The 109,519-nt window shown below is 39.8% G+C and overlaps 1 protein-coding gene across 2 annotated transcripts; it reads left to right on the forward strand.

Moving 5' to 3' along the window:
* Nucleotides 1–3,758: 3,758 nt before the first annotated feature.
* Nucleotides 3,759–108,710, forward strand: TTC39C (tetratricopeptide repeat domain 39C). 2 transcript variants are annotated; one of them, XM_063077381.1, is made up of 14 exons: nt 3,760–4,463; nt 44,355–44,403; nt 46,316–46,444; nt 48,650–48,764; nt 59,402–59,756; nt 61,537–61,705; nt 85,918–86,011; nt 88,487–88,594; nt 92,690–92,799; nt 98,655–98,778; nt 104,623–104,720; nt 106,189–106,293; nt 107,611–107,649; nt 108,201–108,710. In XM_063077381.1, exons 1-14 carry the CDS (start codon nt 4,294–4,296, stop codon nt 108,288–108,290), a joined length of 1,755 nt encoding a protein of 584 aa, XP_062933451.1. In that variant the 5' UTR covers nt 3,760–4,293; the 3' UTR covers nt 108,291–108,710. The 2 variants fall into 2 exon arrangements, with proteins under 2 accessions (XP_062933452.1, XP_062933451.1); XM_063077382.1 differs by lacking the exons at nt 104,623–104,720; nt 106,189–106,293; nt 107,611–107,649; nt 108,201–108,710 and adding an exon at nt 104,458–104,615 and having other exon boundaries at nt 3,759–4,463.
* The last annotated feature ends 809 nt before the right edge of the window (nt 108,711–109,519 follow it).

Below are 109,519 nucleotides of genomic sequence, written 5' to 3' on the forward strand. Positions count from 1 at the left end.
GAGACACCATCTGAAGAGCAAGAGAGGGTCCGCAATCCTAATCAAAGACATACCCCAGTCAAGGGCTTGTGCAGGACAGCTCACTGCTTTTTCCCCCAGTTTTGTCCCTAAATCTATACAGCAGTAGAAAAATGATTTCTAGTAAACACGTGCTTAAGCCTTTACTGCGGCTCAGGGGATATCCAGTTTGGGGAAAGTCATATGCAGAGGTGTCCAAGACAAAGGGAGATGGTTTCCTGCCCAGTGACCTCTGTCGTCTCCAGATAAGAGACACACATCAAACTGCAAAAACCGCTGGGAGGACCGCCATGGGCTCACCACATGTTTCTCTTCTTAGAGGCAAGATAGTGACCCACCTGTGATCAGGGAAAGAAGGAACCTGCTGCAGACTTATTTCAGCTGATAGTGTAGATTTACAAAAAGATACAGGAAGGCATGATTATTAGCATTACCAAAAAAACTTTAATGTAACCAAAGCATACACAATTAGGTTTTCTTAAGGTACTTTATTCTCTAAATATATTTAAAATGTAATTCCAAAAACTCAAAACATGCTTAGGAAGACAAGGATGTTTGTTGGTTGTCTGTCTGACATCCATTCCCTACCTCTCTCTCCTTAATAGACCCAACATTTCCCAGCCAGGCAGTTTGGGTGAAATTGGTTCCACCCCCACAAGTCCTGGAGCAGGCACTGACTGGCTTAATCCAGTGAGAATGACCTGCCCCTCCTAGCCACAATCTGTTCAAGGATCAGCCCTGACCACAATCAGGCCAATCAAAGCCAATGAGATTCAATTAATGGATTTGGGTTAAGCTATTGAGAAGTGATGCCTTCCTGCTTTATGTAGCCTGGGGAGCTTCCAGAAGCCATTTTGGGACTAGGAGAGAAGGGCCTGTCTGAGAAAAGAACCATCAATCATCAGGGTACTAGGAGGTGAAAAGGAGAAACTGATTCTAGTACAGTGCTGGAGCCGGATATAGCTGCATTTTGGGAAACACTTTTTTTTTTTTTTCTAAGCCAGTTTAGGTCATGTTTTTCTGTTACTTGCAACCAAAACATTTTAACATTTGTGTGTGTGTGTGTGTGTGTGTGTGTGTGTGTGTGTGTGTGTGTGTGTGTGTGTGTGCATAAACCTACCACGTAAAGGGAACACACAGTTCTAAAACATTTTTACTGATCATTTGCACTTGGAGTTTCATTTTCATAATGAAATCACATGAAGAACCACAAAACACTGGCAACACCCACAGAATGTATAGAAAGGAAATAAGTTCTTTCCTCTACTTGCTAGCTTTCTTTTTTTTCTTTTCCTCTCCATCTCTCACTCTCTGTCTCCGTCTCTCTGTCTCCCTCAACTTCCAAGAGAAACATGGGTAAATCCCATTTGGCTAAAGCCAAGTGCACTGAAGAAGCGTTAGTTTTGCAGAAAGATGCTGAGAATTTCACAATGTTAAGTGTATGTTGCCCTAGACAGCGAGTAATCTAGATTTTCCTTCCTTTTTGTGGATAATATACACCATGACCTCTTAAATGTCCATCATTTTCTGCCTTTATTATCTGCCATTTTCATCTAGTGAAAAAAACAGAGCCTTAATTCCCCACCTGCTAGGTGAACCTTGCACCTTGGTTGTCAATGCCAACCACACCTGCCATAAATATTACTGATCCATGTGTTCTCTTCCTTCAGGATTTTGGGGGCCATTTTAAATCCCTTTTGTATCCCTCACCATGGAGCAAATATTTTTAAATGTCTATTCATGATGATGATGCTAATCTAACTGTTTCGGTATCTGATTAAGTTCAATTTTGCGCATGTCTGGTGTATATTACGTGGTAGAGTTATCCCTCTATTTGCACCACCCCTCCCCTGCCTATTACTGGGTGCTGGGCAGTCACACTAGACCTTGCCCCAGTTACTCAACAGTTAAATTTCCCCAAGTCTGCATGGCTGACTGTGTGAAATTCTTGAGACAGAGCCAGCCCCACAAAGATTGCTTTGACTTTGCTCACCCTTCCCCATCCTCAGCTGCAGGGCCCCAAATACTACTTGTTAACAGTGCCTGTGGTGTTGTCAATTCTTTGAAATTCTTCCTTTTTTCTCCCCAGTGATAGGGACATAGAGGACTGTGCTCGGCTGTGTTCCCCAATTGGGGAGTGCAGGCTATCTCCTAAGTTTGGTATTGTGCTCTTGGCTTCCCTCCCTTGTTGACTCCCTTGTTGATTAGATTGTTTCAGGGATTTGAGGTAAATGGTCCCACAGATCCAAAGCTCAGGCAGCCTGTGAGTTCTAGAAATGTGGTCAGGGAGGCAGCTACCAGTACCACTGGCCATGTGTGGCCAGGGGCCTCCTCCCTGGCAATGGCCTCAGTGGGCAGTAGGCTCCCTAAAACCTGCTTTAGAGGGCCCTGCAAAATACACACACATAAATTTATTAAAGAACACATGGGTGCTACCGTCACTTGGGATCTGGCTCTCAATACTGGCTCAGTGGATGCCTAACTCTCAATATCCATTCTCATAATTAATGCTGTTCAGGCCGAGGGAACGCTTCTCCACATCTTTAGCTAGATGTCCTAACAACAAAAGCTTACAGCTTCTGAATGATGAAGGACGGCAACACTGCTGACGCTTGTGACTAAGATCATGTTAGTCAACCTGTCAAATCCTTCTTAGACAATGTGAACACAATGATTCCTGCATTACAGAGTAATTTCTCAAGGGTGAGTACTGTCCATTTTCTTGCTTCTGTCATTGTTTCAACTTGCAGTTCCAGATGTACTCAAGAATTAGCATGATTTTGCAGCAGTCACACTTGCCAGCTAAGGAATGGCAGCAATTCCTATTACTCTTAAATTCGTGTATATGAATGTTGGAAATACTTTATGGATTTGGATATTCTTGCAAGGGATGGCACAAATCACAAAATCAGTAATAGCAAAGATAAATTTATATGACAAAGTTATTTTGTATTTTTCTATGATAATTTATCATATTGGTCCCATTATAATGCAGGACATGATATTTAAAATTCACGGGTTATTTCAAGATCTGAGTGTCGCTTTAATTTTTTGTCTGTGGTAAATGTTTCGGCAGAGCAGTTTTTCCAGTGAATAAACTATACTGTAAGAACAACAACTCAAGAAAGGTAGTCTAATTTGGCATTAAGAACATAATCTTGATTGTGACAATATGTGTAGTGATTTTGTTAAACTAAAAGAGAAGATAAATTTATGGAAAAACATAAAAATGATTTATGAATTGTTTGTTTCTATAATACGCATCCAGACATCACCACCCCATCATGAGAACAGTGAGACCCACGCAACGGTGATTAATGCGTCCTTTGACATTTTGCTGTCATTCTGTCCTATCAAAACCATGATTTTACACTTCTTTTTCTGTTTCATTGGTACAGAAGTATGATTGCCAGGGTAAGAACAGAACACACTTCAACAGCTTAATTTACAACTTTTAAATATTTAGGTCTATCTGTGGCCTGTGGGCCTCCCTTTCTCCTCGGGCCCCATCGCGCAAATGTCGCTGGCGGGCGGGAGTGGGTGGTAGGGGTCCCGGGAGCTCTCCCCTGCAGTCCCTCCGCGCGGGGCTCCAGGGAGCGGACCGCCGGGTGCCCCGCCCCCCCAGCGGACCGGAGGCCCGCCCCGCCGCCTACCGCCTCGGGGATTGGCTGCCTGGGCCCTGGTGGGCGGCCCCAGGGTGGGGATGAAGCTGGGGGTCCGCGCGGGGTTAGGCACCCGCGGCCCGCTGCGCTCCAGCCGCGCGTGCCCGCTGCGTCCGGGCAGAGCTCCCAGTCCCCTTGGGCAAACCCGTTCGCTCCCCGGCTGCCCCCCGTCGCCCGGGTCCGGGCCTCGGGGCCTCGCGTGTGTCCGAGTAGCCTCGCCGCGCTGGCCCGGGGCGGCCGGGCGAGGGGCGTGGGGTGGGGACCCGGGCCGGGAGGAGCCGGGGCGGCGCGCGGGGGCTGCAGGAAGCGGAGGCGGCGGCCACTGGGGGATCTGCTCGGCGGGCTTGGAGACACCCGGAAACGGATTCCAATTCGGTGCCCGCGCGAGCCGGGCGTCTCGGAGGGAGCGGGAGGAGCGGGCGGGCGGCTGCTGAGTAATCCCCCGCCGCGCTGCAGCCGGGCCGCGGCTCCTCCCTCCGCGTCCCTCCTCCGTCCTCCCCCGCGCCCCGCTCGCTCGGCGCTGGGCAGGTAGAGCCGGGCTCCGGGCGCGCGCGGGGCCGCAGCAGCCGCCTCCCCGACCTCGCCTGGGCCCAGCGCAGGGCCTCGCGCGCCCATGGCCGGCTCGGAGCAGCAGCGGCCGCGGCGGCGGGACGACGGCGACTCGGACGCGGCGGCGGCAGCGGCAGCGGCGCCCCTGCAGGACGCGGAGCTGGCCCTGGCCGGCATCAACATGCTGCTCAACAACGGTTTTAGGGAGTCGGACCAGCTTTTCAAACAATACAGGTGAGCGACGCGCCCCTGTCCTCCAGCCCCGGCCGCGCGCACCTCGTGCCCGGCTCACGCGCTTCCACCTGCGGCTGTCCCAGGAGCCCCCTCCCCCTCCCGTCGGTCACTAATCCCCGGTCCCCACATCGCCTCGCCGGGCCTGACCTGCTGCCGGTGCTTCTGCGCCTTTGCCACATGGCCCCTTTCCACCCCAGCCCCCGCTCCGTTGTCCTTTCCCTCCCTGGGACCCGCTTCCGCAGTGTCCCCTCACTTTCTCCCCAGCATCACCCTTGAGAGGTGTGCCCAGTGTTTGTGGGCTCCTCGCTTGGAGGGCGCCTTCCGGCCGCCGGGTCCCCAGCCGGTTGGCGTTGGAACCGGATGCGATTTGAGGAAGCAGCGAACCTGGGACTTGCGGTGTTGTGACTGGCTCGCGTGCTGCCCGGGCAGCCTTTGTGACACTGAGCACACAGCTGCATCGTGCCCGTTTCTTGCACCTCGCAGTGCTTTGCATCATTGTGCATTCCAGACGCTTTTATTGTCTGAAAACAGAGATGCATAATTGCCTTGCCGTGCAGAAATTTAAAAATTTCAACCCAACTCTGCTCGCTCATCTCTTTGCCTGTCTTCTGAAAACTCAGTCCTCAAAATGAGTTCCTAATGCCTTTCAAGCGAGCGTGTTAAAAGAATTTCTCTAATCTGAAGGAAGAAGAAAATGGAGGGGGTTAATATGTATACGGGATGGAAGGAAAAGCACGTGTGTTCAGTTCATTTTTTATTTGTCTTTTAAAAACTGAAGTGAAGCTGGTAGCTTTCTGGTAGGTGTGGGAGGAGCCTTCATTTCATTGGGGACCAGAAGCATCGGCTTTCAGGTTTAGGAAGGAAGTTTGTGATTTGCCCTTTGAGTGTTGACAAGCTACAAGGATGTTGGTTAGCAGCTTTCCTGAACACATATAAGGGCCATATGCTTCAAACTTTTTTAGACCCCGTAGTTTGGTTGCAATGAGAGGACCAAGGGCAACTGATCGAGAGCTACAGTCTGTAAAAAAAAAAAAAAAAAAAAAAAAGAGAGAGAGGAGACAGAGAGGCAGAAAGAGGCTGAAGCCTAAAGTTTTCAGACCTCAAAGAAGTGTGGTTTCTATCCAGCACAGCTTCCACATTCTTAATGGCAAAGCAAATATCTCACAACTATGAACTTCTCACTACAGCCATTTTACTTTTATCAGCTTTTTTTGTTCATTTGGTCTGAAAATGAAAACTTAGGTTTACTCAGAACATTTTATTTTTAAAGTGTACAAGTCTGGTTTCAAGCCAGGCTGTTGATGAAGGATTTAAAAAATTCACTTGTCCTACTACCATCTCTTTTGAAAAAGTTTTTAAGCCCTGTGAAAATGTATTTCATGGAAAAAGAAATAGTCGGAATGTTTTATATACTATACTATAACTTTTTTAGACTACTGGTTTGTGTTGTAGGAGAGAGGAATGGAGAAAGTCTTAGAGGCAAATTTACTCTCTCTAGTTGCTAATCAAGGTGCTTGCATTTTTCAATACTTCTTGCTTTGAAATCTTCTGCAGTACTTATTTTAAGTCTTTCCCCCTCTTCTATACTGCTTTAGTATACTTTAATCCTACCTTGTGGTTGACTTAACATTGAAAGCATGAAACTTTTCCTCATCTAGACAATTTTATGCACTGTTAATAGAGGGCACTGTCACTCAGAGTGACAGGAAAACTCTCACAGCAAGAGCCAAGAGAGATACACCTTGAAAGGTATTTCTCTGTGGGTGAGTGTGTTGCAGGTGAGGGAGAGGGAGGTGTCCAGGAAGGATTTATTCTGTATATGTAGGAGCTGTCTGCTTGTATTTTGAAATGGAAACTGAAGATAAAGAAGGTGGAAAAAAATATTGTAGAACCTGTTCTCTGCCAAGCACAGTGCTAGACACGTTCCCTAATATATTTTCACGATTCTAAGACGACAAAAGAGTGAGTTGTGTGTATCTTATGACAATTTTAAAACAAGAGACCCGAGACTCGGTGTTTCGTGTGGACCAGGACACAAGCATCGTGGTTCTAAATCAAGGATTTTTCATTTTACCGTTCTGCCTCCCTCACTAAATTTCATGTATTTTGTAGTCTGCCCTGCAACCTTATTTTCCAGCAGTGATAAAAAGCTTTTTTAGGAGTGGTTGAGGGAAGAAGACTGAGGTGGACAGTGTCAGCATTATACTGTCAGCTTTCCCTTGCTCCATCTGATTCATTTGTGATGTGGAAAGCCATTGCGTTCTTCCCACCTCCCCAGATATGCATGTTTTGGAAAGAACTGTTGCATGGCGGTATGGCTATGAACCGGAGTCCAGCAGCTAGTGTTCCAATCCTAGTTTTGCCACTTTTCTTGAAACTTGATTCTTTGCCTGTAAAATAGGAGTAGAAATAACAGTACGGACATCACAGTGTCGTTAGAATTAAAAGCAATAGGCCGTGGTACCTGGCACATTGTAAACACTCAGTGAATGCTAGCTAGCTTTTGAGCATGGTGCCTTCCCTACTGATGGTGAGCTCTCTTCCGGACTGCACAGTTTGAGTACAAAACAAAGTGTCTTGCCTGCAGACAGCTTTTACATTTAAAATTTGCCTTTCAATGCAAATGTATATTGCATTGAAAGATTTAAGATCCTGTAATGCATTGGGAAATTTCTCTGCCTGCTCCAAAGTTGAATGGTCTGCTGGAAGGCTCAGCATAGACTTCGTGGTGTTTGAGGACCACCTCTAGCTCAGTTTATCTACAGAAGAGGGATAACTGAATTACCAGCTCAAGCTCCTTTTTTAATGGTTGTTTTGTCACAGGATACCGTCCTTCCCTACCAGTAAACCTTCTGAAGTCTTCTCGTTAGAATTTAACAATAGAAATATATTTTGTATCTAATGTAACAATAACTTTTATTAAAGAAGGTCATTTTCCCATGCCATGTTAAAAGGAATAAGTTTCACCAACAGCTACTTAATGAGAAATGGTAACTTCATAGAAACAGGTTAATATGAAGGCCGTTCTGAATTAGTGGGAAGTCTGGGTTGTATAACTGAAACATCATAAATACAGAAATTAGAAATATATGCCCAGTAGAGGCCTTCTTTTGACATATAAAATGGCTTTCTAATTGGGATTTCAAAACATAGCCAACCTGCTGGGTGCTGAGCCACCCTCCTGCACTTTGAGATGTCTTCCCAGAGGTCAGGGTGGATTTGTGCCGCCCTGAGGCCTTTCTACTTTGGAAGTTCATGATACTGTCCACCTGAAATCAAAGTCCTGCTCTTGGTTTTAGGGCTCAGTGCTCTAATCCAGCAGTACTCACTCCCCCTTCGTGCATGGGCACACACACACACAGACACCCATTCTTGCTATTGACTGACATTCGCGTGTGTGACACACACACCTTCAGCTACATGGATACATGAGACAGACTGGGTTATGTGCACAAGACGCTGCTGGATTGTTAGCTGCTGTGCGTAGGTAAGATGGACAGTGGTAGGGAGGCTAGGAGGCATATCCACAGTCTGCTGTGGCATGTAGGAGCGGAGACAAGCTGCATGAAGCCTGGCTGCAAGGACAGTTTGGCAGAGGAAGTGATGCCTGAGCATTAGGATGGGGTACATGTGAGTCATTTGGAGGAGAAGGAGTTGGAAGCAACCAGGGAAGAGGAAAAGGAGAATGTGAGAAGTAGTGGGTTTAAACAGAAATCTAGGAGAGGAAACAGTGAAAATCCACATGGAGACATGAACTGGCATTGAGAGAAGAGGGGTCAGATCTGCAAGCTGATCAGTATTATCCTCTCTCCACTGGTCGGTTTGTTTTTCCTGTGTCAGTACTTTTTTTTCAGGGTAACTATGCTGCTAGGTGTCTGCTCAACTCACTTCTTACCATGATTATTGTCCAAAGTGTGGCCTTCACATCCATAATTAATCCCTGGTTCCTTGGGACTTTAGGGTCCTAATGTCACCAATCTTTTTCTTTTTTTGGCTTGAAATGTCATTTATTTTTAAATCAGAGGGCTGGTAAGAGAGGCGAATCACATTGAGCTATGAGGAAGATGAGAGGCATTTGGAGATCCCGGCCCAAAGGAGCTTCGTGTAGTTCTTATCTCTACAGGCCTGATATTTAGCCTCACTCTTGCCCCTTGAGGCCATTGTGCCATCTCCTGCTATAACTGTTGGCATTCTTTTTGACCCTAAAACATCTGCAATTCTTATCCCTGTCAGTACTAGTACTGATTTCTGGTGTAAATATTATTAAAAAGTCATATTTAGTCATTGCCAACTAAAAGAGGCAGCAGCCTTTGTTTATTATTATGAATGTTCACTGATGGTAAATACACATAAATAAATAAGGATTTGACACAGAATTACATAGTTGGTATTATGAATTGTGTTATCTTATTTCCCATTTTATTTTAAATTATAAAACGGCAAAAATGTATTAAAAATAAAAAGCAAGAAAAATTCATGGTAAGATATGTGTGTGTGTGTGTGTGTGTGTGTGTGTGTACAGTGAATGTATGGATTCTAAATTGTTTAACATAGTTTGTGGCACATAGGACAAAGCTAAATGATATGTGGCCTTATTTTATGAGCATGTTGGCTGCGAAACCAGTATTACCGTAGAGGTGGTTCAGTACAATCCAGGGGTTGGCAAACTGTGGCCTGTGTGCCAAATCTGGCCTGCTGCCTTTTTTTGTAAATAAAGTTTTACTGGGACACAGCCATGCTTCTTTGGTTATGTATGGTCAATGGCTGCTTGCGCACTGCACTTGCAGAAATGAGTAGTTGTGACAGAGACCACATAGCTTGCAAAGCCTAAAATACTTACTCTTTGGCCTTTTACAGAAAAAGTCTGACCCCTGATACAAACCATGGGCCTTCCTGGAAAAACTCAAAGGTGTGTGTAAGGCACGTTGGGCCAGTAGGTCTCTGAACCTCTTCTCTTGTCAAATACTTGGGAGGACAGGAAGGACTTGCAGGCCACCCACATTTTCTGGATGCTCTGGCTGACTGCAGGTAGCAACGTGTCTCTGCCTCACTGCTAGAGTCTATAGATGCAGAAATGCAAGAAAAGGAGGAAGCAGTGAAAAGCAGAAATGGTTTAAGGGCACTGGTGGGAAAGACAGGAAATTTGTCTGTTGATTTTTTCCGTCCTCTGCAGCTCAGTGGTGTGTTTGTAGAAAGGCTTATTTTTTTTTTCCCCAATTATTGCACTGTCTGAAAAGGTACCCATTAAATAATCTTTAAAGATTCATCTGGCTTAATAGGGATTCTTTAAAAATTACAGCTGCCTGTAGAATAATGGGAGAGCTTGAAGAAAATTATCAGGAAAAAAAAGAATACCTGTGCTGTGGTGTGTGTACGTGTGTACACTTGTAGAAATACACAAGTTAAAGATGTGAGCCCTTGAAAGAATCTGTGCGCTCTAAGTCACATACACTGTATTAACAGGTAGTTCGGTGAGATTATCTTCTTTCCTTAACCTAGTTGAGAGAGGCTACATTGAGTGAAATGAAGTTTTGATGAGGATAAGAAAAAAAGAAAAAATAAATTGGGGTTAGGCGGGGAGACAAGTAACACTGAAGCCTGGAGTACTTTCTATTCTGGTTACATGAAACCCCTTGTAGATCTCCAAGCACATCATTATATTCCAGGAGTCTGTACCTTTCACATAGGCTATTTTTAGCTCCTAGAATACTATTTTCTCACTCTATCTCCTTTGTCAGGCTAACCCTCCTACTTACCCAGCAACCCTAGTGGGACTTTGAAGCGGCTAATGCTGAGAAGGACTCGAGGAGAGAGAGTATAAAACAAGTACAGAAAAGTGGGTGGCTGTGTAGCAAAGATGAATTTATGTGTTATTTTCAAATTTGCCTAGCTCCAGCTGTACGCCACGAAAGGGGTCGGGTTGGGGAGGGAGGGACTGGCCTCTGTCTTGTGCCTCTTGCAGCATCACTCTGTTCCCAGCACCCTGAATTCATGCATATGCTGTTCATTTGTAATGTGAGTCCAATTTGGGATTGAATAGGCCATTGTGGGCTAACCTGTGGGGAATATACATCCCGATTTCTGAACGAGTGACTGCGAATCCATATTTTTGTGGAAAATTATTCACGGATTTACTGTGTAAAGAAAGTCATGACTTCTTGAAACCGATTTGAAGCTTGATATGGGGCTTTTCTTCTCATGCAAAGATGGTTAGCGTTTTGCCATCTGAGCTTATCCCTAGCGAAGATTGCTTTCTCCATCTCTTCCTTCTTGCTCAAGAATTTCCGAACACAAGAAATTGGTATATACAACAGATAGTTGCTCCTGTCATACAGGAAAACTGTCAATTCTTACAGAGAAAGGCCCTAGCGAGTCAGGAAGTACATCTATTGAAAAAGTCTGTACTTAGGATTGGAGTGTCTACTGCGTACCAGACAAAGGTGAGGAGCAGGTCTCTCCTACACGGAGTCATCCTCATGCGTGATATCTGTATTCAGATCTACCTCCAAAAGAGGCACATCAACACTTAAGTCTTGTCCATAACCACATCTGTGAAATCAGTGGTTCAGGTGGCTTTTTTCTTCTCATGCATCTCAGAATAAACACATAATGGCAAATAGGTGGCACCTACTGTGTGCCAGGCCGCACCCTGAGCCGTGCCTGTATTTTTCTTTTCATTCAGTCCTCTCCACAGCTCTGTGACGGGGTGCTCTTACGATCCCCCTCTAACAGAAGGAGGAGGGGATGTACAGTGACACGGAGTGAGCTGCCCAAGGCCTCACAGCAGGAAGTGAGAGCACAGGGGTTGAAACTAGGCATTCTGGCCCCAGAGCTCATTGTGGAACTTTTGTACCATACTACCTCTCTTGTATAACTTTTACAGCAAAAGGAGTTACATGTTGTTGTCAGAGCCATTTCAGGGAGAGTTTCCCCAGCAACAAGCAAACCACACTTTGACACCCAGAGGCTACCTGTCAAGCCACAGAGTGATCTGTCTTCAGGGAATGTGTCACCCCAAGCCTCAGACCCGGTGTGGCTCCCAGTCTTTTGTATGATAAAGCCCAACAGTGTCCTGGCCTGTCATAAGATGTCCTGTGATCTGGCCCTGTCTGCTTCCTGGCCTCCCTCCTGCCACACCCCTTGTCCCCTCCACTCTGGCTGTGCTGGAATATTTTGTATCATCCATCCAGCAGAGGGTGCTGGAGTTACGGGGGGGGGGGGGGTCCAAGCTGTTTTAAAGGCATAGTAGCTCCCCTTTGTTTGCTAGTCAGCAAGTGCAGCCGGGGCACCTACCCTTTAGGAGCTCTGAAGCTTGTGTTCCTCCTCACCTCCTCCCACATTGACGTCATGGGTGTGTCTCTTGACCCAATTTGAGGTGCTCCAAAGAGGCCCTAAAATTGATACTCTCCTCATAAGCAGATACTAGAACTCCTGTCTGGTCCCTTTGGTGCGTCCTAGGTTGCCTGTGCTGAGTATGGGGCCTTGGGGAGCAAGGCTGCCACTGAGCACATGCTGCTAACCCTGTCAGGTGCCATCAGAGGGAAGGTCGAACCCCTAATGAAGCTCAGTCTCCCCTGAAGCCAAGTCTCCTGCTTCTAAAGTGGCAACAGGTTTTGTAACTCTGGCATCATAGCTCTCTGAGTGAGCTGTTCTCTGCTTGGTGTCACGTCCGGTGCCAAGGAGGCTAGCCTCACTGGTGTGGCTTTCTCTTATCTAGTCACTTACAGGGTTCGGGGCTACGCCTGGGTGGTGGTGGCTACGCTGTACTCTGGTGTTACTTGCCTCCCTGGCATGAGAAAGCTGAAATGTAGCTCCCAGACTCCAAAAGCTCTGTCTTGAGTTTTAGGAGGAACTGGTCTGTCTCTGGAACAACCTGGTGGTGGGGAGGTGAAGCTTTCTAGAGCCGTAACTCCCGACTCTATCAGACCTAATGCCCTCTTTGATAACACATTATTTTGTAATACCCCTTTTATGATCCTACCTACACACGTGTCCAAGAATCAATCAAATACCCAAATAGTATGATAAAGGAAAAGTAAAAAGAAATTCATAATAAAAAATTCATATAATTTAAAATATAAATGCTCAAGACACCTTCATCAGAAGATAAAATGAAGCCTTTAGATGCTTGTACCTGTGTGTCATGGATAAATTTGAATTTAAGAGAATTAAGAAGATGAGAAGGCGTTGCATAGATGTAGAGAAATGGGATAGCAGGTGCACTTTAAAGTAAAGGAAGTAAGAGATGAAACTTACCTTAGAGGTTAAGAGAAAGGGGAAAATACCCCTACTTGCAGTGGGGATAACCTGCCAAGGCAAAACGCTGACTGTTGAAGTGGCGAAAATGAGATGTGTGATATCCTTGAGACAGGCCAGGCCTTCTTTGCCAGGATGGCGTTGGGACATGGGATGCTTTCTGACAAAGTGTCTCAGACAACTTATCTCTCATTTTAAATCCCTCCACAAACCTAGAACTTTAGAGACTATTTCCTTTAATAGGTGTCCAGGATTAAAAGATGAATTGAAAAATATGTTTATGGGGAAGTTGGGTGGGGGCTAACCCCTAAAGACAGTTTCAGAGTAAGGTTGAAAAATAAGAATCAAACTCAAAATAAAGAATTGCAATATGTAATTTTCATGATGTAAATTTCAGTTTTTCACAAATTCTTAAATATTGGATGGCAAAAATGAACTAAATCTATTAATGAGATTCACTGGTATCCAGTATTTAATGTATCTTCAATAACTTATTTGGCTTTAAATATATTTAAAGGAGCTTTCAACATCCCTGTTAAATTTGGCATGTGATAGCTACAAATGTAGACTAATATAGCTGTGCTGTGTTGCTGTTGGTGACATGGTTTTCCAAAATCATGAATAAATTTTTATAAAGTGTACACTAAAACAATGCAAGGAATAGTAAATGGAGGTAGGTTCTAGAACAAATAATTATAAACAGTTTTTCACCCACATGAATTTCCAGGAGATGTTCAGACGTTGTGCAGGACATGGGACAATGAGCTGGATGATCTCACACATCTCAGGAGGCCTTGCATCCTTGGTCCCATTCCAGTACAGTCATCATGTGGTCCCTAAAGGGCCACATGCCACAGGTTTCCAAAATGCCTCTATTAAGAAAAGCCAAGCTTGGGGCTAGAAGGTTCAGGACAAGGTTTGGTCTCTTCAGCTGAATCCCCAGGCTGCATGGAACAGCACAGTGGTGGGGTCTTTCTGCTGACACAGTAGGGCTGCAGGAAGGGAATAGGCTGCCCAGGCTGGCACAGCTGTCACAGAAGGAGTGTGCTGGAGAAGGGAGCACCTCTATTATATCTGTGGCCACAGGTGCCAGGGCAGAGCCCAGGTGTCAACCGCATTCAGGAGTTAAGAGCACTGTGTTGGGCGCTTGGAGTTACTGCATCTAAACACCAGCTTTTCTTGGCCACATGCACACTACTTCTGGAGTCCAAACAGCTCCAGAAAGGGGTGTCAGCACTGGTTCTTCTGTCCTTCACCATGTGTATTGAGAACCTCTGAGGTCCCATCCCTTCTTCCTACTCAATGTGGAACTAGCTTATTGGACCTGTGTCTCTCCAGCCTCAAGGTGACTTTATGACAGATGCCTACTTTCCTTGCCCTGTCCCCACCCAAGCCTTCCTAACTTTGAATTTCAGGGTGCAAACTGATCCCTATCCTTCCCTGGAAGTAAGCAAGCCTTTTGCTAAATACGTTAAGCAAATTAAAAACAATTTTTTTTTAATCACAAGGAAAAAAAGGGGTCAAAGCCCCAGGAATCATGGCATAGTTGCCCCGAAGTTACATAGCCAGTGGGACCACGGAAGTGATTCTTCTAAAATGTGAGGAAATAGAGCAGAATGTCTCCTGATGGTTTTCTGTCGTGCATGTACTTAGAAGCAACTAGTTTGGGGGAAAAGCACCACACAATTTAATCTCTGATAGGGCATCTCAGTACACAGATATACAGAGCTTTCCCTGGTCCTGCCCTCAACCATGACATCAGCTGCCTCCCGTAGTACACGTCAGCTCAACCCGTTCTTACACGTGGGATCGCACCATGGTCTTCCTTGCTGGGTGGGGCTTTGCTAGGAAAACATGAGGCCGAGCACGCTGCTGCTCACTCCTTCTGCTTTGGCTGCATTGTCACATGGATGGCTGCCTTTGGCTCTGGAATTGCACTTTCTTGCCTCAGCTCTGCGGCAGCCCTCCTTTGAGTTTTACTTCATGTAAATTATTCATTCATAAAATAACCATCAAAGATAAACAGATTTGTACATGTTTGTATCATTTTCTCTATCACAGATAAAACTTTTTGGCAGTATTCTAACAGGACAGAAGAAAGAGGGAAAATGAGATTTTATATCCAAGTTCAAGTTGCATTTGTTAAATGACAGAGATTCATTAAGAAGCAATTGGATTAAACTAAAATCTATGCTGCATGTCTTCTCCAGGATTGCTCCCAGTTGAATGAGTCACTGTCAAGGCTTGAGTGCTTTTCCCCCTCATTTGGAATAGTGAATTGCAAAATCTCAAGTTATGCATTGTAAACTCATCTCTGGAACAAGAAAGAACTTGATATCTTTGTGTCTTGCACATCATGCTCACCCACTTCTTTATTAAGGTCTAAAATAAAGAAGCATATTGAATTCATCCGCTGCATACTTTTCTGATGTGGCTCTTGAAAAAAAAGCTAGAATGGGGCTGCTTTTCTAAGCCTGCAGTTGTTGGACTAATTGGGCTTCTGACTTTCTTCCACATTATTTCCAGGTTCAGAAAAGAGTTTGTTTACATCTGGAATGCCATTGGCTTCAGCTTTCTACCACCTGGGTCCAAATGGTTTTTGGTTATTTTTGTATTGCTGATTGATGAGACACTCATTACTTCAAACTATCAAAATTACTAACTGAGCTAGAAATTACTCCTCCTGAAATAGCACAGACAAAAAAAGGGGGGGAGGGAAGGGGACACAGGTGGGGGGGAAATACCTGCTTTGGTGGAATTCTTAGACATGCTTGTTCTGGAGAAATTGCCAATGTAAAAAGGACAAAAGCAGAGAGAGTGCTTATGTGCTTTTTTTGTAGCCCTTGTGTGACATCTCAGATCCGGGCTGGGCTTATGAGAGAGAGTAGTTGAGGCTAACATGAAATGGGAGGTTTTCTCTTGATAGAAGAGTGTTGAGTTGTAAAAAAAAAACCAAACCTCATCAAGAGAGTTTTTCTATTAAAGTCTAAAAATTTATAGTTGAGGGAGCTTATGAATAATGAAGTAAACCCAAGTGAAATTTTCCTGATCTGTGTTCTAGTAAAAACTGAAGAAGGGCTAGCTGGTTAGCTCAGCTGTTTAGAGCACGGTGTTAACACCAGAGTCAAGGGTTCGGATCCCCACACATGGCAGATACAAAAAAAAAAAAAAAACTAAAGGAAAACATAGATGCCTTAGTGAAAGACAGACACTTTCTATGAAGTTCAGAGTTGTTTACTAAAAACAAGTTTACTAGAATTTTATTATGAAGAATAAGTGTCTAGCTTCACTTTGAAATAGCTTTTAACTGAAAAATAGAGAAATCCCCTAAAGTTTCTAAATGATTATCTAAAATTAGTGTTTGGATTGCATGTATAAATCCACAACTGTGTTTAATCCTGAAAGTATTCATGCGGTTTGTAGATTATTGCCATATATAGTAAAGGGACCATATTATAACTTACAGATGAGAAAGTAATAAAAATATCTTGATCAGTTTTGTTACTTTTTAAATACTCTTTGTTGAAGGATGGATTGGAAAGGCTAGTTAGTTGATAAAATGTGGTTTGGATGTTCTCTTTGTAAATTGCTTATCAATGCTGTCTCCACATGCTAGTAGCAGAGAATGGAGATGACTGAGTCGATTATCTGTTTGTATGATTTAAGATAGAGAAGGAACTAATGCCGATGAAGTAGGAAGATATTTGATACACATTAACGTCAGATTAAGGAAAACTGTAAAAAAAAAAAAAAAAAAAGAAAAAGAAAAAAAGCTTGGCTATTTAATCTGAAGACTTGTTTTGAGAATTTGTCAGTGACTCTAACTGACCATTAGGATTTAGCGATAAATGAATGTGAATTAAACACAGGCATCTGAATAAAGTTAGAAGTTGTACAGTCTTGTAATCATCCAGCAGTTCATCGATCTTTGCTTGAATTACTGCAAAGGCAAAGAGTGGCAGTGGACAGGGATCGAGGAATGAGTGCTACTGTTAATGAGTTATCATGTCATGTGCATTTCATCGTTAATCCCAATTCTCTCAGCAGTCCCGAGGATAAGAATTATTATGATCACTTTGCACATGACAAAACTAAGGCTTACCAAACCCGAGTTAAAAAGATGATGAGGGGAAGGTCTGCCCCAGCCTTAGAGTGTTGTTTGTTTTTGTGCCTCCTCCAAAAGAGCCCTCTTGTTATACTGAATAGTATTGTGCAGATCCAGCAATGTTGCAGGTCAGTTGGTGAGCCCTGACCTTCTCCTGCACACCTGTCTTCTTCCAGGACTCCTGAGCTCAGTGGATGGCACCACTTGAATCCTGGTCATACACACTGCAAGTCAAGGAGGCCCTGCTGGCATCTCCCTCTCACATTCTGTGTCTGCCAGTTTTACCTTCCTAGTGTGAGTTGAATCCATCCACTTCTCGCCATCTTCCCGAGCACCACCTGGTTCAGGCCACCCTCATCTCTCACTGGGACCGTTGCACTTGCCCAGCTGGCTTTCCCATCCCTCTCTGCCCCTTCTCCGCCTCTACCAGAGTGACCTTTAGAACATGTGAATCTAATCACATTGCCTTTCCACTAAAAACTCTTTCACGGCCTCTGTGGAAGGCTGAAAAATGGTTTCCAAAAGATATCCACAGTCCAATCTCTGGAACCTCTATGTTAACTTTATATGGCAAAAAAAGGGACTTTGCAGATGTGACTAAGTGAGGATCTTGAGATGAGGAAATTATCCTGGATTATGCAGGTTGGCCCTAAATGCAACTACATGTATCCTCATAAGAGGGAGGCAGAGATCTGACACACAGAGAAGGTGATCTGAAAACAGAGTAGAGAGAATTTGAAGACTTTGGCCTTGAAGACTGGAGCAATGGTGGCCAACAGCCCTGGAATGCAGGTGGTCACCAGAAGCTGGAAGAGGCAAGGAACGGATTCTCCCCTAGAGCCTCCAGAGGGATTGTGGCCTTGCCAACACTTCCATTTCAGCCTGGTGAGACTGCTCTCAGACTTCTGGCCTCCAGAACTATGAGAGAGGACATTTCTGTTGTTTTAAGCCACCAAGTTTATGGTAACTTATTACAGCAGCCACAGGAACCTAATATAGCCTCCCGTTGCTCTGACGATTAGGACCAAAGTTCTTGGCAGGATCTGTGTTTTATAGCTCACGTTATAAATACAATCATGGCTCCTCTTTTTATATAAAGATAGATAAGCAAAATAATGCTAAATTTTAACCGGTTTTAAAATCCATATGAATCTGCACTTAAAATATCAGTGCTTTGTCCACTTGTACCGTTCTGTAGCCTTGTCTTGTGTTGCCCTGCTGTTCCCTTGCTCTTAACTCTGGCTTCCATGACCTTCTTCCAGGTTCCTTACTTCATCTTGCTTCCTCCTAACCCAGGGCTTTGTGTCACATGGAACCTTTCCACCAAGCCCATTCAGTTCCTACTTATGCTTCAACCTTGACTCCGCCTTCCCTTCCCAGAGAGACCCAGTTTGTCTTCCAGCCTGGTGTCTTTGCTATGCACTCTCCAGGAATTGTGTTCCTTTCCCCCGGGGTTCTTACCTCAGGTTGTAATCATGCACAGACAGCACTTGCTTTGTGTGGTGCATAGATTTCAGTTACCAGAGTTTAGTTAAATAACACCAGTCCCCCAATAACACAGTTCAAATTTCAGGAACTGTGAGTAACAGTACATAGCTGCCAGCTCTTCAGTCCACAGGTCACTATGTAGATTTCAGGTGCACATGATGATCTGGGGCCAGTCACATCCCTTCTTTCAGAGTCTGCCTATGATTGGTCACTGCACCTCTATTACTCAGTGACAGAAAAGTGTGTCCTTATGTTGCCTTCTTGTCTCCTAATGATAAACTCACATGACATTTTACAAAAATGGATAATTAAAAGAGGGAAATGACCAATCAAGGTGAAAGAGCAACAAAGAAAAAAGCTATAACACTGTAAGTGAAATCTAAATCAAATATAAATAGAAGAAATAGCTGGCCCGGGAGTGTTGGCACTGCCACTTTGGAGGGACTCACGATATGCAGCCACAGGCACTTAGTGAGCGTGAGTTTACTGACATAACAGAGGAATGTGGTTGTAAGGAAAAAGGTGGAGATGTCCCCACAGAGGTGACACTGGCACAAAAACCTTCACATTAAAGGAACTCTTAGAGATATTTCATGCCATTGAAAGCACAGAGGCTAAATGTTGGAAGCTGATCCAGGCTTAATAAGGAGTACCCCAACTCAAAGCATGGCAAAGATGCTCACGCTGCATCATCAGTTACAGGACCGGAAGAAGGCAGGCCGAGTCCACACTACTCTTGATAAGTTTTTATACAAAAAAGGGAAACCCTTTGTTGCTCAATGTTTCTAATGTTTTAAGTTATCGTCTACTAAATAAATATTAGTTTTATTAACTTTTTGTTTTCCTATATGTTTATAACTAGTAGCAAGAGTGTTTTTAGGTTTTTAAAATTATTTTTAAAATTGTGGTAAGATATACATAAGGTAACATTAACCATTTGAACCATTTTTAAGTGTACAGTTCAGTGGCATTAAGTACTTGGACATTGTTATGCAGCCATCATCACCATCTGTCTCAGAACTTTTGCATCATCCCAAGTTGAAACTCTGTCCCAGTGAAACACCAACTCCGCATTCCTTTCCCCCCATCCCTGGCAGCCACCATTCTACTTTCTGTCTCTACAAATTTGGCTAGGGTAGGTACACCATAAAAGTGAAATCATATAGCATTCGTCTTTCTGTGACTTGCTTATTTCACTTAGCATAATGTCCTCAAGGTTCATCCATGTTGTAGCATGTGTCAGAATTTCCTTCCTTTTTAAGGCTGAATAATATTTCATTGTATGTATATACACATTTTATTTATCCGTAATGGACACTTAGATTGCCTCCACCTTTTGACTGTTGTAAATAATGCTGCTATGAGTATAGATGTACAGATATCTTCTTGAGTCCTGCTTTCAGTTCTTTTGGGTATATCCTCAGAAGTGGAATTGTTGGATCATATGGTAATTCTATTTTTAATTTTTTGGAAAAACCACCATACTGTTTTCCATAGTGGTCACACCATCTTACAGTTCCACCAGCAGTACACAAGGGTTCTGGTGTCTCCACATCCTTGTCAACACTTGTGTTTTTGTTTTTGTTTGTTTTTTAGATAATAGCCATCCTAATAAGTATGAGTTCTTATTTTGATTTGCATTTCCCTAATGATTAGCAATGCTGAGCATCAGTTTGTATGCTTATTAGCCATTTTTATATATTTGGAGAAATGTCTATTCAAGTTTTTTGTCCATTTTTTCATTGAGTTTGGCTTTTTTTGTTCTTGAGTTGTAGGAGTTCTTTATATATTCTGGATATTAACCCCTTATCAAATATATGATTTGCATATATTTTCTCCCATTCCATGGGTTGTTTTTTCATTCTGCTGATAGTGTCTTTTGATGCAGAAGATATTTTAATTTTGATATAGTACAATGTATCTATATTTTCTTTTTCTTTTTTGCCTGTGCTTTTAGTGTCACATCCCAGAAATCATCGCCAAATTCTGAGTCATGAAGCTTTTCCCCTATGTTTTCAAATTAGAGTTTTATAGTTTTAACTCTTATGTTTAGGTCTTTGATCACTTTGAATTAATTTTTGTATATGGTTTATATGGTGTAAAGTTAGAGTCCAAAGTCATTCTTTTGCCTATGGATATCCAGTTTTTTCAGCACTATTTGTTGAAAAGACTGTTTTCTCTTATTGAATGTTCTTGGCACCCTTGTTGAAAAGCATATGACCATGTATGTGAGGGTTTATTTCTGGGCTCTTTATTCCATTCCATTAGTCTGTATGTCTGTCTTTATGCCAGTACAGTACTATTTTATTACTGTAGCTTTGTAGTAAGTTTTGAAATCAGGAAGTGTGAAACCTCCGACTTTGTTTTTCTTTTTCAAGATTATTTTGGCTCTTTGGGATCCCTTGAGATTCCATGTGAATTTTAAGATGTATTTTTCTATTTTTGCAGAAAGACGTTCAGATTTTGATAGGGATTACATTGAATCTGTAGATCACTTTGGATAGTATTGACATCTTAACAATATTAAGTCTTCCAGTCCATGAACACAGAATGTCCTTCCATTTATTGGCATTGTCTTTAATTTCTTTCAGCAACATTTTATAGCTTTCAGTGTACAAGTCTTTGATCTTCTTGGTTAAGTTTATTCCTTAGTATTTTATTCTTTTTGATGCTATTATAAGTGGGATTGTTTCCTAAATTTCCTTTCTGGGTTGTTCATTGTTAGTGTATAGAAATGCAACTTGCTTTACCATGTATTCATGTTCCCTGAATAGTCAAGTGCATGCCTAGAGGCAACATTGAGCTCTTATAGTTCAATACCAGGTTCTATGGAAGGGTAATGATTGTCTAAAATTGAGTCCTTTTTATTTTCATTTATAAATTATACATTTATTGACTGCCTACTGTGTTCAACTCACCATGGCAAGTCCTGAGAGGAGATGGAGGTAAATAAGACCCATTCCCTGTCCTGAAAGAAGTGCCAGTCTGGTGAGGAAGATCCACATGGCCTATAATTTAAATGGAGTCACATCATGAGAATAGTAATAATAACAGGTGTATGGGCCAGCTCGAACTGCCATAACAAGATGCCACAGGCTGGGTGGCTTAAACAACAGAAATTTATTTTCCCGCTGTTCTGGAGGCTGGAAGTCTGAGGTCAGGGTGCCAGCATGGTTGGGATCTGGTGAGGGCTCTCTTCCTACCTTGTGGATGGCCACTTTCTTGCTCTGTCATCACATGGCCTTTTCTCTGAGTGTGAGGGGGCACATGCAAGACTGAGTGAGAGAGAGAGAGAGGGATCTCCCTCTTCTTATTAGGCCACCAGTCCTCTCGGATTAGGACCCCACCCTTATGACCTCATTTAACCTTAATTACCTCCTAAAAGCCCCATCTCCAGATACAGTCATGTTGGGAATTAGGATTTCAGCATATGACTTTTGGGGGGACCCAACTCATTCCTGACACTTCTTGAGTACCTGACACTTCTTGAGGACCTCCAGTATGCCAGGCACTGTGCTGAGTGTTCTCATCGATCCTCCCTATGAACCTGTAAAATAGGTACTAACATTTCTCCTTGTTTTACAGATGAGGAAACTGAGGCTCAAAAGAATTAAATTATTTTCCAAGGTCACTCATGTAGCAGAGCCAGGACTTGAACCCAGGGCCATGGGAATTGAGGGAGTGTCAGAAGAGGTACCCTGAGGATGAGTAGGGAATAGCCTAGGGGCACTGGCATGTGTTGGATTCAGGATCAAACTGCTTTGGGGCTGCACATAGAGATGTGTATTAAAAGGAGTGATGGAGGTTGATGCACACAAGTTAGGTGGGTCCGTGTTCTACACAGAACCATGGATGTTTAGCCTTGCCCCTTGGGCAATAAGGAGTCATTAGGGGGTTTTGAGCAGAGGAGTGACATAAGATTTTTGTTTTAGAAAGCTAGTTCTGAGGGCAGTGTACACAGTAAGTCTGGAGGCAAGAAAACAGTTAGATAGCGATTATCACTGCTCAGGTAGGGGCTGGTGAGGCCAGGGGAGATACATGTGAAAGGTTTTAGGAAGTAGGATCAACAGGACTCCTGTTTGGCTTGATTTGATTTTTGGTTATGGGGGGAGGAAGGAGGAGGTTTTGAGGATGCTCTGGGTCGCTAGCTAGATGGGGTTGCCACTCAGAGAAAGAGAAGGAATACAGGAAGAGGAACAATTGTGAAGGATGAAATAATGTAACAATTTCTTTCCTGATTTGTCATCAGTTGGAAAATGTTACACCAAGTATTTTAACTCTCTTGAGAAAGATATGTATTTAGTACTGAACATTGAAAAAAGACTTGAAGTAGCTAGGTGAGTCCACGACCATACCACCCTGAGTGCCTGGTCTCACCTGATCTCAGAAGCTAAGCAGGGTTGGGCCTGGTTAGCACTTGGTTGGGGGTAGCTAGCTGAGTACATTGGAGGTTTCTTACCCGCCATGATCAGGACCACTCACGATTATTTAATTTTAAAAGAGAGTTAAAGCAGAGCGTTATAAAAATGAAATAATATCCAGGAAACATTTTGTCCTGACTTTTGATGTAGGGCCAAGGCCTTTCTTTTGACCGTGAGTTCACTGATGAATTGTCGGTTTGGCTTTCTTGCATAAGCCACACCTATAATGCATTCCTGTGATTTTCAGTATTGGGGTCTGTAAAGTGGAGCAAGAGGTAAAAGTCATTTGTGAAGCAATCTGGGCAGATGCTCCTTGGTTTTTTGCAAGTCTTTTATGGTTATCTCACTCTCACCTAATCTTAAAGCAACTTTTAAAGTCAGTCATCTGCCCTTTTCAAATCTTTTTAAAGCATTTCATTATTTTAAATATACATAACACTTTTTTATACCCTTATTTCATCTATTTACATAGTAAACAATGCAATGACACGGGCAATAGGCACAAACACATTTGGGAATAATCACTAGGGACTCTCAGTAAGCATACGGCTTAACTAGTAAGCACAGGAGCAAAGCTTGAGTATTCAGTAGGCGAAGGGCATCTCTTTCTCTCCCTCTAATATTGGTTAATCCAGAGATTTAGGTGAGTGGAGATTGATTAAGTGATTTTCTACTGATTGTGTATTTTGTGCTCATGTATATACGAGGGTGCTTCAAAAAGGTCAGGGAAAGTTTCATATTATCTTTTAATTCTATTTCTCCACTAACTTTTTGAAGTAGCCTCATACATAAAACAAGGATAATTGCAGACAGCAGTTTGAAATGGTAGTTCTGTATTTTGGGGGGGCTACATTCTAGATTCCTGGTTATGTTTAGGGTAGTAACACAAAGAGGAGATGTAGATTGTAGGAAGTATGCAGTGATAGTTTAAAATGAAATTGGTGTTAGTGGAATTTCTCATTAGATATAGTAGTGAAAAGAAATGGATTGAGTTCAGGGAGAAAAGTGGGGCATCCGAGGTTCTGTTGGATTAATTGGGAGAGATGAATAGAAGTATTCCCTTTGAAAATCAGATTTACGTATGTCATTTCATAATTTATGACTTCTTAGACTTCTCATGTCGTCAGTTAAAATGATCATTGCTTCAAAGTGAGTCCACCTACTTTCTGGCTTGGCTAAAAGCACAGCTAATTATAGCTTCTACAACAGCCTGTATATATAGTCCATTTTAGGAACAACTCAGTTATTTTCCCTTGATGAGAGGATTAGCATTGATTAGCTAGCACAGGGAGAGGACGCCGGTGGCTTTTGAGAATGGCTGGCTCCTCCTTGCAGCCAGCCTGTGTGTGACAGAGCTCTAGGATATGGCTGGGTAGTGGAGAAAGCGCCAGGCAGCAGCCCAGTGGCGCATTAATGGTGCAAGAGATGAACCAGGGTGTCATTTGCCAGCTCAAAAGAGACCGAGCAAATGTAGGATGCAACCAGTTCTCTGGTGCTTGACCCTACATGAGTATTGGTTTAGGAATAGTTTGTAATTGTGAAATATCTTAGAGACCTCTGTTGCCCTGATTTGCTTTAGTTATTTTAACATGGGGGAGAAACTGAGCCTCTTAATCCTTTTAATGGGCATATTGTATCACTTTTTCTTTTTAAATTTTTTAATATTTTAAATATACAAAAACTATAGCATATTATACACAAATATGGATGTCCTTCACACTCAGAATTAACAAATGTTAACATTTGTCATATTCACTTCAGATTTTTTTTAGAGAAATAAGACATTACAGATATGGTTAAATCCACTTCACACCCCAGGGCGATTCCATTTTCCTCTTCCCCCAACAGAGGCAGCAAGGGTCCTCAAGTTGATATGTGTCATTTTCTTCCATATTTTATATTTCCATTGCACATTTCTAACCATGAACAGCATATTGGTTTTTGCTTTCAAGTTTATGTAATGAATAGGCTCTGCAATTTTTATTTTTACCCATTTTTATTTTTGAAGTCTACCGATGTTGTTATATATAAATCAAGTATAATCATTTTAACATTTAAATCAAGTGTTGCGTTATATAAAAGTATATGATGCACTTCTTCATTACCCTACCAATAACTATTGAGGTGGGTTCCATTTTCTTAGGATCCTTAACATTGCTATAGCGAACATCGTTGTACACATTTTTATACACATGAGCAAAACATTGTTGGGGCATATGTCTAGACTTGGAATTGTCTGGTCTAAGGATCCATGATGATATATATTGCCAAATCTCCCTCCCAAGGATTTCACCGGGGCTTATACTTTGCTCTTTAATTGCCTCTTCCTGCCTATATATAATTTAATTTTTAGATGTAAAAAGACTACAAAAGTGGAAATGAGTAGACTCTTTATACAGTATAAATAAGGGGTGTGTCTAGTGACATTTAGGGTCTCGGGGCTTTTTCAATTAGCCAAGCATTTATTGAAACTACCTCGTGTACTGAAGCATTGTGGGAGCTTCTGGAGCAATTTGAGAGCAGGTGCCATGACTCTCCTAAAAATTTCTGTGTGCAGTGCCTGCAGAGTAGTAAATGTTGGTGATACAATAAATGAAATTATATGGAAGAAAGAAGCTATGGTCTCTGTCTTCAAGAAATGTACAGTGTGTAGCTGGGATTTTACAATATATACATATGAAAAGTACACATTTATGAATCACACGAAGAGTAGTAGAAAATGAAATATTTGTAGAAATGGCTCGAACACTAAGTTGAAGCAGTATATGTTGAAAAGAATGAAATAAAAAACTACTCAGTAACACCGTTCTTTTTTCCTGCTCCTCCTGTCCCCATCTTAGAGGTAAACATTGAGAGAATCAAGTTATTAGAGCACTCACTGAACACACTAGAAAATGAAATAAAAGGAATAGGGAAAAGCCAAAGTCTTCTGAACAGGGACTGGGGTAAAGACACCGAGGCTGGGCGCGAGTGGGAGGCAGACCACTCTAGATGTGTCCTGGACACCTCCCGCCTGCTACTGGGGACTGCAGCTGCTCCACACGAAGCCGCAAGTGTTCTTTCCTTGCTCTCCCACATTCAGAGGTTTCATGCACATTTCATGGCTCCTCACATTCAGAGCTCACTGAAGTTTCGTGCTGCACCGTGGCTCTTAGGCCCATAAATCCCTGAGCAAGGCACATGGAAAGGGTGCCAACAGGGAAGGGCTCAGGTCCAGGAAATTTCAGGTGCATGGAATTAGCTTGATTGTAGCAGGCTCCGGATTGAAGACGTGGTTTCACATCTGCAGAGGGTTTCAGGGAATTCCTACCAGGCTCCTTCTCACTGCTGCCTCTAACATTTAGCATTACACATCAGGACAGCATCTCAGCTTTGTGCCCAAACTCTCTTTACCTCCAGCAATTGGATTTTTCACCTGTGGAAATGAAACATCTATTCTGTAATGGCAGTTAGCAGAGGAATAGTGTGTGTATGTTTAATAACGAGTTAAACCCAGGGACACTGGCTCTTTTTGTGGACGCAGTGTGGGTGCAGGTTACAGAGAGGGCATCATGAATGAGGACGGATTTTTCTCAGATTTGAATGAGGGGGTTGAAGAGGAGAGGGGAGAACATGCAGAGGCTGAGAGGACAAGATCAGTGATGGGGGTGGTTGGGGGCTTGCAGAGTTGCCGAGCTGGACCAGAGAACCTGCTTGGAAGAAGACGTGAGAAGTACAGCCAGTGAGGTCTCGGTTGTTAGAGGGACTTACAAGTCTGGCAGTGGTGACAGGTGGCACGGTGAAAAGTGTCTCCAGGGTACACTGCTTTTGCAGCAGTCTGGAGTGGACTGGAGTCTGAGGGAGGCTGTGTGTAGCAGGCCAGACAGGAGAGGTGTGGGACCAGGTGGCAGGAACAAGGAAAGGGACAGGAACTGTGACAGGAACAAGGAAGGGGAAGACATAGACCAAGGACACAGCAGAACAAAGGCAAGACAGGTCCCTCAGTCCCCAAAGTCCTATAAGGGGACAAGGGCTGTCGATTACAGTGGAAAACTGAGAGATCTGGGGGGGAAAGGATCTTAAATTTGGTTTAACAGAGGAGGCCTTCAGGAAATACAAGAATTCTTTATTTCAGGTAGGAAATTATTACCCATGTTTTCAAATTTTTCTTGCCGGAAAGGTTTATATTAGAAATCATCAAGTCGAAGGTATACCTGTTTCCCAATGTTTATCGCAGCACTCTTTACAATAGCCAAGAGTTGGAACCAGCCCAAATGCCCATCATCGGATGAGTGGATACGGAAAATGTGGTACATCTACACAATGGAATACTACTCAGCTATAAAAACGAATGAAATACTGCCATTTGCAACAACATGGATGGACCTTGAGAGAATTATATTAAGTGAAACAAGTCAGGCACAGAAAGAGAAATACCACATGTTCTCACTTATTGGTGGGAGCTAAAAATTAATATATAAATTCACACACACACACACACACAGACACACACACACACACACACACACACACACACAAACCGGGGGTGGGGGGGGAGAAGATATAACAACCACAATTATTTGAAGTTGATACGACAAGCAAACAGAAAGGACATTGTTGGGGGGGAGGGGGGAGGGAGAAGGGAGGGAGGTTTTGGTGATGGGGAGCAATAATCAGCCACAATGTATATCGACAAAATAAAATTTAAAGAAAAAAAATAAATAAAAATAAAGAAAGTTTGCTGACCCTGTTCTAGGTCACTAAAAAAAAAAAAAAAAAAGAAAGTAGAGGATTTTAGTTAACAGAACTCTGACTGCTAGCATTATTAACATGTTTTTGAAACAAAAATCCTAACAGCGACTCTAAGATTTAGCTAGTCAAAGTGTGGTTTAGGGACCAGAAGCCTCTGTATCTTTAGGGACCTGTTAGAATGTAGAGCCTCAGGCCTCACTCCAGACCACCTGAGTGAGAGCCTGCATTTTTACAAGAGGGGATTTGTACGCATAGTAAAGTGTCAGAGGCTCTGCTCCATCCCACTGCTCTCTTGTGACTTTAGAAAAAATGTTTAACTTAAAAAAATGTTCTGACTTACTGCATTTTGTTTCGTTTTCTCAAAGGCTGTAATAAATGCCAAGAATATCATTTTAAAAGTGGTTATACGATCAGTTATAGAATTAATAATTTAGCAATAAATATGTATTTGTTACTGTAGGTCTTTCCATTCTAGAACATAAATTCCATGTGAAGGGGCCCTATTCCAGTGCCTGAAACAGTGTTTGGCTCATATACGTGCTCAAAAAATATTTGTGAAATTTTAAATAAGTAAATGGATGAAACTTAATTATATATTGGTTTTTTAGAATTACTTTTCTGTGCACATATTTAAACTATGCCTCGTGTTGATTAAAAACTTTTAAAGTTGTAAAAGAAATGCTTATTCATTGATGAGCTGAAGAAGAAAGTAGAAAAAGAGAAAAATCACCCTTTACTCTCGCTACTCATAGATAACATTTATGTTATTTCCTTTTGTGAATGTTTTTGAATAGTTTGTAATGCTACACATATAACTTTGTATTCTGCTTTTTCATTTATCATAATGACATGGTAACTGGTCTATTGCATGCTTACTATGTGCCAAACTTCAGACTAGGCATTTTAGATACTTTCCTAGTTTACTTATTACCCCCCCATGTAAGGCGATATAATTACATTAAATTTTCAAATGAGAAAACCACAGGCTGAGAGTTTGTATATCTTGCCAGTAGTCACACAGCTAGTCCATGATCAAGTTGAGATTTTAACAGAGGGCTATTTTCTAGAACTTACACTTCTTCAAACATACTGAAGTAAGCATTTCCTTAGTTATAATTTTTTGTGTGTAAAATAATATTTTGCTAGGCAAATATATCTTAGTTGGTTACCAGTTGCTATTTTTCAACATTCTTGTTTTCTTATTTCTTGATTCTATGTGTAATACCACAATGAACATCTCTGTGTAAAATTTTTTTCCTGCATTTCATTTTTCTTAGGGTAGATTCTTAGAAACATTTTTAAGTCTCATAGATTGATAGATAACTTTCCAAAATATTGACATCAATTTTCATTCCTGCTAGTCACTGTAAATGCTGTGTTGTATATTTGAATGCATATGGACGAATAATGTGTCAACCATGCTTCTGCAGGAAAAAAATCCTTTTAAATGTGTTTTCTTTTTGCTTCAAATAATTTGACTTTTATTTCACATAATTTAATGGATAGTTGTTGCTGAAATACTTAGCTGTCCCTAAATATCACCTTCTATATAGTATATAGAATTTCAGCATGATATTCACGCTGCCCTGCTCAAAACCTTATTTTAATTAAGTCCATAGTTTGTTAAGCAGATATACATTTATATTGATATGTATTTTCTTAATCTCAGAGTTCTTTATAAATTGTGGAGTTTTTATGGTTATACAACTCACATATTCGTGTTTAATGTGTATTTAACATCACTTATTTTCAAAAATCATGACATACTATTCTTAGACTGTGATGCAGTGTTTCTTTCTTTTCTTTTCTCCCTCCCTTCCTTCCCCCCTCCTTCCTTCCCTTTCTCTCTGCCTCTTTCCTCCCTTCTTTCCTTCTTTATTTCTTCTCGTAGCAGGAAGGCAGATGATATGCACAGAAGAAAGCTTGTGAATGTTGTGGCAAGAACAGCAGCAAACAACCAAGCAACCGCTTCTTTATATGTAGCTCACTTTGATGCCGTAATAAAACTATTGAAAAAGGAAATATCTCCTGCTGCTAATATTTGGCATTATAACAGATCATTATAAAATATAACAGCTCTGTATTGGAGACAGGACCACAGAGGAAGCAATGAAAATATGTGAAAGATAAAACACCATCTTATTCATTTAACCATGTTTATTTTATACATTGCCTATTTGTTTTAGTTGTAATATAGCTTTCAAAAATATCATTACAGAAGCTTTAATCTGGGAAAGAATTTCATTCTGTTATTAAAACAGAACCTCTTATAGGTAGGTTTTATCTATTTTATGAGGGGTCTTCAAAAATTTCATGGAAAAATTCGTATTATCTTTTAATTCTATTTTTCCATGAGCTTTTTGAAGTACCCTCATGTGTATGATTTTTGTGTTCTGAGAATGCCTCTACTAGAAGTAAAAAATATAGCATGAAAGTTTAATAATTAGTGTGGGACTAATAAACCACTGAATCTGGAAAACAAATACACATATGCTTTCCAGAATGTGTTATAAAGTTTTATACTTTTGAAATACTTGGTAAACTCTAAGTAAGATATTAATTTATAGTTGCATAATGTGTTAAGGGCTTGTGAGAATGAATCGATTTTCTTAAAATTCAATTTTTAAATACCCTATCTCTGACTTCCTTAAATAAATGAGGTGTTTACTGCCACTTTTGACTTACTCAGTGCTGCTCATAGCCTAAAGGCAGCAGCCAGTCATGCCAGCATGAGTAGGAAATTAAAGGCCTTTACCATTCTTATTTGAATTTTAAAAGGAATGATAAATATTTGAGTTAAATGTACATTTTGAGTTAAAACTGTTAATATTTTTTTTCTACCTCTATTCTCCTGGAGTGGAATTAGTTTTAGTGGAACTTTGAGCAAATATTGCTTTCTTTTTGTGTACTATATGCCTGTTTATTAAAACATTATAACAGTATTTGTCTTTGAAGACACCACTTTCATAGGTAGGATCAGTGACTGCTGTTTTGAGGTTGTTTTTCTTAAGTGGGCTTTTCAAATATAGGGAGTTCTTTTCAAATATAGGCTAGCGTTGACTATCAGTGTGTAGGTCAAAAATTAGATTTGTTTTATTCTGTTGTAGAATATATTCTTTGTGCAAACACTGTAATTGTTTATATTTTAAATTGTTAAAATTTTGGAATAGATTTATTGAGGATATCGATACATGATTATACAGTTCTTCAGACATGTTGCTGACTCAAGAGAAAATTTCATAATTATGCAGGACTTCTGGTTTCAGAAGCTGCCTTTATAATGCCACATTTAATAATTTTCAGAGTCCTACGGGTGAACAATCCAAAAACTGTGTTTGTAAAATGACGTTTTAAAGGGAGCTAGTAGTAAAAGCTGGAAATCATTTTAAGCATTTTGTATAACCCAGAGACTATCCAAGTGTTAGTCCTGTTTTCTGGAATAGCTTCTTAGGCATGGAGCCACCTTAAATAACAACTGACAGATATGCTTTTGTCCGTTTGTTTGTCAGGTGGTTCATTCATTCATTCATTCACTCATTCACTCATTCACTCATTCATTCATTTGACAGGTTCCCGCTGAGGGCATTCTAGATGCCAGGCCCTGTGCTAGGCACCATGCCAGTGTGAGTAGTGTTCTGAAGGGTGAAGGCCGAGGAGAAATGAGAGCCCAGAGGACCAGGAAGGGTGGAGTAGAACCAGCACCATTTAGACTGAAGCCTGGAGCCCAAGCAGGAGCCATTGAGGACAGAGGGTGAGAAGACAGTGACCAGGAGGTCTGGGGGTGATCTGTGTGCCAAAGCCCCAGGCAAGAAAGAGAGCAGGATATTCCCTTCCCACCATTTTTATCTTGATTTTTTAAAAATTCAGATTAAAGTAATCATGAAAATAGAAATATTTTATATTTTCCCTGTTTTTGTCTTGAGACAAACTTAATTTTTCTGTAGCTGTTTTATTTCCTGTATATCCACTTACTGAATAGTCTGTCATATTATTTAGACCAGTTAATTCTAACTCGAGATATCCTTTGGCAGTTAAAAGATGGGGGACTCAGGGCCAAACTGTTTCCCTGGCCTTCATTTGCTTTCTCTATCTTTTCTCCCCTCCCTCTTCCTGGGCCTGGCTGGGACTCTAAGAGAGGGAGCATTCAGGTGTCCTGGCGGCCGCCCCAGGCCAAGCACACATGTCTTCTGTCCTGGTCACTGGTTCCCTTTTGTCCCGGTTCTCATAATCCCACCTCTCCCCACTTAGAACTCCCAAGTTCTGAGGATACCCTACATGTGGTAGCTTTTACTTTTCTGAATACCAAAGACAAGCTGAACAGTTTTGGTCATGTGCTTGTGATACCCTTCTGCAGTAGCTTTGAGGGATGTCTTGCTGTACTGGGGGAATGTGTTCTTAATTTATGTACATCCTAGAAATGCATCAATCAGCACAATTGTCCATGGGAAGTAAGAGTCCAGGGCCTGGTTGTTATTTTTTTCAGGGTGCCTCTTAGAGTGGCTCGTTAATGTTCTACCTGTAGATAATCACCTCCTCAAGCTGTAGGAATGGACCATTGAGGCTCCTGCTTATTCTGTCCCTATATGGGGAGGAGACCTAGTGTCTTGATCTGCCCCCAAAAGTCCTTGCATGCCCTGCCTGCTACAAACTAACGGCTTCACTGCTGCCTCCCTCTAGTGAGAGTCTTTCCTGGATTCTTGGCACCAGCTGGTGAATGACAAGTCATTTTCCAGTAAAAGGCAAGGCCGCGTCACAAGCAGTTAGCATAACGAAAGTAAACCATAAGAAGCTACGGTGGCTACAAGTGCAAACCTCACTGCACGCACAGGAACCACACTCTCTAGAGACCTGTACCTTTATTGGCCCAGGGTGCCCTGGCCTGCAGGGGGGCCTAGGGTGAGCTGATGGTGGCTACAGACTCCCATATCCCCAGGAAAGGTGGGCACACAATGAAAACAAGTCTGAAGAGAAGACTGGACCTATTCCAAACACGTGTATATCAAATACTCATAAACTACTGAATTACTGTGATGACCAATTGTGTTAGAAGAATGCTGTCCTTTAGATAAAAAGTTCCCCAAGTGTCACGCTTTGAGTTGGGTCTGAAAAGTAAGTAGAGCTCTTCCATGAGTTTCCCCACAGCTGTCTTCTGATAAAGGAAAGAAGCACATTAATTTTTACTAGTGAAGGCAGTTTTTAATGGATTCAGGTCAATGGAGATCTTTTATCTGGTCATTCTTTTTGGTCCTGTGGAGGACAGCCCTTCACATGAAATATGAATTACGGATTTTGCAGAACATGGTTGGCTTTTTAAACAGACACACGTTGGGGGCCTGTTGTACTGTTAGGTGCTGGGTTCTGTCCTAGGTGGTTAGGGGAGCAGCACATAATGGAGATGGGTCCCCTGTCTTGGGGAGCTTCCATTTATTCAAGCAAATAAATACTGAGACAAACATAAAATAGTAATAAATGCTGTGCAGAGAATTAAATTATAGAGATGTGGTAGAGAGTGACTAGAGGCTTCTTCATATATTCTTTAAAAAAGAACGCTAGAGAAGAAGAAATCAAAGATGGCAAGTACCCTTTTGCAAATTTCATCAAATATGATGTTAGAGAGAGCCTCATTCATCCTCAAAAAATAAGGTGACAAGGAATGACTTTGAGTCAAGGTAACAACCATTTACCTACTTCCCATCACCATTTATTAGAAGGGTTATTTGGAATGTTTCCAGCTGCCAAACTGGACTTTGTATATCCAGTGAATGGCACGGTGCCTGCTGTATAAAAGGTATTTAGCAAAATACATTTCAAATGGATGAATGGAACAAAACTAGATTCATTAAAATTTTTCCTATGGCCCTAGGTTTAGAAGAGGTCACTTTTCATTTATTTTAAACTGAAGAACATTATCTGATCATGACTCTTGGATGTGTGATTTTAAAATTAATTATCCTGGTGTTTTAAAACATATTTTTGTTGCTTTTTAAAAGGAAATCTATAGTTTTCTCTTCGATAATCTTGTTGATGGAGGCAAGGAACAATCTGGAAAACTGTAATTAATTTCTTTGACTTTGGTAGTGAGTCGTGTTGCTTTTGTTCGGCCTGTTTTCTTAATCACCCTCCTAATCATTTGGCTTGGATGGAGTTGACATTTTAGTCCTTCACCGAGCAGGCTCAGAGTCACCTGTGTACAATGGGAAGCTCTTTTAGAATTGGGAATTTATCATGGATTCTTGGAAGGTGTGGAGCAGTAGGGGGCACAGGAGGTGGAACTGGGTGCCTACCTCTCAGGGATGTTGAGAGGATGAGGCCTAGTGAATGGGACAGATCCCCTTGTATTACTATAGAAGTGATTTCACTTTTTAGGAAAACCACAGATAATGAATTTTATTTTGTGATCCAATTCATAGAAGGATTCAAAAGAGCACATTCCACTGATCCTGTGTCATCATCTAAGACCTCTAGGGGTGCTATATGTAATACATGCAGGATGCATTTGGAGTACTTTTAAACTAAAATGCTTTGGAAAATAGTCTTCATAACTGTTTTGAATCATGTCAAGAAAAACTGTTTAAAAAATCTCTTTACGTTTTATTTTCCTCGGCCTCCATCTGAGGGAATGGGGCACTTTTCTTCCTAGACCTTTGGTCTAGGGTTTTCTATTAATTACTTTGGTGGCACCTTTTCCTTTTCTGCATATGGAAGATGCTTTCTTTAATAAACATTTGTTAAGTAGGTGCTGTGAGAAAAAAGGTGCTGAAAAGCGTGACTGTTCTTCCTTGCTATCATAATAAGAGTAGAGATAAATCGTTCGGTCTCTTTAGGTGGTGAGTGATAAGAGCTTTTCTGCTCCTTAGCACTGGCTAGTCAGACATCCCTTTCTCTATTACTGCTGCAACATCTTCAAATTTAGATTGAGGTCTCTAAGTAGCTCACCATAATAGTTTCTGTGTCTTAATGGTGTTAAAAATTAAGTTCATTATATTTGGAAAACATAGTTCATTTCTGAAGTACCAAATTAATCTTATCTATTGATTGTTACCACAGTACGCTCCAAGTTCGAGAACTTGAAATACAGGACAGTAAAAACTGAGCTGATAGCCTGGGAACCACGAGTACAAGCTAAGTGAGGACTACACTGAGGCCATCAGTGTCCTGGGAAACTGGGACGTTTCAAGGCTTTATCTATCTCTTACTGACTTTTACATGTTCAAAGCACATATTTTTGGTCTTTAACTCAGCCCTCATCACATTCCTTGTTATAAAACCTTTTATTATTTTTCTTGGCAGACTGGGGAGGAGTCAGGTAGGAGGAGGGAATATTTCACTATTAAAAATGAAAAAAGTTGGTCAGAGCATGTTGCTGATAGCACCAAGGTCCTGTACCAGCCAGATGCCAAAAAAAATTTTTTTTTAATAATAAGAGAATGAATTCACACATACCAAGAAAATGTGTGGCCTTCTTTCCTCCTTTTTTTTTTTTTTTTTTTTTTTTTTAATTTTGAAGGGGACACATTAAAAGTCTTATTTATACTACTACTTATATGGGTAATTTAAAAAGCAATCCCTAAATCATTTACATTCATTTTGGGGAAAAAAAATCAGAGACTGTTTTGGGGAGTAACCTCATACAAGTACCCTTCTCTTTACTTCTTTTGGGTCCAGTTCTCTGCCAGGCTGTGTTAAGGGTGGGAGAGAACTGGGCATAGCTAGGGCACAGCTTGCCACTAAGTGATAACTCACTCCCACGTAAGCAGGATTTGGCTCTTTTGCTGTTGAATTGTTGGCTGGATGATATATTCTGTTGAGAAATTGTATCAAAGCAAGAACTGAATCACAGGGAGTATTTAGAACAGTAAATTGACTTAAATGATGTATTTTTCTCTCTAAAAAGGGTGTAAATGAAGGGAGAATGTCTTTGGTGACAGTAGGAAAACAGATGATGATTGGAGCAGTTTTATTCGTGACTGTTTATCTCCTGCACATATACCCACTTTTCATTGAAAGAACACCCTTAATCTTATTGCCTCTCAAAAAAATATTTTCATTTTTCATTGTGTTGGAACATAGTATAAAACAGAACTTTTGTTTTTACATTAAATTCTATCAAAAGAATTTTTAGGTCATAATAATATTTCACCTGTTTATTTTATGAGTCATTTATTCTATTACAGACTGTTTTTTTTTCATAACGGATTTTATATTATGGTAAAATATACATAACACAAAATTTATTAACTTTACCATTTTTTAAGTGTACAATTTAGTAGTTTTCAGTACATTCATATTGTTTTGCAACCAATCTCTAAAACGCTTCACATCTTGCAAGACTAAAGCTCTATACCAATTAAACAACAGCTCCCCAGCCCTTCCTCTGCCCCCAGCTCCTGGCAACTACCTACCTTTCTACTTTCTGTCTCTACAAATTAGACTACGATAGGTTACAAAAGTGGAATCATATTTACCTTTTTATGACTGGCTTATTTCACTTAGCATAATGTCCTCAGGGTTCATCCATGTTATCACGTGTCAGAATTTCCTTCCTTTTTGAGGTTCAATAATATGTGTATACCTCATTTTGTTTATTCATTTATTCATCAGTGGACACCTGGCTTGCCTCCACCTTTTGGCCATTGTGAATAATGCTGCTATGAATATGGGTGTATAAATACCTGTTTGAGTTCCTGCTTTCAATTCTTTGTGTATATACCCAGAAGTGGAATTGCTGGATCATATGGTAATTCTATTTCTGATTTCTTGAGGTACTGCCATACTGTTTTCCATAGCGGCTGCACCATTTTACAATATACAATGGTTCCAGTTTTTCCATATCCTCTCTAACACTTATTATTTTCTATTCTTTTGATAATAGCTATCCTAATGGGCTTGAGGTGGTGGGTATCTCATTGTAGTTTTGATTTATATTTCCGTAATGATTAGTGATGTCGAGCATCTTTTCATGTGCTTGTTAGCCATTTGTATATCTTCTTTGGAGTAATGTTGATTCAAGTCCTTTGCCCATTTTTTAATTGGGTTGTTTGCTTTTTTTGTTATTGAGTTGTAGGAGTTCTTTATATACAATAGTCCTCCCTTATCCTTGGGGATACATTCCAAGACCCCCATTGGTTGCCTGAAACTGTGGATAGTACCAAAGCCTATATACACTATGTTTTTTCCTATACGTTCATACCTATGACAAATTTTATTTGTTTAATTAGGCACAGTAAGAGATTAATAATAACGACTAATAACAAAATAAAACAATTATAACAATATACTGTAGTAAAAGTTATGTGAATGGGATCTCTCTCTCTCTCTGTTTCTCTCTCTCTCTCTCTGTGTCAAAATATCTTAAAGTACTGTGCCACAGGTAACTAAAACCTCAGAAAATGAAACTCTGGAAAAGGAGGGACTACTATATTCTGGATATTAACCCTTATCAGAGATGTGATTCGTAAATATTTTCTCCTATTCCATAGGTTGGTTGCCTTTTCACTCTGCTTGTTATGTCCTTAGAGGCACAGAAGTTCTTAATTTTGATGTAGTTCAGTTTATCTATTTTTACTTTTGTTACCTGTGCTTTTGGTGTCATATCCAAGAAGTCATTGCCAAATCCAATGTCTTAAAGCTTTTCCCTATGTAGATAGTTCATTAAAACCCACAAATGGCTTTTCCCTACGAATGGCTTGATGCACATAGCTTTTTTCTTCTGTTGTCATTGTTTTACTTTACTTTCAAGAAAAAAAAATGAAACACTAAACCAGTTTTGTCTCCTTAAGTCCCATTTTTGATTATACCAGACAGAGCAGAGGATATCACTTGTCCTGTTGGCAAATGCTTTGTTTCTGAAGGCAAGGTCAGAGGCATCTAGAAAAGCATTTGATATTTCCTTGATTACAGATTGTACAAAGTTAACTCCAGTGATCCTCTGGGGCTCTGATTTTTAAAGCAGCATGGGTCACAGAAAAGGCAGAGCCTCCATTAAGAGCGGGGGCCGGGGGAGTGAGTTCATGCAATTTTTTCTTCGACCCTCAGATCTGGGATGCAGTGAATGAAGTGGAGGAGGGCCGTGGTCTGATTAGGGTCACGTGGTCCTGGGTTTCCTTGGTAATCCACAAGGGTCCAAATTCCCCACGTATTTGGAGGGGAGAAAAGTCATTTAGGAGATTTTTCTAAGAACTGGGCATTATATAAATATAGAGCATTTTCAGAAAAATCGAAGAAACGCTTGAAAAATTCCAGCCATTTGCCACTGTGGGCTATAAAGTTGCATTTGAAGAAGTATATTCAGCCAGGGAGTGTCTTGTAGTAATTATGACCAGTTATCTAACACAGAAATAGTCATTTGAGAATCAGATGTACACATCTCCTTCCACTATATTTCAGGAAGCAGTATCTTCATCATTTTTATATCCTGGAGATTTTTTATATCCCATTTTTAATATCCTGGAGAAACTTTTTTTTCCCCCATGGCAATGTTGGCAAATATAGGAATAAACAGTCAATTGCTTCCTTTATTCTCAACAGGTTTTCTACCTTTGGGTGACTCATTATACAGAGAGAAACATTTAGAGCTATTTATTACTCATGGTTCATTTTTAAAAAGCAGACTATGACAGTTACCATAAGAAGCCCTTTCATTAAAGGATCCCAAAAGACACTGTATCTTTCAGGAAACATTTTTATTTGTATGTTTGTTTGTTTTTTTTTTTTTTTTTTTTGTCTTTTTCGTGACCGGCACTCAGCCAGTGAGTGCACCGGCCATTCCTATATAGGATCCGAACCCGCGGCGGGAGCGTTGCCGCGCTGCTAGCGCAGCACGCTACCGAGTGCGCCACAGGCTCGGCCCATGTTTGTTTGTTTTTTAACTTTTTATTTTGGAAATTGTCATACCTCTTCCAAAGTACATGCCATAATTTAATGTATTCCACACCAGTCCCTCAACCTCAATAGTTATCAAGTCATAGCCAATATTGTTATATCTATACTTCTGCCCACTTTTAAATCTTTTACCCTTCAAATTATTTTGAAACAAATCCCGGTCATCATATCATCTGTAAATACTTTCATATGAGTCTCTAAAAACTAGAGAATCCTTTTAGTAGTCACAGAACCATTGCCCCATCTAGAAGAATTAATACAAATTCATTAATATTATCAAATACCCATCAGTTATCATTTATCTGATTTTTTCTCTTCTTTTTAATTTTTTAAAATCTTTTTCATGAGATAAAACTTACGTATTGTAAAGAATTTTTACATACGTAAACACTGGTGTAACTACCATCCAGATAAAGTTATGGGACATTTTCAGCTCCAGTATGCTCCCTTGGGCTCCTTCTCTGATATTACCTCAAAAGTAACTACTTGTATCATTAGAGGTCATAATAATGGTTTTGAACTTGATAAAAATGGAATCCTTCAGTATGTACTCTTTTGTGTCTGGCTTCTTTCACTCAACATTGTACCTATGAGATTGATTCATGTTATTGCATTTATAAATTACTCAGTTTCAGGTATTCTGTTATAAGCAACAGAAATGGACTAATACAGTATCCAAAAGTCAATAAGCATATTGAAAAGTGCTGAAAGTGATTCATTTTCAGGGAAACATAGATTAAAACCACAATGAGATACCACTATACTTTTGTCAGATTGCCCATAGTTAAAAGGACTCACAATACCAAGTGTAGTTTGTTGTTTTCCATAGTGTGAACCATTCCATTGAATAAATCGTCTGCAGTTACCTGATTCATTCTTCTGTTGATAGACATTTGAATTACTTTCTAATTTGAGGCTACTATGACTAATACTGCTATTACTGTACATGTATTTTTTTGTGGGGGGGGGATGTAATCATTAAATTCTGTTGTATATATATACACCTAGGAACGAAATTACTGGGTCATAAAATAGTCATGCATTTAACTTTAGTAGATAATGCTAAGCAATGTATGACAGTTCCACTTGCTCCACATCCTCACTAGCACTTGGTCTCAGTAACACTTGAATCATTAGGACTATGTCCTCATGAATTGATTAATCCATTCATGAGGACATAGTCCTAATGAATCAGTCATCTCTCAAAGGCCCTGCACATAATTGGATTTTCCACTCTCTTAACTCTGTTACAATGGAGATCAGGTTTCCAATACATGAACTTTTGGGAGACACATTTGACCCATTGCAGATACCCTCTTTTGTGAAGTGCCTATTCAAGACTTTCGCCCATTTTTTACTGGGTTGTCAATAATTTTTACTGATTCATGAGAGTTTTTAATATGTTCTGAAGATGAGTTCTTTGTTGGATATATGTATTGCAGATGTCTTCTCCTGGTCTGTGTTTTGCCTTTTCCAATCTCTTACAAGTGAATAGAAATTCTTAATTTTATTTGTCTTAATATCTGGTAATGTAAGTCTCCAGCTTTGTTCTTCAAATTTGCTTTGGCTATTCTAAATATTTTGCTTTTTCATATAAAGTTTAGAATCAATTTTTCAACACATACACCCCAGGGATTTTGCTTGGAATTGCATTGAATCTGTGGTTCATTTTAGGAGAAATTAATGTCTTTGGCTGGCCAGTTGGCTCAGTTGGTTAGAGTGCAGCCTTGTAACACCAAGGTCAAGGGTTCAGATCCCTGTACCAGTCTGCTGCCAAAAAGAAAACCAATAAAACAAAAAAAAAAAACCCTTAGCAATATTTCCAATCTGCAAAAATTGTTCATCTCTTTATTTAGGTTAGTGGTTCACAACTAGGGTTGATTTTTGGCCCCAGAAGACATTTGGCGATGTCTGGAGACATTTTGGTTGTCACATCTTGGGTCAGTGGGTGAGGGGGGGGCAGTGTGCTACTGGCATCTTGCGGGCAGAGGACACAGGGATGCTGCTTAGTATCCCACGAGGTCCAGGACAGCCCCCAAGCAAAGAATTATCTGTCCCAAGTGTTAAGAATGCCACTGTTGGGAAACCTTGATTTAGGTATTTAATTTCTCTTAGCAATGTTTTTGAATTTTCAGTGTAGGAGCATTACACATCTTTGTTAGAGCTATTCTTAGATAATTAATATTTTGGTGCTATTGTGAATGTTAATTTTAAAATTTTATTTTCTAATTGTTGCTATTGTGTTTATGTGTTTATATAGATGTGTGTATATATTGTTGTTTCATGTCTCTTATGTGTGTCTTTATGTGTTTTTGTGTTTTGTTTTTGTTGTTTATGTGTTTTGTTCCTACAGGAACCTAGGATCTGTGTCCTGTAGAATTTCCCACAGCTTGGATTTTGCTGATTCTATCACCATGGTAGTTTTTAATATGTTCTCCTGTCCCTGTCTTTATGATCATTACCTATGTTCATTAATTCATTAGGAGCTGCAGAATGGTGATACTCTAGTTCTGTCATTTGATTTTCATTTATTAGCCCAGGATACTTCTGTAAAGATAAATTCTCCCCTCCCCACAACTAACTGGTTACTCTGAGTTCATAGGGAAAAATCAGGGTAAATGCTTATAATTTTTCTTTTTTATCAGTTTTCAAAATAATGAGTTAGTTCCCTAAAATCCTCCATAAACAACAGTGAGGATTGTTTTTGTTTGTTTGTTTTTAATTTAAAAATATCGTTATGAACTCTTGGTTTAAATTTATTTGATGTTTTACTCCATTGCTGTTTTTGCCCTCCAGAATCATCAAATTGTTCCATCTTTAGCCAGTGGGAACCTCTTCAAGACTCTAATATGTTTTTAAACTTCCTTTTTTCTCTAACAATATATTTCAGGTTCTTCTTGAACATTTCTTGCCCCTGACCTGGACTCAGCCATTTCTTCAAGGAGCCGTGGTCTCTTTTCCTTAATGTACTTAGAGAGGATGCTGGGCATGCACAATGCTCCTGCGTGGTCATTGTTTCTAGGCTTTTTCAGTGGACAAAGCTACTCTTTTAAGATTAAAAAAAATACACTTGTTTGCATTGGTTCTTTCATGGACTATAAGATTTTCAAATTAACTTCATCATTTTTCCTGTGCATATCAACATTCTTACTCATTGTTTTATCACAAACTTCACACCCAGCAGCCTTAGAATAACAAAACCCACTTGTCCAGGAAGAATATAATTACTGAAAACAGATTAAGATTTTTTTGGCTGTCTTTCGGGGTCTGTTTTTAAGGGTATTTCATAATAGGGATATACTGTCAGATTACTGTGTTTTAAAGTCACTTGGGATAGTTACATTCTGTGTGGTTATGTTCCCAGCTGGATTTGCATATAAGTACATTTAATTCATTTTACTTTTGGTTTTTAGGGATTGCATTATTAAAATTTAATCTGATATTATTATTGTGTATAATATTTACATAGTTTCAAAGTCAAATATAAAAACAAGATATATAAGGAAGCTTTGTTTCTATCCTTGTTTCTTCTTCCCTGTTCCCTCCATCACCTTATAATTATCCATTTTTTTAAAAAATGTGGGTTATCCTACCATTGTTTTTTCATGTCCTCCTTTCTTTTAAATAAGTGGGGTTTTGTCTGTGTGGTTTATTCCACTTGCCCTACCTCCTTTTCTTTTCTTTTTTTTTCTTATTTTCTGGTATTTAGAAAGGTTTGTGTGCTGGTTCTAATGCTTACCTTCATACTCAACCTTTGCATAATGCCACCATTCCCCTCTTGTTTGAGCATTGTCTCTGCTGGTTCCTAACATGTGCAATATTGAAATGAGCGGGCAGCTTCTTCTTTCTCCTGCCCTAGCTCTAGTTTTGAAGTAATGATCCTTGTACTCTTTGCCAGCATTTCTAAATCTCCAAAATGAATGTTTTGTGTAGAGACACATTTGTGGGCCAAAATTGATTAGGATGAGTTAAGTCAACTTAGGCTCAGTTTAAGTATGGTAAGTTAGAAAACCAAGTGAACTAAACAGGTGAACCTTGGCTCCTCCAACACCGAGTGATGTGCAGCGTATGACAGGGCACTGCTCGTTGAGCCATGCATCACTGAGTGCCTGATGCACCCGGGTGCTGTGGGGTTACAGACAGCACTTCGAGGAGGGGAAAATGTTTCCGCTGGGCTGGTTTCTACTTTTTTTTTTCACTTAAGTGATAAGATGGTATGTGAAGTAATAAGGGCTAGGCTAGGTACCATGAATAATTAATTGCCATGGCTCTCAGAAACCTAATTTTAGTCAAGAACAAGAAGCAAATATAGCAACACGAGGCCCTACTTTCAGCTTCTTTCATTTCTCAAGTGGCAAAGGGGTTAACATGTAAACAAGGAAAGGGAAAAGAAGGTAAAAATCCTAATAATCAGCATTTGACTGAGAGGTATCTGTTCCTGAAAGGCACAGTTCTGTGTCATTCCTTCCTTCCTTCACTGATTCATATTTGTTGAATGCCTGTCATGTGTAAGGCACATATGATGTATAATGTAGTAGGGTAAAAGTTTATGCTGTTTTATCTGTGTAGTGCTATGGAATGAGAAAAACTAGTACCTTCTTTGAAGCAGATTGTAGGGATGACAGAGACTTCACAATAGTGTGCTGTTCGAGCAAGGTGTGTGGGTATGAAGTGCTAGTTTGGGATTCTTCACCAGTGTGTTGATCACCTGGGGGTTTTTTTTTGTTTGTTTGTTTGTTTTGTTGTATGTTTAAGTATCCTATTAAGTGGGGTAAACAAACTTATTAAGTGTAGAATTTGGGTAGGTACAAAGTAGATGAAAAAAATGGTAGCAGAAGGTTAACATTCCAGATAAGTTGAGTCCTGGATCTCTCTCTCTCCTCTCTCTTTCTCTCTGTCACACACAAACACACATACACATACACCACTCCAAGAGAAAAATGGATGTGCATACCTTTGACTCAGTAATGCTACCTGTAACAATTTATCCCAAGAATATATTTGGACCTGCTTGCAAAAATATATGTACAAAGATGTTCATCCAAACATTAGGTATATGTGTATATGTACATATCAATATACACATATAGATGTGCATATTATCTGCCTCATACACACACACATTCAATCACTTTGTATACAACGTACATATCCAGAAGGGGATTGACTAAATTGTCACATTTTTTCTATTTTGACCACATATTATTTGCATGTTGAAATGATTTTTATATAAGAAGGCAATTACAACTTGGTTTTCCTTTTAGTAGTTTTTAGAGATTTCAGTTTTGTACCATTCTTGAATTTGAAGCAGAAAGTTTATGTTCTTATATTCTTTAAATTTAATTGGTATTGGTTTTGTTTTGTTTTGTTTTTGGCTTACTATAAAATTGGAAAATGACTGAGTATCAATCACAGTGGGAATGGCTGACTCTAAAGGAAGTGTTCTTAACGTTCTTGGGAATGGCTGACTCTAAAGGAAGTGTTCTTAACGTTCTTGGGAATGGCTGATTCTTAAGGAAGTGTTCTTAACATTCTTGCATAGATGAGTTTGTGAGATCTGGTTCAGTGGGGAAACTCTTTGATCTACTCTAGAAATTATACTGATTTTATAAGTAGAAAGTTTTGGACAAGTTTTACATCTTAAAAATGAATAGTAACCATCTTCTTTTGGCCATGTTTTTGCAAATGTTGGATCATTTCTGCCATCTTTATATTAAATATGTCAACTCTTTAGTAGCCATAATTTAAACATTTGCTAAGGCAGTCCTTGTTATAATTTGATTTTATTGTCCACCTTGCTCTCTAAAGAGTCAGGGGCAGACTCTACCCTGGCAGATAGGGCTGTGAATCACCTTGCCTCTTTAACTGTTTTCTTAGGGTAATTTCATCTGCTTGATGACCTTAATTTCCTCTATTCAATTATTAGGATTATATAGTGATCCTGATATATCAAATGCTTTTAAAGTAAAAGTTTATAATAAGAATAATTTTATTTTGTTTTCTTAACAGAAATCATAGCCCATTAATGAGTTTTGGAGCCAGCTTTGTCAGTTTTTTGGTAAGTTGCTACGGGGAGAGGTGTTGGTGTAAGGAAACAAGTATATCTACCAGCTGTACAGATACACTGCTTTAGAAAATCTATTAGGGTTTAAAACCGACATAAAGTTTTGGCCTATTAACCAATGCCTATGAGATAACTTCTCTTCCCTGATTTTAAAAATAAAATGCTTACACCTTACTTCTAGAATATTACATTTTTCCTGACCAAAAGCCTTGTTAGAATCATCATGTAATTGCGGGGCCGGCCCGTGGCTCACTCGGGAGAGTGTGGTGTTGAGAATACCAAGGCCCCGGGTTCGGATCCCATATAGGGATGGCCGGTTAGCTCGCTGGCTGGTGCTGACAACACCAAGTCAAGCGTTAAGATCCCCTTACCGGTCATCTTAAAAGAAAAAAAAAAAAAAAAGAATCATCATGTAATTGAAAGACTTCTTTAAAAATTAAAACTGCATTACAGAGGCAAAAAAAGATCTGAATTTGGGTAATAAAGGTTTGCTCTAAAATTATAGAGTGAATGTGGACTAGGAGACAAGGTAAAGGAGCAAAGCTAAAGTTTATTGATTAGTATTTCCAAACACTAATATCTGGGAATTAAGGGAATAGGTTGCAGTTACGTAAACTGGTAATACAGAATTGGTAATGTAAATTGGGCAATGTAGAAAATTAGATGCTTTCATGTTTCAGAAACACTTATCTCGCAAACTACTTTTAAACACATAATTTAAAAAAAACTATCAGAATTGTATAACAACTAAAAATAAAAGGTCATGAATAGATCAAAAGCCTTTAGATTTGGATTTAGAAAGATGTCAGTAAATGGGCATGTCATGCACAGCCTGGCGGTGCCCAACCACTGGCACCAGGCCAGTCTCCAGGGACACGGGTTTTCATTCAAGCTATTTATTTCCTCTCATCACCAGTTAATACAACAAAATGGTAAGGCCTACTGTTTACAAGGCCTCGAGGAAATGGCACTAGGTGGGGATCGTAACATTAGTACCCAAGTGACCACAAGGGCTGCAAGAGAGACAGAGTCACAGGGTCTTGGCTGAGCCGGTGGTGGAGAGAGGGTGGGGAGCAAGGCTGTGGCAGGGTTGGGATTGCAGCAGCTTGAGAGGGTGGTTGGGAAGAAGAGTGTGGCAGGGACACTCGGGCAAAGATGACCGTGGTCTGGTTTGGCTAGAATGGGGAAGTAGGTTAGAGCCGTACTGAGGAGGCCTAGAATGCCCAGATGGAATGGGAGGAATTTGATAGGGAACAGAGAACTGAAGACGGTAAATCCATTAGGTCCTTCCAAGAACCAGGTATCCTGCAACAACTCTGTGTCTGCTCCTACAGACCATTAATCTCAGAAACCTCAGTCCTACTGGGTAAAAGTTGCAGGTTTCAGCCCCTACCCAGCCAAATGTGGCCTGAAAAATCTATCAGCATCAGGTGCCTGGAAACAAACTGTCAGTGGAATTTTTAACTGTAGACAATGTAAGATGAATTCCTTATAAGTGAGCCCACTGATATTGCTGTTCCTGGAAAGACTGATGATATTCAAAGAGCACCTACAGGCTGTTTCATTAGCGTTTCTGTGCAGTACTCGTTGGAGCCAAGGATCTACGTGGGAGTAGAATGAACTTTTGAATGAGATACTGCTTTAAAAACTGAATTGAGGGAACCAATCAGAAATTATACAGAATTTCTCTTACTCTGTTTAGTAAGAACCACAAACTGTAGTTTCTGTAAAGGAGTGTAGGGTATGCTGTGTAACATTTTGATTCTTTTACTTGCAACAAATAATTTTAAGTGGTTTTTTGCTTTGGTTTGTTTTGGCATTTTCTAGTTTAGAGTTTTGTTGTAATAAATTGGCGTAAGTTTTCAGGCACTAACTGATCATCCATTCTTTCCTTACCTCTTGGAAGAATGCCATGATGACATTTGAGGAAGAAAAAATGCAGTTGGCGTGTGATGACTTAAAAACTACAGAAAAGCTGTGTGAAAGTGAAGAGGCTGGAGTGATTGAAACAATCAAGAATAAAATTAAGAAGAATGTAAGTACACAGCTTTAGGTTGTGGACTGTGTGCTACTTATTTAGAACATTGCTCATTTACTTGGTTTTTGGTGTTTAGAAAATGACTGAAAAAAAAAAACAAACACTGAATTTTTTATGACTGTGGGTTATGTAAAATTTATCTCTTAATCGAAGCCCCGTTTAGTCATTAGAGCCATTTAGTGCATGTTCTCTTGGTATCTTAGAATTATCTTCTTCCATTATGGACCATGTGGTGAGGGCTGTTGAACAACAGAATCGTATTTTGGCACAATTCTGGAATTTAGCTGTTTACCTAATTTTCCCCAGTCCTCAGCAGTCTTTGGTTATAAATAAAGTCACAATAGCAGCATAATCCACTTTTCCTGTGCAAAAGTTCTAGGCTAGGGAGATGTGTCTTCCTACTCCTGATATTTCTTGGAGTGTCCAAGGTCTCGTGTGTGTCACATAGGTAGTCAGCAAACCAGTCTGTGGATTAGTCCTCAAAGGCTGCCTGTCTTTTCTCTGCTCCTTCGCTTGTAAAGCAGTCAGAGGAGGTTGCTTCACTCTGCTCTTGCTTGTGGTGTCCACCTGGATGAAGTCATGGACGGGCCCAGAGTACAGTCTTCTGATGCTCCAGAAGGGCCAGAGTTTTCCTTGCTTCTTCCCTCTCCAAACCCGATGTCCAATCAGTGACCAAGTCCTGTTGACTCTCTTTCTTAAACATCTCTAGAATTCATTGACTTATGTCCATCCTCACTGCCATCTCCCTAGGTCAGCCACCATCCCACTTGCCTAAGACAGACTGGCATGTCTGCCACCAGTGTCACAGTTCTCTATTCATTCTCCATAGTACAGCCAGTAAAATGTAAATAACATAATGCTTTCTGGGTTCTCCGTGTGCCTCTCCATCCCCTGCCATCGCCATTACAATAAAGTCCAGACTCCTTCGTGTGGCTGACTTGGCATTTACTTTTCCTCTACCTAGAACATTCTCCCCTCTCTACCTAGTTCCTACTCATGGTTTATTTCTTCTAAGATGTCACTTACCCCCAGGACTCTTGCTTGAGGCCCCAAGCCTTGTTGAGTGTGTTGCTTACAGGTTCCCATAGTTCCCTGTACTTTACCCTTCAGAGCACTTACTATATTACATGGTAATAAGGTCTATATTCTCTCGTTAGACTGTGAGTTTATTTCCATATATAATACCATGTCTAGCACATATGTTAATAATTAACATTTGTCATGGGTCCTTGCAATTTAAAATGCATTTTCATATACAGTATCTCATTAGCTCTCCCAACAGCACTGCTCAGTAGATGTTATTACAAACAGACAGAAGCATCAATAGATTGACATTTTCCCAAACAGAGTAATGAGATCTGGGGCTAGATTTGGAACAACAGTGACCAAGATGGATTATGCTAAAATCTAGAAAAAAAGGAAAGAGGTCACTCTGTTGCATGTACTGTGTAAAGTATTAGCGTATTTGCAAAAATCCTATAATTTCTATGTCATTGTAAAAGCACATGAAAGCTGTTTAGCTTATTTTATTCAAGTTTACTTTGAATTAAGAATGCAGAGTGTTATATTCCAGAATGATTATTTTTCTCATTTTAAAAACATTCTTTATGATAAAGACCAACATTTTATAAAAAGTGATTTGATTTTTTGCTTATTTTTATTTATATAGCTTAAATTTCAAGTACAATTTGTGATTTATTCAAAGCTAATATTTACAATCCCAGGGTATTTTCTCCTTAACAGAAATATAATCAGCTTCCAACCTACACATCTCAGTTGCATGCACCAAAAGAATACACCCTAATATTAATCCTACTAGATGGCTGCAAGATGACTTTTTAGCTTATCCACTTTGGAGAGTGTTGCACCTTTTATGATTTTTATTTTGGATAAGTAAGAATTTATATTGTTTAATAAAAAGGTGAAATTCTGAAGTTTCGTGTTGATTTTCATGTTTCCCATAAATTCAGTTTTTATCACTTAGAATATTTGTCTTTGAGTCATAATGCTCTTCAGCATTGTATTGTTCACAAAACAAAGCTAGATCTGATGGGAATATGGAACTAGTAGGCTCATGGTATAAACCTGGCTTTGAGTGACTGCCCTATTTCACTATTCCTATGTGAAATTATTTTGTACAATAGTTTGGAGGGATCATTGTTTTTGTGTGTAATTTATTGGTGTGCACTTTCCACCAAACAGGTTGATGTCCGAAAATCCACCCCCTCTATGGTTGATCGTCTTCAAAGGCAGATAATCATAGCTGACTGTCAAGTTTACCTGGCTGTGCTTTCGTTTGTAAAACAAGAATTGTCAGGTATGCTGACACATTATTTTTAATGGCTTCAGCTTTTCAGTGGACACAATCGGTAATACTCTTGTTTTAGAACACCTCATATTTCAGTCTTTGAAAACATGTGGCTCCTCTTTGGGGCATGCTACTGATTTATTACTGGGGAAATTGCAATCATAAGTGCTTAATGTGTGTTCAACAGAGTAGTTTTAGTCCCTAAGTCTGTGTTTCATCCTCTTGTCTAAAGATGATTCTGTCATACTTAGAGAAATTACCCTTGTCTTTTATATATATGTAGATATACAATACTTTTTCTTTATGGGAATCAAGTTGTGATAATAATCTTTAAATTGAAATATATAGTTGATTGAAATTTAATGTTTTCAGGAAATCATTATTGAAGGCCTGAGCACCTTCAATGATTTCAATTATGTTAGGAAATCATTAAAGATTTCTTAATATACTTGAATGATGTGCATTTTTACAACCTTTAGTTAGGGATATAAATTATTTTCTCAACTAGTCTGTCCAAGAGAGATGTTTTCCAGGATTTTGTTACTTTAATTTCTTGAGTGAAATAGACTCAGCTGCGTTTCTAATTGCTTGCTGTAAGATTGTGTCTAAAATTGACTTGATTTGTTTGCTTATGTCATTATCCCTCTCTCTGACACTGACAGCAGAAACCTGCCACTTTCAGAGGTAGGATTTACTTGAAAAAAATTAAAATTCGAAAAGAAATCAATTAAAATTCACAGAAAGGCATTTTCTCCCAAACCTTAAATGAAGGATATATGTCTGCTAAATTATAACATGCACACTTTTCTTTCTAGACTACCAGAAACTGGTTTTTCCCCCTTTCTTCTCTCTCTCACTCACTCTTTCTGTCTCTGTCTCTGTTTCTGATTTATACCTGAAGATTCTTAGTTTCTATTTGGCTCAAGTCAAAAATGAAATTTAACTTTTATTTTGACCTCCAAAATTTGGACTTCCTAGAATTTATCCTTCTTTTTAAATATGTTCTATAATGTTCCTTTGCTGTTTGTTTTGTTTCAATTTTTATTATTATTTTTTTTTCTTTAACCCTCTTCTCAGGACTCTCCCGATAACTTTTTTATATGGTCAAGAGTTCATAGCTCATGTGAATTTTCTATAATGCAGTAAAATAAAATCCCCTATTGGAATTCCTCACTGACTCTGATACAGAAGAACAGCAGAGCTGATCAGGACCTCTTTGGTCAAGACAGGAGCTCTGGGTTTTCTGTGATTTTTGTATTTCCTTTTCCTGACACTCACAGGCTCTTGTAAGGAAGTAATTTTAGCCATTAAGAAAATACCTGCTGAGAGAGAAGGAAAAAGCAAACATAGTAAAATATAGTGTGAGTGTGAAAGTACATCAAAATTTTGAAAATGAGTGTATCTTTCCTTCATTTGTTCATTCATTGATCCATTCAACAAATAGTGATAGACCTTGTACTGTGTGCTAAGCACTGTGTTAGATGAGCAAACGCAGGCCACAGTCCCTGTCCTCATGAAGGTGAGAATCGTCAGATTGTATTACTTATTTTTAAAACTATTTTGATTATAAAATTACTAAATATTATTATGTAAAATTTGAAAAGATAGAAAAATACAAAAACCAGCAAGTTCGTCATCTCTCATTTCACCACTTGGAGAAAATCATTCTTTATTGTCAATAAAATATTTTATGTTTCTCCACCTTTTTTCTTACAATATTAAATCTACAGTATTTTGTAGTCTACGTTTCCATCTTAGATTATATTTCAAATATTTTCCCTATGATGCAGTTTCAGAATATAGTATTAAATAATAGCATATTAGTGTATCATATAGATGTGCCATAATTTATTTAATTAATTCCTCTTGGACGTTTAGATGGTCTCCTTTACTGTGCATTTTTTTTTTTTTTTTTTTTGGGTATTAGTGAGGTTGAATCTATTTTTATATTTTATCCATAAATTGTATTTTTCACAAATTGCCTTCATAGCCTTTACCTGTTCTTCTAATAGTATGATATTAATCAGTTATTTAGTCTTGTTTATCATAGAGATATGACAGCATTTTTGCTTCTTCCAGAAGCCTTATGACTTACTGAATATGATATTGATTTTAAAGTGAAATTCTCACAGGCGTGAAAGCCTCCGGTTCTAATAAATGTATATAGCGGACATTTGTTTTATGAATAGCTCAGTATTTGTTTCAAACAAACAAACATAACCAATAATGTGCTTCATTTGCCTTTTAGACACCCATTGGGTTATTAAACTACAAATAATTTATTTACTTCATTGTTGGGATCCATTTCTTAGAAAACATTTTAGATGGATGATTTTCTTGGGGGAAAAAAAAACTAATCTTCTTGGAGACATTTGTTATGGGTTCCCCTCCCCAGCCCTTGGGTGGGGTGGCCCAGAGGAGCCAGGGGGTGTACACACTAACCAGAGTTCTGGGCAGGGATGAGTCTGTGCAAAATTTTTAATGCTTCGTTCTTTTAAAAAGTTCTATTTACCCCATTTGAACTTCTTTATAATGAATTGCTCCCTCCTCTCTCTTCACTTTCCCATACTACTTTATATCTTTTTAATTTACTCTATTATCCAAGGGTCTTTTTCCTTTTCTTTCTTTCTTTCTTTTTTTTTTTTTTTTATTTTTGCAGTGAGTATATATTACTTTTACAATAAAAAGAAGTGGTTTTTCAAACCTATTTCATGGAACTTGCCACCTGGTTTTATTATGTTTTCTTCATTTCCTTTTGGGAAAAAACACATCTTTGTATTGTCGGCATAATATATGCTCAATTAAATTTCCTCATGAGATTGTTTTCCTTATTTGACAGGGGAGACAGCTAAGGTTGAATGATTTGACTGAGGGTGAATGGTTTACACAGCTCATTAGTGATGACAAAACCAGGACCAGGGCCATGGTGTTCTTATTTCATAAAAATTCCTAGTGGTCTTACCATTCCCATCATCTTCGTTTGGTTACTTATGCCCAGAGGCCCGGGTTCTCAGGCCTGCTCCCAGGTCCTGTGGAGCTAGCCCCTGGGATGGAATAACAGACTTTCACTCCTCCAGGATGCATTCTCCACAGGCCCCTGGGGCCATCTTTCTAACACATTTCACACCTGTGCTCTGACCACCACCTGCAAGGTAAAGTCCACATTCCCCCTTGGGTGGCATGAGAGAACCTGCCCCCCTTCCTGCCTCCTGCCTTCCTTCTACCTTGCCTAGTGGTTCCCTGAATTCCCTTTGCTGCTGCCTGCCTGTGCTCACCCTCCCCTCTCAGCTTGGATCATCCCTCCAGCTTTATTTTTCTCTCTTGCCTGATCCAGTGCAGCCCAGGCCTTCTTCGTTCATATACTTCTAACTCACCAACTTCGTCAATCTGGCCTTTTTGCTCTATGTGTACCCTGGATATGGCCAGTTAGAGCATTCATCCCTGCAGGAGGCGATACAAATTTTTATTTACATGTCTTCCTAAAGTATTAGACTGTAAACTCCTTAAGGGCAGGGACTGTGTTGATCTACCTGCTGCTTGACCTTTTTCCCTACATTTATTGAGCACTTACTAGGTGTCAGGTACTGTGAGATGATAGATACTGGTCTAGAGGTAAATGAGATGCAGCTCTTGCCCTGAGGGAACTGATAGGTTAGCGAGAGAAAAGATGGGCAAATAAATTCTAATTCAGGGAGATGCTTTAGCCAGTAGGCACAGAAGTCAGTCATAGAGCTTGCACAGGGAACGAGTGATACTGAACCTTTGGGGAGGTCAAGGATCTTGATCCTGTTCCTGACCAGCATTGCAGAGAACAAAAGTCCAGTTTCTTCTCTCTGTCCTTGGCATCTGTGTTGTGCATTTGCTTAGCAGGTAGTGGGTATATATTCGGTGAATTAAAGGGAAGAATGGAGGAAAGGAGATGCCATTCAGGAAAAATATTGGGATTAGAGAACTGAGTCTATTAGAATTCTGTTGACTGGGGGTAAAGACAATAATGAGGAGGTAGGTTGACTGGTGAAAACTAACTCATCTTTTCTCCTCTGAAGCCTTTTATTTGGGTAACAAGAAAGGCAAGCCTGGACTTACCTTCCATTATGGGGTTAACCAGCCTCATTCCAGGACAAGTGAAACAGACAAGATACTGTGGTAGGTGCTCTCACCAGATACAGTCCCCCCGAAAATTTACAGTATTTATTCTAAGATCAGTTTAGTATAACTTGATGTTTTCCTTTTCCAGGAGACTCTTGCCCTTTCCCAGGAAGACTTTCACCCCCATATGGGGCTGGGTTTCCTGTCTCCCCTCCCCCCATCGGCTAATAGGGTAGGGCAAATGGCCTGTGGTTTTCTGCTCTCTCTACCTTCCTCCACAGGTGCAGAGAGATCAATGGCTGAAGGCTGAATGATTTCCATTTGACCTTTCCCAGGAGCCGTGTGCAAGGCCATGCAAAGTGTGTGGGTCTCACACACCGTGTTCTCTGCTTGGTGGGAAGGTGTGGCTCGTTTGCTGCATTGCTACACGGAGCTGTCAGCACCCCTCCTGCAGGAGCTGCGGTACAGCCACCAGGGCACACTGAGCTCTTCGCACAACTCCTGCAGGAGCTGCGGTGCTGCTGCCCAGGACAGGCTGGGCTCTTTGCACCCCTCCTGCAGGTGCAAAGAGGCTGCGCACACTCTCTGCTGCGGCCCTCGCTGTGGTTAGAAGTGCTGGTTCAGCGTTTGAGACCAGGAACAGGGCAAGTCCTAGAGAACTCATGTCAATGCCAAGTTGAACGTAGAAAGTAGTCAAAGCAAAGTCTCTACAAGTGTGCTCACTTTGTTTTGCTTATATTTCGGTATGTAATCTTTGAATTAGTCTGAAACATTAGGTTCTGTTTCCCTGGCTCAAATTAAGGTCCTTAAAAGCTTGTTTCTGTAGACTTTTACATGTGCTTTCAATCACTGGCACTGAGACACCTATCTTCGGCAAGAAATTAAAGGCATCTTGAATTCATTTCATTTTTATTCTATAGAAAGGGGTTTTTACTGTGTAGTTTTTTACATTTTGTTGACTGAGTTCCACGCAGGCGGGAATTGATGGTTCTTATGTTTGTTTGCATAAGTACCATCCTTTCCTATAAATCCTCACCTGAGACCTGGATTATTACAATTCATCTCCTTAACCCTAGTCCCTTCAACCCCAGTGTTAGAGATGCCCCGTGTCTCCTCCAGAAGGTGTTCATTCCTTAGTGGGACATACACCCTTCTGTCCCGGTGTGTCAACTGTTTCATGCCTCTGAACCACATGCCTATCTGTCCCTAGTCACACCCCTGTTCCTGTCTCCTGGAAAGCTGCCCTTCCCTAAATTGGAGCTCCATTACTTTAATAAAGCTAAGACAGCCTGGAAAAGACAGGATAAAATGGAGTTCAATTTTTCCCTCCAAATTTCCAGTTAGGAGTGGGGGTGAGAAGGAGTAAAGTTTTCTACTGAAATCCTGCAGTACTTATTTTGCACCTTATAATTTGTTTATGTAGTTATTATATGAAAAACAATTTAATAACCAAGAAAAGGAAATAAATAACAATTCATTCATAATCTTGATGTCAGAGGTAAGGTCCGGGGGGGCCCGGTAGTAGGCCTTAACCCACCCCATCCTCTTACCAGGTTCTTGACTCCACCACGGGAAAGAATTCAAAGGCAGAGTCACAGTAGAAAGTGAGAACAGGTTCAACATAAAAAATAATAGGTACAGATTTTGTAGAGAGAGTGTGGCATAGCTCCAGAGACTGAGCAGGACCCACTCCAAGTTTAACACAAAGGCAAGAAATACATACTAAAGTAGAGAGTGCAGGCTGACTCAAGAGAGTGAGCAGGCACTTGCTGAAAGTAAGGTTGATACCAAAGGAAAGAAATATACACTCCTTGGGCAGAGTGCAAGCTGGTTCCAGGAGAGTGAGCAACAGCCCTGTCTTCTGCTAGGATTCAGCTTTTATAGTATTGCTTCCTAATGAGTATTCATTGAAGGGGTTGGTTCCCAGTTATGTAACATAGTCTTGCACATGCTCAGTTGGTTTCTTCTCAGAGCGTGTTCATTGGTCAAATTCTATCCCATGTACCAGGCATATTCAAAAATATTCTGTGCTCTCTAGCACCTCTAGTGGAAGGTCATTCAGAGGATAAACTTCACTTTACTGAGCATGCTCAGCCACTGGATTTGCATAAGCCAGCCCCTTGTGGTCTCATTTCCCTCATTTTGGTACTGAACATAGGTCTAACTGGCAACAGTAGCTTTCTTCTGGGGGAGGGGCCTGAGACCTGGGAGAGTGGCTTAAAACCCAGAGGTGTACCTGAAACCCAAGCCCAGGGAAACCGAGCACCTCCTGTATCCATCTCAGCATTATTTATTTTTACCTGAAACCCAAGCCCAGGGAAACTGAACACCTCCTATATCAATTTCAGTGTTATTTGTTTTTACTTTTTCTACATATGACCCAGTGGACCATTTAAATATATATATTGTCTTACATTGCATGCTTATTTTTCATTTATGTTTGTTTCCTATTTTTATTGTGGACATTTGGAGGGCTGAGATTATGTTAGAGTTCTTTTGTGTCCCTCAGATACCAAGCACCATCCCAGGAACATAATAGAAATGTAAATAATAGCGGATTAACATTTTTAGGGTTTTGCAAATTTTCTTTTCTTTTTTTATCTGTAGCTGATGATAATTTGTTTTCAATTAGAGATCCCAATTGCTTTTGTGTTCTTGAGACTATGTACTGTATTCTAGTTTCCTATTTACTTATTTTTTCTTTTCTGCTTTTTAATTAAATCTTTGGCTTTTTGGATTGTAACTGAGAATCATCTTTCTTGTTTGTAAGCATGCGTGTTGGATCAATCCAAACCTTTAAAAATCCACTTCGTTAGCATACAAAGAAGCTTCAGTGTTTTCTCAAATCTTTGTTTTCCCATAGTACTTCTATTTAGGAAGGAAAAAATTTTGTGAGCCTCTTTTCTTTTTTTAAGTTTATTTATTAATACTATTTTTCTACATTCTATGATGTTGCGGAGCAGTTGGGGGGAGGGGCAGCGGGGAAGGGGAAAGAAGTAGGGTAGGAGAAGGAGGAAGGAGGAGGGACAGGGTTGAAGCCTATGGCATGCCCCTCATCCCTGCAGGAGAGGCCAGAGGGCCTCTAGTGGTGGCTTGTTCATAACTGGGCTGGGTAGAGATGTCAGGGCTGTGTGGCTGAAGACCTCACCCCCCACTGCCCCAGCTTGGGAGAGCCCGGGGAACTTCCTGTGGTGGCTCAGTGGTCATTGCAGGGCTGGCTGCAGGTGTGTGGGTGGGTGTGGCTGAGGCCCTTGTCCCCTGACTGCCCCAGCTCGGGAGAGCCAGGGGTGCTTCCTGGGGCTGCCCAGTGGTCATTGCTGGGCTGGTTGCAGGTGTCAGGGGTCATGGCTGGAGCCCCCAGCCCTCCCCTCTACCTTGCTTGATAGTCCAGGGGACTTCTGGTCCTTCTAGATTTTATAGGTGTTCCTCGGTGACGTGAGACCCCCACTAGTTAGTATCAAACTTTGTTTCTGGTCTGTGGGTACTTTGTTTTTTCTTACAGTTCTGTATTGGATTACTTGCTGTTCCCACCACTTAAACTCTGCACTGGAACCAATCTATTATCCTTTGCTTACTTCTAAAATGGGAGAACTTCCTGTGGGGACCAGCACCTGAGCTAAATTGTTGCTTTGCTGCTAATTCCCTGGGAAGGCTCTCCGTGCAGCTCAGGTTTTAATGGTTGACTTTATAGGAACTTCCGGGTCTCATGAGATCTGGTACACCTGGGTTGTATGGAAACTCTGGTCTGGACCTGAGTCCTTTCAGTGAACTGCACCCTCTGCAGTTCTGCATTCCTGACCAGTCTCCACTGAGCGGTTCTGCACTGATTGGGGGGCAGATCAGCTGTCCATGCTGTGCCCCAGTGTTCTCCCGGTGGGCCCGTCTCCCCCACAGACCATACTCCAATCACTTCCCATGGGGCGGGCCATGTGCTGGTCCCTTGCAGTGACTCACTAGCCTCTGAGTGGCTCCTTTCTCAGTTGTCTGTGGCTCCTCCTATGTGGGTCCACAGGAACCCTTTTAGTGGTCTTGCTGGCCTGGAGGCCACCAAGGCCCTCTTCTCCCCTGCCACCTCTAAGCAACATCATCCAAAGGGCGCAGCTGCAGTTTTTTGTCAGCCCTGCTCCGTGCACTCACCAGCTCCAGCCTTGAAGCGGCCGGGGCTCACAAAGGTTGGAGAGGTTCATTCTTTCTCTCATCATGGCTTCTCCCACCTTCATACACTCTCTCCTTCTCTTCCCCTGATCCCCAGCAGCCCCAGCTTGGCTATTATTGCCCTCCAATAGTTGCAAATTGATTGATTTGTGGGAGAGAGTGACACTGGGGACCATCCATTCCACCATCTTGACAAGAAGCCAAATTTGTGAGCCTCTTAAAGGAAGGAACTACGTCTTATTTCTCTTACCTAGAACAGTACCTGAAATGTAATATTTGTGCAGTAGATCTGTCTGTTAAATGGAACTGAATAAAAAATTGTTTCAAATGTGTATTACTTTTATAATCATAACGTTATTAAAAATAGTTCCCTTAAAAAAACTTTTATAGACATTTGTTTTCTTGCTTATTTTATCTTAAAGCATTCTTTTCAGTAGACATAGACTGTGGGACAGCAATTACCCAGAACTTATAGAATGGTTGTGTTTTCATTGTGATCCAATAGGAGATGTAGTCATCATTTGTCAGAAAATCGATAGGCTTAAGTAAAATGATAGCTTGATACTACAGTTTAGGGGTCCCCAAGATCACCTCCAGGTTTGATAATTTGCTGTAAGGACTCACAGGACTCAGCATATAGTTCTACTCAAAGCCATAATTTCTCACAGCAAAAGGATACAGAGCAAAATCATCAAAGGGAAAGGTGCATGGGCAAAGTCCAGGGAAGGCCAGGCACAAGCTTCCAAGGATCCACTCGCAGTGGAGTCACACTGAATGTGTTTAATTCTCCCACCAACGAGTTTTGACAACATGAATGAAATGTTACGAGTGGGTAATCTTGTTACAGACCTATGCCCAGAGTTCTTATTGGGGGCTGATCATGTATGCACCTTATGCCTTGCACATACCCAAATTCCAGACTCCCAGAAGTAAATCAAGTGTTCAGTATAAACCATATTGTTTGTACAAACAGTTTAGACACACAAAGTGAGCCACTCTTATAGGTTCTGGGAATGGTAAGAAATCCCCCAAAATCCAAATTCCCAGTCCAGCCAAGGAACCACCTTGTGAGCAGGCCTTTTGAAGGATAGCAGTCAGGCCTGCGTTAACAATTTTCTACAGATACCATACTCGTATATTCTTAGATCGCTTCCAATGCAGGGGTTGTGATTTTACAAATTAGATTTTATTTTATATTATATATTTCTGAGATCTATAAATAACTTTTTAAAAACTTGTTTTTATGCTGTTCTAAAGGGCCTGGAAGTTGGGGACAGTTCATCTGTTCAATTTGTGCTTGAGGGTCAGAGTATTGTATGTGGTGGTGATGCACTCAGATAATCACAGATAAATTCACACACCCCCATACTCATCTGAAGGTGACAGTGTTCATGGGAGGAGGGATTGACAGCAGAATCCTGAGGACTTGTCTGAGAGGAGCAGTAGGGCGTGGAGGGAGATAGATCCCATGTCTCACCGCTTATCTTTGACATCTGCTTTGTGGTACATGTTCTCAAGAGGGCTTTGTTAAGAAAAATTGGCCTAATGAGAAATAATGGAAGCAGCTTTAAAAATGACAGATTTTCACCCTCTGGTGTCGAGTAACTTGCTCTTTGCCACCATCTTCACTGTGGACGTCTCTTTGCTGGGGTACTGGTTAGTACTGTTGTCATAGACCAAATAAAGCCATCCCAATAAGGTGTGGTTAAGCCACACAGGAAGCATCAGATTTAGGTGAATTGGGGATTCTTTGCATTTCTGCATTGAGCGTGAATGACTTTTTTGGGTAATAAACTGGCCATTTGTTTACTCGGTAAATATTTTTTAATCCTTTTTGTTTGCTTGTTTTATTTTTCAGCAAGGTGGAATGCTTGGTGCTTGGGTATAAATTTAGCAGTGAACTAGAGTAAGAATTTGCTTTTGAGCAGAAATGAAACAAGGTAGACAAATGAAAGAATTATAAAAGAGGTTTATCAGGAAAGTGCCACAGTAGTTCAGAGAAGCAGAGGAGGGTTTCATAGAACCCATGAAAAGAAAAGTTGAATTCAAGTGATCCATTTTTCCTCCCTCCCTCCCTCCCTCCCTCTCTTCTTTCTTCCTTTCTTGCTATCTTTCTTTCAGCATATTTTATATACTATACCCCAGCTACTGCAGGAAGAGCTTGATGTAACAATGAAACACATGGTTCTTGCCTATGGTCATATAGTTTAGAGAAGGGAGACTGACAACAAATAAGAAACTTAAGTAAACACTATAAAGAAAACAGGGTGCCGTGATAGATAATAATTTTTATGTTTTTAAATTTTTGCTTGATTTTTAGGTTTCCAATATCCTTTATTATTCAAACACAAAAACTATTTCGAATGCTTAGTTTTGAATGTTTTTCTCCTTTTTCCTTATAGCATATATAAAAGGTGGGTGGATCCTTAGAAAAGCCTGGAAGATTTACAATAAATGCTATCTGGACATCAGTGCCCTTCAGGAGCTGTATCAGAAGAAGCTAACTGAAGAGCCCTTGACTTCTGACGCTGCAAATGATAATCACATTGTGGCTGAAGGGGTGTCTGAGGAGTCTCTAAACAGACTGAAAGGTGCTGTTAGCTTTGGATATGGCCTTTTTCACCTTTGCATATCCATGGTGCCCCCAAACCTGCTCAAAATCATCAACCTGCTGGGTTTTCCTGGAGACCGCCTACAGGGGCTTTCTTCACTGATGTATGCAAGCGAAAGTAAAGACATGAAGGCCCCTTTAGCTACGTGAGTAGCTATATTGCAATGCTTTGGTAGATAATGTAGTGTTGAAAGTAAGTAAACAACGATCAAAGACTTTAAAAGAAAACTTCAGGTAAAATGCTTGGTTGGCTGACACGATGCTGTCTTTCGATGCAACACTGAGGATGGTGTGCTGTGGCTATAACTGACTTTAGTTAGGGAACAAGGCACTGTTCTGAAGTCTCATGGGTCCTATATTTTAAACAGGTAAAGTGACCACATCTTTCAACCTCAAATGATTTTATAAGCAGATTTTGCGACTTTGACCACAATCACTGAGACGCATGATCCCGATTTTCAGACTTAGATACAAATTTGATGATCCTTTTCTGTGGTTCTGAAATTGTTACTCTTATAAAGAATCCTCATATTGGGTAATTTTCCTTGATGATTCCAGTTGATCAACCGGTTTCTTATACGTGGTGTGGCTATTTTGTGCAACTCCACTAACTTGAGTCAAGTTATATTGTTCAGTGTAAACTTAAATGACAATTATTTAAACAGGAGATCATGGTGGGAGCTGATATAACTGTCTAGAGCAAGGATTCACCCATTTCTACATCAGCTAAAGAAAGATATGATTTTTTTTCCAATCTGGCAAATATCTGCCGTTTATAATTTGAGTAATTTTTACCAGAGACCAGATGTTCTTTGTCTAACATTACACCACTTGTCAAATTTTCCAAAAAAAAAGTTGACATCACAGAGGACCTTAACTCTGTTTCTATTCATGTCAGTATTGAGAAATTTGGTCATTAACTCTTAGTCAGCTGATAGCTATTAAATACACCATTAATTTTTCATTTAAAAAAATATTTGTCTCCCCAAACTCATTAAATTACACGAACAGTGGTTCTTTATTAATTTGAATTAACAGATTTGTAACTTATGATCATTTGTTTGTTTATATCTTAATATTCTTTTGTGCTTATTTCTGAGAAAGGAATGAATGGAATTAATAATGTAAATTAGCATGAGCTTCATAAGAGAACCAAATTTATGAGTACACTAGAAGTACACATTTACATAAAAAATATTTGACATGTTGATTAAATATTTTTGTCTGTTCATTAAAGCAAATCTCAATGAATCTATTTTGTTTGCATGGTTTAACGTGGCATTGTTCCTGAAAGTAATGTGTTTGAAGTAAGGGAATTTTAAATAATTTATTTATTAGTTTGTTTTTTAAATTGAGCATCCTTGAGGGCCAGAGAAAAGGCCCTTGCTCTGGTCTTCTCACTTATTTTCACTCAATTTAGTGTAATTTGTGTCTGTGGTTTCTATATTTAAATTTGTATTTTGAGGCTTATGCCCTACCTTTTGTGAACATAAGAGAAAACAACATTTTCCTTTTGCAATAAAGTAAAGCTTTTATTATGAGGAGACAGTAAATTCATGGTGACCGGTTACTGTTTCTAATTTGTGCACTGGTGAATAAGGTGTAGAATTTGGAGATTTACATCAGTCACATCTTCAGCGATCCGTCTAGAAGGTTCAGAAAAGCTGACTGTGTCTGTTACCTTATTCTCCTCTTGCCTGATGGGAGTATGTTGATTTTATATGTTGTGCTAAAGTTGCAGTTTTCCAAATATTGACAAAATTAGAATGGGAAAAGATACTCTGATTTTACTTCTTTGAAGACTGCATAGTGAGCTATTTAGAAAGAATGCCTATTAGAAGACCATATACTGATTTTTTTAAAAAATAGAACAGTACGAGTATAAGAATCATGGTGTGCTCACTGCGTCTCTCTCTCTTCCTTTAGATTAGCTCTGCTCTGGTATCACACTGTGGTCCGCCCATTTTTTGCCTTGGATGGCAGCGATAATAAAGCAGGCCTGGACGAAGCAAAGGAAATTCTTCTCAAAAAAGAAGCTGCTTATCCAAATTCTTCCCTCTTTATGTTTTTTAAAGGACGGATACAACGATTAGAGGTACTGTGCCTTTTTCATCTTTTTAAAATAAAGCCTCTGATGATCAAATCTCTGGTTCTCATTTGGGGACTAGTATGAAAACAAGCCAGAATGTCACAGGGCCCAGGAACATTATGTTCTTTTGCCTTTCACTGCATCATTGCTATGGAAGAATCTTCCACGGACCCAGGATGTTAGTCAGTTACCTTCTGTTCTGGAGACGGGGGTGAAGGCAGGGAAAGACTCCTCACTGGTAATGAGACACGGTTGTGTACTTTAAGCTGAAGGCATATGAACATTATTATGTCTCTTAGTTGAAGGACACAAAATACAATTTTTCTCCTCTCTGAGTTACTAATAATCTATTTCTAAATTTTGATCTTGGCAAACAGTTGATGTATACAAAAGTTCCTGCCTTAAACGTCAGTACAGCATTGGTGTTGAAATAATAGTAGTTTCTGTCATGTCTTCATGTGCTTGATTTGCCTAGGTACTGTGCCAAGCACCTTAGACATGCTCTCCCATTTAATCCTCAGAGCAACGCTATGACCTAGATATGAAATCGTCATCCTCATGCTATAGAAAAGTAAAAGGAGGGATCCAAGAGGGCTTCACGTAACTGCTGGAGCTTACCCAGCAAGTGAGCCCAGGTTGTCTCATTCTGAAACCAGAATATGCCCTGGCTTTTGGAGGGGTTCTACTTCCCCTTTGCATCTCTTTTTATCCACTTTCTTGGAGGCATGAGGATTTATAGAAAAATGAAAATATAAGAAATTAATCATACATATAAAAAAGGTGGCTGTTACACTAGATGCACCATCCAGTTCTTACGAGTACTTACAAGTGAATCAATGTATGGCAGAAGTCAGCCCTAGTAAACCCCACGAGTACTTTTGAAGATTTTTGCCTGGGAATGTGTTCATGGGCATAGAGATGATTTCTTCTCCCCCCCCCGCCCTTTTTTTTTTTAACAATGGAGTGTGTGTTTATTACTTCCCCAATCACTTTGCCTTCACGAGGTAACTCCTTTAATTTGAAGACTACACAGGGCAATTCTCTAACTTTTAATTCTCTTTGTATATGGAAGATGTATTTTAGAAATTATGCTAATAGTTTATAATTAAAACATAGTACAGAAAGCTCACCAGAATCTGAATTATTTGAACCAGGTCTAAGGTATGTTTTTCTTCTCATTATCTTGAAACCGTTTTTCTCTGTATTCAGGCTTGTGAGACTGTGGTTGTATTTCTACCTTTTTTTTTTCTCTTGCTCTTAAAAACGTAGTTCTGATATGTATGTTGTGCAGTCATGTTTATTTCTTAGTGTTCTTTTCTTTCAAACTCAGGGTCAGGGCCCTACTTGTAGGGAAAGATGTTCAGGCTATTAAAGTTTCTCTACCCCATTGGGTTTATGCAGGAGGAAATAACACTGTAAAAGGAAATTTTAAGTCGACTGAACCTTCTCACTTCAGTGACCCTTCTAAAATGAAAGTTGGTGTATTGGTCTGTTTCCGTTGCATATAACAAAATTACCTGGAACTGGGTGATTTATAAAGACAATGAAATTTATTGTTTACAGTTTCTGAGGCTGGGAAGTCCAAAATCCATCTGGTGGTGGCGACAGTGACCCAGGGGTCTCACCTTGCAAGATGGTAGAACCAGAGCGAGCAGAGAGAGAAAGACAGACTCTCCTCTCTTTTAAAGCCCTCAGAACCATGCCCCTGACCACCATTTTTAATCCATTCACGACTGCACGGTCCTACAATCCAGTCACCTCTTCAAGGCTCCACTTTTCAATTACCGTAATAGGATTTCCCACCCTCTTAACAGTCACAGTGGGGACTAAGTTTCTAATACATAAAACTTGGGGACACCATTCAAGCTTCAGTGAGTTTGGGTAGGACACTATTCAAACTACTACAGTTGGGTACAGGATCAGTTCTTTCTTAGATTTAAATTTCTTAAAGAGTAGGCCTTATACATCTTGAGTAACTTTGAACATAACAGTACTAGGTTTGGTGTCCAACAGAGATTCACTGACTGGGAGTGAAAGCCTGAAGTTTAAAATTGTGTGCAGCACAGCATGTGACACCATAGCATTAGGCATTTATTAGAATTCTCTCCCTTTACTCCACCGGTGAGTGAATGCTCTAATTTGGGATTTGAAACCATTAAACAGAAATATAAAAGTCAGGATCTATATTTTGTTATGCTTCCCATTTGAGTTAATTTTTCATTTTAAAGCAAAAATGCTTAACTTTCGGTTGAACTAATAATCTTGTCCTCCAAAAAACATAATTTGGCATGGTTTTAGTTTATGCTACAATTCATTCCTATAAGGGACTGAGTGAGTGTTAAAAGTGAGTGCCATTCTTTGTTATTGGGATGGTTCTAGAAATAAGGAAACCACAGCTCCATCAAAGGTTTCTAATAAGTATGGATTTTGGAGTTACATAGTCCACATTGTAGCTCTCAGCAGATACTCAGTCTCTTTTAGGGTAAATCATTGGGATCAGAGTGCAGGTGGCAGATGTCTTCACCAGGAAGCAGATTATTTACTTAACTGGAATTTGGTTTCAAGTAAAAGGACACAAGATCTGTTCCTGTTCCTGTTTAGTAAGCTGTAGCATTAAGACCAAGCAAAATGTGACTAGTGTTTCTGTTTGGCTCTTCCCAAAGGCCCAGAGGATGAGAAGATTTTAGGGCTAACTTGAAATATGGTTGTTGTTATCCTCAAGGTGCCCAGACACCAGCATTTCATTGATCTTCCCAAGTACATGTGTAGGAAGGTATCAGATTATGGTGTCCTTCATGTGCAAACGAGGATCTCTGTCCAAGGAGGCTGTGCCATGGCTCTTATCAAAGGCTTTTTGTAAGACCCCTAAAGTCCCAAATCAGTTTATGAAAATACACAGGACTCAATCTGTGAATTTGCTTGTGGAGAATCTTTTTTCTTTTCAGTGAGCATTTAGGTTAGAGATAGTGCCCCTTGAGCTCTTTTTATCCACACACATTGACAGAATGTGGTGTGGGAACTTCAACTTGGGCAGGTGCATCCTAGGACACTAACTTAGTTTCTTTGGTGAGTCAGAATCTGCAAAATTACTTGAACAGCTGCTTTTGTGTAAGCTTCCTCTCATCCAGGGTGCCTAGCTCCAGATGTGCTGATCAGTTTTCATTTTTCTGTACTCCTTTTCAAACCATGTGCAGTTGTCCACTTTCTCTTTCACTTTACTGACAACTTTTTAAATACGTTACCTTTCACTGTTTGGGACTATTTAGAATCCATATGTGAGAACGATTTCTCTTAACAGATCTGCTCCTATCCTGCCACTTGCCTAAACCTCGTTATAGTGGCTTCACTATTTTCTGCTGTGTTATGGCCTCCCTTGATGCTGCTGTGAAGTTCTGCACCTTGTGGTTCCTGTGGTCATTTAACTTCAGGGAGCAAGCACAGGAGTCTTTTGTCAAACTGCAGGAAGAATTCTGTCTTCTCACTGCCTCTGCTTCTCTCTGCAGCTTGTCAACAGCACCCCCAGCTCCAACCTTCTCTGCCTGCTCATGTTGTTCTCACTACCCCTCCTGTTTTCCTTGACTTCTCACATGTGACTTACCATGTTGCTGTGAGGAATGAATGGGTTAATGCAGTAACTAGCACGTGGTAAACACTATCTAAGTAATGGTGTGATGGTGGTTATTATACTTACTGAGTGCTTAAGCCTGGAAAGCAGGGTATCAAATTTCCTTTCTTTATTTTTTCTTTTCGGGAGAATGAACATTCCTGGTGTGAAGAGCTGTCAGTAAAGCTAGGCTCCATAACGCAAACGGCTATTTCGAAGTTGACCCATGGGTTATATAGTAATCTTAATTATAAAATGTGAATTGGTAGTTACAGTTTTGAATTTTTATATTTTTCATTAACGTTTACTTACTTTTGGGCTGGCCAGTTAGTTTGTTAGAATGTGGTATTATAACAACATGGTCAAAGGTTCGGATGCCCATACTGGCCAGCACCCACACCCCCCAAATTTTTTTTTTACTTAATTTTCATCCATTTAAACCTATGGTAGTGTTAAGTTCTTTAAGATACAAGTGATTAATGAGCATTTCTCTTGATTATTTTTAAAGTATTAAGGACAAGTCTACATTTTTATTTCTGTCTGGTCCTCTTTTTTCTTTAAGCCATACAAATTTGTGCAACTTTCCTCCCCTTTGGCTTTAACAATCTCCTTTTTATGTAACATATATGTTATATGTATTTAGTTTTATGTGTATGCATACTTTCATATTCATACTTTATATGTCATAGCTAGCAATGTAACTCTTTTTTAACATTAGTCTATTTAAATAAATACTGAAATATTTGAATGAAAGTAGCTGTCTATAAAGTTAATGAACATATTCTAGTGAAGTTGATATTATAATGCAAACATTTTGAGAACTCTTATTTTGGAATTGTCTCCTGAGCTTGATCCAATATGATGTGAGTGTCTTGGGTGCTGACATTTTAAAACCTTGGGTTTGCTTTTTGGAAACAGACCTCTGGGCCTAACACAGGACTGGCCCTCAATGTATATGTGTTGAACAAACAGATGAGTTGATTGACAACAAATCTGTTTCTCCCTGTGAGTTTTGTCATTTCTTTATTAAGAAAGGAGGTTGGTTATCAAGGACCATCTATTTTTCCTGTGCAGCACTTAAACCTGTTTCTGTTTCTTAAACCTGTTCCAAAGAAGAAGATGCAGAATGTTGAGGATGGCCTCTGATGGAGTTTGGATGTGTTGTCCCCTCCAAAACTCATGTAGAAATTTGACCTCCAATGTGGCAGTGTTAGAAACTGATTGAGTCATGGGGGCAGATCCCTCATGAATGGATTAGTGCTCTCCCTGGGGAGAGGGGATTAATGAGGGAGTTCTCGCTCTATTAGTTCCCGTGAGAGCTCGTTGCTTAAAAAAGACCCTGGCACCTTCTCTCTCTCTCTTACTTCCTCTTGCCATGTGACCTGCTTGTACCCACCAGCTCCCTGCCACTTTCCGCCATGAGTAGAAGCAGCCTGAGGCCCATGCTAGATGCAACTGTCCCAGAATCGTAAGCCAAATAAACCTCTTTTCTTTATAAATTACCCAGTTCCAGGTACTTTGTTATAAGCAACAAAAACGGACTAATACAGAAAATTGGTACCGAGGAGTGGGGTGTTGCTATACAAATACCTGAAAATGTGGGTGCAGCTTTGGAACTGGGTAATGGGCAAAGGTTGGAGGAGTTTGGAGGGCTTAGAAGAAGAGAAAAAGACAAGGTAAAGTTTGGAATGTCTTAGAGACTTATGTGGTGGCGAGCAGAATGCTGATAGAAATGTGGACAGTAAAGGCCAGGTGTATGATGAGGTCTCAGATAGAAATAAGGAACTTATTGGGAATTGGACAAAAGATAACCCTTGCTACACCACACAGCAAGGCTACATTGTGTCCCTGCCCTTGGACTTTGTGGAAGTTGGATCTTAAGAGTTGTGAACCAGAGCACTTGGCCAAAGAAATTTCTAAGCAGCAAAGCATTAAGAACGCTGCATGGCTACTTCTAACAGCCTACTCTGAGTTATGGTGGCAAAGGCATAACCATAAAGCCAGAATTTAAAAGGGAAGCAGAGAGTAAAGATTTGGAAACTTTGTAGCCTGGCCACAAGGTAAAGAAGCAGAGAGCTGGAGAACAAAGCAAGGGTGAAGCAGATAAACTAGTTGCTAAAGACATTATCTTGGCAGTGAGGCAGCCAGATGCTAATAACCAGGACAATGGAAAAAATGCCCTAAAGGCATTTGAGAAGTCTGGAAGGGTGCCCCACCCATCGCAGACCCTGAGGCCTAGAAGAACTGAGTTATCCTGGAGGAGAGACCTGGGGCACAGCTGCCCTTGGGATCCTGCTCCCTGCATTCCAGCTGCTCCGGCTGGAGCAGCCCCAAGTGTGGTTCGTGCAGCAGCCCTGGAGAGTAGAGGCCCGAAACCTCGGTGGCGTCCACGTTGTGTTAAGTCTGCAGGCCGGCAGGACGTGAGAGCAGTGGAGTCATGGCAGCCTCCATCCAGATTCCAGAGCATGTGTGGAAAAGCCTGGAAGCCCAGGCAGAGACCTGCCACAGGGGCGGAGCCACCACAGAGGTCATCTACTAGAGCAATGCCAAGCAGAAAAGTGGGGTTGGAGCCCACACAGACAGCCCCCACCAGGGAAATGTCTAGTGGAGTCAATGCAGCAGGGCTGCCTTCAAGACCCCAGAACTGCAGAGCCAGTGGTAATGTGTGTAAGAACCCAAATGCCCCAAGAGATCACACCGAGGAATGTAAGAACCCAAATGCCCCAAGGGATCACACCCTGATCACATAAATCCTTCTCGGCCACACCCCATCATGGTGTTGGTTGCCCTCTAAGTAGGGATTGTATTTGAAGCCAATCAGCCTTCCCTAAAAGCCCTATATATATGTGTGTGTGCCGCCTAATAAACGAGCTCTCTCCGGTGGATCATCAACTGGTGTCGACTCTTCCTTTCAATGCACAACACAGGCCTGGAAAAGCTGCAGGCACCAGTGCAGCCCAATGGGCTATGCCTGGCAGAGCTGTGGAAGTGAGGCTGCCTGAGGCTGTGGGGGCCCAGATGCCCAATTGTGCCCAGGATGCAGGACTTAGAGTCAAAGAAGATTATTTTGGAGGTTTAAGACATAACATCTGCCCTGCTGGGTTTCGGACTTGTTTGGGACCTCTTTTTCCTTTCTTCTGGCCTATTCCTCCCTTTTGGAATGGGAATGTATATACCCAATGCCTGTTCCACCATTGTATCTTGGCAGTAGATAAATTTGGTTTTGTTTTTCAGGTTCACAGCTGGAAAGACTTTTGCTTTTGGTCTCAGATGAGACTTTGGACTTTTAAGTTGGTGCTGGAGCAAGCTAAGACTTTTGGGACTGTTGGGATAGAATGATTATATTTTGTATGTGAGAGTGACATGAGTTTTGGGGGGCCAGGGGCAGAATGATGGAGTTTGGATGTGTTGTCCCCTCCAAAACTCATGTGTAAATTTGATCTCCAACGTGGCAGTGTTGGAAACTGAGTCATGGGGGCGGATCCCTCATGAATGGATTAATGCTCTCCCTGGCGGAGTGGGGATTAGTGAGTGAGTTCTTGCTCTCTTGGTTCCCACGAGAGCTTGTTGCTTAAAAAAGACCTTGGCACCTTCTCCCTCTCTCTTGCTTCCTCTCTCTTGCTTCTTCTCGCCATGTGACCTGCTTGTACCCACCAGCTCCCTGCCACTTTCCGCCATGAGTAGAAGCAGCCTGAGGCCCATGCCAGATGCAACTGTCCCAGAATCATAAGCCAAATAAACCTGTTTTCTTTATAAATTACCCAGTCTCAGGTATTTCTGTTATAGCAACACAAAACGGACAAATATAGCCTCCTAGGGGGAGTCCCATACCACATATTGAAATTCCCATGTGCTGGTAAAGAACCAGTTGCATTTCTTTAGGGTCACACTTTTATTTTGGAGATGTGACTATAAAGAACTGAATTAAGTAAATTTAAATGAAGTAAAAAGTAAATGCATTTAAATGAAGCTCTGTGCTTTTTGGCTGGGTTTCCAAGATGAGAAGACACAAGACCAAGACCGTACTGCACAAGCTCAGCCTGGTAGGGCACCTTACTCCGCCTCTCACACGTGAGGACATGAGGACATGATGTCATGAGGACAGATGGCAGTTTGTACGAGGCCACACTGAAGAAGTTACAGTGAACTTTATCTTTTACGGACGTGTGTCTCTTTGTATATCTACATGTGACATATACACATATGTGAGACATATATGTGCATACAGACAGACGTAAAAATCATATGTTGGTCAATTTCCTTATCTGCAGCTCTCAACTATAAGTAAGCCTCAGCTGTACTGTCTGCTTCCGTCTGTCAGAAATCAATAATTTAATAATTCATATTTCAATAAAGACGGGTGCATTCCACCATTTGAAAGGAGAAGATACATATAGGACTCTGGTGACATAATCTTTCTCTTATTTGAAGCTGCCTTGTTTGTTTTTTCTTAAAAGACATTGGCCTCCCTCTGCCTAGTCTGTGCCTCTGTTTTGTACCCCTGGGCCTTGCCCGCTTTCCTCCGAGAAGGGTACAGTGACAGGAGGTGGTACGCACACCCACCACGAACAGTATCGGCAGGGCCTGCTTTGATGGCTGACCTTCACTTCTCCGTGTGCGTGTCACCCTGGTGTGACAAATCCTCCAGAAGGGTGGAGGTTCGGCTGCTAATTTTCTGTTCCCTGCCAAGTGCTGCGGGAAGGGCTTTCTTCCCTCGTGTCCCGCAACATTCCCACGTTCCGTCTCTGACCTTCTGTCCACCCGTTATTTCAGCTGTCAACGGTGAGAGGTACCTTTTCAAAGTTGACTTTAGACCTTTCTCTTTGTTCTTTTACTAAGACAAAATTTTGGTTTTCACTGGTGCCCCCAGAATAAGTAGGAGGTCTGTGCTGCTCTTTAGCCCATCAGTTTGTGATTGTGGCAAGGACAGAAAAGTGGACGTTGATCCCTTTGGTGACTGATCTATCAGATGGAGAAAAAGGAGGGGAGGCCTGCAGGGTCAGGGGGATTAGGTGTGTTGACATTACCGGTGCTGTCTGGTGGCATCCGTTCTTTGCGCCTGTTGAAGGTCAAGCCAGCCCCTTGTGTTGTGCCTTGTCAGCATGATGCAATGTTGTTACTTATAGGATCAGGAAAAAGCATCGCAGGAAGAGAAATAATTCCCTGAAGGTCTGTTAATTGTAGTCTTCTCCTCCACCCTTCACGGTTCTCTTAATTACTTCAGGAACTGAAAAACAGGGTTGCTGTTTATTCTTAGAGGTGCACAAAATGAGAGATTGATTTCATCTGGTGCAGGGGAGATGGAGGATGTATTTGTCTTCACTTTAAAGCGAGATAAATCCATATTGTGTGTTTTGATGACTGTTCACTGAAATAAGATAACCCCAATTTAAAAATTTTTATTTATTATTTATTTTTGGTGGCTGGCTGGTAGGGGGATCCGAACCTGTGACCTTGGTGTTACAAGGCTGCACTCTAACCAACTGAGCTAACCAGCCAGGGCATAACCCCAATTAATAAGAAGTAAAATGCACTTGTATTCTTTGAACCCCATCTTTATAGGGCTTTTGGGTTAGAAAGAAGTAGAAGGTTAGTATTGATTTCTGTCCCTAAGCTTGTTAAGTGTGCCTAACAGGATGAGCTTCCCCTTGCCTACATAAGCCGTAGCCCTACGGTAGGGATTAAATACATAATCTATCCCTAGGTGTCCTTGATGGCAACATTGTGAAACTGATTCTGCTGCACAGCAGCATTAGTGTTCGATTGCATGTAAGTGGGTTGTCACAATGTGTCCTTCTGCATACTACAGGTGACAAGGAGATCCTCTCATTTTATAACACATACATAATAGTTTATTTTAAGATGTTAAGAAACCTCATGAAAATAACAACCCAGTGATAATTAAATTCTAACCTGTTTTACTTCAAATTATTTTGTGATCTTTATTATAGACATATGAGACTTTATGCATTTTGTCTACAAATGTAATATTTACATGTGTTAACAGTTTTATTAATAACTGGTATGCAGGCAGACTGTTTAGATTTCCATTGTGTGAACAATTTGGCATTTTGCTATTGTTGGGAAATTGTTGTTGGGATATTTGACTGTTGTTGTTTTCCAGTATTTCACTGTGATAGCAAGTACTGCCACAAATAACATATTTTTTATTTTTTTCTTGAGCTGTTTCCTTGGCTTATAGCTCCAGTGGTATCATTATTAGGATCAAAGAGTGTGAACAGCTCTGTACCTCTTGTTAAATGATGAGAGATTATAATCGAGAAATAATAGGCCAGAGTATAATCATTCATTATTTTGTGCGTGCTATCAGCATCAGTATTCTGCACCATAGTCTTACTTCTATAATGATGCAGATTAAATCAGTTTAAAAATAGTTCTTAAAATATTGCTGAAAAGCCATCCCTTGTCATGTATCAGAAGATCCAGCATTGTTAAGATGGCAATACTACTTTAATTGAAGTACAAATTCAATGCAATTCCTTTCAAAATCATAGCTTGCTTTTTTGCAGAAATTGGCAAACAAATCCTAAACTCATGGGATCCAGAATCCTGAAAAAGAAGAAAAAAGTTGGAAGATACATACTTTTTAATCTCAAAACTTATTACAAAGCAATCAGGACAGTGTGGTACTGGCCTAAGAATAGACGTATAGATTAATGAGAGTCGAGAAATAAACCTTACATTTATGATCAATTAACTTTTGGCAAGGGCACCAAGACATATCAATAGGGAAAGAATAGTCTTTTCAACAAATAGTGCTGGGACAACTGAATATTCACATGCAAGAGAATGACATTGAACCCTTACCTCGTACAATAAGTAAAAGTTAACTGAAAATGAATCATAGCCCTAAATGTAAGACATAAAACTCTTGGTTAGGCAATGGTTTCTTAAACATAACACCAAAAGCATAGCAACAAAGGAAAAATAGGTAAATTGAACTACATTAAAATGAAACATTTATGCTACAAACAATACTATCAGGAAAGTGAAAAGAACCCATAGAATGGAGGAGGGAATTTGCAAGATATATGTCTGATAAGGAACTTGTATTCAGAATATGTAAAGAACTGTTATAACTTAATAATATAAAGACAACCCGATTAAAAAATGGACAAAGGATCTAAAGAGACATTTCACCAAAAAAAAAAATATGCAAATGGCTGATAAGCACATAAAAAGATACTCAGCATCATAAGTCATTAAAGAAAATCATTAAAGAAAATGCAAATCAAAATCAAGTGAGATACGACTTCACAACCACCAGGCTAGTTATAATAATAATAATAATATTAATATTAATAATAATATTAATATTAATATTAATAAAAAGATAGCCATTAACAAGTGTTGGTAAGGATGTGGAGAAATTGGAATCCTCACTCATCAGCTATGGCTGATGGGAATGTAAAATGGTACTTGCTACTGATACATGCTACAGTGTGGATAAACCTTAAAAACATGTTAAGTGAAAAAAAAGCCAGTCACAAAGGCCAGATATTGTATGATTCCATTTATATGAAGTCTCCAGAATAGGCAAACCCATAGAGGCAGAGAATAGATTATTGCTTCCGCAGGTGTGGCAGTGGGTGAGGGAAGAGCATGGAGTGACTGCTAATGGGTGCATGGTGTCATTCTGAGTTTTGAAAATATTCTAAACTTAGACTCTTAGACTGAGATAATGGTTGTGTAACTGTGAATATACTAAAGACCATTCAATTCAATTGTACACAACAAGGGGGTGAATTTTATAATTTTGGAATTATATCTTAATAAAGGGCCTTTAGAAAGTGTCGCTAAGGGTGTGTATTTTCTATATGATTACATACACTCTCTTTTTCTTTGCATATAAACTGGTGATTCCACCAAGTTTGATAACTTTTGAGTAAGAAATATTTCTTATGTATTTGCCCAAATTCTAAGTGTGTAATATAATCATTAGTGATGTTTATCACATTTTCACCTGTTTTATATTACTTTCATTTTGAAAATTGTCATTATGTTTAATTGTGAGAAATTTGAACATTCAAACATATATACATTGTTACAATAATAGACTTCAGAAATAGTTTCAGATATGAAACTTATCTTCCTTCCCAAGCTGGAATGCATAGACTATTCTGCTATTTTTTTAGATTGTAAAGTGATGTTTTAAAAACTCTCGTTTATTGTATTCCCATACCTCTTTGCATGTGTGAGATGTGGGTGTGGTTTAATTCTGATACCGTCTGTAATTCAGGGATATACTTCTGATTCAAGGGTATTTTCTCTTCCTGTTATTAAATTCTTCAAATAAGTGGAATCTGTTATTGAAATGTCTTTATATTCTACCCTTTATCTCTTTTCAATGAATATTACATAGCTTTGATAACTGTGATTTTATGTCTTAAACAGAACAAATACATCTTCATCGCCTTTAAAAATCTATAGTATTTTTTATCCACTCATTCATTCGCATATATTTATTAGTTTATCAGGTTCTCTGTGTTATAGGGAAATTTAAGTTGATGCTGTATTTCTTATGCATTATTGAGGATCTCTCTTCATTTAGTCCTGTCCCTCTTTGTTTCTCCTATTTAGACTTTAAGATTTTTTTTTGCATACATCCGGCCTGTCTGTCCTGTGTATAGTAAACAGGGGTTCAAATAAGATAAGAATGTGTGTGCAAGTGTACATAATTATTTTGGGATTAAGGAAGAACTAGAATTCAGACTCTCTTAATCCTGTGTTTTTTCTAGCACATCTCACTGCTTTTATTTGTCAAGTTACATATATGTGTTAGATTATACATATGTTTGTCTTAGTTTGGGCAGTTATAACAAAATACCATAGACTGGGTGGCTTGAACGACAAACATTCTGGAGGCTGGAAGCCCAAGATGAAGGCACTGGAAGACTGAGTGTCCAATGAGGGCTCACTTCCTGGTTCATGGACAGTGACTTCTTGCTGTGTTGTCACGTGGTCGAAAGAGGGCTGGAGAGCTCCCAGGGGCCTCTTTTATAAAGGCATTAATCCCATCCATGAGGGCTTCACCCTCATGACTTAATTGCCTCTCAACTGTCCCGCCTTCTAATACCATCAGACTGAGGATTAGGATTTCACACATGAATTTTGGGAGGCACAAATATTCAGTTCATAACAATATTTTATTTATTTATATATATATAAAATATATTGTGTATGAAACTTATTAGCAAATAACATATATACATATTTAAATACAAACATATATATAAATATAAATATTCAGGGGGTTTGTTTGCATTAGGCTTTAGAAGCAACCCTGATTTATTTTTAATTAATTGGTTATTAGAATACATTTTTTACATTTTGGAGAAGCAAATCACTTAAAGTAATTAAACTGCCATTAAACATTTGAAAGAATTCACCTGTAACTTATTGCTGTTATATACCCTTTTGAAATCAATTCTTTAATAACCTCCATTATTTCTTCTATAATATTTAATATATGTGTACTGTTTATTTTAGTTTTATATTGTAATTCTGTATCTCCACTTATTACTTTTTAAACCGAATGCTATTTTCAGGTATGTAAAAATGTGGTATTATTTTTATCATATTAATCTGTGATTTCTTAATTTTATTATTAGGCTTTTGGATTATCATGTTTGTTGTTAGATTTGATTTTTTAATTAATTCATTTTTTATTTCCACTTTATTTCTAGTTTTCCTTAGCTTGTCTTATAGTTTATTTTCTTAATACTTTATCATAACATATTTGTCTTATTAGACTAAAATATTAGTGTTCTGGCATTAGGGATGGGATTGTATTCCTTGAAATTTGGCTTGAATTTCTTTTACTTGAGAATGTTGGGGGGTGGTGGCTAAAGATTTCACAAAATGTTTGCTTAATGTTGTTAAATGTTCATTGTCATGTGTCTTGATGATTTGATTATGAGTTACCTTATTTATGCCATCTAATAAACTATGTGGTGAGGCCTGCTCTATCTCACCCCTTTGTTTGGGCCTGTGGCCCTTGTCCTCTGCTTGGCAGAAGCCCATGTTTCTGGGCTCCACTCTGGGGTGAGTCCTGGCCCCTGAACTCTGGCTGAGTGACCTTGCCCGTAATGAAACCTTTAATCTCTTTAAACCTTACTTCCCTCGTCAGTGAGATGGGGCCCATCTTGGACCCATGGCACAGTTTTACTGTTAGGATTCAGTGAGGTGATCTGGGAGGTGTGTTTAGCCTGTGGCACTCTGAGCAAGTCCTGGTCATAGTTGGCTATAATGACAGTGGCACCACTGTGGCTGCTGTCAGGGCTGTCGCTTTGAAGAGGAAAGCAACAGGGCTCCCACACTGGGGGAGATAAAGACCTTGTGTCAGGCAGACATGTAAGCAGATGCAGATCTGACTGGGCTTTGAGAAAAATAAAAACCTAAAGTATTGCACAGTTCACCATGGTGAGACTGCCACAGCTGGGAAAGATGACCCAGAAGTGGGGGTATCTGGGCTGCCTCTTGAAGAGTCAGTAGGAGTTTGCAGGTAGAAATAAGGGCATGGGAGATAAGCCTGCACCCAAGCCCAGATGGCAGAAAAAGCAACATATATTGGGGAAAAATGAGTTATGTAACTGCATCCACCACTAATGGTAGAAGAACTGACTAATGCACCAGCCACAAGATTTCATTGGTCTCTCAATAGTTATGCACATGATTTTGACATTTCTGATTTTCTGGGATTTACAACTCAGACATAATTCAGTCTAAATGGAAAAGGAATGCTTGATAAGCCCTGACTAAGCACTGTGTGCTTAGAGCTTTATCTATTTGTACATAATCAAATATTTATTGCCTATGACATAAAAAGGCCTTCTGGGGGATGCCAAGAAAAATAGAAAAATTCCCTGCCCACAAGAAGCTGACAGTTTAATTTTTAAGGTAGCAGTAGAAATGCGTGAGAAGGCAGTCACACAAGTCAGTAAAGGGGATGTGCCAAATGGATGCACAGTCCTTTGGGTGGGGATGACCAAGGAAGTGGGGATGGAGGAGGTGGGACCTGAGGGTAGGGGCGATCACCACGTGTGGAACAAGGAGACCATGGAGCATGGGATTCGCAGTGTTGGCTCATTGGCTCCACCTCTGAGGCCATGTGGCCTTCCACAAAGCCTGCAGTTTGTCCAGACAGCCCACAAAGAGTGCCTGCCATCCCCCGAGGCACAGGATTCACGGCAGCACACGTCTGACTTTTATGGTGAAAGAGAAGAGACCAGAACAGGCCTGTGAAAGCAGCGTTGTTTATAGGCCGTTTACTTACCTCTCCATTCTCCCCATCAGAATGTATGTTTTCATTGCTCTGTCTAAATAATTCATATCCATTTGAGAACGTGGTAAAATACAAAAGTACATCAAGGAGCAGATAGAAATCTTGCATTCCAGAAATAACTGCTGTTTACATTTTGCTCAATACCAGAGTATTATTGACTATAATGATCGGTTGGAGATCTGTATCTGCTAAGTAGTAATTCAGAACAGACTCTGGAGTTCTTATGTCAGAAAATTATACAGACCGGGAAAGGACACATGGAGATTCACAGAACATCCTGTGGTATAAAAATCTGTATATTATGTCCTAATCTGCAATTCACATGTGTGGTCAGCAGTCATGAATGGCATACTTGTGGTCCAGTTGTTTGGAACTCACTGGAATCCTCTGCCCGATTTCCTAGGAGATATAGTTCAAGGCCAACACCACCCTTTGTCTTTCTGCTGAGTCTTGTCATGCCTCATGTTGCTCACACTCGGTCATCACTTTCTTACATATGGAATTTTCTTCATTAGTTAGGAATTTCAGAGGCCACTTCCTTCCACCCATCCTGTGCCCACCCTTCCTCCCTCCCCAGTCCCAGCCAAGGCCGTTCTTCTGCTGGGTCACTGCATCCTGCCCTAACTCACTCCTGCCTGTGCTGTTCTTGCCCCAGAGTCTATCTCAACACATCTGCCAAAGTGAGTTTGTAAGTAATATTTAAAGTAAAATTTAAGTCACATTGTATCATGCCTCTGTGCAAAATCCTTAAATAAATTCCCTTCTCCTTTAGTGCAAGACCCCAAATTCTTACAATGGCCTGCAAGGCCCTTCATGAACTGAGCCCGTTACCTCTGCAACCTCATCGTCCACCCCTTGGTGCCACCCCTGCTCCACTCCTGCCTCAGGGCCTTTGTACCTTCTGGGCTCCTGCCTAGGACTTTTTTACCTCTGACATCTGCTTCAGCCACTCCTGCACCTCCTTCAAGTCTCTGTTTAGAGTTACCTGCTCAAGGGGCCCTTTCCTGACCGTGGTGTTGCATCTGTCGTCCTCACTCCCACCTGGACTCCCCAGTCCCCTTCACTACCGTCCACCTCCCTTATGCCCAGTGACTTCTCCTTATGGGACACGCTGTGTAAAAGGGTTTTCTTATTTGTCCATTGTCTCTCTCCATTAGAATGAGAATATAATCTCCATGGGGGCAAGAACATTGTTTGGATCACTGCTTTATCTCAAATGCCTAGACCAATGCCCAGCACATAGACAACAGGGCGTGTGTGTATGTTTGCACCTGCAATGAATTAATACTTTCATCTCTTGCTTTTTCTCTCCCAGTGGTGCTGTAGTTATCATTATATGTCTATAACTTCTGGATTTTTTCAGAATGGGAGCAGCCATACTTATGGCATGTTGAAAAGTTTCCTCAATTATGCAAAATTCATGGATTCCACATGCACAGTAGTATTAAAAACTCCATCTCCCCCATCAAGGACTTTCTAAACACAACTCTAAAACCAAAGCATATTTAGGAAAAGATTGATAGAACTGATAATAAATTGATCAAAAGATTGATAGAATTGACATAAAAATAAACTTCTATATTATATAAAACAAAGTTTTAAAAAATGAAGGAAAAAAAACCAACCCTGGGAAACAAGTGATTAGGGTTAGCATCCTTAATATAGAAATAGCTCTTACAAAATTAAGACAAAATGGAAGGATAAATATAAACACAGAAAAAGAAAAACAGCCAAAACACCTAAACAGACAAGCCATGGAGTAAGATATACAAATGGCCAATAATGTATAAATCTCACAGTAGCCACAGAAATGCAAATTAGAACAACATGGAAAAATGATTGGCCAATATTAAAAACATTCAGTGTTGAAAAAGGTATAGAAAAATTGACTCCTTGGAAACTGTTGGCACATATATAAATTGATAGTCTTCGGGGCCAATGCTCTAGTATTTATACAGATTGCTATATAATTTGCTAACGTAAGAGGAAGTAACTGAGATGCACCATTTGGGCATGCACTCACTGAACCACACACATACACACACGCATGCCCACCTTTCTCACCTGTAAGAACTCCAAGGGTGGATTCTGTGTGGGGGTGGGGAACACTCTGATCTTCCTAGCTCAGGGCAGGTAATACCATCACCCTCACAACACGGAAGGATACTTTTATCCCACCTCATAGGTGAGAGCGGAGAGAGGGTGAATGGTTCCCCAAAGAAAGGATGCCCCTGACAGTTGGTGTACGACTTTCCTAGGGCAGCTGTAACAAAGTCCACAAACTGAGTGTCTTAAATAACAGAAGGGTATAGTCTCACAGTTCTGGGCCAGATGTCCAAAATCAAGGAGTCAGAAGGGCTGGTTCCTTCTGAAGGTTGGGAGGGAAGGACCTGTCCTTTTCCTGTCCCCAGCTTCATTGGCAATCTGTGTCATTCTGTGGCTCATAGAAGCATCACCACCATCTCTGCCTTTGTCTTCACATGGCATTCTCTCTGTGTGCATTCCTCTGTGTCCTCTCTGTAAGGACACCAGTCACACTGAATTAGGGCCCACCTTACTCCAGCATGACCTCATCTGAACGTAACTACCCACATCCTCAATAACCCTGTTTCCAAATAAGGCCACATTCTGAGATTCTAGGAGTTAGGACATTAACACATGAATTTGGGGGGACACGATTTAACCCGTAGAAGTTGGCAATCAGTGCCTCTCAGGCATGTGGGGATTCTTCTCTTTCTTTTCACATAGATGCCATTGATGCCCTGGGAACCTCCACATGCACTACCTGAAAGTACCCCCAGAAGTCTCAGAAGAGAAGGATTCTCACACCAAATTAAAATGGGCTCAAATCACACAGTTGACTAAATCAATGTGGAACACACAGTCAGAAGCAAGGGGAAAAAGGAGTCAGTAGCACTCTTAGGAGAGGGTGCAGGTGGGTGGAAGAGCCGTGCAACCTGAGTCCCAGGTGCACATGTCCTGCTCCCCTCTGCGCATCAGCCCTCCCCACTGACGGTTGCCTAGGAGGACCATGGTGGAGTTCTAGTGGGGGAGGTAGCCCACAGGTGGCAGGTGCCCTGGGCCAATGGCACACAATTGGTCAGAGACCCACAGGGGTGAGTGTACCTGGTGACAGCTAATTAAACTGACGGATGGCCATGGGTGTTGTTACTGTTTATTGGGCAGAGAACAGTTGGTGCCAGAATGGGTGTTACCAATGGGTGGGCAAATTAAGAGCTCATGAATATTAAGTTCTCGTGTGTATTTAGTATTCTGAATATTTAGAGCTCTTCGTATATTTAGTCTCATGTATTTTTAGTGCTCAGTTGTCTAATGAATATTAAATATCTTTTGGTCCTTTCATCCTCTCTCTAATGTGTGCGCGCGCGCGCGCGCGCGCGCGCGCGCGCACACACACACACACACACACACACACACACACACACACACACACACACACACACACACACACACACACACACACACACACACACACAAGCTCCCACGCTCCACTTGCTAAATACTTTTGTTCTTAATACATCTCATGAATTCTGCCACTAACAAACTTTTTGCTTTCTACTTGAAACATCTTAAAATAGAATGTGCCTATGTTTGACCAACTGCAAACTTATTAATATCTAACAAAATCAAAAATTCTCCAAAGCAAATGCACAATTGAGCCACAGACTCAGGGAACACCCTCCCCAGCAGCTGTGGCCACAGGGGACATTGTGTTTTGTGATTTGTTCCTGCAACAGTTACCTCCTCTCTGTGTTTAACCCAGCAAGATTAAGTGATACCAACATTATTTTAAGGCCAGTAGACTGACTCTAAACTGAGCCCCATGTGTTTGTTAGCTTTTTTGTCATTTAATGTTAATTATGACTTAGGGGTGGTACAAAGGGAAACCGCTTGCTTGGGAATTGGAATCTTGTGTTACAGATTCAGGGACATCTTCAACTTGATGTCCCTTTGGTGCCTGCGACAAAGCTCCTGAAAAACTTGGCCTTGTTTCCTCTTCTACTTTTTTTGCAACTCTAGAAATGGAAGCTTTTGCTAGGTAGCTGAATTCAGTGCATCTTCTCAGTTTGGTATTGCTCGTAAAAATCTTTGAATAGAACCATGTGTAACAGTAATAGACCCCAGACGTAATGTGCTAACTCTGAAAATTATTCAGACTTTTTTGTCTTCATATTTATACTTTGGGATCTTTACTTTCTAAAGGATTTTAAAACTATATTAGTGTGGAAATATCTTAAGAAAAGCTCTGATTTTTTTATTTGTGCGGGAAATGTTGCCTGTGGTTGCTTCATAGTTCATGTTTCATTTTCTTCCCCTACTCTGTCCGAAGAACACGCACATGTTTGGCTGTTAAGCAAGAATACACACTTGTATATTTATGGTAGCATCTTAAAGTTATTAATTATGCCTGCTGGATAAAATTTGGACTTTCTCCTGGTGAGTCTGAAACAATTGGTGAGAAGCATAATTGCCACTGACTGGGAGTGTTTGTTCTGAATGTTGGAAAACAGTACTGCACCTTATTTCCCAGCACTATTAACAGCTGACACTTAGTTTTCCTAAGAGCATTATACTTATACAAATTTATTTATTTTGACATGTCCTGTGAGTATAAACAAAGCAAATTATTTCCTAAGGTCCACAATTATGTTGGTAATGAAATTGACATTGGAATTCAGTGGTATTTGTTTTTTATTGCGGTAAAACATATATAACGTATGAATTTCCATTTTAAGCATTTTTAAACATACAATTGCATGGAATTAAATTCACAATACTGTGTAACTGCTACCCACCTCTATTTCCAAAACTTTTTTGTCATCCTAAACTCTGTACCCATTAAGCAATAATTTCTCATTTTTCCTGCCCGGTCCCTCGTCCACCCCCCGATTCTGGTAACCTATCATCTACTTCTGTGTCTGGCATTTTTTTCTTTTTCTTTTTTCTTTTTTTCTTAATTGACCAATGATAATTGTATATATTTATGGAGTACACTATGATATTTGAGTACATTTATGCCATGTGCAATGATTATATCAGGGTGTTTAGCATATCTGTCACCTCAAACATTTGTCACTTCTTTGTGTTGGGAACTTTTAGCATCCTCTTGACTAGCTACTTGAAGTAATGCAGTACTTTGTTGTTAGCTGTCGTCTCCGTGTATTGCTGTGGAACACTAGATCTTATTCTTCCTGTCTCTCTACACCTTTGTATCCATTGGCCATCCTCTCCCCCTCTCCTTTGCCCCTCCACTTACCAGCCTCTAGTGACCACTATTCTACTCTCTACTTCTATAAAATCAAGTTTTTTGGGTTCTACAAATGAGTGAGAACATGTGGTATTTCTCTTTATGTTCTTGGCTTGTTTCACATAACATAATTTTCTCCAAGCTCATCCATATTGTTGCAAATGGCAGAATTTCATTCTTTTATATGGCTGAGTAGTATGGAATTTGGTAGTGTTGACTAAAGTTTAATATTCTTTGTCACACTGAGTGCTGATTAAGAAAAAATTTAAATTATGGTGATTTAAGCATTTTAAATTAATTATTCAGTTGAAAGGTGTGGCCTTAAAAAGTGAGCTAGTTATTTACATAGTTCCAGAGCCATAGAAAATATGAAAAAATTTCCAGCTGTTTCTACAAGTCTGACATTATCTTAATACCAAAGAGAAGAGCACTAAACAATAACATATAGGTCGTTTATTCCCAATTTAGAAATTCTAAATAAATATTAGCAAATCAAATCCAACAATGTATTTTTAAATACTATTATGACTTATGCCAAAAAGGCAAGCGTGGTTCAGCCTCAGGAAATTTGCTGCTATTATTCCCTGCATTAAGGAAGTACATAATTGTTAAAATTATATAATCCTATTAATGGTATTTAATGAAAAGCACTACTCAATCCAGATTTTTTAAAAAAAACAAACTATTAGCAAATTATAAATAGAGAGGAAATTTCTCCATTTGGTGAAAATGGCATCTACTAAGAATCTGCAGCAAACAGTATTTTATAGTGCAGCATTAGAAATATTCTCATTAAAGACAAATGAAGCAAGGATATGTGCTGTGCTTGCTGTTTTTCAGTATTTTAGCTGGTGCTCCTAGCCAATTAATGAACAATTCTACTATAGAGGAAGAGACAATACTGTCAGTATTTGCAGATGATTTGAAATGTCTCTATGAAAAATCCGAGAAAAAAATCTTTTTATGAGAACTCATAGGAGTATAATAAAGTGACATTTACAAAATCAACTTGCAGAAATCTAGTCTTCCTCATATCTCACTTAGAGAATAAAATAGAGCAACAAATCCCTTTTACAGTTGCCACAGTCTTACAAAATGCCCAGGAATACACCTGTCAAGAGGGAATGTTTGAATAACTGGAAAAACATGCTCCGTCTCTGTAGAAACAGCACAGTTGCTACAGGTGATGCTGATTTTAATTTGTGGATAAATATGCTTCATTTACTTTGGCAAAGACTTGCGCTTTTTGTTCTTCATGGGAAGCAGATAAAGCAAGCCAACATTTTTTCCCATTTTACCAGTGAGGAAACAGATACTTCAAGTGGTTTTTGTGACACACAGCGTTAGTCTGTCATTCACCAGACAAAAGCCTAGATGCCACTAACACTTGGCTTAATGGCTTTTTCATTCTAGCCCATTTTCTATTTTCTTCAGGCCAGAGTATGTGTATTTCTTTAAAAATTAAACCGTGAATATTTTAATTTGTAATCATACTCTTTCCCACAGGTCATCATTTTGGAGAAAAACAGGGGAAAATGTATTTCCGCTACTTGAATGGCTGTTCATTGTCATTTCCCAATGAATGATCAGCATAAAACTAGAATTAAGTCTGTAGTTATGCTTGCTCTTGGGATAATGTCATTAGGTCCCAGTACTTTCAAGTCTCTCCTGAGGCTGTAGGGAGAATCCATTCCTTGCCTCTCCAGCCTCTGGGGGCTGCCAACGTCCCCTGACTTATTGTGGCAGCATCACCCCAGTCTCTGCCTCCGTGGCCACAGTGCCTCTTTCTCTTCTGTGTGTATCAGATCTGAAGATACATGTGATTGCATTTAGGGCCCACCCAGACAATCCAAGATCATCTCCCTTAATTTAATCACATCTGCCTACTCTCCCTGAAGAAAGCATACTCTGCAGGCAATCAGAGTTTTGAATACAAGTCATTTGCTAGCTTGTTAACCTTGACCAAGTTCCTTAACCTCTTCGTTTCACTTTCTTCATCTGAACATGGAGTTAATTAATACATGCTTATCTCAGAGAGGCTTCAAAAGAGTTAAGAGAATTGAAGTTAATTTAAATATACTCCTTGGTTTCTTTTTCCTTTATTTGCATTCAAAGCCTTGTCTGACTCATGTTTGTATTTCTAGAGCCTCGCACTATCCCTGGCACGTAGTGGCTGCCCCATAAATGTTTACTGAGTAATTTTCTGTCCTCTGAAGGGCAATGTGGCATTGCACTGTCATGCACTGAACCCACAGCTGGAATAGCTTGGTGTTGGCTCATCCAGAAATATCCTGTGTGTGAGAGCTGAATGTCATTAACTTAGCAAACAGAACAGGGAGATACGTGTGAGGCAGAACCCTAGCATGGTGGTTTCTGTGTAAATATGCCAAGTCCAGTGCCTGTGCGATGCAGGAAAAGAACTGTTGTTCCAGAAAGGGAAAAGATGGGGTGGACTGAGTGTCCGGATGGGGTGGACTGAGTGTCCGTATGTCTACACACACACACACACACACACACACACACACACACACACACACACACACACACACACTCTCTCTCTCTCTCTCTCTCTCTCTCGCTCTCTCTCTCTCTCTCTCTCTCTCCATAAAAGATCGATTGATTTTTTACCTAGTTGGTATTTTGTATTTTGGCTGGGTACATACAGTCAGTGTAAATGTCTGACTTCAGAGTTACAGACCCAATTCACATTCCTATGAAGTTCCCTCCAACTAGATGATGAGCTGCTTGAGAGCTGGAGTTAGTGTTGCAGTGAAGTGTATCTTCTATGGCTACCTGGTCAGAATTTATGGATGTCAATAATGCATTGAATGCTGTAGTTTGACCCTTACTGACAGCAGAGTAGAGTGTTTCTTTGGGGCATGAACAAATATTAATCCTGCCATGGCCTTGGTCAATGAGTCATTTGACTTACAGAGTTCCTGAGTCACAGGCTGTCCTGAAGATCACCTGCCGACTCCTCAGTGCCTTTGTGTCCCAGGGACCTCCTGCAGTGACCGTGTGTGTGCGTGTACAGGAGCCCAGGAATGTGGGTAGGGGCTGGTCCTCAGAGACCTTACCTGTCCCGTGCCTGGTGACTGTGGAGAGAAGAGGCAGTTTGCAGCACTTGGAAGGGACTGAGTGCAGAGCTGCAGAAGGAGGGGTCCGGGGAAGCCCAGGACGAAGGACGAGGGAAAGCCCACAGCCCACATGGGCTTGATGAGGGAGGCTTCACGCGTTCACTCACTGCAGATTGAGAGTCTTTCTGGGCCAGGGTTGGGTACACACAGGAGGATGAAATATAGCCCCTGCCCTTTTCTAACATGTCTGCTAACAAGGAGCTGCATTAGCAGACAATTATAATACAGCACGTTCTACTGTACAGCTATGAGGGAGTGCCATAGGAGAAGGTGGGTGTGAGCTGAGCCCTTACTGCCTGTATTAATCCGTTTCTGTAGCTTATAACAGAAATACCTGAAACTGAGTAATTTATAAAGAAGCAATGTTTATTGCTTAGTTTCAGAGGCTGGGAAATCCACAGTCCAGGAAACATATCTGCTTAGGTGACTGCAGCAATGCAGGGTGTCACATGGTGAGAATGGCAGAGCAGAGAGAGACTTACTCACTCCTTCTCAGAAGGTCATGGCCCTCAGAACCATGCCATGACCACCATTATTAATCCATTTGTAGGGCATGGTCCTCACAATGTAACCACCTCTTCAAGGACCCACTTTTCAATACCATAATAGGATTTCCCACCCTCAACAGTTACAGTGGGGATAAAGCTTCTTAATAATGGCCTTCAGGGGACACAGTTCAATCCACTGCACTGCCTAAGCAGAAGGAAAAGTTCTCTAGGCTTAGGTTAATCTAACAACTATATGGGGTACATTGGAGTGCTTTCTTAGCAACTCTTAAATCAACTCTCTTCTATACTGCTTAATCTGTTTAAAAGAATTACTAAGGAAAGAGACACTTGAATTATGATGACTGTAATGTTAATAACAGATCTTAGGCTAACTCTATTTTCATTTTTTCCACAGTGTCAAATCAACAGTGCCTTGACTTCTTTCCATACTGCTTTGGAACTTGCAATAGATCAGAGAGAAATTCAGCATGTCTGTCTGTACGAAATTGGTAAATATGAAATGTCCATCCAGCTTCTTCTTATGAAGTAGTATTAATGCCTTTCTGTGCAATTTTTGATTAATGCCATTTGGTTTGTGTCTTTGCAAAATGCTGCCTTACGTAGGAATAAGGACTTCAGTTGTTGTCATAGCACATGTAGTGATACTTATCTCTGGTTCTCATTACTTTATAACATTTTGACTTTAGGATAATAGGTGATGTTAAGTGAATTGACTACACCACCATTTGCACGTACCTTATTGGACTGCACATTAGAATTAAAAGCTCTTTGTTCTTTCTCACCAATGTTTACTTGAGAAGGAAAACATGGCATAGGAGAGTCAGGCACATGCACTCCAGTCCCAGATCCTCCACCATCTAGCCTGAGACGTTGGGCAGGTTGCCAGGCCTTCTAGGCCACCTGGCTGTCATTGGAGTTACAGGGCCTCTGTTCATAGCAGCTGTGAGGTTTAGATGAAATAACATGGATGAAGCCTCAGGCAGGGTGCCTGGCACACAGAAGGCTGTCCACCCACCGTAGCTGCTTCCTTCTCCTCCCCTACTAGAGATACATTTATAAGCAGACTTGGAAGTATTTGTTTGCCTAAGATCACCACCCGCCCCCTGCAAAAAAAAGTTGTTGCTATGTGTCTTTTGCTGACTGCACTAAAACTCTGATCCTGTTAATTAGTAATTTCAAAAATCCTTTTATGTAACAGTGTTTCCATTATGCTGAGAAGAGTAAACAGAACTTTGGGCTTAAACAAAAAAAAAAATTTTTTTTTTTTTGATAAGGGGTTTATACTTTTTAGAGTTGCACTTAGTTAATACTACCAGGTCACATCATCTAGCAACAGAAAAGGAATGAAGAAATAGAGAAAGGAGAGATGATGAGGTAGTGATGGAAATCAAAAGGAAAACTGGGACTCAAAGAGCTCTCTGCAGAAGGACAGGGAAGAGGAATCGAGAGTGCTCAGGAAACAGTGGACACGTGTCAGTTCAGGACCCAGGACACCTGCCACTCGCTTCTCCTGCTGTGGACCTGATTGTCTTCCTGGATCCTTTTAAAGAAAAGTGCAAACTAAAAGACTGGGAGCTACCCAATAAACAATATTCCATTATAGGTGCCTGTTGTAGTTTAGGAAGGGGGGGTGAAGTATATGCAGTGGGAAATGTATTTTTATGTAATCTAAACTCTGCTGGAGCTCTGCTTAGTAGCCATAATATGGAGTGCAATCTGTTTCAAAGAACTTGAATTTAAAAGCCTAGCTTTGGTGGCCTTTTTTGGTGCATTATTTCCAGGTCTATGGCAGTATAGAATGTTAGAGCTGAAGGAAGCTTAGAAATCACCTAATCCAGGCCTTAGGAAGGTTAGCTCAGGCTTCTTACTCAGGGTCAGCACTGCCTTACACCTGCGCTTTGTGTTTAATTTAAATCTTATCCTGCTATCTGTTATAGGATGAAAACAATTAACCCAAATTTTCATTCTAAAATATGTCAACATTGTATCATGTGCCATTGAATTTGGCACTGAATTTTCTGGAAGTAAGAATTTCCTCCCCATCTCCCCTAGTTTAAATGGTAGGTTCAAGATCCCATAATTACTTAGTGGAGGCAATATTATGTAAAGGCAAGAGCATTGGACTTTGATCCACAATCCATCCCTCTTATTAGCTCTGTGGCCTTGATCAAGCCACAAAACCTTTTTGTGATGCCTGAGATTTTCTCCTTGGTGAAATGAGGACACTATCAGCCACCTTTGCAAGGTTGTGGCAAGGATTAGAGAGGATTACATCAAGTGCCTAACACAGTGCTTGGCACACATCAGGGGCTCAGTCAATGGGAGGAACTGTGATTAACCACAGGAACAGTATTTCCATCATTTTAGCTGCTGCTGTTCATTACCAGGATGCCAGTCTAACAGTGTTTGATCCAGAAAAGATGGGAATCTTTCTCAGCTCCACTACCAGTGTGCAGAGGGAGGGTGGACAGGTGCTTCATGTCTGACCGCTTGCTCTCTACTTCTCCCAAAGGTTTGGCAGTTAGTAGTGATCATTAACCATCATCAGATGAGTGCTTAAGACTTTTTGAGGTAGTCACTATGTATATAACTTAACGGTGTTGCTTCCGCTGTTTCTTTTTCTATGTCTGTGCCTGCTCTTACAGGAGTACTCCTGTGCTTGGGTTAATCTCCTACCTGTGTGAGACAAATTGGAGTGTCTTCCTAGAAGTCTTTATGTCATTCTCTTCTATGCTGCTTCATCAGCTGTGAAATCCAAAGTGCCTTGTCCTACTCAAACTTTACACTGAAAGTATTTAAGGGAAAAAAATAATTTCTTAGCTTTTCATGTTAAGGTTTTTAAGTGTTTTGTAGAACATTCACAGGGAAAGCTGTATCAGAGATTCGTAGCAGGATATAGAATTCGTAGCAGGATATAGACCTCACTACTTTAGGGTCATATGCTAAAAATATTTTTTTCATAGGTTGGTGCAGCATGATAGAGCTCAATTTCAGGGATGCATATGATTCCTTTGAGAGGCTAAAAAACGAGTCCAGGTGGTCCCAGTGCTATTATGCCTACTTGACTGCAGGTGAGTAGACCGTGGTTTCCACAGTGTGCCTTTCTCTGTCGTGAGTTCACTCACATGCAGGTGGCAGATGGGAGAATGATGGCTGGAGGAAGCACTTCCACAGTTTTTTCCAGATTGTTAGTGTTTTGTGCAACCAAGTAGATAGCACAGTGAGTACTGTGTTCATGAACCCAGCTGGACATGGAGAAATTCAGTACTATACCCAATGCTCCTCGCCTTGTGGTCTCCCTCTGGGTTTATGCTCCATCTTGGAAATGTTTATTGTGAGGTTCTCCCAGTTTTTGTACATTTCGCCATAAACAACCCCAACTTGCCCTTATCCCCTTCCTTTATTTGCTATATTTTCTATTTATTATGAATTTAAAGAAATTTTAAGAATTTAACATGTCTTTCATTGTGTTAATATTTTTGTTTGATTGGTGCCCTGGTCACAAAGTTACATAGGTTTTTAGTAGCGCACTCCAACCTTGCTTCACCTGTTAACCCTGTTGTATTTGCAGTGTGATATTACAGAATGTGAGGTATTTCAACTCTGCATGTCATCACAGCAGAAGCACCCATAGTTTCTGTTTCAAATGAGTGTTTCTTGGTTTCTTTGCCCTTGTATGACGAGATAGTTGAAGATGTGTCACCACCTGGTGGACAGAAGGGTGTCTGTCCTGGCAATATGTACAGTGCCATGTGGTTTAGGATTGTAGCGGTGTGGAATTAAAGAAACCCAAGTGGATGTACATTTTTTGCCTTTGAGCAACTTTACAAAAACCCGTTCTGGTTTATGTAATGACAAATTCTTCTTATGGAGCCACATAGGTGATTCTTTAACTTAAAATTCAAGACTAATCCAAACATTATTTTAAATATTTCCTTATTCTTCTGAATGTTTGGATTTAACAAAACATCTTCCCTTTTCATTCCATCCCCTTAACAAATCTATTTAAAATAAGACGGAACTGACCAAAAATGGCCAATATGTCTATTCTGGGTATCTTAAAATTCCTGTAAAATTGCATCCGTCCATTAGCAATCAATGCATACCCCCCCTGGTAACCATACCCCTTACTGCAACCCCCCCAGGGCATCCATTTTTTTATGGCTCTGTGTCTGGCATTTAAATAAGCTTATTTTCAATACACCGGTTAGTATACTGTGTCTTACACATAAAGGGATATTTTATAGAATTTGCAGGCATCTCAGAGGAAAGTAGCAGCTATTTATTGAGTGGCCTCAATGTGCCCAGCATGTTGAAGTGTGAGTGAACCCAGACTGCGTAGCCCAGAAAAGAGAGGCCTGCACACCCCCAACAGTCTTTAGGTATAATTGGGTCACACAGTCGATGGCAGGTGGCTATTTCTTTTTTAATCTCTGTGGACATTAGAAATAAATGTACACATATATTTATTTGTACACATTATTTTGTACACATATACCTATACAGAGGGCCACTTATTCCCCAAGTATTTGGAAATCCCTCGACTATGCTAGTTTTAGATGATAAACATGAAAGCTAATCTCCATCTCTGCAAGGGATTTCATGGAGAGGATAAGGTGGACGTGAAGAGCCTTGCTATGAAGAGCGTGCAGAAGGGGGGAGAGCACCCTGTCAAGCCATCAGGGACAGCGTCTTTCTTGCAGGAGCTGCCATACGGGCTGGCCGTGAAGGACGGGGACACATTAACAGTCAGAGCTGGAGAGGATGGGCATGCAGGGGGACACTGCCCCTGGGGGCTGAGTTCCTTGTAATATTGTATTTTTCATTGTGGTAAAATATATCTAACATAAAATTTAACATTTTAACCATTTATAAGTGTACAGTTCAGGCATTAAGTACATTTGGATTGTTATGAATCACCATCCACCTCCAGAACTTTTCCATTGTCCCCAGCTCAAACTCTATACCCACTGGATGCCTCATTCCCCCTCCCGCCAGCCCCTAATTACCACTGTTCTCCTTTCTGTGTCCATGAATTTGACTATTCTACATACCTCATGTAAGTGGAATATATTTTTCTTTTTGTGACTGGCTTATTTCATTTAGCATAATGTTTCAAGGTCGATGCATGCTGTAGCATGTGTCAGACTCTTTTCCTTTTTATGGCTGAATAATATTCCATTGTTTGTATGTATCAGGTTTTGTTTATTCATTCATCCTTCGCCAGACATTTGGATCATTTCCACCTTTTGGCTACTGTGTATAATGCTTACTATGAATATTAGTTTACAAATATCTATTCAAATCCTTGTTTTCAATTCCTTTGGGTATATACCAGAAGTGCAATTGCTAAATTGTATACTTGTACTATTCTTGAAAGCTTTTCTGCAAGTTCAAAGTTATGTTAAAATTATAAGTTACCAAAAAGATCAGAATATGACTTATGGAATAGCGTAAACTTAGTCTTAGTGGAAGAGCCAGGCATCCTAAGTTCTGTCTAGGCCTCATATCTTAGGATAAACTGAAGACTCTCATACTTTTAAACATCTACATCTTTTAAAACAGCTGTCTATAATTTTACCACAAGAGACGTAGGTAGTGTTTATTCTTCACAGTCTGAGCTATTGATGTTGTAGACCTTTAGGGGTGGTTCAGATACTGATACCATTACTGTTTATTACTCTCTCTCTCTCTTCTCTGTAATTATGTGACTCTATAAGAATATTCTCAATGGTCAGGAGAAATTACTCCTTTTCACTGGTTTGCTGTGCAACCTTAGGCAACACTTCACTTTCCCTCTGCACCCCTGATCCATAAAATGGTGGGGTTGGTCACCCAAGACAGTCACTGAGCTCCCCTCTGCTTTGGAAGTGTTCTAGCTGCAATGGAGGGGAGGTCATTTTGTACTGGTGCAGACCTCTACATTTGGAGCAGGGATGTTCGTGGAACATCCTGGGAACGGGGTTGTCTTTTCCTTTGAATATTCTGCCCAATCCCTCTTCTTACTCCTGGTAGGAATCTTCTGCCTTTCCCATCACTGCAGCATTTCAGCTTCCTCCAAGACTTGCTGCTTCTGCCGCTATGGCCCTGCTGGCAGTTGCCTATCCTCTGACAAGCCGTGCCCTGTGCTCTGCTTGAACAAAACCACAAATGCGGGTATTGGACCACCTAGCACTCAAGTAAGGAAGGGGGACCTAGCAAATAATTTTAGTGCTTTCCAGCTGGAGAGTGAAAACCTGTGCTAAGACAGTATCTAACAAATAATGAATATAAAAGGATTCAAGGCCATAGTAGTTGTGAGGAAGATGACCAAGAGGAGTGGCAAAGTTTCATTCAGGAGGTGGAGCTGAAGCTGGGTGTAAAGTCTGGAGGAGAACAAAGATGAAGCCGCAAAAGGACTGTGACTAAGTCATTGCATGGGGTGCGGGGTGGGATGAAGGTGCTATACAGACTATCGAAATCCTACCCACCCTTTGGGCTCAGCTCGACTTCTCCTAGCTCCCCAAAGCTTCTGATCGCTCCAAAGAGAAATGATCCCTTCTCTTTCTGAGCTTTTCTAAAAGTGCTTGGGTTCTCCTACCCTAACCTCTGCTATCACTGTACACATTGTAGCTATGGGACCATGTGTGTGAGATCTCCCCTGCGCTGAAATTCACATTTCTCCAGGGTGTAAGCTTGTTCATTTCTTCTTGACCTTCTTGCTGGTGGCTCGTAGGTGGTAAGTGGCCGATGAACATGTGCAGGACCGATTCATGACTTTCTTTCCAGGATGGCAATATCCTCCTTCCACCATGAAGACATCATCTCCTTGGGGCTCCCCACATTCTTCCTAGATTCCTTTTTATTCTACTTTCTGAGAATGTGGGCCCCACCTAGGTTGTACACTGTGACAATAGCTGGAGGTTTTGTAATGTGCAAAACTATCTCCCCAACAAGAGGACAAAGACCATGATTGTCCCCATGTCCCCCCAAAGCTCTGGGAACACAAGCACCTGGGAAGTAGTGGAATCAATAGAGTGATGATCAGCAGGGTGGTACCGTCCTCTGTGTAACAGTCTTTAAACATATTTGCTCACATTTTTTCCTGGGTAACATTTTTTCAGTATTATCCACCTAGTGGCATTTTCTCTCTAGTACTTAAGAAATACACTTACGGTTTCTTACAGTTTGTCAGGGAGCCACTGGTGACGTGGATGAGGCGCAGATTGTCTTTAAAGAAGTTCAGAAACTCTTCAAAAGGAAAAACAATCAGATTGAACAGTTCTCAGTGAAAAAGGTATGTTGGAGCCTGTTGATCTAGTGTTTTATTTATGGTGGGCATTTGTAACCAACACTACCTTGGACACGTTTTTGGAACTCATATTCAAAGCTAGCAACTTACTTGCCATATAAAATGCAATTCACCACTGTGGAGAGAATTCACTTCATGCTCATACTTCTGCTCTGAATAGAAAGTACTTATTTGTTGCAAATAATGAAAGTAGATTTTTTTCTAAGGAGTTGAGACATTACAAACCCTGCAGAGGATAATGAGCATAACTGCAGAGGGAAAGTATCTGTCTAAAGATTTAGGTAGTTTTAGAAGAATACAGATTGGTGGAGCATAATGAGAGATGCATACTGTCTGCTCAGGATAGTGAACCTGTCACATTTTGAGTAATAAAAAGCAAAAGTGTGCATCAAATTTGGCAGGACTATAGAAAGGCCCAGACTATAGGGACAATATGCCAAATTATTCTGCACTTTTGAGAATAAAACTTTGCTGAATGACCTGGAGTTACTTAACATCTTGTTGTATCTTGAATTTTCTGTGATTTTAGTTTCATAAGTTTTTATTGAGCGAATGTTTAATGAATTTGTTTGTGTATATATTAAATTTAATGTGGAATGCAACCGAGAGCACAGGTACTAAGTAGAAACTTAAGAAGTCAGTAGAACCATAACTAAAAGGCGTCTAGTCTTATATCCTCCATATAAATCCATTGAGTTATTGTCACCAGGCTTTATAAATTCCATTGATTTAAACTCAGATGAACCTATTTGTGTCCCCAAGTCTTGAGAATATACTCTGGATCTTTATAGTAGGTTGAATTGAATGATGAAAGAAAGGCATAACTAGCAATATTTTAAAAACTGGAAAGGATCTGAGAGAGATATCAGACAACCTCAAGCGCTCAAATATCCGAGTCATGGGTATTCCAGAAGGGGAGGAAAATGGAGATTCCATTGAAAACATATTCAACAAAATAGTGGCAGAAAACTTCCCAGGTATAGGAAAAATCACAGATCTTCAGATCCAGGAAGCTCAATGATCTCCAAACGTATTCAACCCAAAAAGGCCTTCTCCAAGACATGTCATAGTCAAATTGGCAAAACTCAGAGACAAAGAGAGAATCTTAAAAGCTGCAAGAGAGAAGCGTCAAATCACCTATAAGAGAGCCCCAATCAGGTTAACATCAGACTTTTCATCACAAACCCTAAAAGCTAGAAAGGAATGGGATGATATTTTCAAAATACTAAAAGACAAAGATTGCCAGCCAAGAATACTCTACCCTGCAAGGCTATCCTTCCGAAATGAGGGGCAAATAGTATATTTATCAGACAAACAAAAACTGCGGGAGTTCACTACCACAAGACCACCCTTACAAGAAATCCTCAAGGGAGTACTGGGTTTGGTTCCTGAAAAATAACGACCACTGCCATAAAAACCTAAGAAAAATCTAAACCCGCTAGTACAATAAAAATGGCATTCATGAAGAGAAAACAAGCTAACAAAAACACTATCTACAACCTAAGGAACCAACAAACAAAGAAACCAAACAGTAAATCAGAAAGCAAGGAACAAAAGACACCTAAGACAACCAAACAACCAATAAAATGCTAGGAATAAATCAAGACCTTTCAATAACAACTCTTAATGTTAAAGGCTTAAATTCCCCAATTAAAAGACACAGACTGGCTGACTGGATCAAAAAGCAGGACCCAACTATATGCTGCCTACAAGAGACCCACCTCACCCATAAAGATTCACACAGACTAAGAGTGAAAGGATGGAAAAAGATTTACCATGCAAACAGAAAAGAAAAACGAGCTGGAGTGGCTATTCTTATATCTGACAAAATAGACTTTAAACTAAAAACCATAAAAAGAGACAATGAGGGACACTACTTAATGATAAAAGGACTGATCCATCAAGAAGACATAACAATCATAAATATGTACGCACCCAATGTTGGAGCAGCCAGATTTATAAAACAAACTCTATTAGACCTAAAGAAGGAAATAGACACTAATACCATAATAGCAGGGGACCTCAACACTCCACTGTCAATACTAGACAGATCATCTAGGCAAAGAATCAGTAGAGAAACACAAGATCTAAACAAGACTCTAGACCAATTGGAATTGGCAGATATCTACAGAACATTCCACCCAACAACCTCAGAATATTCATTCTTCTCATCAGCACATGGATCATTCTCCAGGATAGATCACATATTAGGTCACAAATCAAGTCTCAATAAATTCAAAAAAATTGGAATTATCCCATGTATCTTCTCAGACCACAATGGATTAAAACTAGAAATTAATAACAAACAAAACTCTGGAAACTATACAAACACATGGAAATTAAACAGCATTCTACTTAATGACATATGGGTCCAAGAAGAAATCAAGCAGGAAATCAAAAAGTTTATTGAAACTAATGAAAACAATGATACATCATACCAAAACCTGTGGGATACTGCAAAAGCAGTATTGAGGGGAAAATTTATTGCATTAAATGCTCACTTCAGAAGAATGGAAAGATGGCAAGTGAACAACCTAACACTTCACCTTAAAGAACTAGAAAAACAAGAACAATCCAATCCTAAAGTTAGCAGACGGAAAGAAATCATTAAGATCAGAGCAGAACTGAATGAAATTGAAAACCAAAAAACAATTCAAAAGATCAACGAATCAAAAAGTTGGTTTTTTGAAAAGATAAATAAAATTGACAAACCATTAGCATGGCTAACAAAAAAAAGAAGAGAGAAGACTCAAATAACAAAAATTAGAAATGAAAAAGGCGATATTACAACTGATTCATCTGAAATACAAGGAATCATTCGAGACTACTATAAACAACTATACGCCAACAAATTTGAAAATCTGGAGGAAATGGATAAATTTCTGGACACACACAAGCTCCCAAAACTGAACCGTGAAGACGTAGAAAATTTGAACAGACCAATAACAATAAAGGAGATTGAAGCTGTTATCAGAAGGCTCCCAACAAAGAAAAGCCCAGGACCAGATGGATTCACAGCAGAATTTTACCAAACATTCAAAGAGGAATTGACACCGATTCTTTACAAACTATTCCAAAAGATTGAAACGGACGCAAATCTCCCAAACTCATTCTATGAAGCAAACATCATCCTGATACCAAAACCAGGTAAAGATATAAACAAAAAAGAAAACTACAGGCCGATATCCTTGATGAATATAGATGCAAAAATCCTCACTAAAATACTAGCAAACAGAATACAGCAACACATACGAAAAATTATTCATCACGATCAAGTGGGATTCATCCCAGGGATGCAACGTTGGTTCAACATACGCAAATCAATAAATGTGATACACTATATTAATAAACTCAAACACAAGGACCATATGATCATCTCTATAGATGCTGAAAAAGCATTTGATAAAGTTCAGCACTCATTCATGACAAAGACCCTCTATAAGTTAGGTATAGAGGGAAAGTATCTCAACATAATTAAAGCCATATATGACAAACCCACTGCCAATATCATCCTGAATGGGGAAAAGCTGAAAGCTTTTCCTTTAAGAACAGGCACTAGACAAGGATGCCCACTCTCACCACTCCTATTCAACATAGTGTTGGAAGTACTAGCCAGAGCAATCAGAGAAGAGAAGGAAATAAAGGGCATCCAGATTGGAAAAGATGAAGTCAAACTGTCCCTGTTTGCAGATGACATGATCCTATATATCGAACAGCCTAAAACCTCTACAAAAAAACTGTTGGAATTGATAAATGATTTCAGCACAGTAGCAGGATACAAAATCAACACACAAAAATCAGTAGCATTTCTTTTCTCCAATAGTGAACATGCAGAAGGAGAAATCAAGAAAGCCTGCCCATTTACAATAGCCACCAAAAAAATAAAATACTTAGGAATTGAGTTAACCAAGGAGGTGAAAAATCTCTATAATGAGAACTACAAACCACTGCTGAGAGAAATTAGAGAGGATACAAGAAGATGGAAAGATATTCCATGCTCTTGGATTGGAAGAATCAACATAGTGAAAATGTCCATACTACCCAAAGTGGTATACAAATTCAATGCAATCCCCATCAAAATTCCAAAGACATTTTTCTCAGAAATGGAAAAAACTATTCAGACATTTATATGGAACAATAAAAGACCACGAATAGCCAAAGCAATGCTCAGCAAAAAAAAATAAAGCTGGAGGCATAACACTACCTGACTTTAAGCTATACTACAAAGCTATAATAACCAAAACAGTATGGTACTGGCATAAAAACAGACACACTGACCAATGGAATAGAATAGAGAATCCAGAAATCAACCCACACACTTACTGCCATCTGATCTTTGACAAAGGCACCAAGCCTATTCACTGGGGAAGGGACTGCCTCTTCAGCAAATGGTGCTGAGATAACTGGATATCGATATGCAGGAGAATGAAACTAGATCCATACCTCTCACCGTATACTAAAATCAACTCAAAATGGATTAAGGATTTAAATATACACCCTGAGACAATAAAACTTCTTAAAGAAAACATAGGAGAAACACTTCAGGAAATAGGACTGGGCACAGACTTCATGAATACGACCCCAAAAGCACAGGCAACCAAAGGAAAAATAAACAAATGGGATTATATCAAACTAAAAAGCTTCTGCACAGCCAAAGAAACAATTAAAAGAGTTAAAAGACAACCAACAGAGTGGGAGAAAATATTTGCAAAATATACATCTGACAAAGGATTAATATCCAGAATATATAAGGAACTCAAACAACTTTACAAGAAGAAAACAAGCAACCCAATTAAAAAATGGGCAAAAGAGCTAAGTAGGCATTTCTCTAAGGAAGATATCCAAATGGCCAACAGACATATGAAAAAATGCTCAACATCACTCAGCATCCGGGAAATGCAAATCAAAACCACATTGAGATACCATCTCACCCCAGTTAGGATGGCTAAAATCCAAAAGACTCTGAACGATAAATGCTGGCGAGGCTGCGGAGAAAAAGGAACTCTCATACATTGTTGGTGGGACTGCAAAATGGTGCAGCCTCTATGGAAAATGGTATGGAGGTTCCTTAAACAATTGCAAATAGATCTACCATACGACCCAGCCATCCCACTGTTGGGAATATACCCAGAGGAATGGAAATCATCAAGTCGAAGGTATACCTGTTCCCCAATGTTCATCGCAGCACTCTTTACAATAGCCAAGAGTTGGAACCAGCCCAAATGCCCATCATCAGATGAGTGGATACGGAAAATGTGGTACATCTACACAATGGAATACTACTCAGCTATAAAAACGAATGAAATACTGCCATTTGCAACAACATGGATGGACCTTGAGAGAATTATATTAAGTGAAACAAGTCAGGCACAGAAAGAGAAATACCACATGTTCTCACTTATTGGAGGGAGCTAAAAATTAATATATAAATTCACACACACACATACACACACACACACACAAACGGGGGGGGGGAAGAAGATATAACAACTACAATTATTTGAAGTTGATACAACAAGCAAACAGAAAGGACATTGTTGGGGGGGAGGGGGGAGGGGGAAGGGAGGGAGGTTTTGGTGATGGGGAGCAATAATCAGCTACAATGTATATCGACAAAATAAAATTTAAAAAAATAATAATAAAATAAATAAAAAAAATAAAAATAAAAAAACTGGAAAGGAAAAATGTTTTAAATATAGACAGATTTTCATCTTTAGCTTTGAAGGAGAGGGCTATTCACATTGACTATGCACTGTGCACTTCTAATTGTCTCCGAGGTATATTTTTTTATTTGAATTTGGTTTTGAAAAATGGAGCCTAATCGTCCTAACTCCTTGCAGGCAGAGAGATTTCGGAAACAAACCCCAACCAAAGCGCTCTGTGTGCTCGCGTCCATTGAAGTGTTATACTTATGGAAAGCCCTTCCCAACTGTTCCTTCCCCAACCTGCAGAGAATGAGTCAAGGTAAGGAAAAAAACAAAAACAAAAATGTACACGTTGGTTTGTTTCGTCAGTGCTGCTGTCTTCAGTTTCTCGTTAGTATTATCTGATTCAGAGAATGCAGTCTGTCATTCTCGGATAAAGGGTAAGTGATGTGGAAAATCCTGTTGCTTAGGGAGTAGGAGGCACTGGTACACATGGACATGCTTGCTTGTTAGGGGTACACGGTAATGCTCTTGGGGTAATTATTAATTAGTAGTTAATATTATTAACTAATATTATTAGTTGTGTAGCCATGGGGGTTGCTGGAAGCATACATTTTTTCCCAGCGAAAGCACTTTGTTTCATATAGGTGAGAGTCACATGCAAAAAACAACAGAGAATGAAATGTACAGTTCAATGAGTTTTGACAAGTATATGTACCCTGGCATCCGCCAGCAACATCAGTATAGAGATCACTCTTCATATTTCCCTTGTGCCCCTTCCCAGTCAGTCTCCACCCCAAGGCAAGCACTGTTCCGATTTCTATGTCCATAGATTACTTTTGCCTTTCCTTGGATGACACATAATTGGAATCGTGCAGTATGTGCTTTTTTGTGCATGGCTTTGTTTGTTCAGCACAGTGTCTGTCAGATTTATCCACATTGTATCTTGTGTCAGTAGTTTGCTTCTCTTGCTTGCTGAGTTGAGTTCTATCGTATGGCTCTACCTATACTACAATTCAGTTATTCATTATCCTGTTGATGGACATTGGGTTTGTTGTAGCTGTCATGACGAAAGCTGCTACAAACCTAAGTGTACAACGTAAGTTTACAAGTCTTTTGTATAGACATACATGCTCACTTCTCTTGGGTAAATACCCAGCCGACATTTTTAATTCATGTATTAGAAAAACTGTAGAGCCATAGGCTATGATAATATAACCTTGATAAAGTCATTTTTATTATAGTTGTAGGAAAAGTTCACAGGGAGAATAAATCTTTATATAAAATAGGGCTTTGTTGGTTATTAATGAAATAACCTAATGTTTCTTCTAAAGGTTTTATGGTAGACATTGGAATAACACTTTGTAGTCTAGCACGTGATTTGCTCCACAATGCAACCTGGGGAAGGAGGAAAGGCAAACAGTATTGTCATACCCACTTTATCACAAGGAAACAAACACAAAACAGTTAAGTGAGTTTCCTGGCTCCTGCAGGAGCCAGTGTTCACACTGCTGGTCTGAGGACATGTTGGGAAGTAGAGCTTTAAGCTATTCTACACACAGCTTCATTTCCCTGAGAATGTGAAGATATTTAAACTATGCAACTAGAAGTACAATATAAGATGAAATTGCTATGTTGAAATAAAGACACGTACATCCGAAAGGATGTTTCCATAGAAAGTAATTGTTTTTGGAAATATATTACTATTCATGTCTATGCAAGTTCTCTCCAAAAGAGATTTAGTATTAATATTTTGGACTTATTCCAGAAATAATTTGTAAGCTACTGTAGAAAATTTGTCAGATTTTTCTATGGTCACACTTGTTTTTGACCAGATGTGGCATTATCCTCAGTTGAGTCGCATATTTTTATCATCAGACTTTCCTGCAGATACCAGATGCTTTTTGCCTATTTCTTTAAAAAAAAAAAAAAAATCTGCTCTTAAAGTTTAAAACTTTGCCAAAGTTGATTCCAGAGAAAGGAATGAAACTCCCATGAGAAGTTTTGCTCAGTGACTCTGTAATTGGAGTAGGTGTGTAACCCTCCCAGGGGACAACTTGAAAGGAAACAAAATTTTCTTGCATGAATTAAATTCTGCTGTGTTTATTTAAAAAGTACTTGCATAATTTAAACCCATCCCTTGTTGTTGAAGCAAGTATAGAATATCTACCAATGTCTGACTCAAAGGAACAATGAAGGATCTTAAGTATTTTTTTAAAGTACAAGTGCAGGATCACGTATTTTAGAAATAATTAAAACATAAATGCAAATATGAGATAGGTAATAATTGGCAGGCACAAGAACAGCTATCACAACTAAATATTTTCTGAACCCCTTTCTAGGTGTCGAAATAAACAAAAAAAAGATGTGTTCGTGGAGAGGGAAGCAGTTTCTGGCGTGAACATGAGATCATTTTTTAATATCTTTGTTACAAGTTAACCTCATTCTGAGATTTATTAATTAGATTATATCATTCCCAGTGTGAAGGTAGAATGATCCAAATTGGTCCAACTATATAGAGTATGGTGCAGATCTTTGTACAGAAATAGTTACATTCCAGAAAAAACTGGTGGTGGGCAATATTGATCGTAAGCATTTATTAAACTTTACATCATGCCCTCGTGGTTTTGTGTGTTCAGCTTGTCTCCCTTTATCAGCTGAGCCGGTTAAATTCCCACATCATTGTCTCATGGTTTCATTCATAGCCCAACCCCCTCACTCGCCTTCTCCACTCCATTCTTCCTCTGCATATATAACATGCTTCTTTGTACTCTCAGCACAGCAGGCAGAGTGATCCTATTAAATAGATCGTGTGTGTCATTCATCTTCTCAGAACCCCAAGGGTCTCTCATCTCATTCAGAGTAAAAGTCCTGTCCATTCAGTAGCTGGCAGTGCCTGCCGTCTGTGACCTCTGGCGCTGTGTCCTCGCCACCCTGGTTCCCCAGATTCCAGCCACTCTCCTTCCTGCTGTTGAGCGTACCTGGCATACACTGGCCTCAGTGCCTTTGCACCTGCTCTCCTCTCTGACTGCAAACGTTCTTTCCCCAAACATCTACGTGCCTCCTTCTCTCATTTCCCTCAGGTCTCTACCCAGTGTTTCCTTTTTAGTGAGGCTGAGCTGCACACACATTTGTTGGCTCTATTTTTTCCCTTAGCCCTTGTACTTATTTAACAAATACATTTTACTTATTTGTCTTTTGTATTGTCCATCTCCCTCACAAAAGGTAAGCTTCTTGAGGGCAGGAATTTTTTTTTCTTGGCATACACTTTATTTTTAGGATCACTGTGTTTTTATTTTTTAAGTAATTCACAAACTTGCAGAAACATTCAAACTGTTCAAAGGGGTGTTAGAGAAAAATATAAAGGTCCTTTCCGCCCCAGGCACTCAGTCTCCTCCCAAAAGACAACCACATCTCATGGTTTTTAGAGTGACCTTCAGGAGATGTTCTACGAATTTATATAGATAAGTGTGTATCTGGGTATGTGTGAGTATGTGTGTGTGTACACACATGTAATTACGCACATAAGAACATTCTCTACCTACTCTTCTGCCCTGTGCTTTTTTCATTTAACAAGGTTTTTTGAGATAATCTAATATCAACACATAGATCTACCTCACCTTTAATGTTGTGTAGCATTCCAAAGTATGAATATTAATGATTTATGTAACTGTCCCCCTCAGTAAACACTCAGGTTGTCTCCAGTTTTTTGCTACTGTTGGCTATACTGTGCTCCAGTGACTGTGCTGACGCAGATCCCCTTGCATCTGTGTGCCCACATTACTTGTAGGATAAATTCTTAACGTGGAATTCTGAGTCAAAAGGTTTGTGCTACTTAGAAATTTTTGTAGATTTCACTGCATTGCCCTCTAAGCATGTTACACCCATTTACAATCCCCACGGTTATTTTTTATTAACTATAAGCATGATGTTCTATAGCAGATTTTTAGAACTTTTTCGTCTTGTATAACTGAAACTTTATACACACTGAGCAGCATATCCTCATTCCCCCTCCCTGCTCCAGGCCCTGGCGACCACCACTCTACTTTCTATCTATGAATTTGACTACTTTAGATACTAATATAACTGGAATCATGTAGTGTTTGTCCTTCTGTGACTGGATTGTTTTACGTAGCATAGTGTCCTCCAGGCTCATCCATGTTGTTGTGTATGACAAGGAGTTTGTTCTTTTCTAAGGCTGAATAATATTCCATTATATTTATATATACTACATTTTCTTTATCATTCATCTGTCAGTGGATGTTTAGGTTGTTTCCACATCTTGACTATTGCAGATAGTGCCACAATGAACATGACAGTGCAAATATCTCTTTGATATCCTGATTTCAGTTATTTTGGATAAATACCCAGAAGTGACATTGTTGGATTATATGGTAGTTCTATGTTTAATTTTCTGAGGAATCTGCATACTGTTTTCCCTAGTGGCTATGCCATCTTACATTCTCACCAGCAGTGCAGAAGGGTTCCAGTTTTTCCACATCCTCACCAACATTTGTTATTTTTTGTTTTTTGGGTTTTTTTTTTTTTCCTTTTCTTGCCTCTGTAAACCTAAGTTGTGTGTGTGTGTGTGTGTGTGTGTGTGTATGTGTGTGTGTGTGTGTTTTATAATGACCATCTTAATAGATATGAAGTAATATCTCCTCGTGTGTTTGGTTTTCATTTCTCTAATGATTAGTGATGTTGAGCATCTTATCATATACCCATTGGCAATTTGCATGTCTTCTTTGGAGAAATGTCTATTCCGGTCCTTTGTAAGGGCAATAATTTTTGTCCATTTTGTCACTGTTGTATTCTAAACACCCAGAACTGCCTGGCAAATAGTAGATGCTCAATAAATATTGAATGAATGTGTGTAATGAATGAATGAACAAATGAATGAATTATATTAACATTTCCTTAACATTGCTGCCTTAAGATCTTTTGAGTTCTCTTTTGCATGGGTATATTCCCAGCCTGGCTTTTTTGGGGACAACTCTGCAGGTTCAGATTTTATTCTTCACATTTACCTCCTTGTCACTCTATCCAGCTCTTCCAGTGACTTATTCTGTAACTAGAGCAAATCATATATATATGTACACACACACACACACACACACACACACACACATACACACAATGCATGTATACATATATATATGTATGTGTGTACATATGTACAATGAATCTCAAGATTTTTATATATGTATATATAAAATGAATCTTATTGAATCTCAGTATCTTTACTGGTCCGTAGAAATAATTACATTACTTCCTTTTCTCCTCTAGTAGCTCCACTATGTTTCCCATTTCCACCTTTCTCATTTCCTTGGAAAACCTCCATAACACCTCCAATATGTGTGTCCGCCCTCCAGCCAGCTGGGGGAATTGGTCCTGATCCCTTCTCGGTGACTAGTGCAGCACCTCATACAAACATGGAAGGGTGCTCATTGCATAGTTTTTTAAATTAATATGATGCGATCTTAAAAAATTAATTGAACTTTAGAGCAGCTTTAGGTTCACAGCAAAATCGAGGGGAACGTCCAGAGAGTCCCCACATACTCCTCCCCGGCCGCTCGCCTCCCCCCACCAACATTGTTACATTTAGTGTGTCTGTTATAGTCTATGAACCAACATTGACACATCATTATCACCCAAAGTCCATAGTGTACTTTAGGGTTCACTCTTGGTGTTGTACATTTTATGGGTTTAGGCAAATGTATAATGACATGTGTCCACCATTATTGCTTCAGACAGAGTATTTTTATTGCCCTAAAAATCCACTGCGTTCCATTTATTCATCCCTCCCACTCCCCTAAGCCCTGGTAACCACAGATATTTTTACTGCTTCATAGTTTCGCCTTTTCCAGAATGTCACATAGTTTGAATCAGACAGTACGTAGCCCTATGAGATTGGCTTTTTTCAGTTAGTAATAATGTAATGTGATTTTGAGTTTTCTTGGCTCTATGAAGTTGATATTTTTGCCTTTCTTTGATGAAGGATGTTCACTCATGGATGAGGAATGGGCACCTTTTGAGTTTCGGGGACAGAAACATGAACTGAATAAGTAGCTAAACAGTGAAATGGTCACTGAACTCTTCATGCTATGTAAGGAATTGAGCGAATGTATCTCCTTCCCGCTGTCTTCACTCCCCTCTCTCTCAGCTTGCCATGAAGTGGATGATTCTGCTGTTGTTGGGTTAAAGTATTTGCTTCTTGGTGCCATACACAAATGTCTCGGAAACTCAGAAGATGCTGTTCAGGTAAACTGTTTATGTTGTCATGGCTAAAGAAAATAAATCGTGTTCACCTACACGGGTGCTGCTGAGGAAGAAAAATGAAAAAGCATGAAACGAAACCAAACCCCACTACAATGTAAACTTTATGTACTTTATCTGATTAATGCCATCTTTTTCGGTGATAGAAGTTGATGATGGTTGTTACTAGTTTTTAATGTAACTTCAGAGTCTTAGAATACTTCTCTATAGATGGGCTTCTTTCCTGGCACTAGCTATTTGTCAAAGATGACAGTCTCAACTGGAGAGAGGAGGAAATGAAGAGGCAATTTTGAAGGAGCAGAGTGAAGCCTCATAGTTAGAAACAAAAATGATCAAACATGTCAGCATGTGTCACTTTTCCTCGCTTTATAGCTGCAGGTTACTGATGCAGTACTAGAGGCGAGGTCTAGAAAGCTCTCAGCTTAGGATAGCCTGTGTACATATTATATGGAAAAGAACCATTAGTTATTTTCAAATATAGGTTGGAGGGATTTTTCTAACCAAGTTTTTGGTTTGGTTGTGTTTTTTTGAAGAAGTATATTCCAGTGTTGCTTTGACTACTCTTTGAAAGAGTTCCTGGGGCCGAGCCCGTGGCGCAGTTGGTAGAGTGCTGCGCTGGCAGCGCGGCGACGCTCCCGCCGCGGGTTCGGATCCTATATAGGACTGACCGGTGCACTCACTGGCTGAGTGCCAGTCACGAAAAAACGACAAAAAAAAAAAAAAAAAAAAAAAGAAAGAGTTCCTGTATGGTAATAGGAGATTTTTACCTTTCAAATCCTAGAATGCTAATGTGTTTATATTGTAATTTTAAATTAATCTTTCAGCGTGGGATTATGAAAGTTATTACACAGCTCTAAATAACTCATTTTATTTTTTTATTTTATTTTTTTTTTTTTCCGTCCTTTTTTGTGACTGCGCTCAGCCAGTGAGCGAACCGGCCATCCCTATATAGGATCCGAACCCGCGGCGGGAGCGCTGTTGCGCTCCCAGTGCCGCACTCTCCCGAGTGAGCCACGGGGTCGGCCCTAAATAACTCATTTTAGATCAAATGCTTAAGTGCCACCAAGATACTCATACCATCAAGACACAAGTCAAGATAGATCTTGACTTTTGTGTTTTCTGTTTTAAGTATTAAAATGGGGATGCTTTTGATGCAGATAAAAATATCCTCAGCAATAAAGTCAGTAGAGGCTGGTGTGTCAGCTGGAAAGATAAGTAGGACAAATTAGGCTGACTAATGGGTATCATAGTCTAGAGGAAGCTCACCAGGCAATTATATAAAGGACTTCTAAAATATGGATGGGGATGGATGGGAAAAAAGGAAGATAAGAGAAAATCTAATCTGGAAAACAGAAAGAAAATAAGTCCCCGTTCCCACCTCCTGAAGATTGTGATGAGCCTTACCCTAAGTAAGGAAACGAATTTATTTCAGTAATGCTTATATTACTTTCAGTTCTTTCAGCGGGCTGTTAAAGATGAGTTGTGTCGTCAGAATAACTTATACGTTCAGCCGTATGCTTGCTATGAACTTGGCTGTCTTCTATTAGAAAAACCAGAGGTAAAATCTTATATCTTTTTTTAATAATGTTTCTCAGTAAAAATGTCCAAATGAGCAGACACCAAGCATCCTTCGTGTAAAATACACGGATTGAACAAAGTGTTCTGTTTTGTTTTCCTTCATTTCACATAGGATGAATCCAACAAACTGTAATCCTACCTTTCTATCTTTCAGGAGGTAGTTTCTCTAGAATTTAAATGACAAAGGTCGCTTTCCAGACACAGATTCATTTGAGGGGAAATCATTGCCTGTGTTAGAGTGGTGTTGACCCAGTGAAGTGTGGTTTGTTCAGGAGAACACAGAATTGCATTGTGGTTCCAGCCCTGCTGTTTATTGCAGCATGTGACACTGACTCAGCTACTTAACCATGTGCCTTCTTCCTCATCTGTAATGCAGGAAGAAATACCTGCCTCACCAACTTGATAAAGACTGTAGTGAGAATAAATAAAGATGATGTTTAGGATTACTTTGAAAATTTGAGAATACTGTACAAATTTAAGTTGACAGTTACTGTTGAGATGTATATTTAAATTAGTTCAAGGGGGTAGTTTTGTTGCTGTTTATTTTGATAGGGTTTCATTATTTCCTGAGTTTGCTTGCTTCTTCTTTTAGAAGCTTAATTACATGAGCTTCATTTATTGGATTTATAAAATTCCAATTTTTAGTTGCTTCCAAATATATGAGCTTTCTAAACATTGAGCTAAATTAACAGAAATATGGCTCTAGCCTAACACTTAAATATGTAGCCTATCTTGCCAAAGATGCATATTTAATTGGAAAGTCTTTTAATCTGAAAGTCCAATTTTACTAAAACAGAAATTGCAATTTTTATGTATTTGGATAGAAACTTCTAACATTATGCTTTTATTTTAATGAAATTTTTACTCTTCATGCAGCCTTAATATATATACATAAAATATAACAAGACTGGCCTGTTTGTTTCTTGAAAAATGAAGTTAATGTCTTCACTTACTAATGACTTTAAAAGGAGACATAACTTACTGACTTGAGATAAAACCTTTATCTTCATTAATTTTAGGTTGTTTAGTGAGATTTTAACCTAAGGAATTATGCCTTACTTGTTGCCTTTTATAAACTAGTAGTGAAGACTATAAAAAATTATTTATCAAGGAATTCCTTGATGTAAACTGATAAACATCTTTATATTAAAGAGAAATTGAGTCACTGAATGAACAATTGACTCACCTCTGTGTCTATGAATTGTTTTAACTAACATATTCTCTATTGTAACATCTTCTGCTCGAGTATATATAAATATAGGTATTAAGAAATAGTGTGTTTTTCTTGTATTCATAGACTGTAGGAAGAGGCAGAACTCTACTTCTTCAAGCAAAGGTAAAAGTCTTGAATCTACCTCTTTCCGGTGGCCCTTCTTATCCTGTGCAGTATATACCTGAGTCTGAATTTAAGAGCATTTGTGAAGTGATATTCTGGTTTATAATATTTCTGGAAAGGAGAAGTGATGTCTAATTGAATTCGTGAGCACTTGATTTTTAAGTGAAATTGCCAAGATCACAAGAAACTTCTATGAAATTGTTTATCTTGTTTTATAAACACTCTAGTGTTAGTGTTTGGGTGGGAAAATGATTTTGAATGTTCTTGAATTAAGAATTTCTAACAGTGACTTACTCTGAGCACAGCTTAAAACTACTGTTTCAGAAATAACATAAGGAAAATTTTCCAGAGAGAATGGTATTGACATTCAGTTGACATTTTTAAAAATGAACACAAAGTTTGAGGTTTAGGAAATAAGAAAATCAAGTGGACATAAAGCCTTTCCCAGGAGTGAAAGGGATTTTACTTTGGGAAGTACAAAATTTAGTGTGGATTTTACTGCCGTGCCCTAGACAACCTTGGCTAACAGAGTCCTTTCTTTGGTCTTACAGGAGGATTTCTCTGGCTACGACTTTGAAAACAGATTGCATGTCCGCATCCATGCTGCTCTGGCCTCTCTGAGAGAATTGGTTCCTCAGTGACAGACCCCGAGTGCCTGGCTCTGTCCCTCCCCACCCAGGGTCTGCACTTTAAAATAAAAGCAGAGGACAAAGTTCTTGTGAAGATCGGCTTTTCTTCCGAAAACCACCTGTGCCAGGGACACACTTTCCCAGTTAAGCTGACATATTAAAGATCTTTTTCAAACATATAGCTAAAAAGTAAGATGATGATAATGATGATGATATCTAGCCACCTGGGGAGAAGGTTAAGTGACCTTGTTTAAACATTTTAGTTTTGTGATTTATTGTTTTTAAAATAAAATCGAACTAAATATTCAACCTGAGATCTTGTAGGAATGCCTACCTTAAGCACACATCTGAATGGGTAACATTAAGAGGCACCTGTAAAATTATTAACAGTGTCACGACACAGCATTTATATTGTGTTTTGAAAAAACAGAAGTGCTTTCTAGTGTTTTACTTTATCCTCAAAATACTCCTGTGAATAATGTAGCACAGATATTCTTATCCCCATTTTACATTTAATGAAACTCAGGTACAAAAAGACTAACTGACTTACCCCAACTTATACCTGTTATCAGTGGAGCAATGACTAGAAAGCAATCTCCTGATCACCAATTGAATATTCTTTTATTGTAAAAAAAAAAAAAAAAAAAACCCAGAATTCCATGTTTTACATATTAAAAGAACAAATGCTCTTCAGCTAAAGTTGTGTCATCAAAAATATTCATCTCCAGATTGTCTACAAAATGTCTCAAAGTGATGAACACGTTTTTTCCTTTGAAAGCCAACTAAGTAGGAGCAAATAGAAAATTTTACAATCAGAAGTATAACTTTTTTGCTAATCTATTAGAAAGTCTAGTTTATAGATTAGAAAAATAATATTTACACTTTAGGAGTTACACTTTCTTTGTGAAAGTTGTCTGTTACCAACTTTTAGAAATCTTTTAACAAATTACTTGAAAAGGCTATTCTTGAATGGACACAGGTTTTTGCCTCAAAATATATGACGGTAAAGCATTCTCTGGGTTATATATTGCCAGGAGTTAATCATTTTCCCCTTAGCTCAGGTTAATAGATAATATAAAAGGAGTTCAAAGTTATTTTTTTATCCTGCATTACTAATTTTTATTGTCATTAAAATATTAGTACTAGTACTGCACACCTGTGGTTTTGAAGAATCCGAATACCTCAGTCACTTTTAAGAATCTTTGCCATAATTTGGCTTAATCTTAAGGTTAGGTGTTTTT

The sequence above is a fragment of the Cynocephalus volans genome, chromosome 13, assembly GCF_027409185.1.
Source record: "Cynocephalus volans isolate mCynVol1 chromosome 13, mCynVol1.pri, whole genome shotgun sequence".
NCBI lineage: Eukaryota > Metazoa > Chordata > Mammalia > Dermoptera > Cynocephalidae > Cynocephalus > Cynocephalus volans.

Bases quoted from the DNA above. Each gene is read 5' to 3' on its own strand.
- TTC39C (XM_063077381.1), top strand. From the start codon at position 4,294: ATGGCCGGCTCGGAGCAGCAGCGGCCGCGGCGGCGGGACGACGGCGAC. The intron at 92,800-98,654 runs GTATGTTGGAGC...AACTCCTTGCAG, and splicing joins AACAGTTCTCAGTGAAAAAG to GCAGAGAGATTTCGGAAACA. The intron at 106,294-107,610 runs GTAAAATCTTAT...TTGTATTCATAG, and splicing joins TTCTATTAGAAAAACCAGAG to ACTGTAGGAAGAGGCAGAAC.